The sequence below is a fragment of the Phyllobates terribilis genome, unplaced genomic scaffold, assembly GCF_046119375.1.
Source record: "Phyllobates terribilis strain yellow unplaced genomic scaffold, ASM4611937v1 Scaffold_2__4_contigs__length_985480577, whole genome shotgun sequence".
In the NCBI taxonomy this organism is placed as follows: domain Eukaryota; kingdom Metazoa; phylum Chordata; class Amphibia; order Anura; family Dendrobatidae; genus Phyllobates; species Phyllobates terribilis.
Window position 1 is genome coordinate 585,317,073 of NW_027362762.1, and position 144,179 is coordinate 585,461,251.

Below are 144,179 nucleotides of genomic sequence, written 5' to 3' on the forward strand. Positions count from 1 at the left end.
ATCACAGGTGTAAAGCAATGTAAAGAAGGGCAGTGAACATTGAATCGCTAATAGGTAAGTTAAAAATGAATTCCATTGGTTTCACTATGTTATTCTTAATGCCAATCTATACAGCGTATGTTGACATCTTGTTCTTTATTAACACTTAATATATATTCTATACTTCACAATTGCAATATCTCAAGCCAAAAACAATGCAAATTTCCAATGCCTCTAAAGAATGATTACTAGTAAGTAAATGAAGAAAAGCAATCAGTGGATTCAAACTCATGAATGCCTGCTTAAAAGACAGTCGCATTAACACAGTAAGCCACTGGAACATCACGGGTATAAGGTAATGTAAAGAAGTGCAGTGAACATTGAATCGCTAATTGGTAAGTTTAAATAGAAATCCATCAGTTTCACTATGTTATTCTTAATGCCAATCTATACAGCGTATGTTGACATCTTTTTCTTTATGAACACGTAATACATATTCTATACTTCACAATTGCACTATCTCAAGCCAAAAACAATGCAAATTTCCATTGCCTCTAAAGAATGATTACTAGTAAGTAAATGAAAAAAAGCTATCCGTGGATTCAAACTCATGAATGCTTGTTTACAAGACAGTCGCATTAATACAGTAAGCCACTGGAACATCACAAGTATACGGTAATGTAAAGAAGGGCAGTGAACATTGAATCGCTAATAGGTAAGTTAAAAATGAATTCCATTGGTTTCACTATGTTATTCTTAATGCCAATCTATACAGCGTATGATGACATCTTCTTTATGAACACGTAATACATATTCTATACTTCACAATTGCACTATCTCAAGCCAAAACAATTCAAATTTCCATTGCCTCTATAGGAAGCTTATTAGTAAGTAAATGAAGAAAAGCTATCGGTGGATTCAAACTCATGAATGACTGTTTACAAGACAGGTGCATTTACCCAGTAAGCCACTGGAACATGACAGATGTAAAGCAATGTAAAGAAGGGCAGTGAACATTGAATCGCTAATAGGTAAGTTAATAATGAATTCCATTGGTTTCACTATGTTATTCTTAATGCCAGTCTATACAGCGTATGATGACATCTTGTTCTTTATGAACACGTAATACATATTCTATACTTCACAATTGCACTATCTCAAGCCAAAACAATTCAAATTTCCATTGCCTCTATAGGAAGCTTATTAGTAAGTAAATGAAGAAAAGCTATCGGTGGATTCAAACACATGAAGGCCTGTTTACAAGACAGGTGCATTTACCCAGTTAGACACTGGAACATCACAGGTGTAAAGCAATGTAAAGAAGGGCAGTGAACATTGAATCGCTAATAGGTAAGTTAATAATGAGTTCCATTGGTTTCACTATGTTATTCTTAATGCCAATCTATACAGCGTATGATGACATCTTGTTCTTTATGAGCACGTAATACATATTCTATACTTCACAATTGCACTATCTCAAGCCAAAACCATTCAAATTTCCATTGCCTCTATAGGAAGCTTATTAGTAAGTAAATGAAGAAAAGCTATCGGTGGATTCAAACTCATGAATGCCTGTTTACAAGACAGGTGCATTTCCCATTAAGCCACTGGAACATCACAGGTGTAAAGCAATGTAAAGAAGGGCAGTGAACATTGAATCGCTAATAGGTAAGTTAAAAATGAATTCCATTAGTTTCACTATGTTATTCTTAATGCCAATCTATACAGCGTATGTTGACATCTTGTTCTTTATTAACACTTAATATATATTCTATACTTCACAATTGCAATATCTCAAGCCAAAAACAATGCAAATTTCCAATGCCTCTAAAGAATGATTACTAGTAAGTAAATGAAGAAAAGCAATCAGTGGATTCAAACTCATGAATGCCTGCTTAAAAGACAGTCGCATTAACACAGTAAGCCACTGGAACATCACGGGTATAAGGTAATGTAAAGAAGTGCAGTGAACATTGAATCGCTAATTGGTAAGTTTAAATAGAAATCCATCAGTTTCACTATGTTATTCTTAATGCCAATCTATACAGCGTATGTTGACATCTTTTTCTTTATGAACACGTAATACATATTCTATACTTCACAATTGCACTATCTCAAGCCAAAAACAATGCAAATTTCCATTGCCTCTAAAGAATGATTACTAGTAAGTAAATGAAAAAAAGCTATCCGTGGATTCAAACTCATGAATGCTTGTTTACAAGACAGTCGCATTAATACAGTAAGCCACTGGAACATCACAAGTATACGGTAATGTAAAGAAGGGCAGTGAACATTGAATCGCTAATAGGTAAGTTAAAAATGAATTCCATTGGTTTCACTATGTTATTCTTAATGCCAATCTATACAGCGTATGATGACATCTTCTTTATGAACACGTAATACATATTCTATACTTCACAATTGCACTATCTCAAGCCAAAACAATTCAAATTTCCATTGCCTCTATAGGAAGCTTATTAGTAAGTAAATGAAGAAAAGCTATCGGTGGATTCAAACTCATGAATGACTGTTTACAAGACAGGTGCATTTACCCAGTAAGCCACTGGAACATCACAGATGTAAAGCAATGTAAAGAAGGGCAGTGAACATTGAATCGCTAATAGGTAAGTTAAAAATGAATTCCATTGGTTTCACTATGTTATTCTTAATGCCAATCTATACAGCGTATGATGACATCTTGTTCTTTATTAACACTTAATATATATTCTATACTTCACAATTGCACTATCTCAAGCCAAAAACAATGCAAATTTCCATTGCCTCTAAAGAATGATTACTAGTAAGTAAATGAAAAAAAGCTATCCGTGGATTCAAACTCATGAATGCCTGTTTACAAGACGGTCGCATTAACACAGTAAGCCACTGGAACATCACAGGCATAAGGTAATGTAAAGAAGGGCAGTGAACATTGAATCGCTAATAGGAAAGTTAAAAATGAATTCCATTGGTTTCACTATGTTATTCCTAATGCCAATCTATACAGCGTATGATGACATCTTGTTCTTTATGAACACGTAATACATATTCTATACATCACAATTGCACTATCTCAAGCCAAAACAATTCAAATTTCCATTGCCTCTATAGGAAGCTTATTAGTAAGTAAATGAAGAAAAGCTATCGGTGGATTCAAACTCATGAATGACTGTTTACAAGACAGGTGCATTTACCCAGTAAGCCACTTTAACATGACAGATGTAAAGCAATGTAAAGAAGGGCAGTGAACATTGAATCGCTAATAGGTAAGTTAATAATGAATTCCATTGGTTTCACTATGTTATTCTTAATGCCAGTCTATACAGCGTATGATGACATCTTGTTCTTTATGAACACGTAATACATATTCTATACTTCACAATTGCACTATCTCAAGCCAAAACAATTCAAATTTCCATTGCCTCTATAGGAAGCTTATTAGTAAGTAAATGAAGAAAAGCTATCGGTGGATTCAAACACATGAAGGCCTGTTTACAAGACAGGTGCATTTACCCAGTTAGACACTGGAACATCACAGGTGTAAAGCAATGTAAAGAAGGGCAGTGAACATTGAATCGCTAATAGGTAAGTTAATAATGAGTTCCATTGGTTTCACTATGTTATTCTTAATGCCAATCTATACAGCGTATGATGACATCTTGTTCTTTATGAGCACGTAATACATATTCTATACTTCACAATTGCACTATCTCAAGCCAAAACAATTCAAATTTCCATTGCCTCTATAGGAAGCTTATTAGTAAGTAAATGAAGAAAAGCTATCATTGGATTCAAACTCATGAATGACTGTTTACAAGACAGGTGCATTTACCCAGTAAGCCACTGGAACATCACAGATGTAAAGCAATGTAAAGAAGGGCAGTGAACATTGAATCGCTAATAGGTAAGTTAAAAATGAATTCCATTGGTTTCACTATGTTATTCTTAATGCCAATCTATACAGCGTATGATGACATCTTGTTCTTTATTAACACTTAATATATATTCTATACTTCACAATTGCACTATCTCAAGCCAAAAACAATGCAAATTTCCATTGCCTCTAAAGAATGATTACTAGTAAGTAAATGAAAAAAAGCTATCCGTGGATTCAAACTCATGAATGCCTGTTTACAAGACGGTCGCATTAACACAGTAAGCCACTGGAACATCACAGGCATAAGGTAATGTAAAGAAGGGCAGTGAACATTGAATCGCTAATAGGAAAGTTAAAAATGAATTCCATTGGTTTCACTATGTTATTCCTAATGCCAATCTATACAGCGTATGATGACATCTTGTTCTTTATGAACACGTAATACATATTCTATACATCACAATTGCACTATCTCAAGCCAAAACAATTCAAATTTCCATTGCCTCTATAGGAAGCTTATTAGTAAGTAAATGAAGAAAAGCTATCGGTGGATTCAAACTCATGAATGACTGTTTACAAGACAGGTGCATTTACCCAGTAAGCCACTTTACCATGACAGATGTAAAGCAATGTAAAGAAGGGCAGTGAACATTGAATCGCTAATAGGTAAGTTAATAATGAATTCCATTGGTTTCACTATGTTATTCTTAATGCCAGTCTATACAGCGTATGATGACATCTTGTTCTTTATGAACACGTAATACATATTCTATACTTCACAATTGCACTATCTCAAGCCAAAACAATTCAAATTTCCATTGCCTCTGTAGGAAGCTTATTAGTAAGTAAATGAAGAAAAGCTATTGGTGGATTCAAACACATGAAGGCCAGTTTACAAGACAGGTGCATTTACCCAGTTAGACACTGGAACATCACAGGTGTAAAGCAATGTAAAGAAGGGCAGTGAACATTGAATCGCTAAGAGGTAAGTTAATAATGAGTTCCATTGGTTTCACTATGTTATTCTTAATGCCAATCTATACAGCGTATGATGACATCTTGTTCTTAATGAACACGTAATACATATTCTATACTTCACAATTGCACTATCTCAAGCCAAAGCAATTCAAATTTCCATTGTATCTATAGGAAGCTTATTAGTAAGTAAATGAAGAAAAGCTATCGGTGGATTCAAACTTATGAATGCATGTTTATAAGACAGGTGCATTTCCCAGTAAGCCACTGGAACATCACAGGTGTAAAGCAATGTAAAGAAGTGCAGTGAACATTGAATCGCTAATAGGTAAGTTAAAAAAGAAATCCATTGGTTTCACTATGTTATTCTTAATGCCAATATATAAAGCGTATGAAGACATCTTGTTTTCTATGAACACTTAATATATATTCTATACTTCACATTTGCACTATCTCAAGCCAAAACAATTCAAATTTACATTGCCTCTATAGGAAGCTTATTAGTAAGTAAATGAAGAAAAGCTATCGGTGGATTCAAACTCATGAATGACTGTTTACAAGACAGGTGCATTTACCCAGTAAGCCACTGGAACATGACAGATGTAAAGCAATGTAAAGAAGGGCAGTGAACATTGAATCGCTAATAGGTAAGTTAAAAATGAATTCCATTGGTTTCACTATGTTATTCTTAATGCCAATCTATACACCGTATGATGACATCTTGTTCTTTATGAACACGTAATACATATTCTATACATCACAATTGCACTATCTCAAGCCAAAACAATTCAAATTTCCATTGCCTCTATAGGAAGCTTATTAGTAAGTAAATGAAAAAAAGCTATCGGTGGATTCAAACACATGAATGTCTGTTTACAAGACAGGTGCATTTACCCAGTTAGCCACTGAAACATGACAGGGGTAAAGCAATGTAAAGAAGGGCAGTGAACATTGAATCGCTAATAGGTAAGTTAATGAATTCCATTGGTTTCACTATGTTATTCTTAATGCCAGTCTATACAGCGTATGATGACATCTTGTTCTTTATGAACACGTAATACATATTCTATACTTCACAATTGCACTATCTCAAGCCAAAACAATTCAAATTTCCATTGCCTCTATAGGAAGCTTATTAGTAAGTAAATGAAGAAAAGCTATCTGTGGATTCAAACACATGAAGGCCTGTTTACAAGACAGGTGCATTTACCCAGTTAGACACTGGAACATCACAGGTGTAAAGCAATGTAAAGAAGGGCAGTGAACATTGAATCGCTAAGAGGTAAGTTAATAATGAGTTCCATTGGTTTCACTATGTTATTCTTAATGCCAATCTATACAGCGTATGATGACATCTTGTTCTTTATGAACACGTAATACATATTCTATACTTCACAATTGCACTATCTCAAGCCAAAACAATTCAAATTTCCATTGCCTCTATAGGAAGCTTATTAGTAAGTAAATTAAGAAGAGCTATTGGTGGATTCAAACTCATGAATGCCTGTTTACAAGACAGGTGCATTTCCCATTAAACCACTGGAACATCACAGGTGTAAAGCAATGTAAAGAAGGGCAGTGAACATTGAATCGCTAATAGGTAAGTTAATAATGAGTTCCATTGGTTTCACTATGTTATTCTTAATGCCAATCTATACAGCGTATGATGACATCTTGTTCTTTATGAACACGTAATACATATTCTATACTTCACAATTGCACTATCTCAAGCCAAAACAATTCAAATTTCCATTGTATCTATAGGAAGCTTATTAGTAAGTAAATGAAGAAAAGCTATCGGTGGATTCAAACTTATGAATGCATGTTTATAAGACAGGTGCATTTCCCATTAAGCCACTGGAACATCACAGGTGTAAAGCAATGTAAAGAATTGCAGTGAACATTGAATCGCTAATAGGTAAGTTAAAAAAGAAATCCATTGGTTTCACTATGTTATTCTTAATGCCAATCTATAAAGCGTATGAAGACATCTTGTTTTCTATGAACACTTAATATATATTCTATACTTCACATTTGCACTATCTCAAGCCAAAACAATTCAAATTTCCATTGCCTCTATAGGAAGCTTATTAGTAAGTAAATGAAGAAAAGCTATCGGTGGATTCAAACACATGAATGCCTGTTTAAAAGACACGTGCATTTACCCAGTTAGCCACTGGAACATCACAGGTGTAAAGCAATGTAAAGAAGGGCAGTGAACATTGAATCGCTAATAGGTAAGTTAATAATGAGTTCTATTGGTTTCACTATGTTATTCTTAATGCCAATCTATACAGCGTATGATGACATCTTGTTCTTTATGAACACGTAATACATATTCTATACTTCACGATTGCACTATCTCAAGCCAAAACAATTCAAATTTCCATTGCATCTATAGGAAGCTTATTAGTAAGTAAATTAAGAAAAGTTATTGATGGATTCAAGCTCATGAATGCCTGTTTACAAGACAGGTGCATTTCCCATTAAGCCACTGGAACATCACAGGTGTAAAGCAATGTAAAGAAGGGCAGTGAACATTGAATCGCTAATAGGTAAGTTAAAAATGAATTCCATTGGTTTCACTATGTTATTCTTAATGCCAATCTATACAGCGTATGTTGACATCTTGTTCTTTATTAACACTTAATATATATTCTATACTTCACAATTGCAATATCTCAAGCCAAAAACAATGCAAATTTCCAATGCCTCTAAAGAATGATTACTAGTAAGTAAATGAAGAAAAGCAATCAGTGGATTCAAACTCATGAATGCCTGCTTAAAAGACAGTCGCATTAACACAGTAAGCCACTGGAACATCACAGGTATAAGGTAATGTAAAGAAGTGCAGTGAACATTGAATCGCTAATTGGTAAGTTTAAATAGAAATCCATCAGTTTCACTATGTTATTCTTAATGCCAATCTATACAGCGTATGATGACATCTTTTTCTTTATGAACACGTAATACATATTCTATACTTCACAATTGCACTATCTCAAGCCAAAAACAATGCAAATTTCCATTGCCTCTAAAGAATGATTACTAGTAAGTAAATGAAAAAAAGCTATCCGTGGATTCAAACTCATGAATGCTTGTTTACAAGACAGTCGCATTAATACAGTAAGCCACTGGAACATCACAAGTATACGGTAATGTAAAGAAGGGCAGTGAACATTGAATCGCTAATAGGTAAGTTAATGAATTCCATTGGTTTCACTATGTTATTCTTAATGCCAGTCTATACAGCGTATGATGACATCTTGTTCTTTATGAACACGTAATACATATTCTATACTTCACAATTGCACTATCTCAAGCCAAAACAATTCAAATTTCCATTGCCTCTATAGGAAGCTTATTAGTAAGTAAATGAAGAAAAGCTATCGGTGGATTCAAACACATGAAGGCCTGTTTACAAGACAGGTGCATTTACCCAGTTAGACACTGGAACATCACAGGTGTAAAGCAATGTAAAGAAGGGCAGTGAACATTGAATCGCTAAGAGGTAAGTTAATAATGAGTTCCATTGGTTTCACTATGTTTTTCTTAATGCCAATCTATACAGCGTATGATGACATCTTGTTCTTTATGAACACGTAATACATATTCTATACTTCACAATTGCACTATCTCAAGCCAAAACAATTCAAATTTCCATTGCCTCTATAGTAAGCTTATTAGTAAGTAAATTAAGAAGAGCTATTGGTGGATTCAAACTCATGAATGCCTGTTTACAAGACAGGTGTATTTCCCATTAAACCACTGGAACATCACAGGTGTAAAGCAATGTAAAGAAGGGCAGTGAACATTGAATCGCTAATAGGTAAGTTAATAATGAGTTCCATTGGTTTCACTATGTTATTCTTAATGCCAATCTATACAGTCATGGCCAAAAGTTTTGAGAATGACACCAAAATTATATTTTCACATGATCTGCTGGCCTCTGGTTTTTATTAGTGTTTGTCTGATGTTTATATCACATACAGAAATATAATTGCAATCATATTATGAGTACCAATAGGTTATATTGACAGTTAGAATGAGTTAATGCAGCAAGTCAATATTTGCAGTGTTGCCTCTTCTTCTTCAAGACCTCTGTAATTCTCCCTGGCATGCTCTCAATCAACTTTTGGACCAAATCCTGACTGATAGCAGTCCATTCTTGCATAATCAATGCTTGCATTTTGCCAGAATTTGTTGGTTTTTGTTTGTCCACCCGTCTCTTGATGATTGACCACAAGTTCTCAATGGGATTAAGATCTGGGGAGTTTCCAGGCCATGGACCCAAAATCTCTATGTTTTGTTCCATGAGCCATTTAGTTATCACCTTTGCTTTATGGCAAGGTGCTCCATCATGATGGAAAAGGCATTGTTGGGCGCCAAACTGCTCTTGGACGGTTGGGAGAAGTTGCTCTTGGAGGACATTCTGGTACCATTCTTTATTCATGGCTGTGTTTTTAGGCAAGACTGTGAGTGAGCCGATTCCCTTGGCTGAGAAGCAACCCCACACATGAATGGTTTCAGGATGCTTTACAGTTGTCATGAGACAAGACTGGTGGTAGCGCTCACCTCTTCTTCTCCAAATAAGCTGTTTTCCAGATGTCCCAAACAATCGAAAAGGGGATTCATCAGAGAAAATGACTTTGCCCCAGTCCTCAGCAGTCCACTCACTGTACCTTTTGCAGAATATCAGTCGGTCCCTGATGTTTTTTCTGGAGAGAAGTGGTTTCTTTGCTGCCCTCCTTGAAACCAGCCCTTGCTCAAAGAGTCTCCGCCTCACAGTGCGTGCAGAAGCACTCACACCAGCCTGCTGCCATTCCTGAGCAAGCTCGGCACTGCTGGTAGTCCGATCCCGCAGCTGAAACAGTTTTAAGATACGGTCCTGGCGCTTGCTGGTCTTTCTTGGGTGCCCTGGAGCCTTTTTGACAACAATGGAAGCTCTCTCCTTGAAGTTCTTGATGATGCGATAGATTGTTGACTGAGGTGCAATCTTTGTAGCTGCGATACTCTTCCGTTAGGCCATTTTTGTGCAGTGCAATGATGGCTGCACGTGTTTCTTTAGAGATAACCATGGTTAACTGAAGAGAAACAATGATACCAAGAACCAGCCTCCTTTTAAAGTGTCCAGTGATGTCATTCTTACTTAATCAGGACTCATTGATCGCCAGCCCTGTCCTCATCAACACCCACACCTGTGTTAACGGATCAATCACTAAAACGATGTTAGCTGCTCCTTTTAAGGCAGGACTGCAATGATGTTGAAATGTGTTTTGGGGGTTAAAGTTCATTTTCTGGGCAAATATTGACTTTGCAAGTACAGTAATTGCTGTTAAGCTGATCACTCTTTGACATTCAGGAGTATATGCAAATTGCCATTACAAAAAATGAAGCAGTAAACTTTGGAAAAATTACTATTTGTCTCATTCTCAATACTTTTGGCCATGACTGTACAGCGTATGATGACATCTTGTTCTTTATGAGCACGTAATACATATTCTATACTTCACAATTGCACTATCTCAAGCCAAAACAATTCAAATTTCCATTGCCTCTATAGGAAGCTTATTAGTAAGTAAATGAAGAAAAGCTATCGGTGGATTCAAACTCATGAATGACTGTTTACAAGACAGGTGCATTTACCCAGTAAGCCACTGGAACATCACAGATGTAAAGCAATGTAAAGAAGGGCAGTGAACATTGAATCGCTAATAGGTAAGTTAAAAATGAATTCCATTGGTTTCACTATGTTATTCTTAATGCCAATCTATACAGCGTATGATGACATCTTGTTCTTTATTAACACTTAATATATATTCTATACTTCACAATTGCACTATCTCAAGCCAAAACAATTCAAATTTCCATTGCCTCTATAGGAAGCTTATTAGTAAGTAAATGAAGAAAAGCTATTGGTGGATTCAAACACATGAAGGCCAGTTTACAAGACAGGTGCATTTACCCAGTTAGACACTGGAACATCACAGGTGTAAAGCAATGTAAAGAAGGGCAGTGCACATTGAATCGCTAAGAGGTAAGTTAATAATGAGTTCTATTGGTTTCACTATGTTATTCTTAATGCCAATCTATACAGCGTATGATGACATCTTGTTCTTTATGAACACGTAATACATATTCTATACTTCACAATTGCACTATCTCAAGCCAAAACAATTCAAATTTCCATTGTATCTATAGGAAGCTTATTAGTAAGTAAATGAAGAAAAGCTATCGGTGGATTCAAACTTATGAATGCATGTTTATAAGACAGGTGCATTTCCCAGTAAGCCACTGGAACATCACAGGTGTAAAGTAATGTAAAGAAGTGCAGTGAACATTGAATCGCTAATAGGTAAGTTAAAAAAGAAATCCATTGGTTTCACTATGTTATTCTTAATGCCAATATATAAAGCGTATGAAGACATCTTGTTTTCTATGAACACTTAATATATATTCTATACTTCACATTTGCACTATCTCAAGCCAAAACAATTCAAATTTCCATTGCCTCTATAGGAAGCTTATTAGTAAGTAAATGAAGAAAAGCTATCGGTGGATTCAAACACATGAATGCCTGTTTAAAAGACAGGTGCATTTACCCAGTTAGCCACTGGAACATCACAGGTGTAAAGCAATGTAAAGAAGGGCAGTGAACATTGAATCGCTAATAGGTAAGTTAATAATGAGCTCCATTGGTTTCACTATGTTATTCTTAATGCCAATCTATACAGCGTGTGATGACATCTTGTTCTTTATGAACACGTAATACATATTCTATACTTCACGATTGCACTATCTCAAGCCAAAACAATTCAAATTTCCATTGCATCTATAGGAAGCTTATTAGTAAGTAAATTAAGAAAAGTTATTGATGGATTCAAGCTCATGAATGCCTGTTTACAAGACAGGTGCATTTCCCATTAAGCCACTGGAACATCACAGGTGTAAAGCAATGTAAAGAAGGGCAGTGAACATTGAATCGCTAATAGGTAAGTTAAAAATGAATTCCATTGGTTTCACTATGTTATTCTTAATGCCAATCTATACAGCGTATGTTGACATCTTGTTCTTTATTAACACTTAATATATATTCTATACTTCACAATTGCAATATCTCAAGCCAAAAACAATGCAAATTTCCAATGCCTCTATAGGAAGCTTATTAGTAAGTAAATGAAGAAAAGCTATCGGTGGATTCAAACTCATGAATGACTGTTTACAAGACAGGTGCATTTACCCAGTAAGCCACTTTAACATGACAGATGTAAAGCAATGTAAAGAAGGGCAGTGAACATTGAATCGCTAATAGGTAAGTTAATAATGAATTCCATTGGTTTCACTATGTTATTCTTAATGCCAGTCTATACAGCGTATGATGACATCTTGTTCTTTATGAACACGTAATACATATTCTATACTTCACAATTGCACTATCTCAAGCCAAAACAATTCAAATTTCCATTGCCTCTATAGGAAGCTTATTAGTAAGTAAATGAAGAAAAGCTATCGGTGGATTCAAACACATGAAGGCCTGTTTACAAGACAGGTGCATTTACCCAGTTAGACACTGGAACATCACAGGTGTAAAGCAATGTAAAGAAGGGCAGTGAACATTGAATCGCTAATAGGTAAGTTAATAATGAGTTCCATTGGTTTCACTATGTTATTCTTAATGCCAATCTATACAGCGTATGATGACATCTTGTTCTTTATGAGCACGTAATACATATTCTATACTTCACAATTGCACTATCTCAAGCCAAAACAATTCAAATTTCCATTGCCTCTATAGGAAGCTTATTAGTAAGTAAATGAAGAAAAGCTATCATTGGATTCAAACTCATGAATGACTGTTTACAAGACAGGTGCATTTACCCAGTAAGCCACTGGAACATCACAGATGTAAAGCAATGTAAAGAAGGGCAGTGAACATTGAATCGCTAATAGGTAAGTTAAAAATGAATTCCATTGGTTTCACTATGTTATTCTTAATGCCAATCTATACAGCGTATGATGACATCTTGTTCTTTATTAACACTTAATATATATTCTATACTTCACAATTGCACTATCTCAAGCCAAAAACAATGCAAATTTCCATTGCCTCTAAAGAATGATTACTAGTAAGTAAATGAAAAAAAGCTATCCGTGGATTCAAACTCATGAATGCCTGTTTACAAGACGGTCGCATTAACACAGTAAGCCACTGGAACATCACAGGCATAAGGTAATGTAAAGAAGGGCAGTGAACATTGAATCGCTAATAGGAAAGTTAAAAATGAATTCCATTGGTTTCACTATGTTATTCCTAATGCCAATCTATACAGCGTATGATGACGTCTTGTTCTTTATGAACACGTAATACATATTCTATACATCACAATTGCACTATCTCAAGCCAAAACAATTCAAATTTCCATTGCCTCTATAGGAAGCTTATTAGTAAGTAAATGAAGAAAAGCTATCGGTGGATTCAAACTCATGAATGACTGTTTACAAGACAGGTGCATTTACCCAGTAAGCCACTTTACCATGACAGATGTAAAGCAATGTAAAGAAGGGCAGTGAACATTGAATCGCTAATAGGTAAGTTAATAATGAATTCCATTGGTTTCACTATGTTATTCTTAATGCCAGTCTATACAGCGTATGATGACATCTTGTTCTTTATGAACACGTAATACATATTCTATACTTCACAATTGCACTATCTCAAGCCAAAACAATTCAAATTTCCATTGCCTCTGTAGGAAGCTTATTAGTAAGTAAATGAAGAAAAGCTATTGGTGGATTCAAACACATGAAGGCCAGTTTACAAGACAGGTGCATTTACCCAGTTAGACACTGGAACATCACAGGTGTAAAGCAATGTAAAGAAGGGCAGTGAACATTGAATCGCTAAGAGGTAAGTTAATAATGAGTTCCATTGGTTTCACTATGTTATTCTTAATGCCAATCTATACAGCGTATGATGACATCTTGTTCTTAATGAACACGTAATACATATTCTATACTTCACAATTGCACTATCTCAAGCCAAAGCAATTCAAATTTCCATTGTATCTATAGGAAGCTTATTAGTAAGTAAATGAAGAAAAGCTATCGGTGGATTCAAACTTATGAATGCATGTTTATAAGACAGGTGCATTTCCCAGTAAGCCACTGGAACATCACAGGTGTAAAGCAATGTAAAGAAGTGCAGTGAACATTGAATCGCTAATAGGTAAGTTAAAAAAGAAATCCATTGGTTTCACTATGTTATTCTTAATGCCAATATATAAAGCGTATGAAGACATCTTGTTTTCTATGAACACTTAATATATATTCTATACTTCACATTTGCACTATCTCAAGCCAAAACAATTCAAATTTACATTGCCTCTATAGGAAGCTTATTAGTAAGTAAATGAAGAAAAGCTATCGGTGGATTCAAACTCATGAATGACTGTTTACAAGACAGGTGCATTTACCCAGTAAGCCACTGGAACATGACAGATGTAAAGCAATGTAAAGAAGGGCAGTGAACATTGAATCGCTAATAGGTAAGTTAAAAATGAATTCCATTGGTTTCACTATGTTATTCTTAATGCCAATCTATACACCGTATGATGACATCTTGTTCTTTATGAACACGTAATACATATTCTATACATCACAATTGCACTATCTCAAGCCAAAACAATTCAAATTTCCATTGCCTCTATAGGAAGCTTATTAGTAAGTAAATGAAAAAAAGCTATCGGTGGATTCAAACACATGAATGTCTGTTTACAAGACAGGTGCATTTACCCAGTTAGCCACTGAAACATGACAGGGGTAAAGCAATGTAAAGAAGGGCAGTGAACATTGAATCGCTAATAGGTAAGTTAATGAATTCCATTGGTTTCACTATGTTATTCTTAATGCCAGTCTATACAGCGTATGATGACATCTTGTTCTTTATGAACACGTAATACATATTCTATACTTCACAATTGCACTATCTCAAGCCAAAACAATTCAAATTTCCATTGCCTCTATAGGAAGCTTATTAGTAAGTAAATGAAGAAAAGCTATCTGTGGATTCAAACACATGAAGGCCTGTTTACAAGACAGGTGCATTTACCCAGTTAGACACTGGAACATCACAGGTGTAAAGCAATGTAAAGAAGGGCAGTGAACATTGAATCGCTAAGAGGTAAGTTAATAATGAGTTCCATTGGTTTCACTATGTTATTCTTAATGCCAATCTATACAGCGTATGATGACATCTTGTTCTTTATGAACACGTAATACATATTCTATACTTCACAATTGCACTATCTCAAGCCAAAACAATTCAAATTTCCATTGCCTCTATAGGAAGCTTATTAGTAAGTAAATTAAGAAGAGCTATTGGTGGATTCAAACTCATGAATGCCTGTTTACAAGACAGGTGCATTTCCCATTAAACCACTGGAACATCACAGGTGTAAAGCAATGTAAAGAAGGGCAGTGAACATTGAATCGCTAATAGGTAAGTTAATAATGAGTTCCATTGGTTTCACTATGTTATTCTTAATGCCAATCTATACAGCGTATGATGACATCTTGTTCTTTATGAACACGTAATACATATTCTATACTTCACAATTGCACTATCTCAAGCCAAAACAATTCAAATTTCCATTGTATCTATAGGAAGCTTATTAGTAAGTAAATGAAGAAAAGCTATCGGTGGATTCAAACTTATGAATGCATGTTTATAAGACAGGTGCATTTCCCATTAAGCCACTGGAACATCACAGGTGTAAAGCAATGTAAAGAATTGCAGTGAACATTGAATCGCTAATAGGTAAGTTAAAAAAGAAATCCATTGGTTTCACTATGTTATTCTTAATGCCAATCTATAAAGCGTATGAAGACATCTTGTTTTCTATGAACACTTAATATATATTCTATACTTCACATTTGCACTATCTCAAGCCAAAACAATTCAAATTTCCATTGCCTCTATAGGAAGCTTATTAGTAAGTAAATGAAGAAAAGCTATCGGTGGATTCAAACACATGAATGCCTGTTTAAAAGACACGTGCATTTACCCAGTTAGCCACTGGAACATCACAGGTGTAAAGCAATGTAAAGAAGGGCAGTGAACATTGAATCGCTAATAGGTAAGTTAATAATGAGTTCTATTGGTTTCACTATGTTATTCTTAATGCCAATCTATACAGCGTATGATGACATCTTGTTCTTTATGAACACGTAATACATATTCTATACTTCACGATTGCACTATCTCAAGCCAAAACAATTCAAATTTCCATTGCATCTATAGGAAGCTTATTAGTAAGTAAATTAAGAAAAGTTATTGATGGATTCAAGCTCATGAATGCCTGTTTACAAGACAGGTGCATTTCCCATTAAGCCACTGGAACATCACAGGTGTAAAGCAATGTAAAGAAGGGCAGTGAACATTGAATCGCTAATAGGTAAGTTAAAAATGAATTCCATTGGTTTCACTATGTTATTCTTAATGCCAATCTATACAGCGTATGTTGACATCTTGTTCTTTATTAACACTTAATATATATTCTATACTTCACAATTGCAATATCTCAAGCCAAAAACAATGCAAATTTCCAATGCCTCTAAAGAATGATTACTAGTAAGTAAATGAAGAAAAGCAATCAGTGGATTCAAACTCATGAATGCCTGCTTAAAAGACAGTCGCATTAACACAGTAAGCCACTGGAACATCACAGGTATAAGGTAATGTAAAGAAGTGCAGTGAACATTGAATCGCTAATTGGTAAGTTTAAATAGAAATCCATCAGTTTCACTATGTTATTCTTAATGCCAATCTATACAGCGTATGATGACATCTTTTTCTTTATGAACACGTAATACATATTCTATACTTCACAATTGCACTATCTCAAGCCAAAAACAATGCAAATTTCCATTGCCTCTAAAGAATGATTACTAGTAAGTAAATGAAAAAAAGCTATCCGTGGATTCAAACTCATGAATGCTTGTTTACAAGACAGTCGCATTAATACAGTAAGCCACTGGAACATCACAAGTATACGGTAATGTAAAGAAGGGCAGTGAACATTGAATCGCTAATAGGTAAGTTAATGAATTCCATTGGTTTCACTATGTTATTCTTAATGCCAGTCTATACAGCGTATGATGACATCTTGTTCTTTATGAACACGTAATACATATTCTATACTTCACAATTGCACTATCTCAAGCCAAAACAATTCAAATTTCCATTGCCTCTATAGGAAGCTTATTAGTAAGTAAATGAAGAAAAGCTATCGGTGGATTCAAACACATGAAGGCCTGTTTACAAGACAGGTGCATTTACCCAGTTAGACACTGGAACATCACAGGTGTAAAGCAATGTAAAGAAGGGCAGTGAACATTGAATCGCTAAGAGGTAAGTTAATAATGAGTTCCATTGGTTTCACTATGTTTTTCTTAATGCCAATCTATACAGCGTATGATGACATCTTGTTCTTTATGAACACGTAATACATATTCTATACTTCACAATTGCACTATCTCAAGCCAAAACAATTCAAATTTCCATTGCCTCTATAGTAAGCTTATTAGTAAGTAAATTAAGAAGAGCTATTGGTGGATTCAAACTCATGAATGCCTGTTTACAAGACAGGTGTATTTCCCATTAAACCACTGGAACATCACAGGTGTAAAGCAATGTAAAGAAGGGCAGTGAACATTGAATCGCTAATAGGTAAGTTAATAATGAGTTCCATTGGTTTCACTATGTTATTCTTAATGCCAATCTATACAGTCATGGCCAAAAGTTTTGAGAATGACACCAAAATTATATTTTCACATGATCTGCTGGCCTCTGGTTTTTATTAGTGTTTGTCTGATGTTTATATCACATACAGAAATATAATTGCAATCATATTATGAGTACCAATAGGTTATATTGACAGTTAGAATGAGTTAATGCAGCAAGTCAATATTTGCAGTGTTGCCTCTTCTTCTTCAAGACCTCTGTAATTCTCCCTGGCATGCTCTCAATCAACTTTTGGACCAAATCCTGACTGATAGCAGTCCATTCTTGCATAATCAATGCTTGCATTTTGCCAGAATTTGTTGGTTTTTGTTTGTCCACCCGTCTCTTGATGATTGACCACAAGTTCTCAATGGGATTAAGATCTGGGGAGTTTCCAGGCCATGGACCCAAAATCTCTATGTTTTGTTCCATGAGCCATTTAGTTATCACCTTTGCTTTATGGCAAGGTGCTCCATCATGATGGAAAAGGCATTGTTGGGCGCCAAACTGCTCTTGGACGGTTGGGAGAAGTTGCTCTTGGAGGACATTCTGGTACCATTCTTTATTCATGGCTGTGTTTTTAGGCAAGACTGTGAGTGAGCCGATTCCCTTGGCTGAGAAGCAACCCCACACATGAATGGTTTCAGGATGCTTTACAGTTGTCATGAGACAAGACTGGTGGTAGCGCTCACCTCTTCTTCTCCAAATAAGCTGTTTTCCAGATGTCCCAAACAATCGAAAAGGGGATTCATCAGAGAAAATGACTTTGCCCCAGTCCTCAGCAGTCCACTCACTGTACCTTTTGCAGAATATCAGTCGGTCCCTGATGTTTTTTCTGGAGAGAAGTGGTTTCTTTGCTGCCCTCCTTGAAACCAGCCCTTGCTCAAAGAGTCTCCGCCTCACAGTGCGTGCAGAAGCACTCACACCAGCCTGCTGCCATTCCTGAGCAAGCTCGGCACTGCTGGTAGTCCGATCCCGCAGCTGAAACAGTTTTAAGATACGGTCCTGGCGCTTGCTGGTCTTTCTTGGGTGCCCTGGAGCCTTTTTGACAACAATGGAAGCTCTCTCCTTGAAGTTCTTGATGATGCGATAGATTGTTGACTGAGGTGCAATCTTTGTAGCTGCGATACTCTTCCGTTAGGCCATTTTTGTGCAGTGCAATGATGGCTGCACGTGTTTCTTTAGAGATAACCATGGTTAACTGAAGAGAAACAATGATACCAAGAACCAGCCTCCTTTTAAAGTGTCCAGTGATGTCATTCTTACTTAATCAGGACTCATTGATCGCCAGCCCTGTCCTCATCAACACCCACACCTGTGTTAACGGATCAATCACTAAAACGATGTTAGCTGCTCCTTTTAAGGCAGGACTGCAATGATGTTGAAATGTGTTTTGGGGGTTAAAGTTCATTTTCTGGGCAAATATTGACTTTGCAAGTACAGTAATTGCTGTTAAGCTGATCACTCTTTGACATTCAGGAGTATATGCAAATTGCCATTACAAAAAATGAAGCAGTAAACTTTGGAAAAATTACTATTTGTCTCATTCTCAATACTTTTGGCCATGACTGTACAGCGTATGATGACATCTTGTTCTTTATGAGCACGTAATACATATTCTATACTTCACAATTGCACTATCTCAAGCCAAAACAATTCAAATTTCCATTGCCTCTATAGGAAGCTTATTAGTAAGTAAATGAAGAAAAGCTATCGGTGGATTCAAACTCATGAATGACTGTTTACAAGACAGGTGCATTTACCCAGTAAGCCACTGGAACATCACAGATGTAAAGCAATGTAAAGAAGGGCAGTGAACATTGAATCGCTAATAGGTAAGTTAAAAATGAATTCCATTGGTTTCACTATGTTATTCTTAATGCCAATCTATACAGCGTATGATGACATCTTGTTCTTTATTAACACTTAATATATATTCTATACTTCACAATTGCACTATCTCAAGCCAAAACAATTCAAATTTCCATTGCCTCTATAGGAAGCTTATTAGTAAGTAAATGAAGAAAAGCTATTGGTGGATTCAAACACATGAAGGCCAGTTTACAAGACAGGTGCATTTACCCAGTTAGACACTGGAACATCACAGGTGTAAAGCAATGTAAAGAAGGGCAGTGCACATTGAATCGCTAAGAGGTAAGTTAATAATGAGTTCTATTGGTTTCACTATGTTATTCTTAATGCCAATCTATACAGCGTATGATGACATCTTGTTCTTTATGAACACGTAATACATATTCTATACTTCACAATTGCACTATCTCAAGCCAAAACAATTCAAATTTCCATTGTATCTATAGGAAGCTTATTAGTAAGTAAATGAAGAAAAGCTATCGGTGGATTCAAACTTATGAATGCATGTTTATAAGACAGGTGCATTTCCCAGTAAGCCACTGGAACATCACAGGTGTAAAGTAATGTAAAGAAGTGCAGTGAACATTGAATCGCTAATAGGTAAGTTAAAAAAGAAATCCATTGGTTTCACTATGTTATTCTTAATGCCAATATATAAAGCGTATGAAGACATCTTGTTTTCTATGAACACTTAATATATATTCTATACTTCACATTTGCACTATCTCAAGCCAAAACAATTCAAATTTCCATTGCCTCTATAGGAAGCTTATTAGTAAGTAAATGAAGAAAAGCTATCGGTGGATTCAAACACATGAATGCCTGTTTAAAAGACAGGTGCATTTACCCAGTTAGCCACTGGAACATCACAGGTGTAAAGCAATGTAAAGAAGGGCAGTGAACATTGAATCGCTAATAGGTAAGTTAATAATGAGCTCCATTGGTTTCACTATGTTATTCTTAATGCCAATCTATACAGCGTGTGATGACATCTTGTTCTTTATGAACACGTAATACATATTCTATACTTCACGATTGCACTATCTCAAGCCAAAACAATTCAAATTTCCATTGCATCTATAGGAAGCTTATTAGTAAGTAAATTAAGAAAAGTTATTGATGGATTCAAGCTCATGAATGCCTGTTTACAAGACAGGTGCATTTCCCATTAAGCCACTGGAACATCACAGGTGTAAAGCAATGTAAAGAAGGGCAGTGAACATTGAATCGCTAATAGGTAAGTTAAAAATGAATTCCATTGGTTTCACTATGTTATTCTTAATGCCAATCTATACAGCGTATGTTGACATCTTGTTCTTTATTAACACTTAATATATATTCTATACTTCACAATTGCAATATCTCAAGCCAAAAACAATGCAAATTTCCAATGCCTCTAAAGAATGATTACTAGTAAGTAAATGAAGAAAAGCAATCAGTGGATTCAAACTCATGAATGCCTGCTTAAAAGACAGTCGCATTAACACAGTAAGCCACTGGAACATCACAGGTATAAGGTAATGTAAAGAAGTGCAGTGAACATTGAATCGCTAATTGGTAAGTTTAAATAGAAATCCATCAGTTTCACTATGTTATTCTTAATGCCAATCTATACAGCGTATGATGACATCTTTTTCTTTATGAACACGTAATACATATTCTATACTTCACAATTGCACTATCTCAAGCCAAAAACAATGCAAATTTCCATTGCCTCTAAAGAATGATTACTAGTAAGTAAATGAAAAAAAGCTATCCGTGGATTCAAACTCATGAATGCTTGTTTACAAGACAGTCGCATTAATACAGTAAGCCACTGGAACATCACAAGTATACGGTAATGTAAAGAAGGGCAGTGAACATTGAATCGCTAATAGGTAAGTTAAAAATGAAATCCATTGGTTTCACTATGTTATTCTTAATGCCAATCTATACAGCGTATGATGACATCTTCTTTATGAACACGTAATACATATTCTATACTTCACAATTGCACTATCTCAAGCCAAAACAATTCAAATTTCCATTGCCTCTATAGGAAGCTTATTAGTAAGTAAATGAAGAAAAGCTATCGGTGGATTCAAACTCATGAATGACTGTTTACAAGACAGGTGCATTTACCCAGTAAGCCACTGGAATATGACAGATGTAAAGCAATGTAAAGAAGGGCAGTGAACATTGAATCGCTAATAGGTAAGTTAATAATGAATTCCATTGGTTTCACTATGTTATTCTTAATGCCAATCTATACACCGTATGATGACATCTTGTTCTTTATGAACACGTAATACATATTCTATACATCACAATTGCACTATCTCAAGCCAAAACAATTCAAATTTCCATTGCCTCTATAGGAAGCTTATTAGTAAGTAAATGAAAAAAAGCTATCGGTGGATTCAAACACATGAATGTCTGTTTACAAGACAGGTGCATTTACCCAGTTAGCCACTGAAACATGACAGGAGTAAAGCAATGTAAAGAAGGGCAGTGAACATTGAATCGCTAATAGGTAAGTTAATGAATTCCATTGGTTTCACTATGTTATTCTTAATGCCAGTCTATACAGCGTATGATGACATCTTGTTCTTTATGAACACGTAATACATATTCTATACTTCACGATTGCACTATCTCAAGCCAAAACAATTCAAATTTCCATTGCATCTATAGGAAGCTTATTAGTAAGTAAATTAAGAAAAGTTATTGATGGATTCAAGCTCATGAATGCCTGTCTACAAGACAGGTGTATTTCCCATTAAGCCACTGGAACATCACAGGTGTAAAGCAATGTAAAGAAGGGCAGTGAACATTGAATCGCTAATAGGTAAGTTAAAAATGAATTCCATTGGTTTAACTATGTTATTCTTAATGCCAATCTATACAGCGTATGTTGACATCTTGTTCTTTATTAACACTTAATATATATTCTATACTTCACAATTGCAATATCTCAAGCCAAAAACAATGCAAATTTCCAATGCCTCTAAAGAATGATTACTAGTAAGTAAATGAAGAAAAGCAATCAGTGGATTCAAACTCATGAATGCCTGCTTAAAAGACAGTCGCATTAACACAGTAAGCCACTGGAACATCACAGGTATAAGGTAATGTAAAGAAGTGCAGTGAACATTGAATCGCTAATTGGTAAGTTTAAATAGAAATCCATCAGTTTCACTATGTTATTCTTAATGCCAATCTATACAGCGTATGATGACATCTTTTTCTTTATGAACACGTAATACATATTCTATACTTCACAATTGCACTATCTCAAGCCAAAAACAATGCAAATTTCCATTGCCTCTAAAGAATGATTACTAGTAAGTAAATGAAAAAAAGCTATCCGTGGATTCAAACTCATGAATGCTTGTTTACAAGACAGTCGCATTAATACAGTAAGCCACTGGAACATCACAAGTATACGGTAATGTAAAGAAGGGCAGTGAACATTGAATCGCTAATAGGTAAGTTAAAAATGAATTCCATTGGTTTCACTATGTTATTCTTAATGCCAATCTATACAGCGTATGATGACATCTTCTTTATGAACACGTAATACATATTCTATACTTCACAATTGCACTATCTCAAGCCAAAACAATTCAAATTTCCATTGCCTCTATAGGAAGCTTATTAGTAAGTAAATGAAGAAAAGCTATCGGTGGATTCAAACTCATGAATGACTGTTTACAAGACAGGTGCATTTACCCAGTAAACCACTGGAACATGACAGATGTAAAGCAATGTAAAGAAGGGCAGTGAACATTGAATCGCTAATAGGTAAGTTAATAATGAATTCCATTGGTTTCACTATGTTATTCTTAATGCCAATCTATACACCGTATGATGACATCTTGTTCTTTATGAACACGTAATACATATTCTATACTTCACAATTGCACTATCTCAAGCCAAAACAATTCAAATTTCCATTGCCTCTATAGAAAGCTTATTAGTAAGTAAATGAAGAAAAGCTATTGGTGGATTCAAACACATGAAGGCCTGTTTACAAGACCGGTGCATTTACCCAGTTAGACACTGGAACATCACAGGTGTAAAGCAATGTAAAGAAGGGCAGTGAACATTGAATCGCTAAGAGGTAAGTTAATAATGAATTCCATTGGTTTCACTATGTTATTCTTAATGCCAATCTATACAGCGTATGATGACATCTTGTTCTTTATGAACACGTAATACATATTCTATACTTCACAATTGCACTATCTCAAGCCAAAACAATTCAAATTTCCATTGCCTCTATAGGAAGCTTATTAGTAAGTAAATTAAGAAAAGCTATTGGTGGATTCAAACTCATGAATGCCTGTTTACAAGACAGGTGCATTTCCCATTAAGCCACTGGAACATCACAGGTGTAAAGCAATGTAAAGAAGGGCAGTGAACATTGAATCGCTAATAGGTAAGTTAAAAATGAATTCCATTGGTTTCACTATGTTATTCTTAATGCCAATCTATACAGTGTATGATGACATCTTGTTCTTTATGAACACATAATACATATTCTATACTTCAAAATTGCACTATCTCAAGCCAAAACAATTCAAATTTCCATTGCCTCTATAGGAAGCTTATTAGTAAGTAAATTAAGAAAAGCTATTGGTGGATTCAAACTCATGAATGCCTGTTTACAAGACAGGTGCATTTCCCATTAAACCACTGGAACATCACAGGTGTAAAGCAATGTAAAGAAGGGCAGTGAACATTGAATCGCTAATAGGTAAGTTAATAATGAGTTCCATTGGTTTCAGTATGTTATTCTTAATGCCAATCTATACAGCGTATGATGACATCTTGTTCTTTATTAACACTTAATATATATTCTATACTTCACAATTGCACTATCTCAAGCCAAAAACAATGCAAATTTCCATTGGCTCTAAAGAATGATTACTAGTAAGTAAATGAAAAAAAGCTATCCGTGGATTCAAACTCATGAATGCCTGTTTACAAGACGGTCGCATTAACAAAGTAAGCCACTGGAACATCACAGGTATAAGGTAATGTAAAGAAGGGCAGTGAACATTGAATCGCTAATAGGAAAGTTAAAAATGAATTCCATTGGTTTCACTATGTTATTCCTAATGCCAATCTATACAGCGTATGATGACATCTTGTTCTTTATGAACACGTAATACATATTCTATACATCACAATTGCACTATCTCAAGCCAAAACAATTCAAATTTCCATTGCCTCTATAGGAAGCTTATTAGTAAGTAAATGAAGAAAAGCTATTGGTGGATTCAAACACATGAAGGCCTGTTTACAAGACAGGTGCATTTACCCAGTTAGACACTGGAACATCACAGGTGTAAAGCAATGTAAAGAAGGGCAGTGAACATTGAATCGCTAAGAGGTAAGTTAATAATGAGTTCCATTGGTGTCACTATGTTATTCTTAATGCCAATCTATACAGCGTATGATGACATCTTGTTCTTTATGAACACGTAATACATATTCTATACTTCACAATTGCACTATCTCAAGCCAAAACAATTCAAATTTCCATTGCCTCTATAGGAAGCTTATTAGTAAGTAAATTAAGAAAAGCTATTGGTGGATTGAAACTCATGAATGCCTGTTTACAAGACAGGTGCATTTCCCATTAAGCCACTGGAACATCACAGGTGTAAAGCAATGTAAAGAAGGGCAGTGAACATTGAATCGCTAATAGGTAAGTTAAAAATGAATTCCATTGGTTTCACTATGTTATTCTTAATGCCAATCTATACAGCGTATGTTGACATCTTGTTCTTTATTAACACTTAATATATATTCTATACTTCACAATTGCAATATCTCAAGCCAAAAACAATGCAAATTTCCAATGCCTCTAAAGAATGATTACTAGAAAGTAAATGAAGAAAAGCAATCAGTGGATTCAAACTCATGAATGCCTGCTTAAAAGACAGTCGCATTAACACAGTAAGCCACTGGAACATCACAGATATAAGGAAATGTAAAGAAGTGCAGTGAACATTGAATCGCTAATTGGTAAGTTTAAATAGAAATCCATCAGTTTCACTATGTTATTCTTAATGCCAATCTATACAGCGTATGATGACATCTTTTTCTTTATGAACACGTAATACATATTCTATACTTCACAAATGCACTATCTCAAGCCAAAAACAATGCAAATTTCCATTGCCTCTAAAGAATGATTACTAGTAAGTAAATGAAAAGAAGCTATCCGTGGATTCAAACTCATGAATGCTTGTTTACAAGACAGTTGCATTAATACAGTAAGCCACTGGAACATCACAAGTATATGGTAATGTAAAGAAGGGCAGTGAACATTGAATCGCTAATAGGTAAGTTAAAAATGAATTCCATTGGTTTCACTATGTTATTCTTAATGCCAATCTATACAGCGTATGATGACATCTTCTTTATGAACACGTAATACATATTCTATACTTCACAATTGCACTATCTCAAGCCAAAACAATTCAAATTTCCATTGCCTCTATAGGAAGCTTATTAGTAAGTAAATGAAAAAAAGCTATCGGTGGATTCAAACACATGAATGTCTGTTTACAAGACAGGTGCATTTACCCAGTTAGCCACTGAAACATGACAGGGGTAAAGCAATGTAAAGAAGGGCAGTGAACATTGAATCGCTAAGAGGTAAGTTAATAATAAGTTCCATTGGTTTCACTATGTTATTCTTAATGCCAATCTATACAGCGTATGATGACATCTTGTTCTTTATGAACACGTAATACATATTCTATACTTCACAATTGCACTATCTCAAGCCAAAACAATTCAAATTTCCATTGTATCTATAGGAAGCTTATTAGTAAGTAAATGAAGAAAAGCTATCGGTGGATTCAAACTTATGAATGCATGTTTATAAGACAGGTGCATTTCCCAGTAAGCCACTGGAACATCACAGGTGTAAAGCAATGTAAAGAATTGCAGTGAACATTGAATCTCTAATAGGTAAGTTAAAAAAGAAATCCATTGGTTTCACTATGTTATTCTTAATGCCAATCTATAAAGCGTATGAAGACATCTTGTTTTCTATGAACACTTAATATATATTCTATACTTCACATTTGCACTATCTCAAGCCAAAACAATTCAAATTTCCATTGCATCTATAGGAAGCTTATTAGTAAGTAAATTAAGAAAAGTTATTGATGGATTCAAGCTCATGAATGCCTGTTTACAAGACAGGTGCATTTCCCATTAAGCCACTGGAACATCACAGGTGTAAAGCAATGTAAAGAAGGGCAATGAACATTGAATCGCTAATAGGTAAGTTAAAAATGAATTCCATTGGTTTCACTATGTTATTCTTAATGCCAATCTATACAGCGTATGTTGACATCTTGTTCTTTATTAACACTTAATATATATTCTATACTTCACAATTGCAATATCTCAAGCCAAAAACAATGCAAATTTCCAATGCCTCTAAAGAATGATTACTAGTAAGTAAATGAAGAAAAGCAATCAGTCGATTCAAACTCATGAATGCCTGCTTAAAAGACAGTCGCATTAACACAGTAAGCCACTGGAACATCACAGATATAAGGAAATGTAAAGAAGTGCAGTGAACATTGAATCGCTAATTGGTAAGTTTAAATAGAAATCCATCAGTTTCACTATGTTATTCTTAATGCCAATCTATACAGCGTATGATGACATCTTTTTCTTTATTAACACGTAATACATATTCTATACTTCACAAATGCACTATCTCAAGCCAAAAACAATGCAAATTTCCATTGCCTCTAAAGAATGATTACTAGTAAGTAAATGAAAAAAAGCTATCCGTGGATTCAAACTCATGAATGCTTGTTTACAAGACAGTCGCATTAATACAGTAAGCCACTGGAACATCACAAGTATATGGTAATGTAAAGAAGGGCAGTGAACATTGAATCGCTAATAGGTAAGTTAAAAATGAATTCCATTGGTTTCACTATGTTATTCTTAATGCCAATCTATACAGCGTATGATGACATCTTCTTTATGAACACGTAATACATATTCTATACTTCACAATTGCACTATCTCAAGCCAAAACAATTCAAATTTCCATTGCCTCTATAGGAAGCTTATTAGTAAGTAAATGAAGAAAAGCTATCGGTGGATTCAAACTCATGAATGACTGTTTACAAGACAGGTGCATTTACCCAGTAAGCCACTGGAACATCACAGATGTAAAGCAATGTAAAGAAGGGCAGTGAACATTGAATCGCTAATAGGTAAGTTAATAATGAATTCCATTCGTTTCACTATGTTATTCTTAATGCCAATCTATACACCGTATGATGACATCTTGTTCTTTATGAACACGTAATATATATTCTATACATCACAATTGCACTATCTCAAGCCAAAACAATTCAAATTTCCATTGCCTCTATAGGAAGCTTATTAGTAAGTAAATGAAAAAAAGCTATCGGTGGATTCAAACACATGAATGTCTGTTTACAAGACAGGTGCATTTACCCAGTTAGCCACTGAAACATGACAGGGGTAATGCAATGTAAAGAAGGGCAGTGAACATTGAATCGCTAAGAGGTAAGTTAATAATAAGTTCCATTGGTTTCACTATGTTATTCTTAATGCCAATCTATACAGCGTATGATGACATCTTGTTCTTTATGAACACGTAATACATATTCTATACTTCACAATTGCACTATCTCAAGCCAAAACAATTCAAATTTCCATTGTATCTATAGGAAGCTTATTAGTAAGTAAATGAAGAAAAGCTATCGGTGGATTCAAACTTATGAATGCATGTTTATAAGACAGGTGCATTTCCCAGTAAGCCACTGGAACATCACAGGTGTAAAGCAATGTAAAGAATTGCAGTGAACATTGAATCGCTAATAGGTAAGTTAAAAAAGAAATCCATTGGTTTCACTATGTTATTCTTAATGCCAATCTATAAAGCGTATGAAGACATCTTGTTTTCTATGAACACTTAATATATATTCTATACTTCACATTTGCACTATCTCAAGCCAAAACAATTCAAATTTCCATTGCCTCTATAGGAAGCTTATTAGTAAGTAAATGAAGAAAAGCTATCGGTGGATTCAAACACATGAATGCCTGTTTAAAAGACAGGTGCATTTACCCAGTTAGCCACTGGAACATCACAGGTGTAAAGCAATGTAAAGAAGGGCAGTGAACATTGAATCGCTAATAGGTAAGTTAATAATAAGTTCTATTGGTTTCACTATGTTATTCTTAATGCCAATATATACAGCGTATGATGACATCTTGTTCTTTATGAACACGTAATACATATTCTATACTTCACGATTGCACTATCTCAAGCCAAAACAATTCAAATTTCCATTGCATCTATAGGAAGCTTATTAGTAAGTAAATTAAGAAAAGTTATTGATGGATTCAAGCTCATGAATGCCTGTTTACAAGACAGGTGCATTTCCCATTAAGCCACTGGAACATCACAGGTGTAAAGCAATGTAAAGAAGGGCAGTGAACATTGAATCGCTAATAGGTAAGTTAAAAATGAATTCCATTGGTTTCACTATGTTATTCTTAATGCCAATCTATACAGCGTATGTTGACATCTTGTTCTTTATTAACACTTAATATATATTCTATACTTCACAATTGCAATATCTCAAGCCAAAAACAATGCAAATTTCCAATGCCTCTAAAGAATGATTACTAGTGAGTAAATGAAGAAAAGCAATCAGTGGATTCAAACTCATGAATGCCTGCTTAAAAGACAGTCGCATTAACACAGTAAGCCACTGGAACATCACAGGTATAAGGTAATGTAAAGAAGTGCAGTGAACATTGAATCGCTAATTGGTAAGTTTAAATAGAAATCCATCAGTTTCACTATGTTATTCTTAATGCCAATCTATACAGCGTATGATGACATCTTTTTCTTTATGAACACGTAATACATATTCTATACTTCACAATTGCACTATCTCAAGCCAAAAACAATGCAAATTTCCATTGCCTCTAAAGAATGATTACTAGTAAGTAAATGAAAAAAAGCTATCCGTGGATTCAAACTCATGAATGCTTGTTTACAAGACAGTCGCATTAATACAGTAAGCCACTGGAACATCACAAGTATATGGTAATGTAAAGAAGGGCAGTGAACATTGAATCGCTAATAGGTAAGTTACAAATGAATTCCATTGGTTTCACTATGTTATTCTTAATGCCAATCTATACAGCGTATGATGACATCTTCTTTATGAACACGTAATACATATTCTATACTTCACAATTGCACTATCTCAAGCCAAAACAATTCAAATTTCCATTGCCTCTATAGGAAGCTTATTAGTAAGTAAATGAAGAAAAGCTATCGGTGGATTCAAACTCATGAATGACTGTTTACAAGACAGGTGCATTTACCCAGTAAGCCACTGGAACATGACAGATGTAAAGCAATGTAAAGAAGGGCAGTGAACATTGAATCGCTAATAGGTAAGTTAATAATGAATTCCATTGGTTTCACTATGTTATTCTTAATGCCAATCTATACACCGTATGATGACATCTTGTTCTTTATGAACACGTAATACATATTCTATACATCACAATTGCACTATCTCAAGCCAAAACAATTCAAATTTCCATTGCCTCTATAGGAAGCTTATTAGTAAGTAAATGAAAAAAAGCTATCGGTGGATTCAAACACATGAATGTCTGTTTACAAGACAGGTGCATTTACCCAGTTAGCCACTGAAACATGACAGGGGTAAAGCAATGTAAAGAAGGGCAGTGAACATTGAATCGCTAATAGGTAAGTTAATGAATTCCATTGGTTTCACTATGTTATTCTTAATGCCAGTCTATACAGCGTATGATGACATCTTGTTCTTTATGAACACGTAATACATATTCTATACTTCACAATTGCACTATCTCAAGCCAAAACAATTCAAATTTCCATTGCCTCTATAGAAAGCTTATTAGTAAGTAAATGAAGAAAAGCTATTGGTGGATTCAAACACATGAAGGCCTGTTTACAAGACCGGTGCATTTACCCAGTTAGACACTGGAACATCACAGGTGTAAAGCAATGTAAAGAAGGGCAGTGAACATTGAATCGCTAAGAGGTAAGTTAATAATGAATTCCATTGGTTTCACTATGTTATTCTTAATGCCAATCTATACAGCGTATGATGACATCTTGTTCTTTATGAACACGTAATACATATTCTATACTTCACAATTGCACTATCTCAAGCCAAAACAATTCAAATTTCCATTGCCTCTATAGGAAGCTTATTAGTAAGTAAATTAAGAAAAGCTATTGGTGGATTCAAACTCATGAATGCCTGTTTACAAGACAGGTGCATTTCCCATTAAGCCACTGGAACATCACAGGTGTAAAGCAATGTAAAGAAGGGCAGTGAACATTGAATCGCTAATAGGTAAGTTAAAAATGAATTCCATTGGTTTCACTATGTTATTCTTAATGCCAATCTATACAGTGTATGATGACATCTTGTTCTTTATGAACACATAATACATATTCTATACTTCAAAATTGCACTATCTCAAGCCAAAACAATTCAAATTTCCATTGCCTCTATAGGAAGCTTATTAGTAAGTAAATTAAGAAAAGCTATTGGTGGATTCAAACTCATGAATGCCTGTTTACAAGACAGGTGCATTTCCCATTAAACCACTGGAACATCACAGGTGTAAAGCAATGTAAAGAAGGGCAGTGAACATTGAATCGCTAATAGGTAAGTTAATAATGAGTTCCATTGGATTCAGTATGTTATTCTTAATGCCAATCTATACAGCGTATGATGACATCTTGTTCTTTATTAACACTTAATATATATTCTATACTTCACAATTGCACTATCTCAAGCCAAAAACAATGCAAATTTCCATTGGCTCTAAAGAATGATTACTAGTAAGTAAATGAAAAAAAGCTATCCGTGGATTCAAACTCATGAATGCCTGTTTACAAGACGGTCGCATTAACAAAGTAAGCCACTGGAACATCACAGGTATAAAGTAATGTAAAGAAGGGCAGTGAACATTGAATCGCTAATAGGAAAGTTAAAAATGAATTCCATTGGTTTCACTATGTTATTCCTAATGCCAATCTATACAGCGTATGATGACATCTTGTTCTTTATGAACACGTAATACATATTCTATACATCACAATTGCACTATCTCAAGCCAAAACAATTCAAATTTCCATTGCCTCTATAGGAAGCTTATTAGTAAGTAAATGAAGAAAAGCTATTGGTGGATTCAAACACATGAAGGCCTGTTTACAAGACAGGTGCATTTACCCAGTTAGACACTGGAACATCACAGGTGTAAAGCAATGTAAAGAAGGGCAGTGAACATTGAATCGCTAAGAGGTAAGTTAATAATGAGTTCCATTGGTGTCACTATGTTATTCTTAATGCCAATCTATACAGCGTATGATGACATCTTGTTCTTTATGAACACGTAATTCATATTCTATACTTCACAATTGCACTATCTCAAGCCAAAACAATTCAAATTTCCATTGCCTCTATAGGAAGCTTATTAGTAAGTAAATTAAGAAAAGCTATTGGTGGATTGAAACTCATGAATGCCTGTTTACAAGACAGGTGCATTTCCCATTAAGCCACTGGAACATCACAGGTGTAAAGCAATGTAAAGAAGGGCAGTGAACATTGAATCGCTAATAGGTAAGTTAAAAATGAATTCCATTGGTTTCACTATGTTATTCTTAATGCCAATCTATACAGCGTATGTTGACATCTTGTTCTTTATTAACACTTAATATATATTCTATACTTCACAATTGCAATATCTCAAGCCAAAAACAATGCAAATTTCCAATGCCTCTAAAGAATGATTACTAGAAAGTAAATGAAGAAAAGCAATCAGTGGATTCAAACTCATGAATGCCTGCTTAAAAGACAGTCGCATTAACACAGTAAGCCACTGGAACATCACAGATATAAGGAAATGTAAAGAAGTGCAGTGAACATTGAATCGCTAATTCGTAAGTTTAAATAGAAATCCATCAGTTTCACTATGTTATTCTTAATGCCAATCTATACAGCGTATGATGACATCTTTTTCTTTATGAACACGTAATACATATTCTATACTTCACAAATGCACTATCTCAAGCCAAAAACAATGCAAATTTCCATTGCCTCTAAAGAATGATTACTAGTAAGTAAATGAAAAAAAGCTATCCGTGGATTCAAACTCATGAATGCTTGTTTACAAGACAGTTGCATTAATACAGTAAGCCACTGGAACATCACAAGTATATGGTAATGTAAAGAAGGGCAGTGAACATTGAATCGCTAATAGGTAAGTTAAAAATGAATTCCATTGGTTTCACTATGTTATTCTTAATGCCAATCTATACAGCGTATGATGACATCTTCTTTATGAACACGTAATACATATTCTATACTTCACAATTGCACTATCTCAAGCCAAAACAATTCAAATTTCCATTGCCTCTATAGGAAGCTTATTAGTAAGTAAATGAAAAAAAGCTATCGGTGGATTCAAACACATGAATGTCTGTTTACAAGACAGGTGCATTTACCCAGTTAGCCACTGAAACATGACAGGGGTAAAGCAATGTAAAGAAGGGCAGTGAACATTGAATCGCTAAGAGGTAAGTTAATAATAAGTTCCATTGGTTTCACTATGTTATTCTTAATGCCAATCTATACAGCGTATGATGACATCTTGTTCTTTATGAACACGTAATACATATTCTATACTTCACAATTGCACTATCTCAAGCCAAAACAATTCAAATTTCCATTGTATCTATAGGAAGCTTATTAGTAAGTAAATGAAGAAAAGCTATCGGTGGATTCAAACTTATGAATGCATGTTTATAAGACAGGTGCATTTCCCAGTAAGCCACTGGAACATCACAGGTGTAAAGCAATGTAAAGAATTGCAGTGAACATTGAATCTCTAATAGGTAAGTTAAAAAAGAAATCCATTGGTTTCACTATGTTATTCTTAATGCCAATCTATAAAGCGTATGAAGACATCTTGTTTTCTATGAACACTTAATATATATTCTATACTTCACATTTGCACTATCTCAAGCCAAAACAATTCAAATTTCCATTGCATCTATAGGAAGCTTATTAGTAAGTAAATTAAGAAAAGTTATTGATGGATTCAAGCTCATGAATGCCTGTTTACAAGACAGGTGCATTTCCCATTAAGCCACTGGAACATCACAGGTGTAAAGCAATGTAAAGAAGGGCAATGAACATTGAATCGCTAATAGGTAAGTTAAAAATGAATTCCATTGGTTTCACTATGTTATTCTTAATGCCAATCTATACAGCGTATGTTGACATCTTGTTCTTTATTAACACTTAATATATATTCTATACTTCACAATTGCAATATCTCAAGCCAAAAACAATGCAAATTTCCAATGCCTCTAAAGAATGATTACTAGTAAGTAAATGAAGAAAAGCAATCAGTCGATTCAAACTCATGAATGCCTGCTTAAAAGACAGTCGCATTAACACAGTAAGCCACTGGAACATCACAGATATAAGGAAATGTAAAGAAGTGCAGTGAACATTGAATCGCTAATTGGTAAGTTTAAATAGAAATCCATCAGTTTCACTATGTTATTCTTAATGCCAATCTATACAGCGTATGATGACATCTTTTTCTTTATTAACACGTAATACATATTCTATACTTCACAAATGCACTATCTCAAGCCAAAAACAATGCAAATTTCCATTGCCTCTAAAGAATGATTACTAGTAAGTAAATGAAAAAAAGCTATCCGTGGATTCAAACTCATGAATGCTTGTTTACAAGACAGTCGCATTAATACAGTAAGCCACTGGAACATCACAAGTATATGGTAATGTAAAGAAGGGCAGTGAACATTGAATCGCTAATAGGTAAGTTAAAAATGAATTCCATTGGTTTCACTATGTTATTCTTAATGCCAATCTATACAGCGTATGATGACATCTTCTTTATGAACACGTAATACATATTCTATACTTCACAATTGCACTATCTCAAGCCAAAACAATTCAAATTTCCATTGCCTCTATAGGAAGCTTATTAGTAAGTAAATGAAGAAAAGCTATCGGTGGATTCAAACTCATGAATGACTGTTTACAAGACAGGTGCATTTACCCAGTAAGCCACTGGAACATCACAGATGTAAAGCAATGTAAAGAAGGGCAGTGAACATTGAATCGCTAATAGGTAAGTTAATAATGAATTCCATTCGTTTCACTATGTTATTCTTAATGCCAATCTATACACCGTATGATGACATCTTGTTCTTTATGAACACGTAATACATATTCTATACATCACAATTGCACTATCTCAAGCCAAAACAATTCAAATTTCCATTGCCTCTATAGGAAGCTTATTAGTAAGTAAATGAAAAAAAGCTATCGGTGGATTCAAACACATGAATGTCTGTTTACAAGACAGGTGCATTTACCCAGTTAGCCACTGAAACATGACAGGGGTAATGCAATGTAAAGAAGGGCAGTGAACATTGAATCGCTAAGAGGTAAGTTAATAATAAGTTCCATTGGTTTCACTATGTTATTCTTAATGCCAATCTATACAGCGTATGATGACATCTTGTTCTTTATGAACACGTAATACATATTCTATACTTCACAATTGCACTATCTCAAGCCAAAACAATTCAAATTTCCATTGTATCTATAGGAAGCTTATTAGTAAGTAAATGAAGAAAAGCTATCGGTGGATTCAAACTTATGAATGCATGTTTATAAGACAGGTGCATTTCCCAGTAAGCCACTGGAACATCACAGGTGTAAAGCAATGTAAAGAATTGCAGTGAACATTGAATCGCTAATAGGTAAGTTAAAAAAGAAATCCATTGGTTTCACTATGTTATTCTTAATGCCAATCTATAAAGCGTATGAAGACATCTTGTTTTCTATGAACACTTAATATATATTCTATACTTCACATTTGCACTATCTCAAGCCAAAACAATTCAAATTTCCATTGCCTCTATAGGAAGCTTATTAGTAAGTAAATGAAGAAAAGCTATCGGTGGATTCAAACACATGAATGCCTGTTTAAAAGACAGGTGCATTTACCCAGTTAGCCACTGGAACATCACAGGTGTAAAGCAATGTAAAGAAGGGCAGTGAACATTGAATCGCTAATAGGTAAGTTAATAATGAGTTCTATTGGTTTCACTATGTTATTCTTAATGCCAATATATACAGCGTATGATGACATCTTGTTCTTTATGAACACGTAATACATATTCTATACTTCACGATTGCACTATCTCAAGCCAAAACAATTCAAATTTCCATTGCATCTATAGGAAGCTTATTAGTAAGTAAATTAAGAAAAGTTATTGATGGATTCAAGCTCATGAATGCCTGTTTACAAGACAGGTGCATTTCCCATTAAGCCACTGGAACATCACAGGTGTAAAGCAATGTAAAGAAGGGCAGTGAACATTGAATCGCTAATAGGTAAGTTAAAAATGAATTCCATTGGTTTCACTATGTTATTCTTAATGCCAATCTATACAGCGTATGTTGACATCTTGTTCTTTATTAACACTTAATATATATTCTATACTTCACAATTGCAATATCTCAAGCCAAAAACAATGCAAATTTCCAATGCCTCTAAAGAATGATTACTAGTGAGTAAATGAAGAAAAGCAATCAGTGGATTCAAACTCATGAATGCCTGCTTAAAAGACAGTCGCATTAACACAGTAAGCCACTGGAACATCACAGGTATAAGGTAATGTAAAGAAGTGCAGTGAACATTGAATCGCTAATTGGTAAGTTTAAATAGAAATCCATCAGTTTCACTATGTTATTCTTAATGCCAATCTATACAGCGTATGATGACATCTTTTTCTTTATGAACACGTAATACATATTCTATACTTCACAATTGCACTATCTCAAGCCAAAAACAATGCAAATTTCCATTGCCTCTAAAGAATGATTACTAGTAAGTAAATGAAAAAAAGCTATCCGTGGATTCAAACTCATGAATGCTTGTTTACAAGACAGTCGCATTAATACAGTAAGCCACTGGAACATCACAAGTATATGGTAATGTAAAGAAGGGCAGTGAACATTGAATCGCTAATAGGTAAGTTACAAATGAATTCCATTGGTTTCACTATGTTATTCTTAATGCCAATCTATACAGCGTATGATGACATCTTCTTTATGAACACGTAATACATATTCTATACTTCACAATTGCACTATCTCAAGCCAAAACAATTCAAATTTCCATTGCCTCTATAGGAAGCTTATTAGTAAGTAAATGAAGAAAAGCTATCGGTGGATTCAAACTCATGAATGACTGTTTACAAGACAGGTGCATTTACCCAGTAAGCCACTGGAACATGACAGATGTAAAGCAATGTAAAGAAGGGCAGTGAACATTGAATCGCTAATAGGTAAGTTAATAATGAATTCCATTGGTTTCACTATGTTATTCTTAATGCCAATCTATACACCGTATGATGACATCTTGTTCTTTATGAACACGTAATACATATTCTATACATCACAATTGCACTATCTCAAGCCAAAACAATTCAAATTTCCATTGCCTCTATAGGAAGCTTATTAGTAAGTAAATGAAAAAAAGCTATCGGTGGATTCAAACACATGAATGTCTGTTTACAAGACAGGTGCATTTACCCAGTTAGCCACTGAAACATGACAGGGGTAAAGCAATGTAAAGAAGGGCAGTGAACATTGAATCGCTAATAGGTAAGTTAATGAATTCCATTGGTTTCACTATGTTATTCTTAATGCCAGTCTATACAGCGTATGATGACATCTTGTTCTTTATGAACACGTAATACATATTCTATACTTCACAATTGCACTATCTCAAGCCAAAACAATTCAAATTTCCATTGCCTCTATAGGAAGCTTATTAGTAAGTAAATGAAGAAAAGCTATCGGTGGATTCAAACACATGAAGGCCTGTTTACAAGACAGGTGCATTTACCCAGTTAGACACTGGAACATCACAGGTGTAAAGCAATGTAAAGAAGGGCAGTGAACATTGAATCACTAAGAGGTAAGTTAATAATGAGTTCCATTGGTTTCACTATGTTATTCTTAATGCCAATCTATACAGCGTATGATGACATCTTGTTCTTTATGAGCACGTAATACATATTCTATACTTCACAATTGCACTATCTCAAGCCAAAAGAATTCAAATTTCCATTGCCTCTATAGGAAGCTTATTAGTAAGTAAATGAAGAAAAGCTATCGGTGGATTCAAACTCATGAATGACTGTTTACAAGACAGGTGCATTTACCCAGTTAGCCACTGAAACATGACAGGGGTAAAGCAATGTAAAGAAGGGCAGTGAACATTGAATCGCTAAGAGGTAAGTTAATAATAAGTTCCATTGGTTTCACTATGTTATTCTTAATGCCAATCTATACAGCGTATGATGACATCTTGTTCTTTATGAACACGTAATACATATTCTATACTTCACAATTGCACTATCTCAAGCCAAAACAATTCAAATTTCCATTGTATCTATAGGAAGCTTATTAGTAAGTAAATGAAGAAAAGCTATCGGTGGATTCAAACTTATGAATGCATGTTTATAAGACAGCTGCATTTCCCAGTAAGCCACTGGAACATCACAGGTGTAAAGCAATGTAAAGAATTGCAGTGAACATTGAATCGCTAATAGGTAAGTTAAAAAAGAAATCCATTGGTTTCACTATGTTATTCTTAATGCCAATCTATAAAGCGTATGAAGACATCTTGTTTTTTATTAACACTTAATATATATTCTATACTTCACAATTGCAATATCTCAAGCCAAAAACAATGCAAATTTCCAATGCCTCTAAAGAATGATTACTAGAAAGTAAATGAAGAAAAGCAATCAGTGGATTCAAACTCATGAATGCCTGCTTAAAAGACAGTCGCATTAACACAGTAAGCCACTGGAACATCACAGATATAAGGAAATGTAAAGAAGTGCAGTGAACATTGAATCGCTAATTGGTAAGTTTAAATAGAAATCCATCAGTTTCACTATGTTATTCTTAATGTCAATCTATACAGCGTATGATGACATCTTTTTCTTTATGAACACGTAATACATATTCTATACTTCACAAATGCACTATCTCAAGCCAAAAACAATGCAAATTTCCATTGCCTCTAAAGAATGATTACTAGTAAGTAAATGAAAAAAAGCTATCCGTGGATTCAAACTCATGAATGCTTGTTTACAAGACAGTCGCATTAATACAGTAAGCCACTGGAACATCACAAGTATATGGTAATGTAAAGAAGGGCAGTGAACATTGAATCGCTAATAGGTAAGTTAAAAATGAATTCCATTGGTTTCACTATGTTATTCTTAATGCCAATCTATACAGCGTATGATGACATCTTCTTTATGAACACGTAATACATATTCTATACTTCACAATTGCACTATCTCAAGCCAAAACAATTCAAATTTCCATTGCCTCTATAGGAAGCTTATTAGTAAGTAAATGAAAAAAAGCTATCGGTGGATTCAAACACATGAATGTCTGTTTACAAGACAGGTGCATTTACCCAGTTAGCCACTGAAACATGACAGGGGTAAAGCAATGTAAAGAAGGGCAGTGAACATTGAATCGCTAAGAGGTAAGTTAATAATAAGTTCCATTGGTTTCACTATGTTATTCTTAATGCCAATCTATACAGCGTATGATGACATCTTGTTCTTTATGAACACGTAATACATATTCTATACTTCACAATTGCACTATCTCAAGCCAAAACAATTCAAATTTCCATTGTATCTATAGGAAGCTTATTAGTAAGTAAATGAAGAAAAGCTATCGGTGGATTCAAACTTATGAATGCATGTTTATAAGACAGGTGCATTTCCCAGTAAGCCACTGGAACATCACAGGTGTAAAGCAATGTAAAGAATTGCAGTGAACATTGAATCGCTAATAGGTAAGTTAAAAAAGAAATCCATTGGTTTCACTATGTTATTCTTAATGCCAATCTATAAAGCGTATGAAGACATCTTGTTTTCTATGAACACTTAATATATATTCTATACTTCACATTTGCACTATCTCAAGCCAAAACAATTCAAATTTCCATTGCATCTATAGGAAGCTTATTAGTAAGTAAATTAAGAAAAGTTATTGATGGATTCAAGCTCATGAATGCCTGTTTACAAGACAGGTGCATTTCCCATTAAGCCACTGGAACATCACAGGTGTAAAGCAATGTAAAGAAGGGCAATGAACATTGAATCGCTAATAGGTAAGTTAAAAATGAATTCCATTGGTTTCACTATGTTATTCTTAATGCCAATCTATACAGCGTATGTTGACATCTTGTTCTTTATTAACACTTAATATATATTCTATACTTCACAATTGCAATATCTCAAGCCAAAAACAATGCAAATTTCCAATGCCTCTAAAGAATGATTACTAGTAAGTAAATGAAGAAAAGCAATCAGTCGATTCAAACTCATGAATGCCTGCTTAAAGGACAGTCGCATTAACATAGTAAGCCACTGGAACATCACAGATATAAGGAAATGTAAAGAAGTGCAGTGAACATTGAATCGCTAATTGGTAAGTTTAAATAGAAATCCATCAGTTTCACTATGTTATTCTTAATGCCAATCTATACAGCGTATGATGACATCTTTTTCTTTATTAACACGTAATACATATTCTATACTTCACAAATGCACTATCTCAAGCCAAAAACAATGCAAATTTCCATTGCCTCTAAAGAATGATTACTAGTAAGTAAATGAAAAAAAGCTATCCGTGGATTCAAACTCATGAATGCTTGTTTACAAGACAGTCGCATTAATACAGTAAGCCACTGGAACATCACAAGTATATGGTAATGTAAAGAAGGGCAGTGAACATTGAATCGCTAATAGGTAAGTTAAAAATGAATTCCATTGGTTTCACTATGTTATTCTTAATGCCAATCTATACAGCGTATGATGACATCTTCTTTATGAACACGTAATACATATTCTATACTTCACAATTGCACTATCTCAAGCCAAAACAATTCAAATTTCCATTGCCTCTATAGGAAGCTTATTAGTAAGTAAATGAAGAAAAGCTATCGGTGGATTCAAACTCATGAATGACTGTTTACAAGACAGGTGCATTTACCCAGTAAGCCACTGGAACATCACAGATGTAAAGCAATGTAAAGAAGGGCAGTGAACATTGAATCGCTAATAGGTAAGTTAATAATGAATTCCATTCGTTTCACTATGCTATTCTTAATGCCAATCTATACACCGTATGATGACATCTTGTTCTTTATGAACACGTAATACATATTCTATACATCACAATTGCACTATCTCAAGCCAAAACAATTCAAATTTCCATTGCCTCTATAGGAAGCTTATTAGTAAGTAAATGAAAAAAAGCTATCGGTGGATTCAAACACATGAATGTCTGTTTACAAGACAGGTGCATTTACCCAGTTAGCCACTGAAACATGACAGGGGTAAAGCAATGTAAAGAAGGGCAGTGAACATTGAATCGCTAAGAGGTAAGTTAATAATAAGTTCCATTGGTTTCACTATGTTATTCTTAATGCCAATCTATACAGCGTATGATGACATCTTGTTCTTTATGAACACGTAATACATATTCTATACTTCACAATTGCACTATCTCAAGCCAAAACAATTCAAATTTCCATTGTATCTATAGGAAGCTTATTAGTAAGTAAATGAAGAAAAGCTATCGGTGGATTCAAACTTATGAATGCATGTTTATAAGACAGGTGCATTTCCCAGTAAGCCACTGGAACATCACAGGTGTAAAGCAATGTAAAGAATTGCAGTGAACATTGAATCGCTAATAGGTAAGTTAAAAAAGAAATCCATTGGTTTCACTATGTTATTCTTAATGCCAATCTATAAAGCGTATGAAGACATCTTGTTTTCTATGAACACTTAATATATATTCTATACTTCACATTTGCACTATCTCAAGCCAAAACAATTCAAATTTCCATTGCCTCTATAGGAAGCTTATTAGTAAGTAAATGAAGAAAAGCTATCGGTGGATTCAAACACATGAATGCCTGTTTAAAAGACAGGTGCATTTACCCAGTTAGCCACTGGAACATCACAGGTGTAAAGCAATGTAAAGAAGGGCAGTGAACATTGAATCGCTAATAGGTAAGTTAATAATGAGTTCTATTGGTTTCACTATGTTATTCTTAATGCCAATATATACAGCGTATGATGACATCTTGTTCTTTATGAACACGTAATACATATTCTATACTTCACGATTGCACTATCTCAAGCCAAAACAATTCAAATTTCCATTGCATCTATAGGAAGCTTATTAGTAAGTAAATTAAGAAAAGTTATTGATGGATTCAAGCTCATGAATGCCTGTTTACAAGACAGGTGCATTTCCCATTAAGCCACTGGAACATCACAGGTGTAAAGCAATGTAAAGAAGGGCAGTGAACATTGAATCGCTAATAGGTAAGTTAAAAATGAATTCCATTGGTTTCACTATGTTATTCTTAATGCCAATCTATACAGCGTATGTTGACATCTTGTTCTTTATTAACACTTAATATATATTCTATACTTCACAATTGCAATATCTCAAGCCAAAAACAATGCAAATTTCCAATGCCTCTAAAGAATGATTACTAGTGAGTAAATGAAGAAAAGCAATCAGTGGATTCAAACTCATGAATGCCTGCTTAAAAGACAGTCGCATTAACACAGTAAGCCACTGGAACATCACAGGTATAAGGTAATGTAAAGAAGTGCAGTGAACATTGAATCGCTAATTGGTAAGTTTAAATAGAAATCCATCAGTTTCACTATGTTATTCTTAATGCCAATCTATACAGCGTATGATGACATCTTTTTCTTTATGAACACGTAATACATATTCTATACTTCACAATTGCACTATCTCAAGCCAAAAACAATGCAAATTTCCATTGCCTCTAAAGAATGATTACTAGTAAGTAAATGAAAAAAAGCTATCCGTGGATTCAAACTCATGAATGCTTGTTTACAAGACAGTCGCATTAATACAGTAAGCCACTGGAACATCACAAGTATATGGTAATGTAAAGAAGGGCAGTGAACATTGAATCGCTAATAGGTAAGTTACAAATGAATTCCATTGGTTTCACTATGTTATTCTTAATGCCAATCTATACAGCGTATGATGACATCTTCTTTATGAACACGTAATACATATTCTATACTTCACAATTGCACTATCTCAAGCCAAAACAATTCAAATTTCCATTGCCTCTATAGGAAGCTTATTAGTAAGTAAATGAAGAAAAGCTATCGGTGGATTCAAACTCATGAATGACTGTTTACAAGACAGGTGCATTTACCCAGTAAGCCACTGGAACATGACAGATGTAAAGCAATGTAAAGAAGGGCAGTGAACATTGAATCGCTAATAGGTAAGTTAATAATGAATTCCATTGGTTTCACTATGTTATTCTTAATGCCAATCTATACACCGTATGATGACATCTTGTTCTTTATGAACACGTAATACATATTCTATACATCACAATTGCACTATCTCAAGCCAAAACAATTCAAATTTCCATTGCCTCTATAGGAAGCTTATTAGTAAGTAAATGAAAAAAAGCTATCGGTGGATTCAAACACATGAATGTCTGTTTACAAGACAGGTGCATTTACCCAGTTAGCCACTGAAACATGACAGGGGTAAAGCAATGTAAAGAAGGGCAGTGAACATTGAATCGCTAATAGGTAAGTTAATGAATTCCATTGGTTTCACTATGTTATTCTTAATGCCAGTCTATACAGCGTATGATGACATCTTGTTCTTTATGAACACGTAATACATATTCTATACTTCACAATTGCACTATCTCAAGCCAAAACAATTCAAATTTCCATTGCCTCTATAGGAAGCTTATTAGTAAGTAAATGAAGAAAAGCTATCGGTGGATTCAAACACATGAAGGCCTGTTTACAAGACAGGTGCATTTACCCAGTTAGACACTGGAACATCACAGGTGTAAAGCAATGTAAAGAAGGGCAGTGAACATTGAATCACTAAGAGGTAAGTTAATAATGAGTTCCATTGGTTTCACTATGTTATTCTTAATGCCAATCTATACAGCGTATGATGACATCTTGTTCTTTATGAACACGTAATACATATTCTATACTTCACAATTGCACTATCTCAAGCCAAAAGAATTCAAATTTCCATTGCCTCTATAGGAAGCTTATTAGTAAGTAAATTAAGAAGAGCTATTGGTGGATTCAAACTCATGAATGCCTGTTTACAAGACAGGTGCATTTCCCATTAAACCACTGGAACATCACAGGTGTAAAGCAATGTGAAGAAGGGCAGTGAACATTGAATCGCTAATAGGTAAGTTAATAATGAGTTCCATTGGTTTCACTATGTTATTCTTAATGCCAATCTATACAGCGTATGATGACATCTTGTTCTTTATGAGCACGTAATACATATTCTATACTTCACAATTGCACTATCTCAAGCCAAAACAATTCAAATTTCCATTGCCTCTATAGGAAGCTTATTAGTAAGTAAATGAAGAAAAGCTATCGGTGGATTCAAACTCATGAATGACTGTTTACAAGACAGGTGCATTTACCCAGTTAGCCACTGAAACATGACAGGGGTAAAGCAATGTAAAGAAGGGCAGTGAACATTGAATCGCTAAGAGGTAAGTTAATAATAAGTTCCATTGGTTTCACTATGTTATTCTTAATGCCAATCTATACAGCGTATGATGACATCTTGTTCTTTATGAACACGTAATACATATTCTATACTTCACAATTGCACTATCTCAAGCCAAAACAATTCAAATTTCCATTGTATCTATAGGAAGCTTATTAGTAAGTAAATGAAGAAAAGCTATCGGTGGATTCAAACTTATGAATGCATGTTTATAAGACAGCTGCATTTCCCAGTAAGCCACTGGAACATCACAGGTGTAAAGCAATGTAAAGAATTGCAGTGAACATTGAATCGCTAATAGGTAAGTTAAAAAAGAAATCCATTGGTTTCACTATGTTATTCTTAATGCCAATCTATAAAGCGTATGAAGACATCTTGTTTTCTATGAACACTTAATATATATTCTATACTTCACATTTGCACTATCTCAAGCCAAAACAATTCAAATTTCCATTGCCTCTATAGGAAGCTTATTAGTAAGTAAATGAAGAAAAGCTATCGGTGGATTCAAACACATGAATGCCTGTTTACAAGACAGGTGCATTTCCCATTAAGCCACTGGAACATCACAGGTGTAAAGCAATGTAAAGAAGGGCAGTGAACATTGAATCGCTAATAGGTAAGTTAAAAATGAATTCCATTGGTTTCACTATGTTATTCTTAATGCCAATCTATACAGCGTATGTTGACATCTTGTTCTTTATTAACACTTAATATATATTCTATACTTCACAATTGCAATATCTCAAGCCAAAAACAATGCAAATTTCCAATGCCTCTAAAGAATGATTACTAGTGAGTAAATGAAGAAAAGCAATCAGTGGATTCAAACTCATGAATGCCTGCTTAAAAGACAGTCGCATTAACACAGTAAGCCACTGGAACATCACAGGTATAAGGTAATGTAAAGAAGTGCAGTGAACATTGAATCGCTAATTGGTAAGTTTAAATAGAAATCCATCAGTTTCACTATGTTATTCTTAATGCCAATCTATACAGCGTATGATGACATCTTTTTCTTTATGAACACGTAATACATATTCTATACTTCACAATTGCACTATCTCAAGCCAAAAACAATGCAAATTTCCATTGCCTCTAAAGAATGATTACTAGTAAGTAAATGAAAAAAAGCTATCCGTGGATTCAAACTCATGAATGCTTGTTTACAAGACAGTCGCATTAATACAGTAAGCCACTGGAACATCACAAGTATATGGTAATGTAAAGAAGGGCAGTGAACATTGAATCGCTAATAGGTAAGTTACAAATGAATTCCATTGGTTTCACTATGTTATTCTTAATGCCAATCTATACAGCGTATGATGACATCTTCTTTATGAACACGTAATACATATTCTATACTTCACAATTGCACTATCTCAAGCCAAAACAATTCAAATTTCCATTGCCTCTATAGGAAGCTTATTAGTAAGTAAATGAAGAAAAGCTATCGGTGGATTCAAACTCATGAATGACTGTTTACAAGACAGGTGCATTTACCCAGTTAGCCACTGAAACATGACAGGGGTAAAGCAATGTAAAGAAGGGCAGTGAACATTGAATCGCTAATAGGTAAGTTAATGAATTCCATTGGTTTCACTATGTTATTCTTAATGCCAGTCTATACAGCGTATGATGACATCTTGTTCTTTATGAACACGTAATACATATTCTATACTTCACAATTGCACTATCTCAAGCCAAAACAATTCAAATTTCCATTGCCTCTATAGGAAGCTTATTAGTAAGTAAATGAAGAAAAGCTATCGGTGGATTCAAACACATGAAGGCCTGTTTACAAGACAGGTGCATTTACCCAGTTAGACACTGGAACATCACAGGTGTAAAGCAATGTAAAGAAGGGCAGTGAACATTGAATCACTAAGAGGTAAGTTAATAATGAGTTCCATTGGTTTCACTATGTTATTCTTAATGCCAATCTATACAGCGTATGATGACATCTTGTTCTTTATGAACACGTAATACATATTCTATACTTCACAATTGCACTATCTCAAGCCAAAAGAATTCAAATTTCCATTGCCTCTATAGGAAGCTTATTAGTAAGTAAATTAAGAAGAGCTATTGGTGGATTCAAACTCATGAATGCCTGTTTACAAGACAGGTGCATTTCCCATTAAACCACTGGAACATCACAGGTGTAAAGCAATGTAAAGAAGGGCAGTGAACATTGAATCGCTAATAGGTAAGTTAATAATGAGTTCCATTGGTTTCACTATGTTATTCTTAATGCCAATCTATACAGCGTATGATGACATCTTGTTCTTTATGAGCACGTAATACATATTCTATACTTCACAATTGCACTATCTCAAGCCAAAACAATTCAAATTTCCATTGCCTCTATAGGAAGCTTATTAGTAAGTAAATGAAGAAAAGCTATCGGTGGATTCAAACTCATGAATGACTGTTTACAAGACAGGTGCATTTACCCAGTAAGCCACTGGAACATCACAGATGTAAAGCAATGTAAAGAAGGGCAGTGAACATTGAATCGCTAATAGGTAAGTTAAAAATGAATTCCATTGGTTTCACTATGTTATTCTTAATGCCAATCTATACAGCGTATGATGACATCTTGTTCTTTATTAACACTTAATATATATTCTATACTTCACAATTGCACTATCTCAAGCCAAAAACAATGCAAATTTCCATTGCCTCTAAAGAATGATTACTAGTAAGTAAATGAAAAAAAGCTATCCGTGGATTCAAACTCATGAATGCCTGTTTACAAGACGGTCGCATTAACACAGTAAGCCACTGGAACATCACAGGCATAAGGTAATGTAAAGAAGGGCAGTGAACATTGAATCGCTAATAGGAAAGTTAAAAATGAATTCCATTGGTTTCACTATGTTATTCCTAATGCCAATCTATACAGCGTATGATGACATCTTGTTCTTTATGAACACGTAATACATATTCTATACATCACAATTGCACTATCTCAAGCCAAAACAATTCAAATTTCCATTGCCTCTATAGGAAGCTTATTAGTAAGTAAATGAAAAAAAGCTATCGGTGGATTCAAACACATGAATGTCTGTTTACAAGACAGGTGCATTTACCCAGTTAGCCACTGAAACATGACAGGGGTAAAGCAATGTAAAGAAGGGCAGTGAACATTGAATCGCTAATAGGTAAGTTAATGAATTCCATTGGTTTCACTATGTTATTCTTAATGCCAATCTATACAGCGTATGATGACATCTTGTTCTTTATGAACACGTAATACATATTCTATACTTCACAATTGCACTATCTCAAGCCAAAACATTTCAAATTTCCATTGCCTCTATAGGAAGCTTATTAGTAAGTAAATGAAGAAAAGCTATTGGTGGATTCAAACACATGAAGGCCAGTTTACAAGACAGGTGCATTTATCCAGTTAGACACTGGAACATCACAGGTGTAAAGCAATGTAAAGAAGGGCAGTGAACATTGAATCGCTAAGAGGTAAGTTAATAATGAGTTCCATTGGTTTCACTATGTTATTCTTAATGCCAATCTATACAGCGTATGATGACATCTTGTTCTTTATGAACACGTAATACATATTCTATACTTCACAATTGCACTATCTCAAGCCAAAACAATTCAAATTTCCATTGTATCTATAGGAAGCTTATTAGTAAGTAAATGAAGAAAAGCTATCGGTGGATTCAAACTTATGAATGCATGTTTATAAGACAGGTGCATTTCCCAGTAAGCCACTGGAACATCACAGGTGTAAAGCAATGTAAAGAAGTGCAGTGAACATTGAATCGCTAATAGGTAAGTTAAAAAAGAAATCCATTGGTTTCACTATGTTATTCTTAATGCAAATATATAAAGCGTATGAAGACATCTTGTTTTCTATGAACACTTAATATATATTCTATACTTCACATTTGCACTATCTCAAGCCAAAACAATTCAAATTTCCATTGCCTCTATAGGAAGCTTATTAGTAAGTAAATGAAGAAAAGCTATCGGTGGATTCAAACACATGAATGCCTGTTTAAAAGACAGGTGCATTTACCCAGTTAGCCACTGGAACATCACAGGTGTAAAGCATTGTAAAGAAGGGCAGTGAACATTGAATCGCTAATAGGTAAGTTAATAATGAGCTCCATTGGTTTCACTATGTTATTCTTAATGCCAATCTATACAGCGTGTGATGACATCTTGTTCTTTATGAACACGTAATACATATTCTATACTTCACGATTGCACTATCTCAAGCCAAAACAATTCAAATTTCCATTGCATCTATAGGAAGCTTATTAGTAAGTAAATTAAGAAAAGTTATTGATGGATTCAAGCTCATGAATGCCTGTTTACAAGACAGGTGCATTTCCCATTAAGCCACTGGAACATCACAGGTGTAAAGCAATGTAAAGAAGGGCAGTGAACATTGAATCGCTAATAGGTAAGTTAAAAATGAATTCCATTGGTTTCACTATGTTATTCTTAATGCCAATCTATACAGCGTATGTTGACATCTTGTTCTTTATTAACACTTAATATATATTCTATACTTCACAATTGCAATATCTCAAGCCAAAAACAATGCAAATTTCCAATGCCTCTAAAGAATGATTACTAGTAAGTAAATGAAGAAAAGCAATCAGTGGATTCAAACTCATGAATGACTGCTTAAAAGACAGTCGCATTAACACAGTAAGCCACTGGAACATCTCAGGTATAAGGTAATGTAAAGAAGTGCAGTGAACATTGAATTGCTAATTGGTAAGTTTAAATAGAAATCCATCAGTTTCACTATGTTATTCTTAATGCCAATCTATACAGCGTATGATGACATCTTTTTCTTTATGAACACGTAATACATATTCTATACTTCACAATTGCACTATCTCAAGCCAAAAACAATGCAAATTTCCATTGCCTCTAAAGAATGATTACTAGTAAGTAAATGAAAAAAAGCTATCCGTGGATTCAAACTCATGAATGCTTGTTTACAAGACAGTCGCATTAATACAGTAAGCCACTGGAACGTCATAAGTATACGGTAATGTAAAGAAGGGCAGTGACCATTGAATCGCTAATAGGTAAGTTAATGAATTCCATTGGTTTCACTATGTTATTCTTAATGCCAATCTATACAGCGTATGATGACATCTTGTTCTTTATGAACACGTAATACATATTCTATACTTCACAATTGCACTATCTCAAGCCAAATCATTTCAAATTTCCATTGCCTCTATAGGAAGCTTATTAGTAAGTAAATGAAGAAAAGCTATTGGTGGATTCAAACACATGAAGGCCAGTTTACAAGACAGGTGCATTTATCCAGTTAGACACTGGAACATCACAGGTGTAAAGCAATGTAAAGAAGGGCAGTGAACATTGAATCGCTAAGAGGTAAGTTAATAATGAGTTACATTGGTTTCACTATGTTATTCTTAATGCCAATCTATACAACGTATGATGACATCTTGTTCTTTATGAACACGTAATACATATTCTATACTTCACAATTGCACTATCTCAAGCCAAAACAATTCAAATTTCCATTGTATCTATAGGAAGCTTATTAGTAAGTAAATGAAGAAAAGCTATCGGTGGATTCAAACTTATGAATGCATGTTTATAAGACAGGTGCATTTCCCAGTAAGCCACTGGAACATCACAGGTGTAAAGCAATGTAAAGAAGTGCAGTGAACATTGAATCGCTAATAGGTAAGTTAAAAAAGAAATCCATTGGTTTCACTATGTTATTCTTAATGCAAATATATAAAGCGTATGAAGACATCTTGTTTTCTATGAACACTTAATATATATTCTATACTTCACATTTGCACTATCTCAAGCCAAAACAATTCAAATTTCCATTGCCTCTATAGGAAGCTTATTAGTAAGTAAATGAAGAAAAGCTATCGGTGGATTCAAACACATGAATGCCTGTTTAAAAGACAGGTGCATTTACCCAGTTAGCCACTGGAACATCACAGGTGTAAAGAATTGTAAAGAAGGGCAGTGAACATTGAATCGCTAATAGGTAAGTTAATGAATTCCATTGGTTTCACTATGTTATTCTTAATGCCAGTCTATACAGCGTATGATGACATCTTGTTCTTTATGAACACGTAATACATATTCTATACTTCACGATTGCACTATCTCAAGCCAAAACAATTCAAATTTCCATTGCACCTATAGGAAGCTTATTAGTAAGTAAATTAAGAAAAGTTATTGATGGATTCAAGCTCATGAATGCATGTTTATAAGACAGGTGCATTTCCCATTAAGCCACTGGAACATCACAGGTGTAAAGCAATGTAAAGAAGGGCAGTGAACATTGAATCGCTAATAGGTAAGTTAAAAATGAATTCCATTGGTTTCACTATGTTATTCTTAATGCCAATCTATACAGTGTATGATGACATCTTGTTCTTTATGAACACATAATACATATTCTATACTTCACAATTGCACTATCTCAAGCCAAAACAATTCAAATTTCCATTGCCTCTATAGGAAGCTTATTAGTAAGTAAATGAAGAAAAGCTATCGGTGGATTCAAACTCATGAATGACTGTTTACAAGACAGGTGCATTTACCCAGTAAGCCACTGGAACATCACAGATGTAAAGCAATGTAAAGAAGGGCAGTGAACATTGAATCGCTAATAGGTAAGTTAATAATGAATTCCATTGGTTTCACTATGTTATTCTTAATGCCAATCTATACACCGTATGATGACATCTTGTTCTTTATGAACACGTAATACATATTCTATACATCACAATTGCACTATCTCAAGCCAAAACAATTCAAATTTCCATTGCCTCTATAGGAAGCTTATTAGTAAGTAAATGAAAAAAAGCTATCGGTGGATTCAAACACATGAATGTCTGTTTACAAGACAGGTGCATTTACCCAGTTAGCCACTGAAACATGACAGGGGTAAAGCAATGTAAAGAAAGGCAGTGAACATTGAATCGCTAATAGGTAAGTTAATGAATTCCATTGGTTGCACTATGTTATTCTTAATGCCAATCTATACAGCGTATGATGACATCTTGTTCTTTATGAACACGTAATACATATTCTATACTTCACAATTGCACTATCTCAAGCCAAAACATTTCAAATTTCCATTGCCTCTATAGGAAGCTTATTAGTAAGTAAATGAAGAAAAGCTATTGATGGATTCAAACACATGAAGGCCAGTTTACAAGACAGGTGCATTTATCCAGTTAGACACTGGAACATCACAGGTGTAAAGCAATGTAAAGAAGGGCAGTGAACATTGAATCGCTAAGAGGTAAGTTAATAATGAGTTACATTGGTTTCACTATGTTATTCTTAATGCCAATCTATACAGCGTATGATGACATCTTGTTCTTTATGAACACGTAATACATATTCTATACTTCACAATTGCACTATCTCAAGCCAAAACAATTCAAATTTCCATTGTATCTATAGGAAGCTTATTAGTAAGTAAATGAAGAAAAGCTATCGGTGGATTCAAACTTATGAATGCATGTTTATAAGACAGGTGCATTTCCCAGTAAGCCACTGGAACATCACAGGTGTAAAGCAATGTAAAGAAGTGCAGTGAACATTGAATCGCTAATAGGTAAGTTAAAAAAGAAATCCATTGGTTTCACTATGTTATTCTTAATGCAAATATATAAAGCGTATGAAGACATCTTGTTTTCTATGAACACTTAATATATATTCTATACTTCACATTTGCACTATCTCAAGCCAAAACAATTCAAATTTCCATTGCCTCTATAGGAAGCTTATTAGTAAGTAAATGAAGAAAAGCTATCGGTGGATTCAAACACATGAATGCCTGTTTAAAAGACAGGTGCATTTACCGAGTTAGCCACTGGAACATCACAGGTGTAAAGCATTGTAAAGAAGGGCAGTGAACATTGAATCGCTAATAGGTAAGTTAATGAATTCCATTGGTTTCACTATGTTATTCTTAATGCCAGTCTATACAGCGTATGATGACATCTTGTTCTTTATGAACACGTAATACATATTCTATACTTCACGATTGCACTATCTCAAGCCAAAACAATTCAAATTTCCATTGCACCTATAGGAAGCTTATTAGTAAGTAAATTAAGAAAAGTTATTGATGGATTCAAGCTCATGAATGCCTGTTTACAAGACAGGTGCATTTCCCATTAAGCCACTGGAACATCACAGGTGTAAAGCAATGTAAAGAAGGGCAGTGAACATTGAATCGCTAATAGGTAAGTTAAAAATGAATTCCATTGGTTTCACTATGTTATTCTTAATGCCAATCTATACAGCGTATGTTGACATCTTGTTCTTTATTAACACTTAATATATATTCTATACTTCACAATTGCAATATCTCAAGCCAAAAACAATGCAAATTTCCAATGCCTCTAAAGAATGATTACTAGTAAGTAAATGAAGAAAAGCAATCAGTGGATTCAAACTCATGAATGCCTGCTTAAAAGACAGTCGCATTAACACAGTAAGCCACTGGAACATCACAGGTATAAGGTAATGTAAAGAAGTGCAGTGAACATTGAATCGCTAATTGGTAAGTTTAAATAGAAATCCATCAGTTTCACTATGTTATTCTTAATGCCAATCTATACAGCGTATGATGACATCTTTTTCTTTATGAACACGTAATACATATTCTATACTTCACAATTGCACTATCTCAAGCCAAAAACAATGCAAATTTCCATTGCCTCTAAAGAATGATTACTAGTAAGTAAATGAAAAAAAGCTATCCGTGGATTCAAACTCATGAATGCTTGTTTACAAGACAGTCGCATTAATACAGTAAGCCACTGGAACATCATAAGTATACGGTAATGTAAAGAAGGGCAGTGACCATTGAATCGCTAATAGGAAAGTTAAAAATGAATTCCATTGGTTTCACTATGTTATTCTTAATGCCAATCTATACAGCGTATGATGACATCTTCTTTATGAACACGTAATACATATTCTATACTTCACAATTGCACTATCTCAAGCCAAAACAATTCAAATTTCCATTGCCTCTATAGGAAGCTTATTAGTAAGTAAATGAAGAAAAGCTATCGGTGGATTCAAACTCATGAATGACTGTTTACAAGACAGGTGCATTTACCCAGTAAGCCACTGGAACATGACAGATGTAAAGCAATGTAAAGAAGGGCAGTGAACATTGAATCGCTAATAGGTAAGTTAATAATGAATTCCATTGGTTTCACTATGTTATTCTTAATGCCAATCTATACACCGTATGATGACATCTTGTTCTTTATGAACACGTAATACATATTCTATACATCACAATTGCACTATCTCAAGCCAAAACAATTCAAATTTCCATTGCCTCTATAGGAAGCTTATTAGTAAGTAAATGAAAAAAAGCTATCGGTGGATTCAAACACATGAATGTCTGTTTACAAGACAGGTGCATTTACCCAGTTAGCCACTGAAACATGACAGGGGTAAAGCAATGTAAAGAAGGGCAGTGAACATTGAATCGCTAATAGGTAAGTTAATGAATTCCATTGGTTTCACTATGTTATTCTTAATGCCAGTCTATATAGCGTATGATGACATCTTGTTCTTTATGAACACGTAATACATATTCTATACTTCACATTTGCACTATCTCAAGCCAAAACAATTCAAATTTCCATTGCCTCTATAGGAAGCTTATTAGTAAGTAAATTAAGAAGAGCTATTGGTGGATTCAAACTCATGAATGCCTGTTTACAAGACAGGTGCATTTCCCATTAAACCACTGGAACATCACAGGTGTAAAGCAATGTAAAGAAGGGCAGTGAACATTGAATCGCTAATAGGTAAGTTAATAATGAGTTCCATTGGTTTCACTATGTTATTCTTAATGCCAATCTATACAGCGTATGATGACATCTTGTTCTTTATTAACACTTAATATATATTCTATACTTCACAATTGCACTATCTCAAGCCAAAAACAATGCAAATTTCCATTGCCTCTAAAGAATGATTACTAGTAAGTAAATGAAAAAAAGCTATCCGTGGATTCAAACTCATGAATGCCTGTTTACAAGACGGTCACATTAACAAAGTAAGCCACTGGAACATCACAGGTATAAGGTAATGTAAAGAAGGGCAGTGAACATTGAATCGCTAATAGGAAAGTTAAAAATGAATTCCATTGGTTTCACTATGTTATTCCTAATGCCAATCTATACAGCGTATGATGACATCTTGTTCTTTATGAACACGTAATACATATTCTATACATCACAATTGCACTATCTCAAGCCAAAACAATTCAAATTTCCATTGCCTCTATAGGAAGCTTATTAGAAAGTAAATGAAGAAAAGCTATTGGTGGATTCAAACACATGATGGCCTGTTTACAAGACAGGTGCATTTACCCAGTTAGACACTGGAACATCACAGGTGTAAAGCAATGTAAAGAAGGGCAGTGAACATTGAATCGCTAAGAGGTAAGTTAATAATGAGTTCCATTGGTTTCACTATGTTATTCTTAATGCCAATCTATACAGCGTATGATGACATCTTGTTCTTTATGAACACGTAATACATATTCTATACTTCACAATTGCACTATCTCAAGCCAAAACAATTCAAATTTCCATTGCCTCTATAGGAAGCTTATTAGTAAGTAAATTAAGAAAAGCTATTGGTGGATTCAAACTCATGAATGCCTGTTTACAAGACAGGTGCATTTCCCATTAAGCCTCTGGAACATCACAGGTGTAAAGCAATGTAAAGAAGGGCAGTGAACATTGAATCGCTAATAGGTAAGTTAAAAATGAATTCCATTGGTTTCACTATGTTATTCTTAATGCCAATCTATACAGTGTATGATGACATCTTGTTCTTTATGAACACATAATACATATTCTATACTTCAAAATTGCACTATCTCAAGCCAAAACAATTCAAATTTCCATTGCCTCTATAGGAAGCTTATTAGTAAGTAAATTAAGAAAAGCTATTGGTGGATTCAAACTCATGAATGCCTGTTTACAAGACAGGTGCATTTCCCATTAAACCACTGGAACATCACAGGTGTAAAGCAATGTAAAGAAGGGCAGTGAACATTGAATCGCTAATAGGTAAGTTAATAATGAGTTCCATTGGTTTCAGTATGTTATTCTTAATGCCAATCTATACAGCGTATGATGACATCTTGTTCTTTATGAGCACGTAATACATATTCTATACTTCACAATTGCACTATCTCAAGCCAAAACAATTCAAATTTCCATTGCCTCTATAGGAAACTTATTAGTAAGTAAATGAAGAAAAGCTATCGGTGGATTCAAACTCATGACTGACTGTTTACAAGACAGGTGCATTTACCCAGTAAGCCACTGGAACATCACAGATGTAAAGCAATGTAAAGAAGGGCAGTGAACATTGAATCGCTAATAGGTAAGTTAAAAATGAATTCCATTGGTTTCACTATGTTATTCTTAATGCCAATCTATACAGCGTATGATGACATCTTGTTCTTTATTAACACTTAATATATATTCTATACTTCACAATTGCACTATCTCAAGCCAAAAACAATGCAAATTTCCATTGCCTCTAAAGAATGATTACTAGTAAGTAAATGAAAAAAAGCTATCCGTGGATTCAAACTCATGAATGCCTGTTTACAAGACGGTCACATTAACAAAGTAAGCCACTGGAACATCACAGGTATAAGGTAATGTAAAGAAGGGCAGTGAACATTGAATCGCTAATAGGAAAGTTAAAAATGAATTCCATTGGTTTCACTATGTTATTCCTAATGCCAATCTATACAGCGTATGATGACATCTTGTTCTTTATGAACACGTAATACATATTCTATACATCACAATTGCACTATCTCAAGCCAAAACAATTCAAATTTCCATTGCCTCTATAGGAAGCTTATTAGAAAGTAAATGAAGAAAAGCTATTGGTGGATTCAAACACATGATGGCCTGTTTACAAGACAGGTGCATTTACCCAGTTAGACACTGGAACATCACAGGTGTAAAGCAATGTAAAGAAGGGCAGTGAACATTGAATCGCTAAGAGGTAAGTTAATAATGAGTTCCATTGGTTTCACTATGTTATTCTTAATGCCAATCTATACAGCGTATGATGACATCTTGTTCTTTATGAACACGTAATACATATTCTATACTTCACAATTGCACTATCTCAAGCCAAAACAATTCAAATTTCCATTGCCTCTATAGGAAGCTTATTAGTAAGTAAATTAAGAAAAGCTATTGGTGGATTCAAACTCATGAATGCCTGTTTACAAGACAGGTGCATTTCCCATTAAGCCTCTGGAACATCACAGGTGTAAAGCAATGTAAAGAAGGGCAGTGAACATTGAATCGCTAATAGGTAAGTTAAAAATGAATTCCATTGGTTTCACTATGTTATTCTTAATGCCAATCTATACAGTGTATGATGACATCTTGTTCTTTATGAACACATCATACATATTCTATACTTCAAAATTGCACTATCTCAAGCCAAAACAATTCAAATTTCCATTGCCTCTATAGGAAGCTTATTAGTAATTAAATTAAGAAAAGCTATTGGTGGATTCAAACTCATGAATGCCTGTTTACAAGACAGGTGCATTTCCCATTAAACCACTGGAACATCACAGGTGTAAAGCAATGTAAAGAAGGGCAGTGAACATTGAATCGCTAATAGGTAAGTTAATAATGAATTCCATTGGTTTCAGTATGTTATTCTTAATGCCAATCTATACAGCGTATGATGACATCTTGTTCTTTATGAGCACGTAATACATATTCTATACTTCACAATTGCACTATCTCAAGCCAAAACAATTCAAATTTCCATTGCCTCTATAGGAAACTTATTAGTAAGTAAATGAAGAAAAGCTATCGGTGGATTCAAACTCATGACTGACTGTTTACAAGACAGGTGCATTTACCCAGTAAGCCACTGGAACATCACAGATGTAAAGCAATGTAAAGAAGGGCAGTGAACATTGAATCGCTAATAGGTAAGTTAAAAATGAATTCCATTGATTTCACTATGTTATTCCTAATGCCAATCTATACAGCGTATGATGACATCTTGTTCTTTATGAACACGTAATACATATTCTATACATCACAATTGCACTATCTCAAGCCAAAACAATTCAAATTTCCATTGCCTCTATAGGAAGCTTATTAGTAAGTAAATGAAGAAAAGCTATTGGTGGATTCAAACACATGAAGGCCTGTTTACAAGACAGGTGCATTTACCCAGTTAGACACTGGAACATCACAGGTGTAAAGCAATGTAAAGAAGGGCAGTGAACATTGAATCGCTAAGAGGTAAGTTAATAATGAGTTCCATTGGTTTCACTATGTTATTCTTAATGCCAATCTATACAGCGTATGATGACATCTTGTTCTTTATGAACACGTAATACATATTCTATACTTCACAATTGCACTATCTCAAGCGAAAACAATTCAAATTTCCATTGCCTCTATAGGAAGCTTATTAGTAAGTAAATTAAGAAAAGCTATTGGTGGATTCAAACTCATGAATGCCTGTTTACAAGACAGGTGCATTTCCCATTAAACCACTGGAACATCACAGGTGTAAAGCAATGTAAAGAAGGGCAGTGAACATTGAATCGCTAATAGGTAAGTTAATAATGAGTTCCATTGGTTTCAGTATGTTATTCTTAATGCCAATCTATACAGCGTATGATGACATCTTGTTCTTTATGAGCACGTAATACATATTCTATACTTCACAATTGCACTATCTCAAGCCAAAACAATTCAAATTTCCATTGCCTCTATAGGAAGCTTATTAGTAAGTAAATGAAGAAAAGCTATCGGTGGATTCAAACTCATGAATGCCTGTTTACAAGACCGGTGCATTTCCCATTAAGCCACTGGAACATCACAGGTGTAAAGCAATGTAAAGAAGGGCAGTGAACATTGAATCGCTAATAGGTAAGTTAAAAATGAATTCCATTGGTTTCACTATGTTATTCTTAATGCCAATCTATACAGTGTATGATGACATCTTGTTCTTTATGAACACATAATACATATTCTATACTTCAAAATTGCACTATCTCAAGCCAAAACAATTCAAATTTCCATTGCCTCTATAGGAAGCTTATTAGTAAGTAAATGAAAAAAAGCTATCGGTGGATTCAAACACATGAATGTCTGTTTACAAGACAGGTGCATTTACCCAGTTAGCCACTGAAACATGACAGGGGTAAAGCAATGTAAAGAAAGGCAGTGAACATTGAATCGCTAATAGGTAAGTTAATGAATTCCATTGGTTTCACTATGTTATTCTTAATGCCAATCTATACAGCGTATGATGACATCTTGTTCTTTATGAACACGTAATACATATTCTATACTTCACAATTGCACTATCTCAAGCCAAAACATTTCAAATTTCCATTGCCTCTATAGGAAGCTTATTAGTAAGTAAATGAAGAAAAGCTATTGGTGGATTCAAACACATGAAGGCCAGTTTACAAGACAGGTGCATTTATCCAGTTAGACACTGGAACATCACAGGTGTAAAGCAATGTAAAGAAGGGCAGTGAACATTGAATCGCTAAGAGGTAAGTTAATAATGAGTTACATTGGTTTCACTATGTTATTCTTAATGCCAATCTATACAGCGTATGATGACATCTTGTTCTTTATGAACACGTAATACATATTCTATACTTCACAATTGCACTATCTCAAGCCAAAACAATTCAAATTTCCATTGTATCTATAGGAAGCTTATTAGTAAGTAAATGAAGAAAAGCTATCGGTGGATTCAAACTTATGAATGCATGTTTATAAGACAGGTGCATTTCCCAGTAAGCCACTGGAACATCACAGGTGTAAAGCAATGTAAAGAAGTGCAGTGAACATTGAATCGCTAATAGGTAAGTTAAAAAAGAAATCCATTGGTTTCACTATGTTATTCTTAATGCAAATATATAAAGCGTATGAAGACATCTTGTTTTCTATGAACACTTAATATATATTCTATACTTCACATTTGCACTATCTCAAGCCAAAACAATTCAAATTTCCATTGCCTCTATAGGAAGCTTATTAGTAAGTAAATGAAGAAAAGCTATCGGTGGATTCAAACACATGAATGCCTGTTTAAAAGACAGGTGCATTTACCCAGTTAGCCACTGGAACATCACAGGTGTAAAGCATTGTAAAGAAGGGCAGTGAACATTGAATCGCTAATAGGTAAGTTAATGAATTCCATTGGTTTCACTATGTTATTCTTAATGCCAGTCTATACAGCGTATTATGACATCTTGTTCTTTATGAACACGTAATACATATTCTATACTTCACGATTGCACTATCTCAAGCCAAAACAATTCAAATTTCCATTGCACCTATAGGAAGCTTATTAGTAAGTAAATTAAGAAAAGTTATTGATGGATTCAAGCTCATGAATGCCTGTTTACAAGACAGGTGCATTTCCCATTAAGCCACTGGAACATCACAGGTGTAAAGCAATGTAAAGAAGGGCAGTGAACATTGAATCGCTAATAGGTAAGTTAAAAATGAATTCCATTGGTTTCACTATGTTATTCTTAATGCCAATCTATACAGCGTATGTTGACATCTTGTTCTTTATTAACACTTAATATATATTCTATACTTCACAATTGCAATATCTCAAGCCAAAAACAATGCAAATTTCCAATGCCTCTAAAGAATGATTACTAGTAAGTAAATGAAGAAAAGCAATCAGTGGATTCAAACTCATGAATGCCTGCTTAAAAGACAGTCGCATTAACACAGTAAGCCACTGGAACATCACAGGTATAAGGTAATGTAAAGAAGTGCAGTGAACATTGAATCGCTAATTGGTAAGTTTAAATAGAAATCCATCAGTTTCACTATGTTATTCTTAATGCCAATCTATACAGCGTATGATGACATCTTTTTCTTTATGAACACGTAATACATATTCTATACTTCACAATTGCACTATCTCAAGCCAAAAACAATGCAAATTTCCATTGCCTCTAAAGAATGATTACTAGTAAGTAAATGAAGAAAAGCTATCCGTGGATTCAAACTCATGAATGCTTGTTTACAAGACAGTCGCATTAATACAGTAAGCCACTGGAACATCATAAGTATACGGTAATGTAAAGAAGGGCAGTGACCATTGAATCGCTAATAGGAAAGTTAAAAATGAATTCCATTGGTTTCACTATGTTATTCTTAATGCCAATCTATACAGCGTATGATGACATCTTCTTTATGAACACGTAATACATATTCTATACTTCACAATTGCACTATCTCAAGCCAAAACAATTCAAATTTCCATTGCCTCTATAGGAAGCTTATTAGTAAGTAAATGAAGAAAAGCTATCGGTGGATTCAAACTCATGAATGACTGTTTACAAGACAGGTGCATTTACCCAGTAAGCCACTGGAACATGACAGATGTAAAGCAATGTAAAGAAGGGCAGTGAACATTGAATCGCTAATAGGTAAGTTAATAATGAATTCCATTGGTTTCACTATGTTATTCTTAATGCCAATCTATACACCGTATGATGACATCTTGTTCTTTATGAACACGTAATACATATTCTATACATCACAATTGCACTATCTCAAGCCAAAACAATTCAAATTTCCATTGCCTCTATAGGAAGCTTATTAGTAAGTAAATGAAAAAAAGCTATCGGTGGATTCAAACACATGAATGTCTGTTTACAAGACAGGTGCATTTACCCAGTTAGCCACTGAAACATGACAGGGGTAAAGCAATGTAAAGAAGGGCAGTGAACATTGAATCGCTAATAGGTAAGTTAAAAATGAATTCCATTGGTTTCACTATGTTATTCTTAATGCCAATCTATACAGTGTATGATGACATCTTGTTCTTTATGAACACGTAATACATATTCTATACTTCACAATTGCACTATCTCAAGCCAAAACAATTCAAATTTCCATTGCCTCTATAGGAAGCTTATTAGTAAGTAAATTAAGAAGAGCTATTGGTGGATTCAAACTCATGAATGCCTGTTTACAAGACAGGTGCATTTCCCATTAAACCACTGGAACATCACAGGTGTAAAGCAATGTAAAGAAGGGCAGTGAACATTGAATCGCTAATAGGTAAGTTAATAATGAGTTCCATTGGTTTCACTATGTTATTCTTAATGCCAATCTATACAGCGTATGATGACATCTTGTTCTTTATGAACACGTAATACATATTCTATACATCACAATTGCACTATCTCAAGCCAAAACAATTCAAATTTCCATTGCCTCTATAGGAAGCTTATTAGTAAGTAAATTAAGAAAAGCTATTGGTGGATTCAAACTCATGAATGCCTGTTTACAAGACCGGTGCATTTCCCATTAAGCCACTGGAACATCACAGGTGTAAAGCAATGTAAAGAAGGGCAGTGAACATTGAATCGCTAATAGGTAAGTTAAAAATGAATTCCATTGGTTTCACTATGTTATTCCTAATGCCAATCTATACAGCGTATGATGACATCTTGTTCTTTATGAACACGTAATACATATTCTATACATCACAATTGCACTATCTCAAGCCAAAACAATTCAAATTTCCATTGCCTCTATAGGAAGCTTATTAGAAAGTAAATGAAGAAAAGCTATTGGTGGATTCAAACACATGATGGCCTGTTTACAAGACAGGTGCATTTACCCAGTTAGACACTGGAACATCACAGGTGTAAAGCAATGTAAAGAAGGGCAGTGAACATTGAATCGCTAAGAGGTAAGTTAATAATGAGTTCCATTGGTTTCACTATGTTATTCTTAATGCCAATCTATACAGCGTATGATGACATCTTGTTCTTTATGAACACGTAATACATATTCTATACTTCACAATTGCACTATCTCAAGCCAAAACAATTCAAATTTCCATTGCCTCTATAGGAAGCTTATTAGTAAGTAAATTAAGAAAAGCTATTGGTGGATTCAAACTCATGAATGCCTGTTTACAAGACAGGTGCATTTCCCATTAAGCCTCTGGAACATCACAGGTGTAAAGCAATGTAAAGAAGGGCAGTGAACATTGAATCGCTAATAGGTAAGTTAAAAATGAATTCCATTGGTTTCACTATGTTATTCTTAATGCCAATCTATACAGTGTATGATGACATCTTGTTCTTTATGAACACATAATACATATTCTATACTTCAAAATTGCACTATCTCAAGCCAAAACAATTCAAATTTCCATTGCCTCTATAGGAAGCTTATTAGTAAGTAAATTAAGAAAAGCTATTGGTGGATTCAAACTCATGAATGCCTGTTTACAAGACAGGTGCATTTCCCATTAAACCACTGGAACATCACAGGTGTAAAGCAATGTAAAGAAGGGCAGTGAACATTGAATCGCTAATAGGTAAGTTAATAATGAGTTCCATTGGTTTCAGTATGTTATTCTTAATGCCAATCTATACAGCGTATGATGACATCTTGTTCTTTATGAGCACGTAATACATATTCTATACTTCACAATTGCACTATCTCAAGCCAAAACAATTCAAATTTCCATTGCCTCTATAGGAAACTTATTAGTAAGTAAATGAAGAAAAGCTATCGGTGGATTCAAACTCATGACTGACTGTTTACAAGACAGGTGCATTTACCCAGTAAGCCACTGGAACATCACAGATGTAAAGCAATGTAAAGAAGGGCAGTGAACATTGAATCGCTAATAGGTAAGTTAAAAATGAATTCCATTGGTTTCACTATGTTATTCTTAATGCCAATCTATACAGCGTATGATGACATCTTGTTCTTTATTAACACTTAATATATATTCTATACTTCACAATTGCACTATCTCAAGCCAAAAACAATGCAAACTTCCATTGCCTCTAAAGAATGATTACTAGTAAGTAAATGAAAAAAAGCTATCCGTGGATTCAAACTCATGAATGCCTGTTTACAAGACGGTCGCATTAACAAAGTAAGCCACTGGAACATCACAGGTATAAGGTAATGTAAAGAAGGGCAGTGAACATTGAATCGCTAATAGGAAAGTTAAAAATGAATTCCATTGATTTCACTATGTTATTCCTAATGCCAATCTATACAGCGTATGATGACATCTTGTTCTTTATGAACACGTAATACATATTCTATACATCACAATTGCACTATCTCAAGCCAAAACAATTCAAATTTCCATTGCCTCTATAGGAAGCTTATTAGTAAGTAAATTAAGAAGAGCTATTGGTGGATTCAAACTCATGAATGCCTGTTTACAAGACAGGTGCATTTCCCATTAAACCACTGGAACATCACAGGTGTAAAGCAATGTAAAGAAGGGCAGTGAACATTGAATCGCTAATAGGTAAGTTAATAATGAGTTCCATTGGTTTCACTATGTTATTCTTAATGCCAATCTATACAGCGTATGATGACATCTTGTTCTTTATGAACACGTAATACATATTCTATACATCACAATTGCACTATCTCAAGCCAAAACAATTCAAATTTCCATTGCCTCTATAGGAAGCTTATTAGTAAGTAAATTAAGAAAAGCTATTGGTGGATTCAAACTCATGAATGCCTGTTTACAAGACCGGTGCATTTCCCATTAAGCCACTGGAACATCACAGGTGTAAAGCAATGTAAAGAAGGGCAGTGAACATTGAATCGCTAATAGGTAAGTTAAAAATGAATTCCATTGGTTTCACTATGTTATTCTTAATGCCAATCTATACAGTGTATGATGACATCTTGTTCTTTATGAACACATAATACATATTCTATACTTCAAAATTGCACTATCTCAAGCCAAAACAATTCAAATTTCCATTGCCTCTATAGGAAGCTTATTAGTAAGTAAATTAAGAAAAGCTATTGGTGGATTCAAACTCATGAATGCCTGTTTACAAGACAGGTGCATTTCCCATTAAACCACTGGAACATCACAGGTGTAAAGCAATGTAAAGAAGGGCAGTGAACATTGAATCGCTAATAGGTAAGTTAATAATGAGTTCCATTGGTTTCAGTATGTTATTCTTAATGCCAATCTATACAGCGTATGATGACATCTTGTTCTTTATGAGCACGTAATACATATTCTATACTTCACAATTGCACTATCTCAAGCCAAAACAATTCAAATTTCCATTGCCTCTATAGGAAGCTTATTAGTAAGTAAATGAAGAAAAGCTATCGGTGGATTCAAACTCATGAATGACTGTTTACAAGACAGGTGGATTTACCCAGTAAGCCACTGGAACATCACAGATGTAAAGCAATGTAAAGAAGGGCAGTGAACATTGAATCGCTAATAGGTAAGTTAAAAATGAATTCCATTGGTTTCACTATGTTATTCTTAATGCCAATCTATACAGCGTATGTTGACATCTTGTTCTTTATTAACACTTAATATATATTCTATACTTCACAATTGCAATATCTCAAGCCAAAAACAATGCAAATTTCCAATGCCTCTAAAGAATGATTACTAGTAAGTAAATGAAGAAAAGCAATCAGTGGATTCAAACTCATGAATGCCTGCTTAAAAGACAGTCGCATTAACACAGTAAGCCACTGGAACATCACAGATATAAGGAAATGTAAAGAAGTGCAGTGAACATTGAATCGCTAATTGGTAAGTTTAAATAGAAATCCATCAGTTTCACTATGTTATTCTTAATGCCAATCTATACAGCGTATGATGACATCTTTTTCTTTATGAACACGTAATACATATTCTATACTTCACAAATGCACTATCTCAAGCCAAAACAATTCAAATTTCCATTGCCTCTATAGGAAGCTTATTAGTAAGTAAATGAAGAAAAGCTATCGGTGGATTCAAACTCATGAATGACTGTTTACAAGACAGGTGCACTTACCCAGAAAGCCACTGGAACATCACAGATGTAAAGCAATGTAAAGAAGGGCAGTGAACATTGAATCGCTAATAGGTAAGTTAATAATGAATTCCATTCGTTTCACTATGTTATTCTTAATGCCAATCTATACAGCGTATGATGACATCTTGTTCTTTATGAACACGTAATACATATTCTATACTTCACAATTGCACTATCTCAAGCCAAAACAATTCAAATTTCCATTGCCTCTATAGGAAGCTTATTAGTAAGTAAATGAAAAAAAGCTATCGGTGGATTCAAACACATGAATGTCTGTTTACAAGACAGGTGCATTTACCCAGTTAGCCACTGAAACATGACAGGGGTAAAGCAATTTAAAGAAGGGCAGTGAACATTGAATCGCTAAGAGGTAAGTTAATAATGAGTTCCATTGGTTTCACTATGTTATTCTTAATGCCAATCTATACAGCGTATGATGACATCTTGTTCTTTATGAACACGTAATACATATTCTATACTTCACAATTGCACTATCTCAAGCCAAAAACAATGCAAATTTCCATTGCCTCTAAAGAATGATTACTAGTAAGTAAATGAAAAAAAGCTATCCGTGGATGCAAACTCATGAATGCTTGTTTACAAGACTGTCGCATTAATACAGTAAGCCACTGGAACATCACAAGTATATGGTAATGTAAAGAAGGGCAGTGAACATTGAATCGCTAATAGGTAACTTAAAAATGAATTCCATTGGTTTCACTATGTTATTCTTAATGCCAATCTATACAGCGTATGATGACATCTTCTTTATGAACACGTAATACATATTCTATACTTCACAATTGCACTATCTCAAGCCAAAACAATTCAAATTTCCATTGCCTCTATAGGAAGCTTATTAGTAAGTAAATGAAGAAAAGCTATCGGTGGATTCAAACTCATGAATGACTGTTTACAAGACAGGTGCATTTACCCAGTAAGCCACTGGAACATCACAGGGGTAAAGCAATGTAAAGAAGGGCAGTGAACATTGAATCGCTAATAGGTAAGTTAATAATGAATTCCATTGGTTTCACTATGTTATTCTTAATGCCAATCTATACAGCGTATGATGACATCTTGTTCTTTATGAACACGTAATACATATTCTATACTTCACAATTGCACTATCTCAAGCCAAAACAATTCAAATTTCCATTGCCTCTATAGGAAGCTTATTAGTAAGTAAATGAAGAAAAGCTATCGGTGGATTCAAACACATGAATGCCTGTTTACAAGACAGGTGCATTTACCCAGTTAGACACTGGAACATCACAGGTGTAAAGCAATGTAAAGAAGGGTAGTGAACATTGAATCGCTAAGAGGTAAGTTAATAATGAGTTCCATTGGTTTCACTATGTTATTCTTAATGCCAATCTATACAGCGTATGATGACATCTTGTTCTTTATGAACACGTAATACATATTCTATACTTCACAATTGCACTATCTCAAGCCAAAACAATTCAAATTTCCATTGCCTCTATAGGAAGCTTATTAGTAAGTAAATTAAGAAGAGCTATTGGTGGATTCAAACTCATGAATGCCTGTTTACAAGACAGGTGCATTTCCCATTAAACCACTGGAACATCACAGGCATAAGGTAATGTAAAGAAGGGCAGTGAACATTGAATCGCTAATAGGAAAGTTAAAAATGAATTCCATTGGTTTCACTATGTTATTCCTAATTCCAATCTATACAGCGTATGATGACATCTTGTTCTTTATGAACACGTAATACATATTCTATACATCACAATTGCACTATCTCAAGCCAAAACAATTCAAATTTCCATTGCCTCTATAGGAAGCTTATTAGTAAGTAAATGAAAAAAAGCTATCGGTGGATTCAAACACATGAATGTCTGTTTACAAGACAGGTGCGTTTACCCAGTTAGCCACTGAAACATGACAGGGGTAAAGCAATGTAAAGAAGGGCAGTGGACATTGAATCGCTAATAGGTAAGTTAATGAATTCCATTGCTTTCACTATGTTATTATTAATGCCAATCTATACAGCGTATGATGACATCTTGTTCTTTATGAACACGTAATACATATTCTATACTTCACAATTGCACTATCTCAAGCCAAAACAATTCAAATTTCCATTGCCTCTATAGGAAGCTTATTAGTAAGTAAATGAAGAAAAGCTATCGGTGGATTCAATCTCATGAATGACTGTTTACAAGACAGGTGCATTTACCCATTAAGCCACTGGAACATCACAGGGATAAAGCAATGTAAAGAAGGGCAGTGAACATTGAATCGCTAATAGGTAAGTTAATAATGAATTCCATTGGTTTCACTATGTTATTCTTAATGCCAATCTATACAGCGTATGATGACATCTTGTTCTTTATGAACACGTAATACATATTCTATACTTCACAATTGCACTATCTCAAGCCAAAACAATTCAAATTTCCATTGCCTCTATAGGAAGCTTATTAGTAAGTAAATGAAGAAAAGCTATCGGTGGATTCAAACACATGAAGGCCTGTTTACAAGACAGGTGCATTTCCCATTAAGCCACTGGAACATCACAGGTGTAAAGCAATGTAAAGAAGGGCAGTGAACATTGAATCGCTAATAGGTAAGTTAAAAATGAATTCCATTGGTTTCACTATGTTATTCTTAATGCCAATCTATACAGTGTATGATGACATCTTGTTCTTAATGAACACATAATACATATTCTATACTTCACAATTGCACTATCTCAAGCCAAAACAATTGAAATTTCCATTGCCTCTATAGGAAGCTTATTAGTAAGTAAATTAAGAAAAGCTATTGGTGGATTCAAACTCATGAATGCCTGTTTACAAGACAGGTGCATTTCCCATTAAACCACTGGAACATCACAGGTGTAAAGCAATGTAAAGAAGGGCAGTGAACATTGAATCGCTAATAGGTAAGTTAATAATGAGTTCCATTGGTTTCAGTATGTTATTCTTAATGCCAATCTATACAGCGTATGATGACATCTTGTTCTTTATGAGCACGTAATACATATTCTATACTTCACAATTGCACTATCTCAAGCCAAAACAATTCAAATTTCCATTGCCTCTATAGGAAGCTTATTAGTAAGTAAATGAAGAAAAGCTATCGGTGGATTCAAACACATGAATGCCTGTTTACAAGACAGGTGCATTTACCCAGTTAGACACTGGAACATCACAGGTGTAAAGCAATGTAAAGAAGGGTAGTGAACGTTGAATCGCTAAGAGGTAAGTTAATAATGAGTTCCATTGGTTTCACTATGTTATTCTTAATGCCAATCTATACAGCGTATGATGACATCTTGTTCTTTATGAACACGTAATACATATTCTATACTTCACAATTGCACTATCTCAAGCCAAAACAATTCAAATTTCCATTGCCTCTATAGGAAGCTTATTAGTAAGTAAATTAAGAAGAGCTATTGGTGGATTCAAACTCATGAATGCCTGTTTACAAGACAGGTGCATTTCCCATTAAACCACTGGAACATCACAGGCATAAGGTAATGTAAAGAAGGGCAGTGAACATTGAATCGCTAATAGGAAAGTTAAAAATGAATTCCATTGGTTTCACTATGTTATTCCTAATTCCAATCTATACAGCGTATGATGACATCTTGTTCTTTATGAACACGTAATACATATTCTATACATCACAATTGCACTATCTCAAGCCAAAACAATTCAAATTTCCATTGCCTCTATAGGAAGCTTATTAGTAAGTAAATGAAAAAAAGCTATCGGTGGATTCAAACACATGAATGTCTGTTTACAAGACAGGTGCGTTTACCCAGTTAGCCACTGAAACATGACAGGGGTAAAGCAATGTAAAGAAGGGCAGTGAACATTGAATCGCTAATAGGTAAGTTAATGAATTCCATTGCTTTCACTATGTTATTATTAATGCCAATCTATACAGCGTATGATGACATCTTGTTCTTTATGAACACGTAATACATATTCTATACTTCACAATTGCACTATCTCAAGCCAAAACAATTCAAATTTCCATTGCCTCTATAGGAAGCTTATTAGTAAGTAAATGAAGAAAAGCTATCGGTGGATTCAAACACATGAAGGCCTGTTTACAAGACAGGTGCATTTCCCATTAAGCCACTGGAACATCACAGGTGTAAAGCAATGTAAAGAAGGGCAGTGAACATTGAATCGCTAATAGGTAAGTTAAAAATGAATTCCATTGGTTTCACTATGTTATTCTTAATGCCAATCTATACAGTGTATGATGACATCTTGTTCTTAATGAACACATAATACATATTCTATACTTCACAATTGCACTATCTCAAGCCAAAACAATTGAAATTTCCATTGCCTCTATAGGAAGCTTATTAGTAAGTAAATGAAGAAAAGCTATCGGTGGATTCAAACTCATGAATGACTGTTTACAAGACAGGTGCATTTACCCAGTAAGCCACTGGAACATCACAGATGTAAAGCAATGTAAAGAAGGGCAGTGAACATTGAATCGCTAATAGGTAAGTTAAAAATGAATTCCATTGGTTTCACTATGTTATTCCTAATGCCAATCTATACAGCGTATGATGACATCTTGTTCTTTATGAACACGTAATACATATTCTATACTTCACAATTGCACTATCTCAAGCCAAAACAATTCAAATTTCCATTGCCTCTATAGGAAGCTTATTAGTAAGTAAATGAAAAAAAGCTATCGGTGGATTCAAACACATGAAGGCCTGTTTACAAGACAGGTGCATTTACCCAGTTAGCCACTGAAACATGACAGGGGTAAAGCAATGTAAAGAAGGGCAGTGAACATTGAATCGCTAATAGGTAAGTTAAAAATGAATTCCATTGGTTTCACTATGTTATTCTTAATGCCAATCTATACAGTGTATGATGACATCTTGTTCTTTATGAACACATAATACATATTCTATACTTCACAATTGCACTATCTCAAGCCAAAACAATTCAAATTTCCATTGCCTCTATAGGAAGCTTATTAGTAAGTAAATTAAGAAAAGCTATTGGTGGATTCAAACTCATGAATGCCTGTTTACAAGACAGGTGCATTTCCCATTAAACCACTGGAACATCACAGGTGTAAAGCAATGTAAAGAAGGGCAGTGAACATTGAATCGCTAATAGGTAAGTTAAAAATGAATTCCATTGGTTTCACTATGTTATTCTTCATGACAATCTATACAACGTATGATGACATCTTGTTCTTTATTAACACTTAATATATATTCTATACTTCACAATTGCACTATCTCAAGCCAAAAACAATGCAAATTTCCATTGCCTCTAAAGAATGATTACTAGTAAGTAAATGAAAAAAAGCTATCCGTGGATTCAAACTCATGAATGCCTGTTTACAAGACAGTCGCATTAACACAGTAAGCCACTGGAACATCACAGGTATAAGGTAATGTAAAGAAGGGCAGTGAACATTGAATCGCTAATAGGAAAGTTAAAAATGAATTCCATTGGTTTCACTATGTTATTCCTAATGCAAATCTATACAGCGTATGATGACATCTTGTTCTTTATGAACACGTAATACATATTCTATACATCACAATTGCACTATCTCAAGCCAAAACCATTCAAATTTCCATTGCCTCTATAGGAAGCTTATTAGTAAGTAAATGAAAAAAAGCTATCGGTGGATTCAAATACATGAATGTCTGTTTACAAGACAGGTGCATTTACCCAGTTAGCCACTGAAACATGACAGGGGTAAAGCAATGTAAAGAAGGGCAGTGAACATTGAATCGCTAATAGGTAATTTAATAATGAGTTCCATTGGTTTCACTATGTTATTCTTAATGCCAATCTATACAGCGTATGACATCTTGTTCTTTATGAACACGTAATACATATTCTATACTTCACAATTGCACTATCTCAAGCCAAAACAATTCAAATTTCCATTGCCTCTATAGGAAGCTTATTAGTAAGTAAATTAAGAAAAGCTATTGGTGGATTCAAACTCATGAATGCCTGTTTACAAGACAGGTGCATTTCCCATTAAGCCACTGGAACATGACAGGTGGAAAGCAATGTAAAGAAGGGCAGTGAACATTGAATCGCTAATAGGTAAGTTAAAAATGAATTTCATTGGTTTCACTACGTTATTCTTAATGCGAATTTATACAGCGTATGATGACATCTTGTTCTTTATTAACACTTAATATATATTCTATACTTCACAATTGCACTATCTCAAGCCAAAAACAATGCAAATTTCCATTGCCTCTATAGGAAGCTTATTAGTAAGTAAATGAAGAAAAGCTATCGGTGGATTCAAACTCATGAATGACTGTTTACAAGACAGGTGAATTTACCCAGTAAGCCACTGGAACATCACAGATGTAAAGCAATGTAAAGAAGGGCAGTGAACATTGAATCGCTAATAGGTAAGTTAAAAATGAATTCCATTGGTTTCACTATGTTATTCTTAATGCCAATCTATACAGCGTATGATGACATCTTGTTCTTTATTAACACTTAATATATATTCTATACTTCACAATTGCACTATCTCAAGCCAAAAACAATGCAAATTTCCATTGCCTCTAAAGAATGATTACTAGTAAGTAAATGAAAAAAAGCTATCCGTGGATTCAAACTCATGAATGCCTGTTTACAAGACGGTCGCATTAACACAGCAAGCCACTGGAACATCAAAGGCATAAGGTAATGTAAAGAAGGGCAGTGAACATTGAATCGCTAATAGGAAAGTTAAAAATGAATTCCATTGGTTTCACTATGTTATTCCTAATGCCAATCTATACAGCGTATGATGACATCTTGTTCTTTATGAACACGTAATACATATTCTATACATCACAATTGCACTATCTCAAACCAAAACAATTCAAATTTCCATTGCCTCTATAGGAAGCTTATTAGTAAGTAAATGAAAAAAAGCTATCGGTGGATTCAAACACATGAATGTCTGTTTACAAGACAGGTGCATTTACCCATTTAGCCACTGAAACATGACAGGGGTAAAGCAATGTAAAGAAGGGCAGTGAACATTGAATCGCTAATAGGTAAGTTAATAATGAATTCCATTGGTTTCACTATGTTATTCTTAATGCCAATCTATACAGCGTATGATGACATCTTGTTCTTTATGAACACGTAATACATATTCTATACTTCACAATTGCACTATCTCAAGCCAAAACAATTCAAATTTCCATTGCCTCTATAGGAAGCTTATTAGTAAGTAAATGAAGAAAAGCTATCGGTGGATTCAATCTCATGAATGACTGTTTACAAGACAGGTGCATTTACCCAGTAAGCCACTGGAACATCACAGGGATAAAGCAATGTAAAGAAGGGCAGTGAACATTGAATCGCTAATAGGTAAGTTAATAATGAATTCCATTGGTTTCACTATGTTATTCTTAATGCCAATCTATACAGCGTATGATGACATCTTGTTCTTTATGAACACGTAATACATATTCTATACTTCACAATTGCACTATCTCAAGCCAAAACAATTCAAATTTCCATTGCCTCTATAGGAAGCTTATTAGTAAGTAAATGAAGAAAAGCTATCGGTGGATTCAAACACATGAAGGCCTGTTTACAAGACAGGTGCATTTCCCATTAAGCCACTGGAACATCACAGGTGTAAAGCAATGTAAAGAAGGGCAGTGAACATTGAATCGCTAATAGGTAAGTTAAAAATGAATTCCATTGGTTTCACTATGTTATTCTTAATGCCAATCTATACAGTGTATGATGACATCTTGTTCTTAATGAACACATAATACATATTCTATACTTCACAATTGCACTATCTCAAGCCAAAACAATTGAAATTTCCATTGCCTCTATAGGAAGCTTATTAGTAAGTAAATTAAGAAAAGCTATTGGTGGATTCAAACTCATGAATGCCTGTTTACAAGACAGGTGCATTTCCCATTAAACCACTGGAACATCACAGGTGTAAAGCAATGTAAAGAAGGGCAGTGAACATTGAATCGCTAATAGGTAAGTTAATAATGAGTTCCATTGGTTTCAGTATGTTATTCTTAATGCCAATCTATACAGCGTATGATGACATCTTGTTCTTTATGAGCACGTAATACATATTCTATACTTCACAATTGCACTATCTCAAGCCAAAACAATTCAAATTTCCATTGCCTCTATAGGAAGCTTATTAGTAAGTAAATGAAGAAAAGCTATCGGTGGATTCAAACTCATGAATGACTGTTTACAAGACAGGTGCATTTACCCAGTAAGCCACTGGAACATCACAGATGTAAAGCAATGTAAAGAAGGGCAGTGAACATTGAATCGCTAATAGGTAAGTTAAAAATGAATTCCATTGGTTTCACTATGTTTTTCCTAATGCCAATCTATACAGCGTATGATGACATCTTGTTCTTTATGAACACGTAATACATATTCTATACTTCACAATTGCACTATCTCAAGCCAAAACAATTCAAATTTCCATTGCCTCTATAGGAAGCTTATTAGTAAGTAAATGAAAAAAAGCTATCGGTGGATTCAAACACATGAAGGCCTGTTTACAAGACAGGTGCATTTACCCAGTTAGCCACTGAAACATGACAGGGGTAAAGCAATGTAAAGAAGGGCAGTGAACATTGAATCGCTAATAGGTAAGTTATTGAATTCCATTGGTTTCACTATGTTATTCTTAATGCCAATCTATACAGCGTATGATGACATCTTGTTCTTTATGAACACGTAATACATATTCTATACTTCACAATTGCACTATCTCAAGCCAAAACAATTCAAATTTCCATTGCCTCTATAGGAAGCTTATTAGTAAGTAAATGAAAAAAAGCTATCGGTGGATTCAAACACATGAAGGCCTGTTTACAAGACAGGAGCATTTATCCAGTTAGACACTGGAACATCACAGGTGTAAAGCAATGTAAAGAAGGGCAGTGAACATTGAATCGCTAAGAGGTAAGTTAATAATGAGTTCCATTGGTTTCACTATGTTATTCTTAATGCCAATCTCTACAGCGTATGATGACATCTTGTTCTTTATGAACACGTAATACATATTCTATACTTCACAATTGCACTATCTCAAGCCAAAACAATTCAAATTTCCATTGCCTCTATAGGAAGCTTATTAGTAAGTAAATTAAGAAGAGCTATTGGTGGATTCAAACTCATGAATGCCTGTTTACAAGACAGGTGCATTTCCCATTAAACCACTGGAACATCACAGGTGTAAAGCAATGTAAAGAAGGGCAGTGAACATTGAATCGCTAATAGGTAAGTTAAAAATGAATTCCATTGGTTTCACTATGTTATTCTTAATGCCAATCTATACAGTGTATGATGACATCTTGTTCTTTATGAACACATAATACATATTCTATACTTCACAATTGCACTATCTCAAGCCAAAACAATTCAAATTTCCATTGCCTCTATAGGAAGCTTATTAGTAAGTAAATTAAGAAAAGCTATTGGTGGATTCAAACTCATGAATGCCTGTTTACAAGACAGGTGCATTTCCCATTAAACCACTGGAACATCACAGGTGTAAAGCAATGTAAAGAAGGGCAGTGAACATTGAATCGCTAATAGGTAAGTTAAAAATGAATTCCATTGGTTTCACTATGTTATTCTTCATGACAATCTATACAACGTATGATGACATCTTGTTCTTTATTAACACTTAATATATATTCTATACTTCACAATTGCACTATCTCAAGCCAAAAACAATGCAAATTTCCATTGCCTCTATAGGAAGCTTATTAGTAAGTAAATGAAAAAAAGCTATCGGTGGATTCAAATACATGAATGTCTGTTTACAAGACAGGTGCATTTACCCAGTTAGCCACTGAAACATGACAGGGGTAAAGCAATGTAAAGAAGGGCAGTGAACATTGAATCGCTAATAGGTAATTTAATAATGAGTTCCAATGGTTTCACTATGTTATTCTTAATGCCAATCTATACAGCGTATGACATCTTGTTCTTTATGAACACGTAATACATATTCTATACTTCACAATTGCACTATCTCAAGCCAAAACAATTCAAATTTCCATTGCCTCTATAGGAAGCTTATTAGTAAGTAAATTAAGAAAAGCTATTGGTGGATTCAAACTCATGAATGCTTGTTTACAAGACGGGTGCATTTCCCATTAAGCCACTGGAACATAACAGGTGTAAAGCAATGTAAAGAAGGGCAGTGAACATTGAATCGCTAATAGTTAAGTTAAAAATGAATTCCATTGGTTTCACTATGTTATTCTTAATGCAAATCTATACAGCGTATGATGACATCTTGTTCTTTATTAACACTTAATATATATTCTATACTTCACAATTGCACTATCTCAAGCCAAAACAATTCAAATTTCCATTGCCTCTATAGGAAGCTTATTAGTAAGTAAATGAAGAAAAGCTATCGGTGGATTCAATCTCATGAATGACTGTTTACAAGACAGGTGCATTTACCCATTAAGCCACTGGAACATCACAGGGATAAAGCAATGTAAAGAAGGGCAGTGAACATTGAATCGCTAATAGGTAAGTTAATAATGAATTCCATTGGTTTCACTATGTTATTCTTAATGCCAATCTATACAGCGTATGATGACATCTTGTTCTTTATGAACACGTAATACATATTCTATACTTCACAATTGCACTATCTCAAGCCAAAACAATTCAAATTTCCATTGCCTCTATAGGAAGCTTATTAGTAAGTAAATGAAGAAAAGCTATCGGTGGATTCAAACACATGAAGGCCTGTTTACAAGACAGGTGCATTTCCCATTAAGCCACTGGAACATCACAGGTGTAAAGCAATGTAAAGAAGGGCAGTGAACATTGAATCGCTAATAGGTAAGTTAAAAATGAATTCCATTGGTTTCACTATGTTATTCTTAATGCCAATCTATACAGTGTATGATGACATCTTGTTCTTAATGAACACATAATACATATTCTATACTTCACAATTGCACTATCTCAAGCCAAAACAATTGAAATTTCCATTGCCTCTATAGGAAGCTTATTAGTAAGTAAATTAAGAAAAGCTATTGGTGGATTCAAACTCATGAATGCCTGTTTACAAGACAGGTGCATTTCCCATTAAACCACTGGAACATCACAGGTGTAAAGCAATGTAAAGAAGGGCAGTGAACATTGAATCGCTAATAGGTAAGTTAATAATGAGTTCCATTGGTTTCAGTATGTTATTCTTAATGCCAATCTATACAGCGTATGATGACATCTTGTTCTTTATGAGCACGTAATACATATTCTATACTTCACAATTGCACTATCTCAAGCCAAAACAATTCAAATTTCCATTGCCTCTATAGGAAGCTTATTAGTAAGTAAATGAAGAAAAGCTATCGGTGGATTCAAACACATGAATGCCTGTTTACAAGACAGGTGCATTTACCCAGTTAGACACTGGAACATCACAGGTGTAAAGCAATGTAAAGAAGGGTAGTGAACATTGAATCGCTAAGAGGTAAGTTAATAATGAGTTCCATTGGTTTCACTATGTTATTCTTAATGCCAATCTATACAGCGTATGATGACATCTTGTTCTTTATGAACACGTAATACATATTCTATACTTCACAATTGCACTATCTCAAGCCAAAACAATTCAAATTTCCATTGCCTCTATAGGAAGCTTATTAGTAAGTAAATTAAGAAGAGCTATTGGTGGATTCAAACTCATGAATGCCTGTTTACAAGACAGGTGCATTTCCCATTAAACCACTGGAACATCACAGGCATAAGGTAATGTAAAGAAGGGCAGTGAACATTGAATCGCTAATAGGAAAGTTAAAAATGAATTCCATTGGTTTCACTATGTTATTCCTAATTCCAATCTATACAGCGTATGATGACATCTTGTTCTTTATGAACACGTAATACATATTCTATACATCACAATTGCACTATCTCAAGCCAAAACAATTCAAATTTCCATTGCCTCTATAGGAAGCTTATTAGTAAGTAAATGAAAAAAAGCTATCGGTGGATTCAAACACATGAATGTCTGTTTACAAGACAGGTGCGTTTACCCAGTTAGCCACTGAAACATGACAGGGGTAAAGCAATGTAAAGAAGGGCAGTGAACATTGAATCGCTAATAGGTAAGTTAATGAATTCCATTGCTTTCACTATGTTATTATTAATGCCAATCTATACAGCGTATGATGACATCTTGTTCTTTATGAACACGTAATACATATTCTATACTTCACAATTGCACTATCTCAAGCCAAAACAATTCAAATTTCCATTGCCTCTATAGGAAGCTTATTAGTAAGTAAATGAAGAAAAGCTATCGGTGGATTCAAACACATGAAGGCCTGTTTACAAGACAGGTGCATTTCCCATTAAGCCACTGGAACATCACAGGTGTAAAGCAATGTAAAGAAGGGCAGTGAACATTGAATCGCTAATAGGTAAGTTAAAAATGAATTCCATTGGTTTCACTATGTTATTCTTAATGCCAATCTATACAGTGTATGATGACATCTTGTTCTTAATGAACACATAATACATATTCTATACTTCACAATTGCACTATCTCAAGCCAAAACAATTGAAATTTCCATTGCCTCTATAGGAAGCTTATTAGTAAGTAAATGAAGAAAAGCTATCGGTGGATTCAAACTCATGAATGACTGTTTACAAGACAGGTGCATTTACCCAGTAAGCCACTGGAACATCACAGATGTAAAGCAATGTAAAGAAGGGCAGTGAACATTGAATCGCTAATAGGTAAGTTAAAAATGAATTCCATTGGTTTCACTATGTTATTCCTAATGCCAATCTATACAGCGTATGATGACATCTTGTTCTTTATGAACACGTAATACATATTCTATACTTCACAATTGCACTATCTCAAGCCAAAACAATTCAAATTTCCATTGCCTCTATAGGAAGCTTATTAGTAAGTAAATGAAAAAAAGCTATCGGTGGATTCAAACACATGAAGGCCTGTTTACAAGACAGGTGCATTTACCCAGTTAGCCACTGAAACATGACAGGGGTAAAGCAATGTAAAGAAGGGCAGTGAACATTGAATCGCTAATAGGTAAGTTAAAAATGAATTCCATTGGTTTCACTATGTTATTCTTAATGCCAATCTATACAGTGTATGATGACATCTTGTTCTTTATGAACACATAATACATATTCTATACTTCACAATTGCACTATCTCAAGCCAAAACAATTCAAATTTCCATTGCCTCTATAGGAAGCTTATTAGTAAGTAAATTAAGAAAAGCTATTGGTGGATTCAAACTCATGAATGCCTGTTTACAAGACAGGTGCATTTCCCATTAAACCACTGGAACATCACAGGTGTAAAGCAATGTAAAGAAGGGCAGTGAACATTGAATCGCTAATAGGTAAGTTAAAAATGAATTCCATTGGTTTCACTATGTTATTCTTCATGACAATCTATACAACGTATGATGACATCTTGTTCTTTATTAACACTTAATATATATTCTATACTTCACAATTGCACTATCTCAAGCCAAAAACAATGCAAATTTCCATTGCCTCTAAAGAATGATTACTAGTAAGTAAATGAAAAAAAGCTATCCGTGGATTCAAACTCATGAATGCCTGTTTACAAGACAGTCGCATTAACACAGTAAGCCACTGGAACATCACAGGTATAAGGTAATGTAAAGAAGGGCAGTGAACATTGAATCGCTAATAGGAAAGTTAAAAATGAATTCCATTGGTTTCACTATGTTATTCCTAATGCAAATCTATACAGCGTATGATGACATCTTGTTCTTTATGAACACGTAATACATATTCTATACATCACAATTGCACTATCTCAAGCCAAAACCATTCAAATTTCCATTGCCTCTATAGGAAGCTTATTAGTAAGTAAATGAAAAAAAGCTATCGGTGGATTCAAATACATGAATGTCTGTTTACAAGACAGGTGCATTTACCCAGTTAGCCACTGAAACATGACAGGGGTAAAGCAATGTAAAGAAGGGCAGTGAACAGTGAATCGCTAATAGGTAATTTAATAATGAGTTCCATTGGTTTCACTATGTTATTCTTAATGCCAATCTATACAGCGTATGACATCTTGTTCTTTATGAACACGTAATACATATTCTATACTTCACAATTGCACTATCTCAAGCCAAAACAATTCAAATTTCCATTGCCTCTATAGGAAGCTTATTAGTAAGTAAATTAAGAAAAGCTATTGGTGGATTCAAACTCATGAATGCCTGTTTACAAGACAGGTGCATTTCCCATTAAGCCACTGGAACATGACAGGTGGAAAGCAATGTAAAGAAGGGCAGTGAACATTGAATCGCTAATAGGTAAGTTAAAAATGAATTTCATTGGTTTCACTACGTTATTCTTAATGCGAATTTATACAGCGTATGATGACATCTTGTTCTTTATTAACACTTAATATATATTCTATACTTCACAATTGCACTATCTCAAGCCAAAAACAATGCAAATTTCCATTGCCTCTATAGGAAGCTTATTAGTAAGTAAATGAAGAAAAGCTATCGGTGGATTCAAACTCATGAATGACTGTTTACAAGACAGGTGAATTTACCCAGTAAGCCACTGGAACATCACAGATGTAAAGCAATGTAAAGAAGGGCAGTGAACATTGAATCGCTAATAGGTAAGTTAAAAATGAATTCCATTGGTTTCACTATGTTATTCTTAATGCCAATCTATACAGCGTATGATGACATCTTGTTCTTTATTAACACTTAATATATATTCTATACTTCACAATTGCACTATCTCAAGCCAAAAACAATGCAAATTTCCATTGCCTCTAAAGAATGATTACTAGTAAGTAAATGAAAAAAAGCTATCCGTGGATTCAAACTCATGAATGCCTGTTTACAAGACGGTCGCATTAACACAGCAAGCCACTGGAACATCAAAGGCATAAGGTAATGTAAAGAAGGGCAGTGAACATTGAATCGCTAATAGGAAAGTTAAAAATGAATTCCATTGGTTTCACTATGTTATTCCTAATGCCAATCTATACAGCGTATGATGACATCTTGTTCTTTATGAACACGTAATACATATTCTATACATCACAATTGCACTATCTCAAACCAAAACAATTCAAATTTCCATTGCCTCTATAGGAAGCTTATTAGTAAGTAAATGAAAAAAAGCTATCGGTGGATTCAAACACATGAATGTCTGTTTACAAGACAGGTGCATTTACCCATTTAGCCACTGAAACATGACAGGGGTAAAGCAATGTAAAGAAGGGCAGTGAACATTGAATCGCTAATAGGTAAGTTAATAATGAATTCCATTGGTTTCACTATGTTATTCTTAATGCCAATCTATACAGCGTATGATGACATCTTGTTCTTTATGAACACGTAATACATATTCTATACTTCACAATTGCACTATCTCAAGCCAAAACAATTCAAATTTCCATTGCCTCTATAGGAAGCTTATTAGTAAGTAAATGAAGAAAAGCTATCGGTGGATTCAATCTCATGAATGACTGTTTACAAGACAGGTGCATTTACCCAGTAAGCCACTGGAACATCACAGGGATAAAGCAATGTAAAGAAGGGCAGTGAACATTGAATCGCTAATAGGTAAGTTAATAATGAATTCCATTGGTTTCACTATGTTATTCTTAATGCCAATCTATACAGCGTATGATGACATCTTGTTCTTTATGAACACGTAATACATATTCTATACTTCACAATTGCACTATCTCAAGCCAAAACAATTCAAATTTCCATTGCCTCTATAGGAAGCTTATTAGTAAGTAAATGAAGAAAAGCTATCGGTGGATTCAAACACATGAAGGCCTGTTTACAAGACAGGTGCATTTCCCATTAAGCCACTGGAACATCACAGGTGTAAAGCAATGTAAAGAAGGGCAGTGAACATTGAATCGCTAATAGGTAAGTTAAAAATGAATTCCATTGGTTTCACTATGTTATTCTTAATGCCAATCTATACAGTGTATGATGACATCTTGTTCTTAATGAACACATAATACATATTCTATACTTCACAATTGCACTATCTCAAGCCAAAACAATTGAAATTTCCATTGCCTCTATAGGAAGCTTATTAGTAAGTAAATTAAGAAAAGCTATTGGTGGATTCAAACTCATGAATGCCTGTTTACAAGACAGGTGCATTTCCCATTAAACCACTGGAACATCACAGGTGTAAAGCAATGTAAAGAAGGGCAGTGAACATTGAATCGCTAATAGGTAAGTTAATAATGAGTTCCATTGGTTTCAGTATGTTATTCTTAATGCCAATCTATACAGCGTATGATGACATCTTGTTCTTTATGAGCACGTAATACATATTCTATACTTCACAATTGCACTATCTCAAGCCAAAACAATTCAAATTTCCATTGCCTCTATAGGAAGCTTATTAGTAAGTAAATGAAGAAAAGCTATCGGTGGATTCAAACTCATGAATGACTGTTTACAAGACAGGTGCATTTACCCAGTAAGCCACTGGAACATCACAGATGTAAAGCAATGTAAAGAAGGGCAGTGAACATTGAATCGCTAATAGGTAAGTTAAAAATGAATTCCATTGGTTTCACTATGTTTTTCCTAATGCCAATCTATACAGCGTATGATGACATCTTGTTCTTTATGAACACGTAATACATATTCTATACTTCACAATTGCACTATCTCAAGCCAAAACAATTCAAATTTCCATTGCCTCTATAGGAAGCTTATTAGTAAGTAAATGAAAAAAAGCTATCGGTGGATTCAAACACATGAAGGCCTGTTTACAAGACAGGTGCATTTACCCAGTTAGCCACTGAAACATGACAGGGGTAAAGCAATGTAAAGAAGGGCAGTGAACATTGAATCGCTAATAGGTAAGTTATTGAATTCCATTGGTTTCACTATGTTATTCTTAATGCCAATCTATACAGCGTATGATGACATCTTGTTCTTTATGAACACGTAATACATATTCTATACTTCACAATTGCACTATCTCAAGCCAAAACAATTCAAATTTCCATTGCCTCTATAGGAAGCTTATTAGTAAGTAAATGAAAAAAAGCTATCGGTGGATTCAAACACATGAAGGCCTGTTTACAAGACAGGAGCATTTATCCAGTTAGACACTGGAACATCACAGGTGTAAAGCAATGTAAAGAAGGGCAGTGAACATTGAATCGCTAAGAGGTAAGTTAATAATGAGTTCCATTGGTTTCACTATGTTATTCTTAATGCCAATCTCTACAGCGTATGATGACATCTTGTTCTTTATGAACACGTAATACATATTCTATACTTCACAATTGCACTATCTCAAGCCAAAACAATTCAAATTTCCATTGCCTCTATAGGAAGCTTATTAGTAAGTAAATTAAGAAGAGCTATTGGTGGATTCAAACTCATGAATGCCTGTTTACAAGACAGGTGCATTTCCCATTAAACCACTGGAACATCACAGGTGTAAAGCAATGTAAAGAAGGGCAGTGAACATTGAATCGCTAATAGGTAAGTTAAAAATGAATTCCATTGGTTTCACTATGTTATTCTTAATGCCAATCTATACAGTGTATGATGACATCTTGTTCTTTATGAACACATAATACATATTCTATACTTCACAATTGCACTATCTCAAGCCAAAACAATTCAAATTTCCATTGCCTCTATAGGAAGCTTATTAGTAAGTAAATTAAGAAAAGCTATTGGTGGATTCAAACTCATGAATGCCTGTTTACAAGACAGGTGCATTTCCCATTAAACCACTGGAACATCACAGGTGTAAAGCAATGTAAAGAAGGGCAGTGAACATTGAATCGCTAATAGGTAAGTTAAAAATGAATTCCATTGGTTTCACTATGTTATTCTTCATGACAATCTATACAACGTATGATGACATCTTGTTCTTTATTAACACTTAATATATATTCTATACTTCACAATTGCACTATCTCAAGCCAAAAACAATGCAAATTTCCATTGCCTCTAAAGAATGATTACTAGTAAGTAAATGAAAAAAAGCTATCCGTGGATTCAAACTCATGAATGCCTGTTTACAAGACAGTCGCATTAACACAGTAAGCCACTGGAACATCACAGGTATAAGGTAATGTAAAGAAGGGCAGTGAACATTGAATCGCTAATAGGAAAGTTAAAAATGAATTCCATTGGTTTCACTATGTTATTCCTAATGCAAATCTATACAGCGTATGATGACATCTTGTTCTTTATGAACACGTAATACATATTCTATACATCACAATTGCACTATCTCAAGCCAAAACCATTCAAATTTCCATTGCCTCTATAGGAAGCTTATTAGTAAGTAAATGAAAAAAAGCTATCGGTGGATTCAAATACATGAATGTCTGTTTACAAGACAGGTGCATTTACCCAGTTAGCCACTGAAACATGACAGGGGTAAAGCAATGTAAAGAAGGGCAGTGAACATTGAATCGCTAATAGGTAATTTAATAATGAGTTCCAATGGTTTCACTATGTTATTCTTAATGCCAATCTATACAGCGTATGACATCTTGTTCTTTATGAACACGTAATACATATTCTATACTTCACAATTGCACTATCTCAAGCCAAAACAATTCAAATTTCCATTGCCTCTATAGGAAGCTTATTAGTAAGTAAATTAAGAAAAGCTATTGGTGGATTCAAACTCATGAATGCTTGTTTACAAGACGGGTGCATTTCCCATTAAGCCACTGGAACATAACAGGTGTAAAGCAATGTAAAGAAGGGCAGTGAACATTGAATCGCTAATAGTTAAGTTAAAAATGAATTCCATTGGTTTCACTATGTTATTCTTAATGCAAATCTATACAGCGTATGATGACATCTTGTTCTTTATTAACACTTAATATATATTCTATACTTCACAATTGCACTATCTCAAGCCAAAACAATTCAAATTTCCATTGCCTCTATAGGAAGCTTATTAGTAAGTAAATTAAGAAAAGCTATTGGTGGATTCAAACTCATGAATGCCTGTTTACAAGACAGGTGCATTTCCCATTAAGCCACTGGAACATGACAGGTGGAAAGCAATGTAAAGAAGGGCAGTGAACATTGAATCGCTAATAGGTAAGTTAAAAATGAATTTCATTGGTTTCACTACGTTATTCTTAATGCGAATTTATACAGCGTATGATGACATCTTGTTCTTTATTAACACTTAATATATATTCTATACTTCACAATTGCACTATCTCAAGCCAAAAACAATGCAAATTTCCATTGCCTCTATAGGAAGCTTATTAGTAAGTAAATGAAGAAAAGCTATCGGTGGATTCAAACTCATGAATGACTGTTTACAAGACAGGTGAATTTACCCAGTAAGCCACTGGAACATCACAGATGTAAAGCAATGTAAAGAAGGGCAGTGAACATTGAATCGCTAATAGGTAAGTTAAAAATGAATTCCATTGGTTTCACTATGTTATTCTTAATGCCAATCTATACAGCGTATGATGACATCTTGTTCTTTATTAACACTTAATATATATTCTATACTTCACAATTGCACTATCTCAAGCCAAAAACAATGCAAATTTCCATTGCCTCTAAAGAATGATTACTAGTAAGTAAATGAAAAAAAGCTATCCGTGGATTCAAACTCATGAATGCCTGTTTACAAGACGGTCGCATTAACACAGCAAGCCACTGGAACATCAAAGGCATAAGGTAATGTAAAGAAGGGCAGTGAACATTGAATCGCTAATAGGAAAGTTAAAAATGAATTCCATTGGTTTCACTATGTTATTCCTAATGCCAATCTATACAGCGTATGATGACATCTTGTTCTTTATGAACACGTAATACATATTCTATACATCACAATTGCACTATCTCAAACCAAAACAATTCAAATTTCCATTGCCTCTATAGGAAGCTTATTAGTAAGTAAATGAAAAAAAGCTATCGGTGGATTCAAACACATGAATGTCTGTTTACAAGACAGGTGCATTTACCCATTTAGCCACTGAAACATGACAGGGGTAAAGCAATGTAAAGAAGGGCAGTGAACATTGAATCGCTAATAGGTAAGTTAATAATGAATTCCATTGGTTTCACTATGTTATTCTTAATGCCAATCTATACAGCGTATGATGACATCTTGTTCTTTATGAACACGTAATACATATTCTATACTTCACAATTGCACTATCTCAAGCCAAAACAATTCAAATTTCCATTGCCTCTATAGGAAGCTTATTAGTAAGTAAATGAAGAAAAGCTATCGGTGGATTCAATCTCATGAATGACTGTTTACAAGACAGGTGCATTTACCCAGTAAGCCACTGGAACATCACAGAGATAAAGCAATGTAAAGAAGGGCAGTGAACATTGAATCGCTAATAGGTAAGTTAATAATGAATTCCATTGGTTTCACTATGTTATTCTTAATGCCAATCTATACAGCGTATGATGACATCTTGTTCTTTATGAACACGTAATACATATTCTATACTTCACAATTGCACTATCTCAAGCCAAAACAATTCAAATTTCCATTGCCTCTATAGGAAGCTTATTAGTAAGTAAATGAAGAAAAGCTATCGGTGGATTCAAACACATGAAGGCCTGTTTACAAGACAGGTGCATTTCCCATTAAGCCACTGGAACATCACAGGTGTAAAGCAATGTAAAGAAGGGCAGTGAACATTGAATCGCTAATAGGTAAGTTAAAAATGAATTCCATTGGTTTCACTATGTTATTCTTAATGCCAATCTATACAGTGTATGATGACATCTTGTTCTTAATGAACACATAATACATATTCTATACTTCACAATTGCACTATCTCAAGCCAAAACAATTGAAATTTCCATTGCCTCTATAGGAAGCTTATTAGTAAGTAAATTAAGAAAAGCTATTGGTGGATTCAAACTCATGAATGCCTGTTTACAAGACAGGTGCATTTCCCATTAAACCACTGGAACATCACAGGTGTAAAGCAATGTAAAGAAGGGCAGTGAACATTGAATCGCTAATAGGTAAGTTAATAATGAGTTCCATTGGTTTCAGTATGTTATTCTTAATGCCAATCTATACAGCGTATGATGACATCTTGTTCTTTATGAGCACGTAATACATATTCTATACTTCACAATTGCACTATCTCAAGCCAAAACAATTCAAATTTCCATTGCCTCTATAGGAAGCTTATTAGTAAGTAAATGAAGAAAAGCTATCGGTGGATTCAAACTCATGAATGACTGTTTACAAGACAGGTGCATTTACCCAGTAAGCCACTGGAACATCACAGATGTAAAGCAATGTAAAGAAGGGCAGTGAACATTGAATCGCTAATAGGTAAGTTAAAAATGAATTCCATTGGTTTCACTATGTTTTTCCTAATGCCAATCTATACAGCGTATGATGACATCTTGTTCTTTATGAACACGTAATACATATTCTATACTTCACAATTGCACTATCTCAAGCCAAAACAATTCAAATTTCCATTGCCTCTATAGGAAGCTTATTAGTAAGTAAATGAAAAAAAGCTATCGGTGGATTCAAACACATGAAGGCCTGTTTACAAGACAGGTGCATTTACCCAGTTAGCCACTGAAACATGACAGGGGTAAAGCAATGTAAAGAAGGGCAGTGAACATTGAATCGCTAATAGGTAAGTTATTGAATTCCATTGGTTTCACTATGTTATTCTTAATGCCAATCTATACAGCGTATGATGACATCTTGTTCTTTATGAACACGTAATACATATTCTATACTTCACAATTGCACTATCTCAAGCCAAAACAATTCAAATTTCCATTGCCTCTATAGGAAGCTTATTAGTAAGTAAATGAAAAAAAGTTATCGGTGGATTCAAACACATGAAGGCCTGTTTACAAGACAGGAGCATTTATCCAGTTAGACACTGGAACATCACAGGTGTAAAGCAATGTAAAGAAGGGCAGTGAACATTGAATCGCTAAGAGGTAAGTTAATAATGAGTTCCATTGGTTTCACTATGTTATTCTTAATGCCAATCTCTACAGCGTATGATGACATCTTGTTCTTTATGAACACGTAATACATATTCTATACTTCACAATTGCACTATCTCAAGCCAAAACAATTCAAATTTCCATTGCCTCTATAGGAAGCTTATTAGTAAGTAAATTAAGAAGAGCTATTGGTGGATTCAAACTCATGAATGCCTGTTTACAAGACAGGTGCATTTCCCATTAAACCACTGGAACATCACAGGTGTAAAGCAATGTAAAGAAGGGCAGTGAACATTGAATCGCTAATAGGTAAGTTAAAAATGAATTCCATTGGTTTCACTATGTTATTCTTAATGCCAATCTATACAGTGTATGATGACATCTTGTTCTTTATGAACACATAATACATATTCTATACTTCACAATTGCACTATCTCAAGCCAAAACAATTCAAATTTCCATTGCCTCTATAGGAAGCTTATTAGTAAGTAAATTAAGAAAAGCTATTGGTGGATTCAAACTCATGAATGCCTGTTTACAAGACAGGTGCATTTCCCATTAAACCACTGGAACATCACAGGTGTAAAGCAATGTAAAGAAGGGCAGTGAACATTGAATCGCTAATAGGTAAGTTAAAAATGAATTCCATTGGTTTCACTATGTTATTCTTCATGACAATCTATACAACGTATGATGACATCTTGTTCTTTATTAACACTTAATATATATTCTATACTTCACAATTGCACTATCTCAAGCCAAAAACAATGCAAATTTCCATTGCCTCTAAAGAATGATTACTAGTAAGTAAATGAAAAAAAGCTATCCGTGGATTCAAACTCATGAATGCCTGTTTACAAGACAGTCGCATTAACACAGTAAGCCACTGGAACATCACAGGTATAAGGTAATGTAAAGAAGGGCAGTGAACATTGAATCGCTAATAGGAAAGTTAAAAATGAATTCCATTGGTTTCACTATGTTATTCCTAATGCAAATCTATACAGCGTATGATGACATCTTGTTCTTTATGAACACGTAATACATATTCTATACATCACAATTGCACTATCTCAAGCCAAAACCATTCAAATTTCCATTGCCTCTATAGGAAGCTTATTAGTAAGTAAATGAAAAAAAGCTATCGGTGGATTCAAATACATGAATGTCTGTTTACAAGACAGGTGCATTTACCCAGTTAGCCACTGAAACATGACAGGGGTAAAGCAATGTAAAGAAGGGCAGTGAACATTGAATCGCTAATAGGTAATTTAATAATGAGTTCCAATGGTTTCACTATGTTATTCTTAATGCCAATCTATACAGCGTATGACATCTTGTTCTTTATGAACACGTAATACATATTCTATACTTCACAATTGCACTATCTCAAGCCAAAACAATTCAAATTTCCATTGCCTCTATAGGAAGCTTATTAGTAAGTAAATTAAGAAAAGCTATTGGTGGATTCAAACTCATGAATGCTTGTTTACAAGACGGGTGCATTTCCCATTAAGCCACTGGAACATAACAGGTGTAAAGCAATGTAAAGAAGGGCAGTGAACATTGAATCGCTAATAGTTAAGTTAAAAATGAATTCCATTGGTTTCACTATGTTATTCTTAATGCAAATCTATACAGCGTATGATGACATCTTGTTCTTTATTAACACTTAATATATATTCTATACTTCACAATTGCACTATCTCAAGCCAAAACAATTCAAATTTCCATTGCCTCTATAGGAAACTTATTAGTAAGTAAATGAAGAAAAGCTATCGGTGGATTCAAACTCATGAATGACTGTTTACAAGACAGGTGCATTTACCCAGTAAGCCACTGGAACATGACAGGTGTAAAGCAATGTAAAGAAGGGCAGTGAACATTGAATCGCTAATAGGTAAGTTAAAAATGAATTCCATTGGTTTCACTACGTTATTCTTAATGCGAATTTATACAGCGTATGATGACATCTTGTTCTTTATTAACACTTAATATATATTCTATACTTCACAATTGCACTATCTCAAGCCAAAAACAATGCAAATTTCCATTGCCTCTATAGGAAGCTTATTAGTAAGTAAATGAAGAAAAGCTATCGGTGGATTCAAACTCATGAATGACTGTTTACAAGACAGGTGCATTTACCCAGTAAGCCACTGGAACATCACAGATGTAAAGCAATGTAAAGAAGGGCAGTGAACATTGAATCGCTAATAGGTAAGTTAAAAATGAATTCCATTGGTTTCACTATGTTATTCTTAATGCCAATCTATACAGCGTATGATGACATCTTGTTCTTTATTAACACTTAATATATATTCTATACTTCACAATTGCACTATCTCAAGCCAAAAACAATGCAAATTTCCATTGCCTCTAAAGAATGATTACTAGTAAGTAAATGAAAAAAAGCTATCCGTGGATTCAAACTCATGAATGCCTGTTTACAAGACGGTCGCATTAACACAGCAAGCCACTGGAACATCAAAGGCATAAGGTAATGTAAAGAAGGGCAGTGAACATTGAATCGCTAATAGGAAAGTTAAAAATGAATTCCATTGGTTTCACTATGTTATTCCTAATGCCAATCTATACAGCGTATGATGACATCTTGTTCTTTATGAACACGTAATACATATTCTATACATCACAATTGCACTATCTCAAGCCAAAACCATTCAAATTTCCATTGCCTCTATAGGAAGCTTATTAGTAAGTAAATGAAAAAAAGCTATCGGTGGATTCAAATACATGAATGTCTGTTTACAAGACAGGTGCATTTACCCAGTTAGCCACTGAAACATGACAGGGGTAAAGCAATGTAAAGAAGGGCAGTGAACATTGAATCGCTAATAGGTAAGTTAAAAATGAATTCCATTGGTTTCACTATGTTATTCTTAATGCCAATCTATACAGCGTATGATGACATCTTGTTCTTTATTAACACTTAATATATATTCTATACTTCACAATTGCACTATCTCAAGCCAAAAACAATGCAAATTTCCATTGCCTCTAAAGAATGATTACTAGTAAGTAAATGAAAAAAAGCTATCCGTGGATTCAAACTCATGAATGCCTGTTTACAAGACGGTCGCATTAACACAGCAAGCCACTGGAACATCAAAGGAATAAGGTAATGTAAAGAAGGGCAGTGAACATTGAATCGCTAATAGGAAAGTTAAAAATGAATTCCATTGGTTTCACTATGTTATTCCTAATGCCAATCTATACAGCGTATGATGACATCTTGTTCTTTATGAACACGTAATACATATTCTATACATCACAATTGCACTATCTCAAACCAAAACAATTCAAATTTCCATTGCCTCTATAGGAAGCTTATTAGTAAGTAAATTAAGAAAAGCTATTGGTGGATTCAAACTCATGAATGCCTGTTTACAAGACGGGTGCATTTCCCATTAAGCCACTGGAACATGACAGGTGTAAAGCAATGTAAAGAAGGGCAGTGAACATTGAATCGCTAATAGTTAAGTTAAAAATGAATTCCATTGGTTTCACTATGTTATTCTTAATGCGAATCTATACAGCGTATGATGACATCTTGTTCTTTATTAACACTTAATATATATTCTATACTTCACAATTGCACTATCTCAAGCCAAAACAATTCAAATTTCCATTGCCTCTATAGGAAACTTATTAGTAAGTAAATGAAGAAAAGCTATCGGTGGATTCAAACTCATGAATGCCTGTTTACAAGACAGGTGCATTTCCCATTAAACCACTGGAACATCACAGGTGTAAAGCAATGTAAAGAAGGGCAGTGAACATTGAATCGTTAATAGGTAAGTTAATAATGAGTTCCATTGGTTTCAGTATGTTATTCTTAATGCCAATCTATACAGCGTATGATGACATCTTGTTCTTTATGAGCACGTAATACATATTCTATACTTCACAATTGCACTATCTCAAACCAAAACAATTCAAATTTCCATTGCCTCTATAGGAAGCTTATTAGTAAGTAAATTAAGAAAAGCTATTGGTGGATTCAAACTCATGAATGCCTGTTTACAAGACGGGTGCATTTCCCATTAAGCCACTGGAACATGACAGGTGTAAAGCAATGTAAAGAAGGGCAGTGAACATTGAATCGCTAATAGTTAAGTTAAAAATGAATTCCATTGGTTTCACTATGTTATTCTTAATGCGAATCTATACAGCGTATGATGACATCTTGTTCTTTATTAACACTTAATATATATTCTATACTTCACAATTGCACTATCTCAAGCCAAAACAATTCAAATTTCCATTGCCTCTATAGGAAACTTATTAGTAAGTAAATGAAGAAAAGCTATCGGTGGATTCAAACTCATGAATGCCTGTTTACAAGACAGGTGCATTTCCCATTAAACCACTGGAACATCACAGGTGTAAAGCAATGTAAAGAAGGGCAGTGAACATTGAATCGTTAATAGGTAAGTTAATAATGAGTTCCATTGGTTTCAGTATGTTATTCTTAATGCCAATCTATACAGCGTATGATGACATCTTGTTCTTTATGAGCACGTAATACATATTCTATACTTCACAATTGCACTATCTCAAGCCAAAACAATTCAAATTTCCATTGCCTCTATAGGAAGCTTATTAGTAAGTAAATGAAGAAAAGCTATCGGTGGATTCAAACTCATGAATGACTGTTTACAAGACAGGTGCATTTACCCAGTAAGCCACTGGAACATCACAGATGTAAAGCAATGTAAAGAAGGGCAGTGAACATTGAATCGCTAATAGGTAAGTTAAAAATGAATTCCATTGGTTTCACTATGTTATTCTTAATGCCAATCTATACAGCGTATGATGACATCTTGTTCTTTATTAACACTTAATATATATTCTATACTTCACAATTGCACTATCTCAAGCCAAAAACAATGCAAATTTCCATTGCCTCTAAAGAATGATTACTAGTAAGTAAATGAAAAATAGCTATTCGTGGATTCAAACTCATGAATGCCTGTTTACAAGACGGTCGCATTAACACAGAAAGCCACTGGAACATCAAAGGCATAAGGTAATGTAAAGAAGGGCAGTGAACATTGAATCGCTAATAGGAAAGTTAAAAATGAATTCCATTGGTTTCACTATGTTATTCCTAATGCCAATCTATACAGCGTATGATGACATCTTGTTCTTTATGAACACGTAATACATATTCTATACATCACAATTGCACTATCTCAAACCAAAACAATTCAAATTTCCATTGCCTCTATAGGAAGCTTATTAGTAAGTAAATGAAGAAAAGCTATCGGTGGATTCAAACACATGAAGGCCTGTTTACAAGACAGGTGCATTTACCCATTTAGCCACTGAAACATGACAGGGGTAAAGCAATGTAAAGAAGGGCAGTGAACATTGAATCGCTAATAAGTAAGTTAATAATGAATTCCATTGGTTTCACTATGTTATTCTTAATGCCAATCTATACAGCGTATGATGACATCTTGTTCTTTATGAACACGTAATACATATTCTATACTTCACAATTGCACTATCTCAAGCCAAAACAATTCAAATTTCCATTGCCTCTATAGGAAGCTTATTAGTAAGTAAATTAAGAAAAGCTATTGGTGGATTCAAACTCATGAATGCCTGTTTACAAGACGGGTGCATTTCCCATTAAGCCACTGGAACATGACAGGTGTAAAGCAATGTAAAGAAGGGCAGTGAACATTGAATCGCTAATAGTTAAGTTAAAAATGAATTCCATTGGTTTCACTATGTTATTCTTAATGCGAATCTATACAGCGTATGATGACATCTTGTTCTTTATTAACACTTAATATATATTCTATACTTCACAATTGCACTATCTCAAGCCAAAACAATTCAAATTTCCATTGCCTCTATAGGAAGCTTATTAGTAAGTAAATGAAGAAAAGCTATCGGTGGATTCAAACTCATGAATGACTGTTTACAAGACAGGTGCATTTACCCAGTAAGCCACTGGAACATCACAGATGTAAAGCAATGTAAAGAAGGGCAGTGAACATTGAATCGCTAATAGGTAAGTTAAAAATGAATTCCATTGGTTTCACTATGTTATTCTTAATGCCAATCTATACAGCGTATGATGACATCTTGTTCTTTATTAACACTTAATATATATTCTATACTTCACAATTGCACTATCTCAAGCCAAAAACAATGCAAATTTCCATTGCCTCTAAAGAATGATTACTAGTAAGTAAATGAAAAAAAGCTATCCGTGGATTCAAACTCATGAATGCCTGTTTACAAGACGGTCGCATTAACACAGTAAGCCACTGGAATATCACAGGCATAAGGTAATGTAAAGAAGGGCAGTGAACATTGAATCGCTAATAGGAAAGTTAAAAATGAATTCCATTGGTTTCACTATGTTATTCCTAATGCCAATCTATACAACGTATGATGACATCTTGTTCTTTATTAACACTTAATATATATTCTATACTTCACAATTGCACTATCTCAAGCCAAAAACAATGCAAATTTCCATTGCCTCTAAAGAATGATTACTAGTAAGTAAATGAAAAAAAGCTATCCGTGGATTCAAACTCATGAATGCCTGTTTACAAGACAGTCGCATTAACACAGTAAGCCACTGGAACATCACGGGTATAAGGTAATGTAAAGAAGGGCAGTGAACATTGAATCGCTAATAGGAAAGTTAAAAATGAATTCCATTGGTTTCACTATGTTATTCCTAATGCCAATCTATACAGCGTATGATGACATCTTGTTCTTTATGAACACGTAATACATATTCTATACATCACAATTGCACTATCTCAAGCCAAAACCATTCAAATTTCCATTTCCTCTATAGGAAGCTTATTAGTAAGTAAATGAAGAAAAGCTATCGGTGGATTCAAACACATGAAGGCCTGTTTACAAGACAGGTGCATTTACCCAGTTAGACACTAGAACATCACAGGTGTAAAGCAATGTAAAGAAGGGCAGTGAACATTGAATCGCTAAGAGGTAAGTTGATAATGAGTTCCATTGGTTTCACTATGTTATTCTTAATGCCAATCTCTACAGTGTATGATGACATCTTGTTCTTTATGAACACGTAATACATATTCTATATATCACAATTGCACTATCTCAAGCCAAAACAATTCAAATTTCCATTGCCTCTATAGGAAGCTTGTTAGTAAGTAAATGAAAAAAAAGCTATCGGTGGATTCAAACACATGAATGTCTGTTTACAAGACAGGTGCATTTACCCAGTTAGCCACTGAAACATGACAGGGGTAAAGCAATGTAAAGAAGGGCAGTGAACATTGAATCGCTAATAGGTAAGTTAATAATGAATTCCATTGGTTTCACTATGTTATTCTTAATGACAATCTATACAGCGTATGATGACATCTTGTTCTTTATGAACACGTAATACATATTCTATACTTCACAATTGCACTATCTCAAGCCAAAACAATTCAAATTTCCATTGCCTCTATAGGAAGCTTATTAGTAAGTAAATTAAGAAAAGCTATTGGTGGATTCAAACTCATGAATGCCTGTTTACAAGACAGGTGCATTTCCCATTAAGCCACTGGAACATGACAGGTGTAAAGCAATGTAAAGAAGGGCAGTGAACATTGAATCGCTAATAGGTAAGTTAAAAATGAATTCCATTGGTTTCACTACGTTATTCTTAATGCAAATCTATACAGCGTATGATGACATCTTGTTCTTTATTAACACTTAATATATATTCTATACTTCACAATTGCACTATCTCAAGCCAAAAACAATGCAAATTTCCATTGCCTCTATAGGAAGCTTATTAGTAAGTAAATGAAGAAAAGCTATCGGTGGATTCAAACTCATGAATGACTGTTTACAAGACAGGTGCATTTACCCAGTAAGCCACTGGAACATCACAGATGTAAAGCAATGTAAAGAAGGGCAGTGAACATTGAATCGCTAATAGGTAAGTTAATAATGAGTTCCATTGGTTTCAGTATGTTATTCTTAATGCCAATCTATACAGCGTATGATGACATCTTGTTCTTTATGAACACGTAATACATATTCTATACTTCACAATTGCACTATCTCAAGCCAAAAACAATGCAAATTTCCATTGCCTCTAAAGAATGATTACTAGTAAGTAAATGAAAAAAAGCTATCCGTGGATTCAAACTCATGAATGCCTGTTTACAAGACGGTCGCATTAACACAGCAAGCCACTGGAACATCAAAGGCATAAGGTAATGTAAAGAAGGGCAGTGAACATTGAATCGCTAATAGGAAAGTTAAAAATGAATTCCATTGGTTTCACTATGTTATTCCTAATGCCAATCTATACAGCGTATGATGACATCTTGTTCTTTATGAACACGTAATACATATTCTATACATCACAATTGCACTATCTCAAACCAAAACAATTCAAATTTCCATTGCCTCTATAGGAAGCTTATTAGTAAGTAAATGAAAAAAAGCTATCGGTGGATTCAAACACATGAATGTCTGTTTACAAGACAGGTGCATTTACCCATTTAGCCACTGAAACATGACAGGGGTAAAGCAATGTAAAGAAGGGCAGTGAACATTGAATCGCTAATAGGTAAGTTAATAATGAATTCCATTGGTTTCACTATGTTATTCTTAATGCCAATCTATACAGCGTATGATGACATCTTGTTCTTTATGAACACGTAATACATATTCTATACTTCACAATTGCACTATCTCAAGCCAAAACAATTCAAATTTCCATTGCCTCTATAGGAAGCTTATTAGTAAGTAAATGAAGAAAAGCTATCGGTGGATTCAATCTCATGAATGACTGTTTACAAGACAGGTGCATTTACCCAGTAAGCCACTGGAACATCACAGAGATAAAGCAATGTAAAGAAGGGCAGTGAACATTGAATCGCTAATAGGTAAGTTAATAATGAATTCCATTGGTTTCACTATGTTATTCTTAATGCCAATCTATACAGCGTATGATGACATCTTGTTCTTTATGAACACGTAATACATATTCTATACTTCACAATTGCACTATCTCAAGCCAAAACAATTCAAATTTCCATTGCCTCTATAGGAAGCTTATTAGTAAGTAAATGAAGAAAAGCTATCGGTGGATTCAAACACATGAAGGCCTGTTTACAAGACAGGTGCATTTCCCATTAAGCCACTGGAACATCACAGGTGTAAAGCAATGTAAAGAAGGGCAGTGAACATTGAATCGCTAATAGGTAAGTTAAAAATGAATTCCATTGGTTTCACTATGTTATTCTTAATGCCAATCTATACAGTGTATGATGACATCTTGTTCTTAATGAACACATAATACATATTCTATACTTCACAATTGCACTATCTCAAGCCAAAACAATTGAAATTTCCATTGCCTCTATAGGAAGCTTATTAGTAAGTAAATTAAGAAAAGCTATTGGTGGATTCAAACTCATGAATGCCTGTTTACAAGACAGGTGCATTTCCCATTAAACCACTGGAACATCACAGGTGTAAAGCAATGTAAAGAAGGGCAGTGAACATTGAATCGCTAATAGGTAAGTTAATAATGAGTTCCATTGGTTTCAGTATGTTATTCTTAATGCCAATCTATACAGCGTATGATGACATCTTGTTCTTTATGAGCACGTAATACATATTCTATACTTCACAATTGCACTATCTCAAGCCAAAACAATTCAAATTTCCATTGCCTCTATAGGAAGCTTATTAGTAAGTAAATGAAGAAAAGCTATCGGTGGATTCAAACTCATGAATGACTGTTTACAAGACAGGTGCATTTACCCAGTAAGCCACTGGAACATCACAGATGTAAAGCAATGTAAAGAAGGGCAGTGAACATTGAATCGCTAATAGGTAAGTTAAAAATGAATTCCATTGGTTTCACTATGTTTTTCCTAATGCCAATCTATACAGCGTATGATGACATCTTGTTCTTTATGAACACGTAATACATATTCTATACTTCACAATTGCACTATCTCAAGCCAAAACAATTCAAATTTCCATTGCCTCTATAGGAAGCTTATTAGTAAGTAAATGAAAAAAAGCTATCGGTGGATTCAAACACATGAAGGCCTGTTTACAAGACAGGTGCATTTACCCAGTTAGCCACTGAAACATGACAGGGGTAAAGCAATGTAAAGAAGGGCAGTGAACATTGAATCGCTAATAGGTAAGTTATTGAATTCCATTGGTTTCACTATGTTATTCTTAATGCCAATCTATACAGCGTATGATGACATCTTGTTCTTTATGAACACGTAATACATATTCTATACTTCACAATTGCACTATCTCAAGCCAAAACAATTCAAATTTCCATTGCCTCTATAGGAAGCTTATTAGTAAGTAAATGAAAAAAAGTTATCGGTGGATTCAAACACATGAAGGCCTGTTTACAAGACAGGAGCATTTATCCAGTTAGACACTGGAACATCACAGGTGTAAAGCAATGTAAAGAAGGGCAGTGAACATTGAATCGCTAAGAGGTAAGTTAATAATGAGTTCCATTGGTTTCACTATGTTATTCTTAATGCCAATCTCTACAGCGTATGATGACATCTTGTTCTTTATGAACACGTAATACATATTCTATACTTCACAATTGCACTATCTCAAGCCAAAACAATTCAAATTTCCATTGCCTCTATAGGAAGCTTATTAGTAAGTAAATTAAGAAGAGCTATTGGTGGATTCAAACTCATGAATGCCTGTTTACAAGACAGGTGCATTTCCCATTAAACCACTGGAACATCACAGGTGTAAAGCAATGTAAAGAAGGGCAGTGAACATTGAATCGCTAATAGGTAAGTTAAAAATGAATTCCATTGGTTTCACTATGTTATTCTTAATGCCAATCTATACAGTGTATGATGACATCTTGTTCTTTATGAACACATAATACATATTCTATACTTCACAATTGCACTATCTCAAGCCAAAACAATTCAAATTTCCATTGCCTCTATAGGAAGCTTATTAGTAAGTAAATTAAGAAAAGCTATTGGTGGATTCAAACTCATGAATGCCTGTTTACAAGACAGGTGCATTTCCCATTAAACCACTGGAACATCACAGGTGTAAAGCAATGTAAAGAAGGGCAGTGAACATTGAATCGCTAATAGGTAAGTTAAAAATGAATTCCATTGGTTTCACTATGTTATTCTTCATGACAATCTATACAACGTATGATGACATCTTGTTCTTTATTAACACTTAATATATATTCTATACTTCACAATTGCACTATCTCAAGCCAAAAACAATGCAAATTTCCATTGCCTCTAAAGAATGATTACTAGTAAGTAAATGAAAAAAAGCTATCCGTGGATTCAAACTCATGAATGCCTGTTTACAAGACAGTCGCATTAACACAGTAAGCCACTGGAACATCACAGGTATAAGGTAATGTAAAGAAGGGCAGTGAACATTGAATCGCTAATAGGAAAGTTAAAAATGAATTCCATTGGTTTCACTATGTTATTCCTAATGCAAATCTATACAGCGTATGATGACATCTTGTTCTTTATGAACACGTAATACATATTCTATACATCACAATTGCACTATCTCAAGCCAAAACCATTCAAATTTCCATTGCCTCTATAGGAAGCTTATTAGTAAGTAAATGAAAAAAAGCTATCGGTGGATTCAAATACATGAATGTCTGTTTACAAGACAGGTGCATTTACCCAGTTAGCCACTGAAACATGACAGGGGTAAAGCAATGTAAAGAAGGGCAGTGAACATTGAATCGCTAATAGGTAATTTAATAATGAGTTCCAATGGTTTCACTATGTTATTCTTAATGCCAATCTATACAGCGTATGACATCTTGTTCTTTATGAACACGTAATACATATTCTATACTTCACAATTGCACTATCTCAAGCCAAAACAATTCAAATTTCCATTGCCTCTATAGGAAGCTTATTAGTAAGTAAATTAAGAAAAGCTATTGGTGGATTCAAACTCATGAATGCTTGTTTACAAGACGGGTGCATTTCCCATTAAGCCACTGGAACATAACAGGTGTAAAGCAATGTAAAGAAGGGCAGTGAACATTGAATCGCTAATAGTTAAGTTAAAAATGAATTCCATTGGTTTCACTATGTTATTCTTAATGCAAATCTATACAGCGTATGATGACATCTTGTTCTTTATTAACACTTAATATATATTCTATACTTCACAATTGCACTATCTCAAGCCAAAACAATTCAAATTTCCATTGCCTCTATAGGAAACTTATTAGTAAGTAAATGAAGAAAAGCTATCGGTGGATTCAAACTCATGAATGACTGTTTACAAGACAGGTGCATTTACCCAGTAAGCCACTGGAACATGACAGGTGTAAAGCAATGTAAAGAAGGGCAGTGAACATTGAATCGCTAATAGGTAAGTTAAAAATGAATTCCATTGGTTTCACTACGTTATTCTTAATGCGAATTTATACAGCGTATGATGACATCTTGTTCTTTATTAACACTTAATATATATTCTATACTTCACAATTGCACTATCTCAAGCCAAAAACAATGCAAATTTCCATTGCCTCTATAGGAAGCTTATTAGTAAGTAAATGAAGAAAAGCTATCGGTGGATTCAAACTCATGAATGACTGTTTACAAGACAGGTGCATTTACCCAGTAAGCCACTGGAACATCACAGATGTAAAGCAATGTAAAGAAGGGCAGTGAACATTGAATCGCTAATAGGTAAGTTAAAAATGAATTCCATTGGTTTCACTATGTTATTCTTAATGCCAATCTATACAGCGTATGATGACATCTTGTTCTTTATTAACACTTAATATATATTCTATACTTCACAATTGCACTATCTCAAGCCAAAAACAATGCAAATTTCCATTGCCTCTAAAGAATGATTACTAGTAAGTAAATGAAAAAAAGCTATCCGTGGATTCAAACTCATGAATGCCTGTTTACAAGACGGTCGCATTAACACAGCAAGCCACTGGAACATCAAAGGCATAAGGTAATGTAAAGAAGGGCAGTGAACATTGAATCGCTAATAGGAAAGTTAAAAATGAATTCCATTGGTTTCACTATGTTATTCCTAATGCCAATCTATACAGCGTATGATGACATCTTGTTCTTTATGAACACGTAATACATATTCTATACATCACAATTGCACTATCTCAAGCCAAAACCATTCAAATTTCCATTGCCTCTATAGGAAGCTTATTAGTAAGTAAATGAAAAAAAGCTATCGGTGGATTCAAATACATGAATGTCTGTTTACAAGACAGGTGCATTTACCCAGTTAGCCACTGAAACATGACAGGGGTAAAGCAATGTAAAGAAGGGCAGTGAACATTGAATCGCTAATAGGTAAGTTAAAAATGAATTCCATTGGTTTCACTATGTTATTCTTAATGCCAATCTATACAGCGTATGATGACATCTTGTTCTTTATTAACACTTAATATATATTCTATACTTCACAATTGCACTATCTCAAGCCAAAAACAATGCAAATTTCCATTGCCTCTAAAGAATGATTACTAGTAAGTAAATGAAAAAAAGCTATCCGTGGATTCAAACTCATGAATGCCTGTTTACAAGACGGTCGCATTAACACAGCAAGCCACTGGAACATCAAAGGAATAAGGTAATGTAAAGAAGGGCAGTGAACATTGAATCGCTAATAGGAAAGTTAAAAATGAATTCCATTGGTTTCACTATGTTATTCCTAATGCCAATCTATACAGCGTATGATGACATCTTGTTCTTTATGAACACGTAATACATATTCTATACATCACAATTGCACTATCTCAAACCAAAACAATTCAAATTTCCATTGCCTCTATAGGAAGCTTATTAGTAAGTAAATTAAGAAAAGCTATTGGTGGATTCAAACTCATGAATGCCTGTTTACAAGACGGGTGCATTTCCCATTAAGCCACTGGAACATGACAGGTGTAAAGCAATGTAAAGAAGGGCAGTGAACATTGAATCGCTAATAGTTAAGTTAAAAATGAATTCCATTGGTTTCACTATGTTATTCTTAATGCGAATCTATACAGCGTATGATGACATCTTGTTCTTTATTAACACTTAATATATATTCTATACTTCACAATTGCACTATCTCAAGCCAAAACAATTCAAATTTCCATTGCCTCTATAGGAAACTTATTAGTAAGTAAATGAAGAAAAGCTATCGGTGGATTCAAACTCATGAATGCCTGTTTACAAGACAGGTGCATTTCCCATTAAACCACTGGAACATCACAGGTGTAAAGCAATGTAAAGAAGGGCAGTGAACATTGAATCGTTAATAGGTAAGTTAATAATGAGTTCCATTGGTTTCAGTATGTTATTCTTAATGCCAATCTATACAGCGTATGATGACATCTTGTTCTTTATGAGCACGTAATACATATTCTATACTTCACAATTGCACTATCTCAAACCAAAACAATTCAAATTTCCATTGCCTCTATAGGAAGCTTATTAGTAAGTAAATTAAGAAAAGCTATTGGTGGATTCAAACTCATGAATGCCTGTTTACAAGACGGGTGCATTTCCCATTAAGCCACTGGAACATGACAGGTGTAAAGCAATGTAAAGAAGGGCAGTGAACATTGAATCGCTAATAGTTAAGTTAAAAATGAATTCCATTGGTTTCACTATGTTATTCTTAATGCGAATCTATACAGCGTATGATGACATCTTGTTCTTTATTAACACTTAATATATATTCTATACTTCACAATTGCACTATCTCAAGCCAAAACAATTCAAATTTCCATTGCCTCTATAGGAAACTTATTAGTAAGTAAATGAAGAAAAGCTATCGGTGGATTCAAACTCATGAATGCCTGTTTACAAGACAGGTGCATTTCCCATTAAACCACTGGAACATCACAGGTGTAAAGCAATGTAAAGAAGGGCAGTGAACATTGAATCGTTAATAGGTAAGTTAATAATGAGTTCCATTGGTTTCAGTATGTTATTCTTAATGCCAATCTATACAGCGTATGATGACATCTTGTTCTTTATGAGCACGTAATACATATTCTATACTTCACAATTGCACTATCTCAAGCCAAAACAATTCAAATTTCCATTGCCTCTATAGGAAGCTTATTAGTAAGTAAATGAAGAAAAGCTATCGGTGGATTCAAACTCATGAATGACTGTTTACAAGACAGGTGCATTTACCCAGTAAGCCACTGGAACATCACAGATGTAAAGCAATGTAAAGAAGGGCAGTGAACATTGAATCGCTAATAGGTAAGTTAAAAATGAATTCCATTGGTTTCACTATGTTATTCTTAATGCCAATCTATACAGCGTATGATGACATCTTGTTCTTTATTAACACTTAATATATATTCTATACTTCACAATTGCACTATCTCAAGCCAAAAACAATGCAAATTTCCATTGCCTCTAAAGAATGATTACTAGTAAGTAAATGAAAAATAGCTATTCGTGGATTCAAACTCATGAATGCCTGTTTACAAGACGGTCGCATTAACACAGAAAGCCACTGGAACATCAAAGGCATAAGGTAATGTAAAGAAGGGCAGTGAACATTGAATCGCTAATAGGAAAGTTAAAAATGAATTCCATTGGTTTCACTATGTTATTCCTAATGCCAATCTATACAGCGTATGATGACATCTTGTTCTTTATGAACACGTAATACATATTCTATACATCACAATTGCACTATCTCAAACCAAAACAATTCAAATTTCCATTGCCTCTATAGGAAGCTTATTAGTAAGTAAATGAAGAAAAGCTATCGGTGGATTCAAACACATGAAGGCCTGTTTACAAGACAGGTGCATTTACCCATTTAGCCACTGAAACATGACAGGGGTAAAGCAATGTAAAGAAGGGCAGTGAACATTGAATCGCTAATAAGTAAGTTAATAATGAATTCCATTGGTTTCACTATGTTATTCTTAATGCCAATCTATACAGCGTATGATGACATCTTGTTCTTTATGAACACGTAATACATATTCTATACTTCACAATTGCACTATCTCAAGCCAAAACAATTCAAATTTCCATTGCCTCTATAGGAAGCTTATTAGTAAGTAAATTAAGAAAAGCTATTGGTGGATTCAAACTCATGAATGCCTGTTTACAAGACGGGTGCATTTCCCATTAAGCCACTGGAACATGACAGGTGTAAAGCAATGTAAAGAAGGGCAGTGAACATTGAATCGCTAATAGTTAAGTTAAAAATGAATTCCATTGGTTTCACTATGTTATTCTTAATGCGAATCTATACAGCGTATGATGACATCTTGTTCTTTATTAACACTTAATATATATTCTATACTTCACAATTGCACTATCTCAAGCCAAAACAATTCAAATTTCCATTGCCTCTATAGGAAGCTTATTAGTAAGTAAATGAAGAAAAGCTATCGGTGGATTCAAACTCATGAATGACTGTTTACAAGACAGGTGCATTTACCCAGTAAGCCACTGGAACATCACAGATGTAAAGCAATGTAAAGAAGGGCAGTGAACATTGAATCGCTAATAGGTAAGTTAAAAATGAATTCCATTGGTTTCACTATGTTATTCTTAATGCCAATCTATACAGCGTATGATGACATCTTGTTCTTTATTAACACTTAATATATATTCTATACTTCACAATTGCACTATCTCAAGCCAAAAACAATGCAAATTTCCATTGCCTCTAAAGAATGATTACTAGTAAGTAAATGAAAAAAAGCTATCCGTGGATTCAAACTCATGAATGCCTGTTTACAAGACGGTCGCATTAACACAGTAAGCCACTGGAATATCACAGGCATAAGGTAATGTAAAGAAGGGCAGTGAACATTGAATCGCTAATAGGAAAGTTAAAAATGAATTCCATTGGTTTCACTATGTTATTCCTAATGCCAATCTATACAACGTATGATGACATCTTGTTCTTTATTAACACTTAATATATATTCTATACTTCACAATTGCACTATCTCAAGCCAAAAACAATGCAAATTTCCATTGCCTCTAAAGAATGATTACTAGTAAGTAAATGAAAAAAAGCTATCCGTGGATTCAAACTCATGAATGCCTGTTTACAAGACAGTCGCATTAACACAGTAAGCCACTGGAACATCACGGGTATAAGGTAATGTAAAGAAGGGCAGTGAACATTGAATCGCTAATAGGAAAGTTAAAAATGAATTCCATTGGTTTCACTATGTTATTCCTAATGCCAATCTATACAGCGTATGATGACATCTTGTTCTTTATGAACACGTAATACATATTCTATACATCACAATTGCACTATCTCAAGCCAAAACCATTCAAATTTCCATTTCCTCTATAGGAAGCTTATTAGTAAGTAAATGAAGAAAAGCTATCGGTGGATTCAAACACATGAAGGCCTGTTTACAAGACAGGTGCATTTACCCAGTTAGACACTAGAACATCACAGGTGTAAAGCAATGTAAAGAAGGGCAGTGAACATTGAATCGCTAAGAGGTAAGTTGATAATGAGTTCCATTGGTTTCACTATGTTATTCTTAATGCCAATCTCTACAGTGTATGATGACATCTTGTTCTTTATGAACACGTAATACATATTCTATATATCACAATTGCACTATCTCAAGCCAAAACAATTCAAATTTCCATTGCCTCTATAGGAAGCTTGTTAGTAAGTAAATGAAAAAAAAGCTATCGGTGGATTCAAACACATGAATGTCTGTTTACAAGACAGGTGCATTTACCCAGTTAGCCACTGAAACATGACAGGGGTAAAGCAATGTAAAGAAGGGCAGTGAACATTGAATCGCTAATAGGTAAGTTAATAATGAATTCCATTGGTTTCACTATGTTATTCTTAATGACAATCTATACAGCGTATGATGACATCTTGTTCTTTATGAACACGTAATACATATTCTATACTTCACAATTGCACTATCTCAAGCCAAAACAATTCAAATTTCCATTGCCTCTATAGGAAGCTTATTAGTAAGTAAATTAAGAAAAGCTATTGGTGGATTCAAACTCATGAATGCCTGTTTACAAGACAGGTGCATTTCCCATTAAGCCACTGGAACATGACAGGTGTAAAGCAATGTAAAGAAGGGCAGTGAACATTGAATCGCTAATAGGTAAGTTAAAAATGAATTCCATTGGTTTCACTACGTTATTCTTAATGCAAATCTATACAGCGTATGATGACATCTTGTTCTTTATTAACACTTAATATATATTCTATACTTCACAATTGCACTATCTCAAGCCAAAAACAATGCAAATTTCCATTGCCTCTATAGGAAGCTTATTAGTAAGTAAATGAAGAAAAGCTATCGGTGGATTCAAACTCATGAATGACTGTTTACAAGACAGGTGCATTTACCCAGTAAGCCACTGGAACATCACAGATGTAAAGCAATGTAAAGAAGGGCAGTGAACATTGAATCGCTAATAGGTAAGTTAAAAATGAATTCCATTGGTTTCACTATGTTATTCTTAATGCCAATCTATACAGCGTATGATGACATCTTGTTCTTTATTAACACTTAATATATATTCTATACTTCACAATTGCACTATCTCAAGCCAAAAACAATGCAAATTTCCATTGCCTCTAAAGAATGATTACTAGTAAGCAAATGAAAAAAAGCTATCCGTGGATTCAAGCTCATGAATGCCTGTTTACAAGACGGTCGCATTATCACAGTAAGCCACTGGAACATCAAAGGCATAAGGTAATGTAAAGAAGGGCAGTGAACATTGAATCGCTAATAGGAAAGTTAAAAATGAATTCCATTGGTTTCACTATGTTATTCCTAATGCCAATCTATACAGCGTATGATGACATCTTGTTCTTTATGAACACGTAATACATATTCTATATATCACAATTGCACTATCTCAAGCCAAAACAATTCAAATTTCCATTGCCTCTATAGGAAGCTTGTTAGTAAGTAAATGAAAAAAAGCTATCGGTGGATTCAAACACATGAATGTCTGTTTACAAGACAGGTGCATTTACCCAGTTAGCCACTGAAACATGACAGGGGTAAAGCAATGTAAAGAAGGGCAGTGAACATTGAATCGCTAATAGGTAAGTTAATAATGAATTCCATTGGTTTCACTATGTTATTCTTAATGACAATCTATACAGCGTATGATGACATCTTGTTCTTTATGAACACGTAATACATATTCTATACTTCACAATTGCACTATCTCAAGCCAAAACAATTCAAATTTCCATTGCCTCTATAGGAAGCTTATTAGTAAGTAAATTAAGAAAAGCTATTGGTGGATTCAAACTCATGAATGCTTGTTTACAAGACGGGTGCATTTCCCATTAAGCCACTGGAACATAACAGGTGTAAAGCAATGTAAAGAAGGGCAGTGAACATTGAATCGCTAATAGTTAAGTTAAAAATGAATTCCATTGGTTTCACTATGTTATTCTTAATGCAAATCTATACAGCGTATGATGACATCTTGTTCTTTATTAACACTTAATATATATTCTATACTTCACAATTGCACTATCTCAAGCCAAAACAATTCAAATTTCCATTGCCTCTATAGGAAACTTATTAGTAAGTAAATTAAGAAAAGCTATCGGTGGATTCAAACTCATGAATGACTGTTTACAAGACAGGTGCATTTACCCAGTAAGCCACTGGAACATCAGAGATGTAAAGCAATGTAAAGAAGGGCAGTGAACATTGAATCGCTAATAGGTAAGTTAAAAATGAATTCCATTCGTTTCACTATGTTATTTTTAATGCCAATCTATACAGCGTATGATGACATCTTGTTCTTTATTAACACTTAATATATATTCTATACTTCACAATTGCACTATCTCAAGCCAAAAACAATGCAAATTTCCATTGCCTCTAAAGAATGATTACTAGTAAGTAAATGAAAAAAAGCTATCCGTGGATTCAAACTCATGAATGCCTGTTTACAAGACAGTCGCATTAACACAGTAAGCCACTGGAACATCACGGGTATAAGGTAATGTAAAGAAGGGCAGTGAACATTGAATCGCTAATAGGAAAGTTAAAAATGAATTCCATTGGTTTCACTATGTAATTCCTAATGCCAATCAATACAGCGTATGATGACATCTTGTTCTTTATGAACACGTAATACATATTCTATACATCACAATTGCACTATCTCAAGCCAAAACAATTCAAATTTCCATTGCCTCTATAGGAAGCTTATTAGTAAGTAAATGAAAAAAAGCTATCGGTGGATTCAAATACATGAATGTCTGTTTACAAGACAGGTGCATTTACCCAGTTAGCCACTGAAACATGACAAGGGTAAAGCAATGTAAAGAAGGGCAGTGAACATTGAATCGCTAATAGGTAATTTAATAATGAGTTCCATTGGTTTCACTATGTTATTCTTAATGCCAATCTATACAGCGTATGATGACATCTTGTTCTTTATGAACACGTAATACATATTCTATACTTCACAATTGCACTATCTCAAGCCAAAACAATTCAAATTTCCATTGCCTCTATAGGAAGCTTATTAGTAAGTAAATTAAGAAAAGCTATTGGTGGATTCAAACTCATGAATGCCTGTTTACAAGACAGGTGCATTTCCCATTAAGCCACTGGAACATGACAGGTGTAAAGCATTGTAAAGAAGGGCAGTGAACATTGAATCGCTAATAGGTAAGTTAAAAATGAATTCCATTGGTTTCACTACGTTATTCTTAATGCAAATCTATACAGCGTATGATGACATCTTGTTCTTTATTAACACTTAATATATATTCTATTTTTCACAATTGCACTATCTCAAGCCAAAAACAATGCAAATTTCCATTGCCTCTATAGGAAGCTTATTAGTAAGTAAATGAAGAAAAGCTATCGGTGGATTCAAACTCATGAATGACTGTTTACAAGACAGGTGCATTTACCCAGTAAGCCACTGGAACATCACAGATGTAAAGCAATGTAAAGAAGGGCAGTGAACATTGAATCGCTAATAGGTAAGTTAAAAATGAATTCCATTGGTTTCACTATGTTATTCTTAATGCCAATCTATACAGCGTATGATGACATCTTGTTCTTTATTAACACTTAATATATATTCTATACTTCACAATTGCACTATCTCAAGCCAAAACAATTCAAATTTCCATTGCCTCTATAGGAAGCTTATTAGTAAGTAAATTAAGAAAAGCTATTGGTGGATTCAAACTCATGAATGCTTGTTTACAAGACGGGTGCATTTCCCATTAAGCCACTGGAACATAACAGGTGTAAAGCAATGTAAAGAAGGGCAGTGAACATTGAATCGCTAATAGTTAAGTTAAAAATGAATTCCATTGGTTTCACTATGTTATTCTTAATGCAAATCTATACAGCGTATGATGACATCTTGTTCTTTATTAACACTTAATATATATTCTATACTTCACAATTGCACTATCTCAAGCCAAAACAATTCAAATTTCCATTGCCTCTATAGGAAGCTTATTAGTAAGTAAATGAAAAAAAGCTATCGGTGGATTCAAACACATGAATGTCTGTTTACAAGACAGGTGCATTTACCCAGTTAGCCACTGAAACATGACAGGGGTAAAGCAATGTAAAGAAGGGCAGTGAACATTGAATCGCTAATAGGTAAGTTAATAATGAATTCCATTGGTTTCACTATGTTATTCTTAATGACAATCTATACAGCGTATGATGACATCTTGTTCTTTATGAACACGTAATACATATTCTATACTTCACAATTGCACTATCTCAAGCCAAAACAATTCAAATTTCCATTGCCTCTATAGGAAGCTTATTAGTAAGTAAATTAAGAAAAGCTATTGGTGGATTCAAACTCATGAATGCTTGTTTACAAGACGGGTGCATTTACCCAGTAAGCCACTGGAACATCACAGATGTAAAGCAATGTAAAGAAGGGCAGTGAACATTGAATCGCTAATAGGTAAGTTAAAAATGAATTCCATTGGTTTCACTATGTTATTCTTAATGCCAATCTATACAGCGTATGATGACATCTTGTTCTTTATTAACACTTAATATATATTCTATACTTCACAATTGCACTATCTCAAGCCAAAAACAATGCAAATTTCCATTGCCTCTAAAGAATGATTACTAGTAAGCAAATGAAAAAAAGCTATCCGTGGATTCAAGCTCATGAATGCCTGTTTACAAGACGGTCGCATTATCACAGTAAGCCACTGGAACATCAAAGGCATAAGGTAATGTAAAGAAGGGCAGTGAACATTGAATCGCTAATAGGAAAGTTAAAAATGAATTCCATTGGTTTCACTATGTTATTCCTAATGCCAATCTATACAGCGTATGATGACATCTTGTTCTTTATGAACACGTAATACATATTCTATATATCACAATTGCACTATCTCAAGCCAAAACAATTCAAATTTCCATTGCCTCTATAGGAAGCTTGTTAGTAAGTAAATGAAAAAAAGCTATCGGTGGATTCAAACACATGAATGTCTGTTTACAAGACAGGTGCATTTACCCAGTTAGCCACTGAAACATGACAGGGGTAAAGCAATGTAAAGAAGGGCAGTGAACATTGAATCGCTAATAGGTAAGTTAATAATGAATTCCATTGGTTTCACTATGTTATTCTTAATGACAATCTATACAGCGTATGATGACATCTTGTTCTTTATGAACACGTAATACATATTCTATACTTCACAATTGCACTATCTCAAGCCAAAACAATTCAAATTTCCATTGCCTCTATAGGAAGCTTATTAGTAAGTAAATTAAGAAAAGCTATTGGTGGATTCAAACTCATGAATGCTTGTTTACAAGACGGGTGCATTTCCCATTAAGCCACTGGAACATAACAGGTGTAAAGCAATGTAAAGAAGGGCAGTGAACATTGAATCGCTAATAGTTAAGTTAAAAATGAATTCCATTGGTTTCACTATGTTATTCTTAATGCAAATCTATACAGCGTATGATGACATCTTGTTCTTTATTAACACTTAATATATATTCTATACTTCACAATTGCACTATCTCAAGCCAAAACAATTCAAATTTCCATTGCCTCTATAGGAAACTTATTAGTAAGTAAATTAAGAAAAGCTATCGGTGGATTCAAACTCATGAATGACTGTTTACAAGACAGGTGCATTTACCCAGTAAGCCACTGGAACATCAGAGATGTAAAGCAATGTAAAGAAGGGCAGTGAACATTGAATCGCTAATAGGTAAGTTAAAAATGAATTCCATTCGTTTCACTATGTTATTTTTAATGCCAATCTATACAGCGTATGATGACATCTTGTTCTTTATTAACACTTAATATATATTCTATACTTCACAATTGCACTATCTCAAGCCAAAAACAATGCAAATTTCCATTGCCTCTAAAGAATGATTACTAGTAAGTAAATGAAAAAAAGCTATCCGTGGATTCAAACTCATGAATGCCTGTTTACAAGACAGTCGCATTAACACAGTAAGCCACTGGAACATCACGGGTATAAGGTAATGTAAAGAAGGGCAGTGAACATTGAATCGCTAATAGGAAAGTTAAAAATGAATTCCATTGGTTTCACTATGTAATTCCTAATGCCAATCAATACAGCGTATGATGACATCTTGTTCTTTATGAACACGTAATACATATTCTATACATCACAATTGCACTATCTCAAGCCAAAACAATTCAAATTTCCATTGCCTCTATAGGAAGCTTATTAGTAAGTAAATGAAAAAAAGCTATCGGTGGATTCAAATACATGAATGTCTGTTTACAAGACAGGTGCATTTACCCAGTTAGCCACTGAAACATGACAAGGGTAAAGCAATGTAAAGAAGGGCAGTGAACATTGAATCGCTAATAGGTAATTTAATAATGAGTTCCATTGGTTTCACTATGTTATTCTTAATGCCAATCTATACAGCGTATGATGACATCTTGTTCTTTATGAACACGTAATACATATTCTATACTTCACAATTGCACTATCTCAAGCCAAAACAATTCAAATTTCCATTGCCTCTATAGGAAGCTTATTAGTAAGTAAATTAAGAAAAGCTATTGGTGGATTCAAACTCATGAATGCCTGTTTACAAGACAGGTGCATTTCCCATTAAGCCACTGGAACATGACAGGTGTAAAGCATTGTAAAGAAGGGCAGTGAACATTGAATCGCTAATAGGTAAGTTAAAAATGAATTCCATTGGTTTCACTACGTTATTCTTAATGCAAATCTATACAGCGTATGATGACATCTTGTTCTTTATTAACACTTAATATATATTCTATTTTTCACAATTGCACTATCTCAAGCCAAAAACAATGCAAATTTCCATTGCCTCTATAGGAAGCTTATTAGTAAGTAAATGAAGAAAAGCTATCGGTGGATTCAAACTCATGAATGACTGTTTACAAGACAGGTGCATTTACCCAGTAAGCCACTGGAACATCACAGATGTAAAGCAATGTAAAGAAGGGCAGTGAACATTGAATCGCTAATAGGTAAGTTAAAAATGAATTCCATTGGTTTCACTATGTTATTCTTAATGCCAATCTATACAGCGTATGATGACATCTTGTTCTTTATTAACACTTAATATATATTCTATACTTCACAATTGCACTATCTCAAGCCAAAACAATTCAAATTTCCATTGCCTCTATAGGAAGCTTATTAGTAAGTAAATTAAGAAAAGCTATTGGTGGATTCAAACTCATGAATGCTTGTTTACAAGACGGGTGCATTTCCCATTAAGCCACTGGAACATAACAGGTGTAAAGCAATGTAAAGAAGGGCAGTGAACATTGAATCGCTAATAGTTAAGTTAAAAATGAATTCCATTGGTTTCACTATGTTATTCTTAATGCAAATCTATACAGCGTATGATGACATCTTGTTCTTTATTAACACTTAATATATATTCTATACTTCACAATTGCACTATCTCAAGCCAAAACAATTCAAATTTCCATTGCCTCTATAGGAAGCTTATTAGTAAGTAAATGAAAAAAAGCTATCGGTGGATTCAAACACATGAATGTCTGTTTACAAGACAGGTGCATTTACCCAGTTAGCCACTGAAACATGACAGGGGTAAAGCAATGTAAAGAAGGGCAGTGAACATTGAATCGCTAATAGGTAAGTTAATAATGAATTCCATTGGTTTCACTATGTTATTCTTAATGACAATCTATACAGCGTATGATGACATCTTGTTCTTTATGAACACGTAATACATATTCTATACTTCACAATTGCACTATCTCAAGCCAAAACAATTCAAATTTCCATTGCCTCTATAGGAAGCTTATTAGTAAGTAAATTAAGAAAAGCTATTGGTGGATTCAAACTCATGAATGCTTGTTTACAAGACGGGTGCATTTCCCATTAAGCCACTGGAACATAACAGGTGTAAAGCAATGTAAAGAAGGGCAGTGAACATTGAATCGCTAATAGTTAAGTTAAAAATGAATTCCATTGGTTTCACTATGTTATTCTTAATGCAAATCTATACAGCGTATGATGACATCTTGTTCTTTATTAACACTTAATATATATTCTATACTTCACAATTGCACTATCTCAAGCCAAAACAATTCAAATTTCCATTGCCTCTATAGGAAACTTATTAGTAAGTAAATGAAGAAAAGCTATCGGTGGATTCAAACTCATGTATGACTGTTTACAAGACAGGTGCATTTACCCAGTAAGCCACTGGAACATCACAGATGTAAAGCAATGTAAAGAAGGGCAGTGAACATTGAATCGCTAATAGGTAAGTTAAAAATGAATTCCATTCGTTTCACTATGTTATTTTTAATGCCAATCTATACAGCGTATGATGACATCTTGTTCTTTATTAACACTTAATATATATTCTATACTTCACAATTGCACTATCTCAAGCCAAAAACAATGCAAATTTCCATTGCCTCTAAAGAATGATTACTAGTAAGTAAATGAAAAAAAGCTATCCGTGGATTCAAACTCATGAATGCCTGTTTACAAGACAGTCGCATTAACACAGTAAGCCACTGGAACATCACAGGTATAAGGTAATGTAAAGAAGGGCAGTGAACATTGAATCGCTAATAGGAAAGTTAAAAACGAATTCCATTGGTTTCACTATGTTATTCCTAATGCCAATATTTACAGCGTATGATGACATCTTGTTCTTTATGAACACGTAATACATATTCTATACATCACAATTGCACTATCTCAAGCCAAAACAATTCAAATTTCCATTGCCTCTATAGGAAGCTTATTAGTAAGTAAATGAAGAAAAGCTATTGGTGGATTCAAACTCATAAATGCCTGTTTACAAGACGGGTGCATTTCCCATTAAGCCACTGGAACATGACAGGTGTAAAGCAATCTAAAGAAGGGCAGTGAACATTGAATCGCTAATAGTTAAGTTAAAAATGAATTCCATTGGTTTCACTATGTTATTCTTAATGCCAATCTATACAGCGTATGATGACATCTTGTTCTTTATTAACACTTAATATATATTCTATACTTCACAATTGCACTATCTCAAGCCAAAACAATTCAAATTTCCATTGCCTCTATAGGAAACTTATTAGTAAGTAAATGAAGAAAAGCTATCGGTGGATTCAAACTCATGAATGCCTGTTTACAAGACAGGTGCATTTCCCATTAAACCACTGGAACATCACAGGTGTAAAGCAATGTAAAGAAGGGCAGTGAACATTGAATCGTTAATAGGTAAGTTAATAATGAGTTCCATTGGTTTCAGTATGTTATTCTTAATGCCAATCTATACAGCGTATGATGACATCTTGTTCTTTATGAGCACGTAATACATATTCTATACTTCACAATTGCACTATCTCAAGCCAAAACAATTCAAATTTCCATTGCCTCTATAGGAAGCTTATTAGTAAGTAAATGAAGAAAAGCTATCGGTGGATTCAAACTCATGAATGACTGTTTACAAGACAGGTGCATTTACCCAGTAAGCCACTGGAACATCACAGATGTAAAGCAATGTAAAGAAGGGCAGTGAACATTGAATCGCTAATAGGTAAGTTAAAAAAGAATTCCATTGGATTCACTATGTTATTCTTAATGCCAATCTATACAGCGTATGATGACATCTTGTTCTTTATTAACACTTAATATATATTCTATACTTCACAATTGCACTATCTCAAGCCAAAAACAATGCAAATTTCCATTGCCTCTAAAGAATGATTACTAGTAAGTAAATGAAAAAAAGCTATCCGTGGATTCAAACTCATGAATGCCTGTTTACAAGACGGTCGCATTAACACAGTAAGCCACTGGAACATCACAGGCATAAGGTAATGTAAAGAAGGGCAGTGAACATTGAATCGCTAATAGGAAAGTTAAAAATGAATTCCATTGGTTTCACTATGTTATTCCTAATGCCAATCTATACAGCGTATGATGACATCTTGTTCTTTATGAACACGTAATACATATTCTATACTTCACAATTGCACTATCTCAAGCCAAAACAATTCAAATTTCCATTGCCTCTATAGGAAGCTTATTAGTAAGTAAATGAATAAAAGCTATCGGTGGATTCAAACACATGAAGGCCTGTTTACAAGACAGGTGCATTTATCCAGTTAGACACTGGAACATCACAGGTGTAAAGCAATGTAAAGAAGGGCAGTGAACATTGAATCGCTAAGAGGTAAGTTAATAATGAGTTCCATTGGTTTCACTATGTTATTCTTAATGCCAATCTCTACAGTGTATGATGACATCTTGTTCTTTATGAACACGTAATACATATTCTATACTTCACAATTGCACTATCTCAAGCCAAAACGATTCAAATTTCCATTGCCTCTATAGGAAGCTTATTAGTAAGTAAATGAAGAAAAGCTATCGGTGGATTCAAACACATGAAGGCCTGTTTACAAGACAGGTGCATTTACCCAGTTAGACACTGGAACATCACAGGTGTAAAGCAATGTAAAGAAGGGCAGTGAACATTGAATCGCTAAGAGGTAAGTTAATAATGAGTTCCATTGGTTTCACTATGTTATTCTTAATGCCAATCCATACAGCGTATGATGACATCTTGTTCTTTATGAACACATAATACATATTCTATACTTCACAATTGCACTATCTCAAGCCAAAACAATTCAAATTTCCATTGCCTCTGTAGGAAGCTTATTAGTAAGTAAATTAAGAAAAGCTATTGCTGGATTCAAACTCATGAATGCCTGTTTACAAGACAGGTGCATTTCCCATTAAACCACTGGAACATGACAGGGGTAAAGCAATGTAAAGAAGGGCAGTGAACATTGAATCGCTAATAGGTAAGTTAATAATGAGTTCCATTGGTTTCACTATGTTATTCTTAATGCCAATCTATACAGCGTATGATGACATCTTGTTCTTTATGAACACGTAATACATATTCTATACTTCACAAATGCACTATCTCAAGCCAAAAACAATGCAAATTTCCATTGCCTCTAAAGAATGATTACTAGTAAGTAAATGAAAAAAAGCTATCCGTGGATTCAAACTCATGAATGCCTGTTTACAAGACAGTCGCATTAACACAGTAATCCACTGGAATATCACAGGTATAAGATAATGTAAAGAAGGGCAGTGAACATTGAATCGCTAATAGGTAAGTTAAAAATGAATTCCATTGGTTTCACTATGTTATTCTTAATGCCAATCTATACAGTGTATGATGACATCTTGTTCTTTATGAACACGTAATACATATTCTATACTTCACAATTGCACTATCTCAAGCCAAAACAATTCAAATTTCCATTGCCTCTATAGGAAGCTTATTAGTAAGTAAATTAAGAAAAGCTATTGGTGGATTCAAACTCATGAATGCCTGTTTACAAGACTGGTGCATTTCCCATTAAGCCACTGGAACATGACAGGTGTAAAGCAATGTAAAGAAGGGCAGTGAACATTGAATCGCTAATAGTTAAGTTAAAAATGAATTCCATTGGTTTCACTATGTTATTCTTAATGCGAATCTATACAGCGTATGATGACATCTTGTTCTTTATTAACACTTAATATATATTCTATACTTCACAATTGCACTATCTCAAGCCAAAACAATTCAAATTTCCATTGCCTCTATAGGAAGCTTATTAGTAAGTAAATGAAGAAAAGCTATCGGTGGATTCAAACTCATGAATGACTGTTTACAAGACAGGTGCATTTACCCAGTAAGCCACTGGAACATCACAGATGTAAAGCAATGTAAAGAAGGGCAGTGAACATTGAATCGCTAATAGGTAAGTTAAAAATGAATTCCATTGGTTTCACTATGTTATTCTTAATGCCAATCTATACAGCGTATGATGACATCTTGTTCTTTATTAACACTTAATATATATTCTATACTTCACAATTGCACTATCTCAAGCCAAAAACAATGCAAATTTCCATTGCCTCTAAAGAATGATTACTAGTAAGTAAATGAAAAAAAGCTATCCGTGGATTCAAACTCATGAATGCCTGTTTACAAGACGGTCGCATTAACACAGTAAGCCACTGGAATATCACAGGCATAAGGTAATGTAAAGAAGGGCAGTGAACATTGAATCGCTAATAGGAAAGTTAAAAATGAATTCCATTGGTTTCACTATGTTATTCCTAATGCCAATCTATACAACGTATGATGACATCTTGTTCTTTATTAACACTTAATATATATTCTATACTTCACAATTGCACTATCTCAAGCCAAAAACAATGCAAATTTCCATTGCCTCTAAAGAATGATTACTAGTAAGTAAATGAAAAAAAGCTATCCGTGGATTCAAACTCATGAATGCCTGTTTACAAGACAGTCGCATTAACACAGTAAGCCACTGGAACATCACGGGTATAAGGTAATGTAAAGAAGGGCAGTGAACATTGAATCGCTAATAGGAAAGTTAAAAATGAATTCCATTGGTTTCACTATGTTATTCCTAATGCCAATCTATACAGCGTATGATGACATCTTGTTCTTTATGAACACGTAATACATATTCTATACATCACAATTGCACTATCTCAAGCCAAAACCATTCAAATTTCCATTGCCTCTATAGGAAGCTTATTAGTAAGTAAATGAAGAAAAGCTATCGGTGGATTCAAACACATGAAGGCCTGTTTACAAGACAGGTGCATTTACCCAGTTAGACACTAGAACACCACAGGTGTAAAGCAATGTAAAGAAGGGCAGTGAACATTGAATCGCTAAGAGGTAAGTTAATAATGAGTTCCATTGGTTTCACTATGTTATTCTTAATGCCAATCTCTACAGTGTATGATGACATCTTGTTCTTTATGAACACGTAATACATATTCTATACTTCACAATTGCACTATCTCAAGCCAAAACAATTCAAATTTCCATTGCCTCTATAGGAAGCTTATTAGTAAGTAAATTAAGAAAAGCTATTGGTGGATTCAAACTCATGAATGCCTGTTTACAAGACAGGTGCATTTCCCATTAAGCCACTGGAACATGACAGGTGTAAAGCAATGTAAAGAAGGGCAGTGAACATTGAAGCGCTAATAGGTAAGTTAAAAATGAATTCCATTGGTTTCACTACGTTATTCTTAATGCAAATCTATACAGCGTATGATGACATCTTGTTCTTTATTAACACTTAATATATATTCTATACTTCACAATTGCACTATCTCAAGCCAAAAACAATGCAAATTTCCATTGCCTCTATAGGAAGCTTATTAGTAAGTAAATGAAGAAAAGCTATCGGTGGATTCAAACTCATGAATGACTGTTTACAAGACAGGTGCATTTACCCAGTAAGCCACTGGAACATCACAGATGTAAAGCAATGTAAAGAAGGGCAGTGAACATTGAATCGCTAATAGGTAAGTTAAAAATGAATTCCATTGGTTTCACTATGTTATTCTTAATGCCAATCTATACAGCGTATGATGACATCTTGTTCTTTATTAACACTTAATATATATTCTATACTTCACAATTGCACTATCTCAAGCCAAAAACAATGCAAATTTCCATTGCCTCTAAAGAATGATTACTAGTAAGCAAATGAAAAAAAGCTATCCGTGGATTCAAGCTCATGAATGCCTGTTTACAAGACGGTCGCATTATCACAGTAAGCCACTGGAACATCAAAGGCATAAGGTAATGTAAAGAAGGGCAGTGAACATTGAATCGCTAATAGGAAAGTTAAAAATGAATTCCATTGGTTTCACTATGTTATTCCTAATGCCAATCTATACAGCGTATGATGACATCTTGTTCTTTATGAACACGTAATACATATTCTATATATCACAATTGCACTATCTCAAGCCAAAACAATTCAAATTTCCATTGCCTCTATAGGAAGCTTGTTAGTAAGTAAATGAAAAAAAGCTATCGGTGGATTCAAACACATGAATGTCTGTTTACAAGACAGGTGCATTTACCCAGTTAGCCACTGAAACATGACAGGGGTAAAGCAATGTAAAGAAGGGCAGTGAACATTGAATCGCTAATAGGTAAGTTAATAATGAATTCCATTGGTTTCACTATGTTATTCTTAATGACAATCTATACAGCGTATGATGACATCTTGTTCTTTATGAACACGTAATACATATTCTATACTTCACAATTGCACTATCTCAAGCCAAAACAATTCAAATTTCCATTGCCTCTATAGGAAGCTTATTAGTAAGTAAATTAAGAAAAGCTATTGGTGGATTCAAACTCATGAATGCTTGTTTACAAGACGGGTGCATTTCCCATTAAGCCACTGGAACATAACAGGTGTAAAGCAATGTAAAGAAGGGCAGTGAACATTGAATCGCTAATAGTTAAGTTAAAAATGAATTCCATTGGTTTCACTATGTTATTCTTAATGCAAATCTATACAGCGTATGATGACATCTTGTTCTTTATTAACACTTAATATATATTCTATACTTCACAATTGCACTATCTCAAGCCAAAACAATTCAAATTTCCATTGCCTCTATAGGAAACTTATTAGTAAGTAAATGAAGAAAAGCTATCGGTGGATTCAAACTCATGAATGACTGTTTACAAGACAGGTGCATTTACCCAGTAAGCCACTGGAACATCAGAGATGTAAAGCAATGTAAAGAAGGGCAGTGAACATTGAATCGCTAATAGGTAAGTTAAAAATGAATTCCATTCGTTTCACTATGTTATTTTTAATGCCAATCTATACAGCGTATGATGACATCTTGTTCTTTATTAACACTTAATATATATTCTATACTTCACAATTGCACTATCTCAAGCCAAAAACAATGCAAATTTCCATTGCCTCTAAAGAATGATTACTAGTAAGTAAATGAAAAAAAGCTATCCGTGGATTCAAACTCATGAATGCCTGTTTACAAGACAGTCGCATTAACACAGTAAGCCACTGGAACATCACGGGAATAAGGTAATGTAAAGAAGGGCAGTGAACATTGAATCGCTAATAGGAAAGTTAAAAATGAATTCCATTGGTTTCACTATGTTATTCCTAATGCCAATCTATACAGCGTATGATGACATCTTGTTCTTTATGAACACGTAATACATATTCTATACATCACAATTGCACTATCTCAAGCCAAAACAATTCAAATTTCCATTGCCTCTATAGGAAGCTTATTAGTAAGTAAATGAAAAAAAGCTATCGGTGGATTCAAATACATGAATGTCTGTTTACAAGACAGGTGCATTTACCCAGTTAGCCACTGAAACATGACAAGGGTAAAGCAATGTAAAGAAGGGCAGTGAACATTGAATCGCTAATAGGTAATTTAATAATGAGTTCCATTGGTTTCACTATGTTATTCTTAATGCCAATCTATACAGCGTATGATGACATCTTGTTCTTTATGAACACGTAATACATATTCTATACTTCACAATTGCACTATCTCAAGCCAAAACAATTCAAATTTCCATTGCCTCTATAGGAAGCTTATTAGTAAGTAAATTAAGAAAAGCTATTGGTGGATTCAAACTCATGAATGCCTGTTTACAAGACAGGTGCATTTCCCATTAAGCCACTGGAACATGACAGGTGTAAAGCATTGTAAAGAAGGGCAGTGAACATTGAATCGCTAATAGGTAAGTTAAAAATGAATTCCATTGGTTTCACTACGTTATTCTTAATGCAAATCTATACAGCGTATGATGACATCTTGTTCTTTATTAACACTTAATATATATTCTATTTTTCACAATTGCACTATCTCAAGCCAAAAACAATGCAAATTTCCATTGCCTCTATAGGAAGCTTATTAGTAAGTAAATGAAGAAAAGCTATCGGTGGATTCAAACTCATGAATGACTGTTTACAAGACAGGTGCATTTACCCAGTAAGCCACTGGAACATCACAGATGTAAAGCAATGTAAAGAAGGGCAGTGAACATTGAATCGCTAATAGGTAAGTTAAAAATGAATTCCATTGGTTTCACTATGTTATTCTTAATGCCAATCTATACAGCGTATGATGACATCTTGTTCTTTATTAACACTTAATATATATTCTATACTTCACAATTGCACTATCTCAAGCCAAAAACAATGCAAATTTCCATTGCCTCTAAAGAATGATTACTAGTAAGCAAATGAAAAAAAGCTATCCGTGGATTCAAACTCATGAATGCCTGTTTACAAGACGGTCGCATTATCACAGTAAGCCACTGGAACATCAAAGGCATAAGGTAATGTAAAGAAGGGCAGTGAACATTGAATCGCTAATAGGAAAGTTAAAAATGAATTCCATTGGTTTCACTATGTTATTCCTAATGCCAATCTATACAGCGTATGATGACATCTTGTTCTTTATGAACACGTAATACATATTCTATACATCACAATTGCACTATCTCAAGCCAAAACAATTCAAATTTCCATTGCCTCTATAGGAAGCTTATTAGTAAGTAAATGAAAAAAAGCTATCGGTGGATTCAAACACATGAATGTCTGTTTACAAGACAGGTGCATTTACCCAGTTAGCCACTGAAACATGACAGGGGTAAAGCAATGTAAAGAAGGGCAGTGAACATTGAATCGCTAATAGGTAAGTTAATAATGAATTCCATTGGTTTCACTATGTTATTCTTAATGACAATCTATACAGCGTATGATGACATCTTGTTCTTTATGAACACGTAATACATATTCTATACTTCACAATTGCACTATCTCAAGCCAAAACAATTCAAATTTCCATTGCCTCTATAGGAAGCTTATTAGTAAGTAAATTAAGAAAAGCTATTGGTGGATTCAAACTCATGAATGCTTGTTTACAAGACGGGTGCATTTCCCATTAAGCCACTGGAACATAACAGGTGTAAAGCAATGTAAAGAAGGGCAGTGAACATTGAATCGCTAATAGTTAAGTTAAAAATGAATTCCATTGGTTTCACTATGTTATTCTTAATGCAAATCTATACAGCGTATGATGACATCTTGTTCTTTATTAACACTTAATATATATTCTATACTTCACAATTGCACTATCTCAAGCCAAAACAATTCAAATTTCCATTGCCTCTATAGGAAACTTATTAGTAAGTAAATGAAGAAAAGCTATCGGTGGATTCAAACTCATGAATGACTGTTTACAAGACAGGTGCATTTACCCAGTAAGCCACTGGAACATCACAGATGTAAAGCAATGTAAAGAAGGGCAGTGAACATTGAATCGCTAATAGGTAAGTTAAAAATGAATTCCATTCGTTTCACTATGTTATTTTTAATGCCAATCTATACAGCGTATGATGACATCTTGTTCTTTATTAACACTTAATATATATTCTATACTTCACAATTGCACTATCTCAAGCCAAAAACAATGCAAATTTCCATTGCCTCTAAAGAATGATTACTAGTAAGTAAATGAAAAAAAGCTATCCGTGGATTCAAACTCATGAATGCCTGTTTACAAGACAGTCGCATTAACACAGTAAGCCACTGGAACATCACAGGTATAAGGTAATGTAAAGAAGGGCAGTGAACATTGAATCGCTAATAGGAAAGTTAAAAATGAATTCCATTGGTTTCACTATGTTATTCCTAATGCCAATATTTACAGCGTATGATGACATCTTGTTCTTTATGAACACGTAATACATATTCTATACATCACAATTGCACTATCTCAAGCCAAAACAATTCAAATTTCCATTGCCTCTATAGGAAGCTTATTAGTAAGTAAATGAAGAAAAGCTATCGGTGGATTCAAACACATGAAGGCCTGTTTACAAGACAGGTGCATTTACCCAGTTAGACACTGGAACATCACAGGTGTAAAGCAATGTAAAGAAGGGCAGTGAACATTGAATCGCTAAGAGGTAAGTTAATAATGAGTTCCATTGGTTTCACTATGTTATTCTTAATGCCAATCTATACAGCGTATGATGACATCTTGTTCTTTATGAACACATAATACATATTCTATACTTCACAATTGCACTATCTCAAGCCAAAACAATTCAAATTTCCATTGCCTCTGTAGGAAGCTTATTAGTAAGTAAATTAAGAAAAGCTATTGCTGGATTCAAACTCATGAATGCCTGTTTACAAGACAGGTGCATTTCCCATTAAACCACTGGAACATGACAGGTGTAAAGCAATGTAAAGAAGGGCAGTGAACATTGAATCGCTAATAGGTAAGTTAATAATGAGTTCCATTGGTTTCACTATGTTATTCTTAATGCCAATCTATACAGCGTATGATGACATCTTGTTCTTTATGAACACGTAATACATATTCTATACTTCACAATTGCACTATCTCAAGCCAAAAACAATGCAAATTTCCATTGCCTCTAAAGAATGATTACTAGTAAGTAAATGAAAAAAAGCTATCCGTGGATTCAAACTCATGAATGCCTGTTTACAAGACAGTCGCATTAACACAGTAATCCACTGGAATATCACAGGTATAAGGTAATGTAAAGAAGGGCAGTGAACATTGAATCGCTAATAGGTAAGTTAAAAATGAATTCCATTGGTTTCACTATGTTATTCTTAATGCCAATCTATACAGTGTATGATGACATCTTGTTCTTTATGAACACGTAATACATATTCTATACTTCACAATTGCACTATCTCAAGCCAAAACAATTCAAATTTCCATTGCCTCTATAGGAAGCTTATTAGTAAGTAAATTAAGAAAAGCTATTGGTGGATTCAAACTCATGAATGCCTGTTTACAAGACGGGTGCATTTCCCATTAAGCCACTGGAACATGACAGGTGTAAAGCAATCTAAAGAAGGGCAGTGAACATTGAATCGCTAATAGTTAAGTTAAAAATGAATTCCATTGGTTTCACTATGTTATTCTTAATGCCAATCTATACAGCGTATGATGACATCTTGTTCTTTATTAACACTTAATATATATTCTATACTTCACAATTGCACTATCTCAAGCCAAAACAATTCAAATTTCCATTGCCTCTATAGGAAGCTTATTAGTAAGTAAATTAAGAAAAGCTATTGGTGGATTCAAACTCATGAATGCCTGTTTACAAGACAGGTGCATTTCGCATTAAACCACTGGAACATCACAGGTGTAAAGCAATGTAAAGAAGGGCAGTGAACATTGAATCGTTAATAGGTAAGTTAATAATGAGTTCCATTGGTTTCAGTATGTTATTCTTAATGCCAATCTATACAGCGTATGATGACATCTTGTTCTTTATGAGCACGTAATACATATTCTATACTTCACAATTGCACTATCTCAAGCCAAAACAATTCAAATTTCCATTGCCTCTATAGGAAGCTTATTAGTAAGTAAATGAAGAAAAGCTATCGGTGGATTCAAACTCATGAATGACTGTTTACAAGACAGGTACATTTATCCAGTAAGCCACTGGAACATCACAGATGTAAAGCAATGTAAAGAAGGGCAGTGAACATTGAATCGCTAATAGGTAAGTTAAAAAAGAATTCCATTGGATTCACTATGTTATTCTTAATGCCAATCTATACAGCGTATGATGACATCTTGTTCTTTATTAACACTTAATATATATTCTATACTTCACAATTGCACTATCTCAAGCCAAAAACAATGCAAATTTCCATTGCCTCTAAAGAATGATTACTAGTAAGTAAATGAAAAAAAGCTATCCGTGGATTCAAACTCATGAATGCCTGTTTACAAGACGGTCGCATTAACACAGTAAGCCACTGGAACATCACAGGCATAAGGTAATGTAAAGAAGGGCAGTGAACATTGAATCGCTAATAGGAAAGTTAAAAATGAATTCCATTGGTTTCACTATGTTATTCCTAATGCCAATCTATACAGCGTATGATGACATCTTGTTCTTTATGAACACGTAATACATATTCTATACTTCACAATTGCACTATCTCAAGCCAAAACAATTCAAATTTCCATTGCCTCTATAGGAAGCTTATTAGTAAGTAAATGAATAAAAGCTATCGGTGGATTCAAACACATGAAGGCCTGTTTACAAGACAGGTGCATTTATCCAGTTAGACACTGGAACATCACAGGTGTAAAGCAATGTAAAGAAGGGCAGTGAACATTGAATCGCTAAGAGGTAAGTTAATAATGAGTTCCATTGGTTTCACTATGTTATTCTTAATGCCAATCTCTACAGTGTATGATGACATCTTGTTCTTTATGAACACGTAATACATATTCTATACTTCACAATTGCACTATCTCAAGCCAAAACGATTCAAATTTCCATTGCCTCTATAGGAAGCTTATTAGTAAGTAAATTAAGAAAAGCTATTGGTGGATTCAAACTCATGAACGCCTGTTTACAAGACAGGTGCATTTCCCATTAAGCCACTGGAACATCACAGGTGTAAAGCAATGTAAAGAAGGGCAGTGAACATTGAATCGCTAATAGGTAAGTTAAAAATGAATTCCATTGGTTTCACTATGTTATTCTTAATGCCAATCTATACAGTGTATGATGACATCTTGTTCTTTATGAACACATAATACATATTCTATACTTCACAATTGCACTATCTCAAGCCAAAACAATTCAAATTTCCATTGCCTCTATAGGAAGCTTATTAGTAAGTAAATTAAGAAAAGCTATTGGTGGATTCAAACTCATGAATGCCTGTTTACAAGACAGGTGCATTTCCCATTAAACCACTGGAACATCACAGGTGTAAAGCAATGTAAAGAAGGGCAGTGAACATTGAATCGCTAATAGGTAAGTTAAAAATGAATTCCATTGGTTTCACTATGTTATTCTTAATGCCAATCTATACAACGTATGATGACATCTTGTTCTTTATTAACACTTAATATATATTCTATACTTCACAATTGCACTATCTCAAGCCAAAAACAATGCAAATTTCCATTGCCTCTAAAGAATGATTACTAGTAAGTAAATGAAAAAAAGCTATCCGTGGATTCAAACTCATGAATGCCTGTTTACAAGACAGTCGCATTAACACAGTAAGCCACTGGAACATCACGGGTATAAGGTAATGTAAAGAAGGGCAGTGAACATTGAATCGCTAATAGGAAAGTTAAAAATGAATTCCATTGGTTTCACTATGTTATTCCTAATGCCAATCTATACAGCGTATGATGACATCTTGTTCTTTATGAACACGTAATACATATTCTATACATCACAATTGCACTATCTCAAGCCAAAACAATTCAAATTTCCATTGCCTCTATAGGAAGCTTATTAGTAAGTAAATGAAAAAAAGCTATCGGTGGATTCAAATACATGAATGTCTGTTTACAAGACAGGTGCATTTACCCAGTTAGCCACTGAAACATGACAGGGGTAAAGCAATGTAAAGAAGGGCAGTGAACATTGAATCGCTAATAGGTAATTTAATAATGAGTTCCATTGGTTTCACTATGTTATTCTTAATGCCAATCTATACAGCGTATGATGACATCTTGTTCTTTATGAACACGTAATACATATTCTATACTTCACAATTGCACTATCTCAAGCCAAAACAATTCAAATTTCCATTGCCTCTATAGGAAGCTTATTAGTAAGTAAATTAAGAAAAGCTATTGGTGGATTCAAACTCATGAATGCCTGTTTACAAGACAGGTGCATTTCCCATTAAGCCACTGGAACATGACAGGTGTAAAGCAATGTAAAGAAGGGCAGTGAACATTGAATCGCTAATAGGTAAGTTAAAAATGAATTCCATTGGTTTCACTACGTTATTCTTAATGCGAATCTATACAGCGTATGATGACATCTTGTTCTTTATTAACACTTAATATATATTCTATACTTCACAATTGCACTATCTCAAGCCAAAAACAATGCAAATTTCCATTGCCTCTATAGGAAGCTTATTAGTAAGTAAATGAAGAAAAGCTATCGGTGGATTCAAACTCATGAATGACTGTTTACAAGACAGGTGCATTTACCCAGTAAGCCACTGGAACATCACAGATGTAAAGCAATGTAAAGAAGGGCAGTGAACATTGAATCGCTAATAGGTAAGTTAAAAATGAATTCCATTGGTTTCACTATGTTATTCCTAATGCCAATCTATACAGCGTATGATGACATCTTGTTCTTTATGAACACGTAATACATATTCTATACATCACAATTGCACTATCTCAAGCCAAAACAATTCAAATTTCCATTGCCTCTATAGGAAGCTTATTAGTAAGTAAATGAAAAAAAGCTATCGGTGGATTCAAACACATGAATGTCTGTTTACAAGAGAGGTGCATTTACCCAGTTAGCCACTGAAACATGACAGGGGTAAAGCAATGTAAAGAAGGGCAGTGAACATTGAATCGCTAATAGGTAAGTTAATAATGAATTCCATTGGTTTCACTATGTTATTCTTAATGACAATCTATACAGCGTATGATGACATCTTGTTCTTTATGAACACGTAATACATATTCTATACTTCACAATTGCACTATCTCAAGCCAAAACAATTCAAATTTCCATTGCCTCTATAGGAAGCTTATTAGTAAGTAAATTAAGAAAAGCTATTGGTGGATTCAAACTCATGAATGCTTGTTTACAAGACGGGTGCATTTCCCATTAAGCCACTGGAACATGACAGGTGTAAAGCAATGTAAAGAAGGGCAGTGAACATTGAATCGCTAATAGTTAAGTTAAAAATGAATTCCATTGGTTTCACTATGTTATTCTTAATGCAAATCTATACAGCGTATGATGACATCTTGTTCTTTATTAACACTTAATATATATTCTATACTTCACAATTGCACTATCTCAAGCCAAAACAATTCAAATTTCCATTGCCTCTATAGGAAACTTATTAGTAAGTAAATGAAGAAAAGCTATCGGTGGATTCAAACTCATGAATGACTGTTTACAAGACAGGTGCATTTACCCAGTAAACCACTGGAACATCACAGATGTAAAGCACTGTAAAGAAGGGCAGTGAACATTGAATCGCTAATAGGTAAGTTAAAAATGAATTCCATTCGTTTCACTATGTTATTTTTAATGCCAATCTATACAGCGTATGATGACATCTTGTTCTTTATTAACACTTAATATATATTCTATACTTCACAATTGCACTATCTCAAGCCAAAAACAATGCAAATTTCCATTGCCTCTAAAGAATGATTACTAGTAAGTAAATGAAAAAAAGCTATCCGTGGATTCAAACTCATGAATGCCTGTTTACAAGACAGTCGCATTAACAGTAAGCCACTGGAACATCACAGGTATAAGGTAATGTAAAGAAGGGCAGTGAACATTGAATCGCTAATAGGAAAGTTAAAAATGAATTCCATTGGTTTCACTATGTTATTCCTAATGCCAATATTTACAGCGTATGATGACATCTTGTTCTTTATGAACACGTAATACATATTCTATACATCACAATTGCACTATCTCAAGCCAAAACAATTCAAATTTCCATTGCCTCTATAGGAAGCTTATTAGTAAGTAAATGAAGAAAAGCTATCGGTGGATTCAAACACATGAAGGCCTGTTTACAAGACAGGTGCATTTACCCAGTTAGACACTGGAACATCACAGGTGTAAAGCAATGTAAAGAAGGGCAGTGAACATTGAATCGCTAAGAGGTAAGTTAATAATGAGTTCCATTGGTTTCACTATGTTATTCTTAATGCCAATCTATACAGCGTATGATGACATCTTGTTCTTTATGAACACATAATACATATTCTATACTTCACAATTGCACTATCTCAAGCCAAAACAATTCAAATTTCCATTGCCTCTGTAGGAAGCTTATTAGTAAGTAAATTAAGAAAAGCTATTGCTGGATTCAAACTCATGAATGCCTGTTTACAAGACAGGTGCATTTCCCATTAAACCACTGGAACATGACAGGTGTAAAGCAATGTAAAGAAGGGCAGTGAACATTGAATCGCTAATAGGTAAGTTAATAATGAGTTCCATTGGTTTCACTATGTTATTCTTAATGCCAATCTATACAGCGTATGATGACATCTTGTTCTTTATGAACACGTAATACATATTCTATACTTCACAATTGCACTATCTCAAGCCAAAAACAATGCAAATTTCCATTGCCTCTAAAGAATGATTACTAGTAAGTAAATGAAAAAAAGCTATCCGTGGATTCAAACTCATGAATGCCTGTTTACAAGACAGTCGCATTAACACAGTAATCCACTGGAATATCACAGGTATAAGGTAATGTAAAGAAGGGCAGTGAACATTGAATCGCTAATAGGTAAGTTAAAAATGAATTCCATTGGTTTCACTATGTTATTCTTAATGCCAATCTATACAGTGAATGATGACATCTTGTTCTTTATGAACACGTAATACATATTCTATACTTCACAATTGCACTATCTCAAGCCAAAACAATTCAAATTTCCATTGCCTCTATAGGAAGCTTATTAGTAAGTAAATTAAGAAAAGCTATTGGTGGATTCAAACTCATGAATGCCTGTTTACAAGACAGGTGCATTTAACCAGTTAGCCACTGGAACATCACAGGTGTAAAGCAATGTAAAGAAGGGCAGTGAACATTGAATCGCTAATAGGTAAGTTAATAATGAGTTCCATTGGTTTCACTATGTTATTCTTAATGCCAATCTATACAGCGTATGTTGACATCTTGTTCTTTATGAACACGTAATACATATTCTATACTTCACAATTGCACTATCTCAAGCCAAAACAATTCAAATTTCCATTGCCTCTATAGGAAGCTTATTAGTAAGTAAATTAAGAAAAGCTATTGGTGGATTCAAACTCATGAATTCCTGCTTACAAGACAGGTGAATTTCCCATTAAGCCACTGGAACATCACAGGTGTAAAGCAATGTAAAGAAGGGCAGTGAACATTGAATCGCTAATAGGTAAGTTAAAAATGAATTCCATTGGTTTCACTACGTTATTCTTAATGCGAATCTATACAGCGTATGATGACATCTTGTTCTTTATTAACACTTAATATATATTCTATACTTCACAATTGCACTATCTCAAGCCAAAAACAATGCAAATTTCCATTGCCTCTAAAGAATGATTACTAGTAAGCAAATGAAAAAAAGCTATCCGTGGATTCAAACTCATGAATGCCTGTTTACAAGACGGTCGCATTAACACAGTAAGCCACTGGAACATCAAAGGCATAAGGTAATGTAAAGAAGGGCAGTGAACATTGAATCGCTAATAGGAAAGTTAAAAATGAATTCCATTGGTTTCACTATGTTATTCCTAATGCCAATCTATACAGCGTATGATGATATCTTGTTCTTTATGAACACGTAATACATATTCTATACATCACAATTGCACTATCTCAAGCCAAAACAATTCAAATTTCCATTGCCTCTATAGGAAGCTTATTAGTAAGTAAATGAAAAAAAGTTATCGGTGGATTCAAACACATGAATGTCTGTTTACAAGACAGGTGCATTTACCCAGTTAGCCACTGAAACATGACAGGGGTAAAGCAATGTAAAGAAGGGCAGTGAACATTGAATCGCTAATAGGTAAGTTAATAATGAATTCCATTGGTTTCACTATGTTATTCTTAATGCCAATCTATACAGCGTATGATGTCATCTTGTTCTTTATGAACACATAATACATATTCTATACTTCACAATTGCACTATCTCATGCCAAAACAATTCAAATTTCCATTGCCTCTATAGGAAGCTTATTAGTAAGTAAATTAAGAAAAGCTATTGGTGGATTCAAACTCATGAATGCTTGTTTACAAGACGGGTGCATTTCCCATTAAGCCACTGGAACATCACAGGAGTAAAGCAATGTAAAGAAGGGCAGTGAACATTGAATCGCTAATAGGTAAGTTAAAAATGAATTCCATTGGTTTCACTATGTTATTCTTAATGCCAATCTATACAGTGTATGATGACATCTTGTTCTTTATGAACACATAATACATATTCTATACTTCACAATTGCACTATCTCAAGCCAAAACAATTCAAATTTCCATTGCCTCTATAGGAAGCTTATTAGTAAGTAAATTAAGAAAAGCTATTGGTGGATTCAAACTCATGAATGCCTGTTTACAAGACAGGTGCATTTCCCATTAAACCACTGGAACATCACAGGTGTAAAGCAATGTAAAGAAGGGCAGTGAACATTGAATCGCTAATAGGTAAGTTAAAAATGAATTCCATTGGTTTCACTATGTTATTCTTAATGCCAATCTATACAACGTATGATGACATCTTGTTCTTTATTAACACTTAATATATATTCTATACTTCACAATTGCACTATCTCAAGCCAAAAACAATGCAAATTTCCATTGCCTCTAAAGAATGATTACTAGTAAGTAAATGAAAAAAAGCTATCCGTGGATTCAAACTCATGAATGCCTGTTTACAAGACAGTCGCATTAACACAGTAAGCCACTGGAACATCACGGGTATAAGGTAATGTAAAGAAGGGCAGTGAACATTGAATCGCTAATAGGAAAGTTAAAAATGAATTCCATTGGTTTCACTATGTTATTCCTAATGCCAATCTATACAGCGTATGATGACATCTTGTTCTTTATGAACACGTAATACATATTCTATACATCACAATTGCACTATCTCAAGCCAAAACAATTCAAATTTCCATTGCCTCTATAGGAAGCTTATTAGTAAGTAAATGAAAAAAAGCTATCGGTGGATTCAAATACATGAATGTCTGTTTACAAGACAGGTGCATTTACCCAGTTAGCCACTGAAACATGACAGGGGTAAAGCAATGTAAAGAAGGGCAGTGAACATTGAATCGCTAATAGGTAATTTAATAATGAGTTCCATTGGTTTCACTATGTTATTCTTAATGCCAATCTATACAGCGTATGATGACATCTTGTTCTTTATGAACACGTAATACATATTCTATACTTCACAATTGCACTATCTCAAGCCAAAACAATTCAAATTTCCATTGCCTCTATAGGAAGCTTATTAGTAAGTAAATTAAGAAAAGCTATTGGTGGATTCAAACTCATGAATGCCTGTTTACAAGACAGGTGCATTTCCCATTAAGCCACTGGAACATGACAGGTGTAAAGCAATGTAAAGAAGGGCAGTGAACATTGAATCGCTAATAGGTAAGTTAAAAATGAATTCCATTGGTTTCACTACGTTATTCTTAATGCGAATCTATACAGCGTATGATGACATCTTGTTCTTTATTAACACTTAATATATATTCTATACTTCACAATTGCACTATCTCAAGCCAAAAACAATGCAAATTTCCATTGCCTCTATAGGAAGCTTATTAGTAAGTAAATGAAGAAAAGCTATCGGTGGATTCAAACTCATGAATGACTGTTTACAAGACAGGTGCATTTACCCAGTAAGCCACTGGAACATCACAGATGTAAAGCAATGTAAAGAAGGGCAGTGAACATTGAATCGCTAATAGGTAAGTTAAAAATGAATTCCATTGGTTTCACTATGTTATTCCTAATGCCAATCTATACAGCGTATGATGACATCTTGTTCTTTATGAACACGTAATACATATTCTATACATCACAATTGCACTATCTCAAGCCAAAACAATTCAAATTTCCATTGCCTCTATAGGAAGCTTATTAGTAAGTAAATGAAAAAAAGCTATCGGTGGATTCAAACACATGAATGTCTGTTTACAAGAGAGGTGCATTTACCCAGTTAGCCACTGAAACATGACAGGGGTAAAGCAATGTAAAGAAGGGCAGTGAACATTGAATCGCTAATAGGTAAGTTAATAATGAATTCCATTGGTTTCACTATGTTATTCTTAATGCCAATCTATACAGCGTATGATGACATCTTGTTCTTTATGAACACGTAATACATATTCTATACTTCACAATTGCACTATCTCAAGCCAAAACAATTCAAATTTCCATTGCCTCTATAGGAAGCTTATTAGTAAGTAAATTAAGAAAAGCTATTGGTGGATTCAAACTCATGAATGCCTGTTTACAAGACAGGTGCATTTCCCATTAAGCCACTGGAACATGACAGGTGTAAAGCAATGTAAAGAAGGGCAGTGAACATTGAATCGCTAATAGGTAAGTTAAAAATGAATTCCATTGGTTTCACTACGTTATTCTTAATGCGAATCTATACAGCGTATGATGACATCTTGTTCTTTATTAACACTTAATATATATTCTATACTTCACAATTGCACTATCTCAAGCCAAAAACAATGCAAATTTCCATTGCCTCTATAGGAAGCTTATTAGTAAGTAAATGAAGAAAAGCTATCGGTGGATTCAAACTCATGAATGACTGTTTACAAGACAGGTGCATTTACCCAGTAAGCCACTGGAACATCACAGATGTAAAGCAATGTAAAGAAGGGCAGTGAACATTGAATCGCTAATAGGTAAGTTAAAAATGAATTCCATTGGTTTCACTATGTTATTCCTAATGCCAATCTATACAGTGTATGATGACATCTTGTTCTTTATGAACACATAATACATATTCTATACTTCACAATTACACTATCTCAAGCCAAAACAATTCAAATTTCCATTGCCTCTATAGGAAGCTTATTAGTAAGTAAATTAAGAAAAGCTATTGGTGGATTCAAACTCATGAATGCCTGTTTACAAGACAGGTGCATTTCCCATTAAACCACTGGAACATCACAGGTGTAAAGCAATGTAAAGAAGGGCAGTGAACATTGAATCGCTAATAGGTAAGTTAAAAATGAATTCCATTGGTTTCACTATGTTATTCTTAATGCCAATCTATACAACGTATGATGACATCTTGTTCTTTATTAACACTTAATATATATTCTATACTTCACAATTGCACTATCTCAAGCCAAAAACAATGCAAATTTCCATTGCCTCTAAAGAATGATTACTAGTAAGTAAATGAAAAAAAGCTATCCGTGGATTCAAACTCATGAATGCCTGTTTACAAGACAGTCGCATTAACACAGTAAGCCACTGGAACATCACGGGTATAAGGTAATGTAAAGAAGGGCAGTGAACATTGAATCGCTAATAGGAAAGTTAAAAATGAATTCCATTGGTTTCACTATGTTATTCCTAATGCCAATCTATACAGCGTATGATGACATCTTGTTCTTTATGAACACGTAATACATATTCTATACATCACAATTGCACTATCTCAAGCCAAAACAATTCAAATTTCCATTGCCTCTATAGGAAGCTTATTAGTAAGTAAATGAAAAAAAGCTATCGGTGGATTCAAATACATGAATGTCTGTTTACAAGACAGGTGCATTTACCCAGTTAGCCACTGAAACATGACAGGGGTAAAGCAATGTAAAGAAGGGCAGTGAACATTGAATCGCTAATAGGTAATTTAATAATGAGTTCCATTGGTTTCACTATGTTATTCTTAATGCCAATCTATACAGCGTATGATGACATCTTGTTCTTTATGAACACGTAATACATATTCTATACTTCACAATTGCACTATCTCAAGCCAAAACAATTCAAATTTCCATTGCCTCTATAGGAAGCTTATTAGTAAGTAAATTAAGAAAAGCTATTGGTGGATTCAAACTCATGAATGCCTGTTTACAAGACAGGTGCATTTCCCATTAAGCCACTGGAACATGACAGGTGTAAAGCAATGTAAAGAAGGGCAGTGAACATTGAATCGCTAATAGGTAAGTTAAAAATGAATTCCATTGGTTTCACTACGTTATTCTTAATGCGAATCTATACAGCGTATGATGACATCTTGTTCTTTATTAACACTTAATATATATTCTATACTTCACAATTGCACTATCTCAAGCCAAAAACAATGCAAATTTCCATTGCCTCTATAGGAAGCTTATTAGTAAGTAAATGAAGAAAAGCTATCGGTGGATTCAAACTCATGAATGACTGTTTACAAGACAGGTGCATTTACCCAGTAAGCCACTGGAACATCACAGATGTAAAGCAATGTAAAGAAGGGCAGTGAACATTGAATCGCTAATAGGTAAGTTAAAAATGAATTCCATTGGTTTCACTATGTTATTCCTAATGCCAATCTATACAGCGTATGATGACATCTTGTTCTTTATGAACACGTAATACATATTCTATACATCACAATTGCACTATCTCAAGCCAAAACAATTCAAATTTCCATTGCCTCTATAGGAAGCTTATTAGTAAGTAAATGAAAAAAAGCTATCGGTGGATTCAAACACATGAATGTCTGTTTACAAGAGAGGTGCATTTACCCAGTTAGCCACTGAAACATGACAGGGGTAAAGCAATGTAAAGAAGGGCAGTGAACATTGAATCGCTAATAGGTAAGTTAATAATGAATTCCATTGGTTTCACTATGTTATTCTTAATGCCAATCTATACAGCGTATGATGACATCTTGTTCTTTATGAACACGTAATACATATTCTATACTTCACAATTGCACTATCTCAAGCCAAAACAATTCAAATTTCCATTGCCTCTATAGGAAGCTTATTAGTAAGTAAATTAAGAAAAGCTATTGGTGGATTCAAACTCATGAATGCCTGTTTACAAGACAGGTGCATTTCCCATTAAGCCACTGGAACATGACAGGTGTAAAGCAATGTAAAGAAGGGCAGTGAACATTGAATCGCTAATAGGTAAGTTAAAAATGAATTCCATTGGTTTCACTACGTTATTCTTAATGCGAATCTATACAGCGTATGATGACATCTTGTTCTTTATTAACACTTAATATATATTCTATACTTCACAATTGCACTATCTCAAGCCAAAAACAATGCAAATTTCCATTGCCTCTATAGGAAGCTTATTAGTAAGTAAATGAAGAAAAGCTATCGGTGGATTCAAACTCATGAATGACTGTTTACAAGACAGGTGCATTTACCCAGTAAGCCACTGGAACATCACAGATGTAAAGCAATGTAAAGAAGGGCAGTGAACATTGAATCGCTAATAGGTAAGTTAAAAATGAATTCCATTGGTTTCACTATGTTATTCCTAATGCCAATCTATACAGCGTATGATGACATCTTGTTCTTTATGAACACGTAATACATATTCTATACATCACAATTGCACTATCTCAAGCCAAAACAATTCAAATTTCCATTGCCTCTATAGGAAGCTTATTAGTAAGTAAATGAAAAAAAGCTATCGGTGGATTCAAACACATGAATGTCTGTTTACAAGAGAGGTGCATTTACCCAGTTAGCCACTGAAACATGACAGGGGTAAAGCAATGTAAAGAAGGGCAGTGAACATTGAATCGCTAATAGGTAAGTTAATAATGAATTCCATTGGTTTCACTATGTTATTCTTAATGACAATCTATACAGCGTATGATGACATCTTGTTCTTTATGAACACGTAATACATATTCTATACTTCACAATTGCACTATCTCAAGCCAAAACAATTCAAATTTCCATTGCCTCTATAGGAAGCTTATTAGTAAGTAAATTAAGAAAAGCTATTGGTGGATTCAAACTCATGAATGCCTGTTTACAAGACAGGTGCATTTCCCATTAAGCCACTGGAACATGACAGGTGTAAAGCAATGTAAAGAAGGGCAGTGAACATTGAATCGCTAATAGGTAAGTTAAAAATGAATTCCATTGGTTTCACTACGTTATTCTTAATGCGAATCTATACAGCGTATGATGACATCTTGTTCTTTATTAACACTTAATATATATTCTATACTTCACAATTGCACTATCTCAAGCCAAAAACAATGCAAATTTCCATTGCCTCTATAGGAAGCTTATTAGTAAGTAAATGAAGAAAAGCTATCGGTGGATTCAAACTCATGAATGACTGTTTACAAGACAGGTGCATTTACCCAGTAAGCCACTGGAACATCACAGATGTAAAGCAATGTAAAGAAGGGCAGTGAACATTGAATCGCTAATAGGTAAGTTAAAAATGAATTCCATTGGTTTCACTATGTTATTCCTAATGCCAATCTATACAGTGTATGATGACATCTTGTTCTTTATGAACACATAATACATATTCTATACTTCACAATTACACTATCTCAAGCCAAAACAATTCAAATTTCCATTGCCTCTATAGGAAGCTTATTAGTAAGTAAATTAAGAAAAGCTATTGGTGGATTCAAACTCATGAATGCCTGTTTACAAGACAGGTGCATTTCCCATTAAACCACTGGAACATCACAGGTGTAAAGCAATGTAAAGAAGGGCAGTGAACATTGAATCGCTAATAGGTAAGTTAAAAATGAATTCCATTGGTTTCACTATGTTATTCTTAATGCCAATCTATACAACGTATGATGACATCTTGTTCTTTATTAACACTTAATATATATTCTATACTTCACAATTGCACTATCTCAAGCCAAAAACAATGCAAATTTCCATTGCCTCTAAAGAATGATTACTAGTAAGTAAATGAAAAAAAGCTATCCGTGGATTCAAACTCATGAATGCCTGTTTACAAGACAGTCGCATTAACACAGTAAGCCACTGGAACATCACGGGTATAAGGTAATGTAAAGAAGGGCAGTGAACATTGAATCGCTAATAGGAAAGTTAAAAATGAATTCCATTGGTTTCACTATGTTATTCCTAATGCCAATCTATACAGCGTATGATGACATCTTGTTCTTTATGAACACGTAATACATATTCTATACATCACAATTGCACTATCTCAAGCCAAAACAATTCAAATTTCCATTGCCTCTATAGGAAGCTTATTAGTAAGTAAATGAAAAAAAGCTATCGGTGGATTCAAATACATGAATGTCTGTTTACAAGACAGGTGCATTTACCCAGTTAGCCACTGAAACATGACAGGGGTAAAGCAATGTAAAGAAGGGCAGTGAACATTGAATCGCTAATAGGTAATTTAATAATGAGTTCCATTGGTTTCACTATGTTATTCTTAATGCCAATCTATACAGCGTATGATGACATCTTGTTCTTTATGAACACGTAATACATATTCTATACTTCACAATTGCACTATCTCAAGCCAAAACAATTCAAATTTCCATTGCCTCTATAGGAAGCTTATTAGTAAGTAAATTAAGAAAAGCTATTGGTGGATTCAAACTCATGAATGCCTGTTTACAAGACAGGTGCATTTCCCATTAAGCCACTGGAACATGACAGGTGTAAAGCAATGTAAAGAAGGGCAGTGAACATTGAATCGCTAATAGGTAAGTTAAAAATGAATTCCATTGGTTTCACTACGTTATTCTTAATGCGAATCTATACAGCGTATGATGACATCTTGTTCTTTATTAACACTTAATATATATTCTATACTTCACAATTGCACTATCTCAAGCCAAAAACAATGCAAATTTCCATTGCCTCTATAGGAAGCTTATTAGTAAGTAAATGAAGAAAAGCTATCGGTGGATTCAAACTCATGAATGACTGTTTACAAGACAGGTGCATTTACCCAGTAAGCCACTGGAACATCACAGATGTAAAGCAATGTAAAGAAGGGCAGTGAACATTGAATCGCTAATAGGTAAGTTAAAAATGAATTCCATTGGTTTCACTATGTTATTCCTAATGCCAATCTATACAGCGTATGATGACATCTTGTTCTTTATGAACACGTAATACATATTCTATACATCACAATTGCACTATCTCAAGCCAAAACAATTCAAATTTCCATTGCCTCTATAGGAAGCTTATTAGTAAGTAAATGAAAAAAAGCTATCGGTGGATTCAAACACATGAATGTCTGTTTACAAGAGAGGTGCATTTACCCAGTTAGCCACTGAAACATGACAGGGGTAAAGCAATGTAAAGAAGGGCAGTGAACATTGAATCGCTAATAGGTAAGTTAATAATGAATTCCATTGGTTTCACTATGTTATTCTTAATGCCAATCTATACAGCGTATGATGACATCTTGTTCTTTATGAACACGTAATACATATTCTATACTTCACAATTGCACTATCTCAAGCCAAAACAATTCAAATTTCCATTGCCTCTATAGGAAGCTTATTAGTAAGTAAATTAAGAAAAGCTATTGGTGGATTCAAACTCATGAATGCCTGTTTACAAGACAGGTGCATTTCCCATTAAGCCACTGGAACATGACAGGTGTAAAGCAATGTAAAGAAGGGCAGTGAACATTGAATCGCTAATAGGTAAGTTAAAAATGAATTCCATTGGTTTCACTACGTTATTCTTAATGCGAATCTATACAGCGTATGATGACATCTTGTTCTTTATTAACACTTAATATATATTCTATACTTCACAATTGCACTATCTCAAGCCAAAAACAATGCAAATTTCCATTGCCTCTATAGGAAGCTTATTAGTAAGTAAATGAAGAAAAGCTATCGGTGGATTCAAACTCATGAATGACTGTTTACAAGACAGGTGCATTTACCCAGTAAGCCACTGGAACATCACAGATGTAAAGCAATGTAAAGAAGGGCAGTGAACATTGAATCGCTAATAGGTAAGTTAAAAATGAATTCCATTGGTTTCACTATGTTATTCCTAATGCCAATCTATACAGCGTATGATGACATCTTGTTCTTTATGAACACGTAATACATATTCTATACATCACAATTGCACTATCTCAAGCCAAAACAATTCAAATTTCCATTGCCTCTATAGGAAGCTTATTAGTAAGTAAATGAAAAAAAGCTATCGGTGGATTCAAACACATGAATGTCTGTTTACAAGAGAGGTGCATTTACCCAGTTAGCCACTGAAACATGACAGGGGTAAAGCAATGTAAAGAAGGGCAGTGAACATTGAATCGCTAATAGGTAAGTTAATAATGAATTCCATTGGTTTCACTATGTTATTCTTAATGACAATCTATACAGCGTATGATGACATCTTGTTCTTTATGAACACGTAATACATATTCTATACTTCACAATTGCACTATACAGCGTATGATGACATCTTGTTCTTTATGAACACGTAATACATATTCTATACTTCACAATTGCACTATCTCAAGCCAAAACAATTCAAATTTCCATTGCCTCTATAGGAAGCTTATTAGTAAGTAAATTAAGAAAAGCTATTGGTGGATTCAAACTCATGAATGCTTGTTTACAAGACGGGTGCATTTCCCATTAAGCCACTGGAACATGACAGGTGTAAAGCAATGTAAAGAAGGGCAGTGAACATTGAATCGCTAATAGTTAAGTTAAAAATGAATTCCATTGGTTTCACTATGTTATTCTTAATGCAAATCTATACAGCGTATGATGACATCTTGTTCTTTATTAACACTTAATATATATTCTATACTTCACAATTGCACTATCTCAAGCCAAAACAATTCAAATTTCCATTGCCTCTATAGGAAACTTATTAGTAAGTAAATGAAGAAAAGCTATCGGTGGATTCAAACTCATGAATGACTGTTTACAAGACAGGTGCATTTACCCAGTAAACCACTGGAACATCACAGATGTAAAGCAATGTAAAGAAGGGCAGTGAACATTGAATCGCTAATAGGTAAGTTAAAAATGAATTCCATTCGTTTCACTATGTTATTTTTAATGCCAATCTATACAGCGTATGATGACATCTTGTTCTTTATTAACACTTAATATATATTCTATACTTCACAATTGCACTATCTCAAGCCAAAAACAATGCAAATTTCCATTGCCTCTAAAGAATGATTACTAGTAAGTAAATGAAAAAAAGCTATCCGTGGATTCAAACTCATGAATGCCTGTTTACAAGACAGTCGCATTAACAGTAAGCCACTGGAACATCACAGGTATAAGGTAATGTAAAGAAGGGCAGTGAACATTGAATCGCTAATAGGAAAGTTAAAAATGAATTCCATTGGTTTCACTATGTTATTCCTAATGCCAATATTTACAGCGTATGATGACATCTTGTTCTTTATGAACACGTAATACATATTCTATACATCACAATTGCACTATCTCAAGCCAAAACAATTCAAATTTCCATTGCCTCTATAGGAAGCTTATTAGTAAGTAAATGAAGAAAAGCTATCGGTGGATTCAAACACATGAAGGCCTGTTTACAAGACAGGTGCATTTACCCAGTTAGACACTGGAACATCACAGGTGTAAAGCAATGTAAAGAAGGGCAGTGAACATTGAATCGCTAAGAGGTAAGTTAATAATGAGTTCCATTGGTTTCACTATGTTATTCTTAATGCCAATCTATACAGCGTATGATGACATCTTGTTCTTTATGAACACATAATACATATTCTATACTTCACAATTGCACTATCTCAAGCCAAAACAATTCAAATTTCCATTGCCTCTGTAGGAAGCTTATTAGTAAGTAAATTAAGAAAAGCTATTGCTGGATTCAAACTCATGAATGCCTGTTTACAAGACAGGTGCATTTCCCATTAAACCACTGGAACATGACAGGTGTAAAGCAATGTAAAGAAGGGCAGTGAACATTGAATCGCTAATAGGTAAGTTAATAATGAGTTCCATTGGTTTCACTATGTTATTCTTAATGCCAATCTATACAGCGTATGATGACATCTTGTTCTTTATGAACACGTAATACATATTCTATACTTCACAATTGCACTATCTCAAGCCAAAAACAATGCAAATTTCCATTGCCTCTAAAGAATGATTACTAGTAAGCAAATGAAAAAAAGCTATCCGTGGATTCAAACTCATGAATGCCTGTTTACAAGACGGTCGCATTAACACAGTAAGCCACTGGAACATCAAAGGCATAAGGTAATGTAAAGAAGGGCAGTGAACATTGAATCGCTAATAGGAAAGTTAAAAATGAATTCCATTGGTTTCACTATGTTATTCCTAATGCCAATCTATACAGCGTATGATGATATCTTGTTCTTTATGAACACGTAATACATATTCTATACATCACAATTGCACTATCTCAAGCCAAAACAATTCAAATTTCCATTGCCTCTATAGGAAGCTTATTAGTAAGTAAATGAAAAAAAGTTATCGGTGGATTCAAACACATGAATGTCTGTTTACAAGACAGGTGCATTTACCCAGTTAGCCACTGAAACATGACAGGGGTAAAGCAATGTAAAGAAGGGCAGTGAACATTGAATCGCTAATAGGTAAGTTAATAATGAATTCCATTGGTTTCACTATGTTATTCTTAATGCCAATCTATACAGCGTATGATGTCATCTTGTTCTTTATGAACACATAATACATATTCTATACTTCACAATTGCACTATCTCATGCCAAAACAATTCAAATTTCCATTGCCTCTATAGGAAGCTTATTAGTAAGTAAATTAAGAAAAGCTATTGGTGGATTCAAACTCATGAATGCTTGTTTACAAGACGGGTGCATTTCCCATTAAGCCACTGGAACATCACAGGAGTAAAGCAATGTAAAGAAGGGCAGTGAACATTGAATCGCTAATAGGTAAGTTAAAAATGAATTCCATTGGTTTCACTATGTTATTCTTAATGCCAATCTATACAGTGTATGATGACATCTTGTTCTTTATGAACACATAATACATATTCTATACTTCACAATTGCACTATCTCAAGCCAAAACAATTCAAATTTCCATTGCCTCTATAGGAAGCTTATTAGTAAGTAAATTAAGAAAAGCTATTGGTGGATTCAAACTCATGAATGCCTGTTTACAAGACAGGTGCATTTCCCATTAAACCACTGGAACATCACAGGTGTAAAGCAATGTAAAGAAGGGCAGTGAACATTGAATCGCTAATAGGTAAGTTAAAAATGAATTCCATTGGTTTCACTATGTTATTCTTAATGCCAATCTATACAACGTATGATGACATCTTGTTCTTTATTAACACTTAATATATATTCTATACTTCACAATTGCACTATCTCAAGCCAAAAACAATGCAAATTTCCATTGCCTCTAAAGAATGATTACTAGTAAGTAAATGAAAAAAAGCTATCCGTGGATTCAAACTCATGAATGCCTGTTTACAAGACAGTCGCATTAACACAGTAAGCCACTGGAACATCACGGGTATAAGGTAATGTAAAGAAGGGCAGTGAACATTGAATCGCTAATAGGAAAGTTAAAAATGAATTCCATTGGTTTCACTATGTTATTCCTAATGCCAATCTATACAGCGTATGATGACATCTTGTTCTTTATGAACACGTAATACATATTCTATACATCACAATTGCACTATCTCAAGCCAAAACAATTCAAATTTCCATTGCCTCTATAGGAAGCTTATTAGTAAGTAAATGAAAAAAAGCTATCGGTGGATTCAAATACATGAATGTCTGTTTACAAGACAGGTGCATTTACCCAGTTAGCCACTGAAACATGACAGGGGTAAAGCAATGTAAAGAAGGGCAGTGAACATTGAATCGCTAATAGGTAATTTAATAATGAGTTCCATTGGTTTCACTATGTTATTCTTAATGCCAATCTATACAGCGTATGATGACATCTTGTTCTTTATGAACACGTAATACATATTCTATACTTCACAATTGCACTATCTCAAGCCAAAACAATTCAAATTTCCATTGCCTCTATAGGAAGCTTATTAGTAAGTAAATTAAGAAAAGCTATTGGTGGATTCAAACTCATGAATGCCTGTTTACAAGACAGGTGCATTTCCCATTAAGCCACTGGAACATGACAGGTGTAAAGCAATGTAAAGAAGGGCAGTGAACATTGAATCGCTAATAGGTAAGTTAAAAATGAATTCCATTGGTTTCACTACGTTATTCTTAATGCGAATCTATACAGCGTATGATGACATCTTGTTCTTTATTAACACTTAATATATATTCTATACTTCACAATTGCACTATCTCAAGCCAAAAACAATGCAAATTTCCATTGCCTCTATAGGAAGCTTATTAGTAAGTAAATGAAGAAAAGCTATCGGTGGATTCAAACTCATGAATGACTGTTTACAAGACAGGTGCATTTACCCAGTAAGCCACTGGAACATCACAGATGTAAAGCAATGTAAAGAAGGGCAGTGAACATTGAATCGCTAATAGGTAAGTTAAAAATGAATTCCATTGGTTTCACTATGTTATTCCTAATGCCAATCTATACAGCGTATGATGACATCTTGTTCTTTATGAACACGTAATACATATTCTATACATCACAATTGCACTATCTCAAGCCAAAACAATTCAAATTTCCATTGCCTCTATAGGAAGCTTATTAGTAAGTAAATGAAAAAAAGCTATCGGTGGATTCAAACACATGAATGTCTGTTTACAAGAGAGGTGCATTTACCCAGTTAGCCACTGAAACATGACAGGGGTAAAGCAATGTAAAGAAGGGCAGTGAACATTGAATCGCTAATAGGTAAGTTAATAATGAATTCCATTGGTTTCACTATGTTATTCTTAATGCCAATCTATACAGCGTATGATGACATCTTGTTCTTTATGAACACGT